Source organism: Cyprinodon tularosa, unplaced genomic scaffold (genome assembly GCF_016077235.1).
Source record: "Cyprinodon tularosa strain WSP-4 unplaced genomic scaffold, ASM1607723v1 ctg22, whole genome shotgun sequence".
Taxonomy (NCBI): domain Eukaryota; kingdom Metazoa; phylum Chordata; class Actinopteri; order Cyprinodontiformes; family Cyprinodontidae; genus Cyprinodon; species Cyprinodon tularosa.
Genome location: NW_024038821.1, coordinates 852,638 through 966,454, shown reverse-complemented (window position 1 = coordinate 966,454; position 113,817 = coordinate 852,638). Strand labels below are relative to the sequence as shown.

Below are 113,817 nucleotides of genomic sequence, written 5' to 3'. Positions count from 1 at the left end.
AATTTAATCTCAGAATTCTGACATTAACCTCAATATTCTGACTTTTTTCTCAGAATTCTGACTTTGATCTCAGAATTCTTTTTTTCTGAGAATTCTGACTTTAATCTCAGAATTCTGACTTTTTTTCTCAGAATTCTGACTGAATTTTCAGAATTCTAACTGAATTCTGACAACTAATAAATATGTTAGCATCAAACCGTAGCCATGTCTGTTTTATAGACTAGCTCTCTTGTTTTAATGACCTTCTGCTCCTCCATTTTTTCGTCTTTTTTCTCAGAATTCTTACTGAATTCACAGAATTCTGACTTTTTTTCTCAAAATTCTGACTTTAATCTCAGAATTCTGACTTTAATCTTAGAATTCTGACTTTTTTTCTCAGAATTCTGACTTTAATCTCAGAATTCTGACTTTAATCTCAGAATTCTTTTTTTCACTGAATTCTGACTGAATTTTCAGAATTCTGACAGTTAACAAACATGTTAGCATTAAGTCATAGCCATGTCTGTTTTAAAGACTAGCTCTTTTGTTTTAATTACCTTCTGCTCCTCCATTTTTTTTAGTTTTTCTCAGAATTCTTACTGAATTCTCAGAATTCTAACTCAATTCCGACCGCTAACAAATATGTTAGCATTAAGCCGTAGCCATGTCTGTTTTAGAGACAAGCTCTCTTGTTTTAATGACCTTCTGCTCCTCCATTGTTTCTTTTTTCTCTGAATTCTGACTTTAATTTCAGAATTCTGACTGACTTCTCAGAATTCTGACTGATTTCTCAGAATGCTGTCTTTTTTCTCAGAATTCTGAGAATTCTAACTGAATTCTGACAGCTAACAAACATGTTAGCATCAAGCCGTAGCCATGTCTCTGTTAGAGACTAAACTAGCTCTCTTTTAATCACCCTCTGCTCCTCCATTAATGAAATAGCATCACTGCGGATCCCTCCAGCACGTAAAAAGTAGCCTAATTGCGTCATTTTCCACCAATGTGTTACTGTCCCTCCCAAACAACCCATGTCTTTGTCAGTAAAGCTGAGCGTTCCCACATCTATTTCTTCATGGTGCCCATTTACATTAAGATCCAAAATTCTGAGATTAAAGTCAGAATTCTGAGATAGTTTTTTCAGTGGCCCTAATCCTCTTCCGTAGTGAAAAGCCAAACTGTTTGGTTTCCCTGATGAAAATTTCAGTGACTTAACTTCAAAATCTGATACATTTGTACTTTGAAATTAGACGATCTGAGCAGTGATTTTTTTTATAACATACATGAACAATATAGACAGAGATGGCAAAAGTACTAATTTTCCATACTTGAGTAAAAGTACAGATACTTGTGTTAAAAAATACTCTGGTAAAAGTGGAAGTACTGATTAAGCTTCTTTACTCAAGTAAAAGTAACAAAGTACAGGCTTGTAAATTTACTTAAAGTATAAAAGTAAAAGTAGAAACCACTTTTTTCATGCCGTTGCCTATATTTTAAATGGATGTCTGCCAATAGGACTAGATCTCCGTTGTGTTCATTTTCAATCATCTGGTCGTCCATGCTACTATGCTAACGCCACCGCCACCAAGCTGCAATGATTTGCCGCCAATGAATACCGCAGAATCTGTCGATTCATCTTGTAGTGGTGCGTCAAATGCAACGTAGATTCCCATCCAATTAGATTGAATTTGGTATTGATGACGTGAAAAATAATAACGGTAACTCCATTGAAATGATTCAAAACTAAAGTAACGAGACAATTTTTTTAAATGTAAGGAGTAGAAAGTACAGATATTTGTGTAAAAATGTAAGGAGTAGAAGTAAAAAGTCGCCATAAAAATAAGTAGTAAAGTAAAGTAAAAATATCAGAAAAATCTACTTGAGTACAGTAACGAAGTATTTGTACTTCGTTATTTCCCATCTCTGAATATAGAACATTAATAATTACAAACAAATACAACAACAAAGGGCTTTACAGAATTTAAAAATGTCAAAATCAAATCCAATCTATGCTAGAGGGTTATAATTCTTTAAGAGCAGTTATAATTTGCATATGCCTTTAGCATTTGAACAAAATTTTAAGGATCCTATATAGATATGAATAGAAGATAATAAAATCTGGAAATTAGGTTTTTGTTGTAAATATTTGGAGGTGTGAATATATTTACCATAAATAATAATAAAAAAAAAATTAACACATATAAAAATGTTATTTTGACAAGTTCACATTTCTCCATCCCAAGCAAAACATCCTTATCTGTTAAAGTAATGTTAAGACTTTTTTTGATAAAAAGAAAAAATTGGCATCTCTCTCCAGAGTATTTTGTTATAATTACAATCCCCCAAAAAAGATGAATAAGCTTTTCTTCATAATTTTTACAAAAAGTACGCATTGAATCCAAATTCCATTTATATCCTTTTATCAAAAATGCTTTAACAGGATAAATACATGAATAATTTTATAAGAAATTTCTCTTACTTAATTGTTTATTAAGTACTTTTTAAGGAGCAATCAAGTCCACTTCCAATTTATATTTTCAAAAGCGTTCTGAGGGCAGTGATGAGCTGAACTCATCCTCTGGATCTGACGTAAAAAGTGCACACTTAACACACAAAAAATATAATTATTACAAAAAGTATCCACAAGGTGTCAGTCATGTTCCACTTCAGAACTTTATAGACCAGATAATATGCTAAAAAAAAAAATACACTTATTTACAAGTAAGGGTATTTTCATTTTCATTCTTAATTCTATTTCAGCTAGATTTTCAGTATTTCACCCTTTTAATTAACTTGTTCTATACTTATTATGACACAACTCTTAAGTACAATTTCTTGTAAGTTGTTTTAATTTTGAAAATAGTGCAGAAATTTCAAGCAAGAGGAATATTAATAAAACATGGGGGGTTATTTATTCTTTTTTAACACCACAATTAAAAATCCAACTCCAACTCTAGAGAAATTAAGGCGGCAGCATAATGCTGTGGTGATCAAAAGCTGGTCAGGGTTGATTTTCTTCTAATGACGGAACAAAACCAGTTTGTGAGATTTGATGTTGAGGCAGAGTTTCACTTTCCAGAAGGGGAAAAGGTCCAATGGATTAACTTATATCCAAGATATTCTAAAATATCACGTTTCTAACAAAAAATTTTAAATTGTATGCTGCGTATATGAATGAAGCCCCTATTAGATAACGCAAGATAGAACCTTTTTTTCTCACAATTGGAAGTGTTTGGGGTATTCCATTTCTCAGTTTGGAGTCCGCATATTGATGGAAAGGCATTTCAACCTGAAATTAGAAAGGTTTTATTGACATGAATAAAATAAGTTTTTTTGCGCTCGGGTCCTGGCAGAAGACTTTGATGCTGTGAATCAACATTTGCTTGGATGAGTAACCTAGGAAAAGGATTAGGGGAGAGGATGAGTGAGACTGAGAATAATCTCATGGTCTATTCACACCAAAAGTGTTTTGGGTGTCAAAAACCAGTGGAGGCAGGCCAGGGCGCCAGGCGCCACCCCACTGACCAAATGATCTTGTTTTAGACATAAAAAAAAAAACAAATAAAAATGTAATTATATGATTAAAATATTTCTAAATATATCAAAGCATATATTTAGGTGTGTAAGATAAATATTTCATCTTTATCTGGAACAAACTTCCAGAAAACTGTAAAAGTACGGAAAGCCTGAGTTCCTTAAATCAAGACTAAAGACACATTTGTTTAGGATTGCCTTCGACTGTTCTAGTTAAACAGTTAAACTGAAACATCATTAGTTTAACTTTTTTATATTCTTTAGTCCAACTGTTTTTAATATTCTTTTTTGTTTCTGCATTTTATTTTATTTTCCTACTTGCTTTGATTCTGTTTTATTTTCCTATATTTTAATCATGTAAAGCACTTTGCATTGTCTTTGTACTGAATTGTGCTATACAAATAAATTTGCCTTGCCTTGCCTTGCCTTTCATGTAAAGCTGTTTCATTCGTCGTCAGATCGGTGATATATTTCCATCCTGAGGTTAAAAATCTTTACCCATAGACCCTCGTTAAAAGTTGTAGATGCACAGTAGCTCATCTTCAGTGCACAAGGATAGGGCCAGGCAGAGTGTAGCTCTCCTGCCACTGTTAAAAACGCTTAAAGGCTGGATTATATGCTGGTCAACATGCTTTAATCTGCTCAGTTCTGTTGGTATACGTTGCAGAAAAGCTTGGCTTCATTAACTTTGATGAGCTGGAAAGGTAGTTTTAAAACATTTGTTAACAAGTGAGAAAGCCATTTAGGCCAGAAAAAACTTTTAACAGAGGAGAATCTAAAGACTACCTTAACTTAACTGTAAACATTTTTGCTCTAACTGACCAATCAGAGGACAGAAAATGCTGAAGTTAGGGTGTGCCCGCTAGCTGGCCCTGTGGGAAAAATCAACATCTGATTGGTGAAAGAAAATGTTCCTCGCTAATATTGTTAGGGTAACATCAGCCAGCACTGCTGATTCTGAAGGCCCTGGGCAGGTTTGACTGACATAGAAACACACTAAGGTTGTGAATGTAGGTTAGTGTTTCTGTTTGATTTTAGGCCAGCACAGAAGGCCTTGAAGGTCCTGACAGTACCACCACTGAGGTGGCATCACCTTAAAGTTATATATATATATATATATATATATATATATATATATATTTTTTTTTTTTTTTTTTTTTTTTACTTGCTCTTGGAGCATTCTAAAAATATGAATGGTGCATGACACTGATAAAGTTGCCAAACAGATTAGCCTTTTTGCATTTCATCTTTTACAAAGACCCGTATTTTACAGAGAGGCGACAAATGATCAAAATTATTCACATGGTGTGAGTAAGGAGAGGCCAATACTATAATAGGATGTGAACTGTAACCCGTGACTCTATCAGGACAGCTATAAATGACGTAGAAGAAATGTGATAATGATGTCACATAAAAGTTGGGCTGGACAGAGACACGTTTAATGACCAATAGTTACAAAGAAAAAGGCTTAGGGATTATTTCGCGACCACTGACTATGTTCTACGTATGAAAGGTGGAGTAATTTAAATAGCTCAAAACTATGAGATAGAACCTATTGAATCAAGAACTTTTATGTGATGGTACTAAAATGGTAGGTTTTTCCTGGATTTCTTTCTTTTTTTTAATTAAAAGAGAAAGGCGAAATGTCTGCTTTTTAAAAGGCATGTTCAAGTCAAAATTGATTTACACTAGAATTACACAATGGACTCACATATTGTGTTACAAAGTTTTTATTGATTAAAGCATTAAAAGATTAGTCCACATATTCTTAAGTTTTAAATGTCCTGTTCAGCATTTTATTGTTTTTCTAGTTTGCCGATAGTTAGAATCAGAACATTGGAGAGTTCATCAGCATGCCTGGGTTTTCTGGGCTTACTTTAAAAACAGCTTTGCAATTGGGTCCTTGTAGAATTGAAGTGTTGTTTGAACAGGAAAGCTCCACCTATAGAGCTCTCTCCATTTCCCTGCACATTGTGATGCTGCCCAACAGTGCGGTGGTTGCTTTTCTGCCTTTTGTGCTTTCTGCACTGTGTTTTGTGAGGTCATTGTGATTTTTAAAACATTGTTATGTGCGGTATGACCTGGATTTTTAAAGCACATTAAGTGCTATTGTTCTTTTTTTTGTATTTTGGCTTTTTGTTTTGCAGAAGTTCCAGATATTTATTGTCAAAAGATTCAAAGGTGACAAGCTTACCGTACACTGTTGGTCAAATAAAAAACACTTTTGCTGATAGAATTTATATTTTTTATTTGTATCTGAGGAGATAATTATTGTGTGATATTTAAAAAAAGACAAAACAACAACAAAACAACATATCGTGCTTTAGCTTTTTGTTTATTACACCAGATTATCTTGGATTTTTATGTGATGTTTTATTTTAGGATAATAAATAATAATCCCAAAACGATGTTGTTAATCTCTAGTTTGTTAAGTATACACAATTTATTAGCATTCAGTTTTAAATTAATGCAGCATTTTGGAGAATTTGACATATATTGTCAGAATCAGTTTAAATGTTGCTTGGATCTAATAAGTACATTCACCTCAAAGATGATTTATAAATACTTATTTAGACTATTGAGTGAAAAGTAATGAGATAATCACAAGAAAATATTGTTTTGATTTAGCAATGATCAGATAAAGTTTGATCAAAACACAATGATGAAGCAAAAAATAAAAATGTTCCAACTATAGTCTGAGGGACAATTGTTTTTAGACAATTTCATAGGACTGTTTGTTTTATTTAGCTCTGTAGATTCTCTTTGCTCCAAGTGTAAAGTTGATCTAAACTGCCTATTAACTAGACAACTGCTGGGTACAATTTGGAGGTGTGGGTGCTTCCTCCCAGCCAGGAAGCCCCTTGCACGTAGAAGCATGACAGTAGCTCAACACAAATTTTGCCCTGGCCTGGTTTAGATTCACTGAATAAAATTGTGTGCAGATAAAGCATTTGACATTCAAACTCATATTCTAGATATGTCCCTGATCCAACACAGCTGAATTATTGCCTAAATGACCTCCTCAGTGTGCCATTAAGCTCTGCAGATGCCTTTGAATTAACCATTAAATTGATTCAGGCCCATACACCAAGAGAACATAAAAACCACAAAGAACTGGTTCTTAAGGACTTGAGTTAGCCATCCCTTCCCATAATGAACATGGTGCCACCCCATCTCCACTTCCCCCTAACATCTGGTCTGAATCGGGCCCTAACTGCTAGTTAGAAAACCTTTGCATATATCATTTACTTCAGTTGCCAGGGTCAGAAACAATGCAAATGCTCATGTTAGAACTTTAATATGTTCAGTGATAATTTCTCGTTAAAGTTATGTATACAATGATTTCACTTTACAGGGTGAGTTGGTTATTATAGCTTTTAATGGTGGAGGAAGCCATTTTCAAATAAATGTGTGGTCTTGTAATGAGTACAATCATACCTGCAACTACAACTGATGTTCCCTTTTGTGTCCCTCTGAAGAAATTACTTCTTTTTGTCATGAAACTGTGTTTGTTTGGAGGACCCAAATGCAGAGGCCAGTAGGCAGAGGTGAATTTAAGTGGGTTTAATAAGGTTCACAGGAACAGGAGCAGGAATCAAAATCCAACAGAAAATAACAAACGCACCAGAACCAAGGAGACATCAGGGGTAAACCAAAACTCTAGGAGCCAGGGAGAGACGAGGAAGGCAGGCAGATGTTAGACGGGGATCCAGCAAACAGGAACTGAAGAGGGAGGGCTTTTAAAGGGGACAGAGACAAAGAGAGGGCTAACGAGGGAATTGAAAACAGGTGAGGTCAGAACAGAAAACAGAGTAAGGGAAAGAGGACACAAGAGGGCAGCAGAGGACAACAAATGGAAAACCAAGAAAAACAGGAACCAACAAACCAAGACTCTGACACTTTTTCCTTTCACATTTTAAGCTCATGGTCGTTTTTTTTTTTTTTTTTTTTTTTTTTGCTTTAAAACTACAGTGTGTAATAATAGCAGGGATTTACTGACAGAGATGTACAATAATATGCATAAGTATCTTATTTATTATCATCTGTAAACTTAAAGGAATAGTACACCCAAAACATGATTAGCCTTCATTTTCTACTCACCCCCATGCTGAACAACACTCTGGAGTACTTTTTTGATATCTCAAATGCATCTGGAGATCTGGGAGGCTTCTTGCTGTCTGCTGACATTCAAATAATGGAGGTCTATGGCGCCCGAGGCAGAAAGGTCCATAAAAGTCCACAAAAAACGTGTCAATATTCCTCCATACTGCTCGTCCAATGTATTCCAAGTGTCCTGAGTGGGTAGCATCCAGAATTTACTCGAAACGAAGTCATTTAGAATGTTTTTAGAGCATAAACAGTAGTGTATAGGATTTCCTGAAAGCACGAACATGCGCGTTCACGACGCTACGGAAGCCAGCAGACCAAACCAGTTGAAAGTGCGCATTCAGCGTCTGCTCTGCCAATAATGCAAGCGTAGAAGAAGAAATGTGCTGTTTACCTGTGCAAAGAAAGAAACAACGAAAGAAAAATGTCTGAGGACTTCAGTGTTGAGGAAGAGCATGAGTTCTTTGCCGAGCTGAATGCGCACTTTCATCTGGTTTGGTCTGCCGGCTTCCGTAGCGTCGTGATCGCGCATGTGCACGCTTTCAGGAAATCCTATACACTACTGTTTATGCTCTAAAAATATTCTTAATGACTTCGTTTCGAGTAAATTCTGGATGCTACCCACTCAGGACACTTGGAATACATTGGACGAGCAGTATGGAGGAATATTGACACGTTTTTTGTGGACTTTTATGGACCTTTCTGCCTCGGGCGCCACAGACCTCCATTATTTGAATGTCAGCAGACAGCAAGAAGCCTCCTAGATCTCCAGATGCATTTGAGATATCAAAAAGGTACTCCAGAGAGTTGTTCAGCATGGGGGTGAGTAGAAAAGGAAGGCTAATCATGTTTTGGGTGTACTATTCCTTTAAAGTCTCAGTCTTTGCAGACAACTTTATGTAATGGTGGAGCATAAATAAAGAGCTCATGATTGGCCCTTGATTTTAGCATGAGTTACTTACATGCTGGCAAACATGCTACAATTGTGTGGAGAAGCGGCCTAGTGGTTAGGGCTTAGAGCTTGGAATCCAGAGGTTCTGAGTTAAGGCCCCACTCCCAGAGACTGCCACTCTGGTTCCCTGAGCAAGACCGTTAACCTCACACTGCTTCCTGGGCGCCCCACGATGGCACCCCACTGCTTCCTAAGAGGATGGGTTAAATGCAGAGAGTTCATTTTGTTGCTCTGTACTTGTGACAGTGTAATGACAATAAAAGCTGGAAAAAAAGAAAAAACTAGTGACGCCATTAAAGTCTAATGTGATTACGGCAATTTAGACTTATATAAAATCTATATCCTACACAGACTAATAAAATACTATGTAAAAAATGTCTATGTAAACAAACCTTGCCGTCCCTCAACAAGAAAGATGATCTGGACTTCCAGGAAGCCTTTTTGTACAATGAAGGCTTCCGTATAGCTGGAGGGGAGAGTTGGTGGGGGGAGCTGAAAATTACACACTATAGCTTTAATTAACTATTCCACTGTAGTTATGGCTGTATGCTCGGGACAAATGTTCTCTAGCATTTTTATGTGCCAAATAATCCACCCCCACAGCACGATGTTGTCAGCGCTGTGTTTTTCTGTCTGGATGGTGTGTGCAGGGCAAAATGAAGAGTTACTTTCTCCAAACTTTTTTTTACCTTTCCCTAACAACAAGAAGGAGGATTTTTTTTTTTTTTTTTCATGTGGCTTGCAGCACACTATGGGATTTTATAGGGCTTTCTTTTAAAACTTGCTTCTTCCCCTGAATTATTTGATAAAGGCCATGATGTGTGGCAGCTACCAGATTAACCATCCACCTTTTTTGATGAATGCTCTTTCTGATAGTTTTTGTAGATGGTCATTGTCTTGGTGCATTTGTAGTTGCTACATGCTCTGACCATTTCTGGCTTATAAAATGAGCAGCACTCTATGAGATATGTTCCGTTATTTCTCAAACCTGCTTTAGTTATCTTGTTACTTAATCTTCATGAAGCTGTTTGTCCATTATTGTCTGCCAAATCTCTGAGGCCTTTAAAAAAAAACAGCTGCAGTTGTACTGAGATTAAATGATGCAAAGTTATGAATTAAACATTTTAACACAAGGGATGTTAGGTCTGAATGCAAAGTTCAGTTCATAATAAAATTTGAACTTTGAAGTTATGCTTCACAATGTTTTCTGGCCGGTCAGATCACATTGACATTTTTAGTTCAAGGGGCGTGAACTCTTTAGGGATCTTTATCATATAAATGATCTTAGAGGAGTAGTGTTTATTTTTTGTATCTTACATGAACAGTTTGTGTTGATCTTTTTGTTTCATGCTGTATTGTCATAGGTTCCAGAATGCTTAAACTCTGATGTACAGTGAGATCCATCTAGCTCTTTACAGCAGGGAAAGCCCTGCAAGCAAACAATGCAACCCCAGATTTTCAGAACCAGGTCTATGGGAGTCTGTGTCCAACGTGGTGCCTATTGTGTCGTTGATTCTAGTCCTTTGTGCTTGATTTGTTCTCCGTTTTTCATCCTACATTACCCAGATCCCAATAGAGATCGGGGGGGCGCTCCTATTGGGCCGCCGCTGCTTTCCCTCAATGCGGGATCGGCGCACAAAGAGCGCGCATCCAATCACAACAAGCTCCTGCTAGAAACCCGGCCAGTTTCCACCGCCCTCTTATTTACATCCAGACCAACCTGACCAATCAGGAGTCGGCACAGCGCAGGATTTTTGACCTCTCCAGCCAATGGCATTAGGAGGCACAGAGTTTTGTGGGAGTGCATATTGTCAACATATTATCCAAGGTGGTTCAGATATTGATCCAGTATTCCTAGGTGGTTCAAATTCACCTCTCGCTGCCCCCTTTTTGGTTTTGACCTGATTTTTTTTCTTCCCTTCCCATCGAGCTTGGTTGGAAAAAAACCATTTACGCGCATAAAAATGCCGAAGAGAAAGGTGAGTCCTGTCCCTGCCATCCGGCCGGCGCACTTCTCTGTAGTTTTTTCCACCTCCTCAGCTGTCGCTTTGGACCAAAATAGCGGTGCGCGATTCCTGTGGAGGCAGGCAGGTGAGGCGAGGCAAAGTTTCAGGGAACCTGCTCTTTCCAAACGCGCCCTATTCTTTATTTTATATTTTGACGACATGTTTGTCTTTATTTGGCTTTTTACACCATGAATACTTTAGTGTTCATTCCACCGATCCAGCCGTGCGCACTGCTGAATGTCAGCTGTATGGAGGGATGGATGGACGGACGCGTAAATCTCATTCTAGATGTGCGCATAGAGTGAGCTTTTCATTTAAGAATATTTTTTATCGTCTAATGAAAAATGATATTGCCCCTTCTGGTCTAATTTTAGTGCTGTGTTGAGAAATGGTAGGGGCCAACCCGAATGAGAGATTAAGGAGGGATAGGAGAGGAAGGCAGGAGGAATCAGGAAATGGAGCTTTGCGTCTCCACTGTCTAAACAGCGTCACATGTCGAGTCCAACTGGATTGTGTCAGTGCGTATGTGGCTGCATCACATGCAATCTGCTATTGTCTGAATCTCCTCTGAGGGCAGAGAATGGAGGGGAGGGGAGGGGAGGGGGGCTCCAGGGCCCACATGTAATTGATGCGATTGTGCAGCTACCTACACCTGCATGCAAAAAGTGTCGACTTGTCCCGTTTAATATATATTATATATTTTTTGTTAGTTCTTCTGTTTTGCACACTTCCATGTTTCATATTTGAAAACTATTCCAGGACTGCTGAATAAACCTGTTCTAAGAAGAGTGAGACTAAAGTCCCTACTTGTCAGGGGCGGGGCTAGATGGGGGGCCAGGGGTGGCCATGGCAACCCTTAGCCAATCATTGGCCACCCTGTGGTCACCCATACAGGGGGTTACGAGGGGCGATCAGCCTGTTATGACCTCCTACCGATCAGGAATCGTGATTTTCTCCTGAATCGCTCAGGGCGAATGCGAAAACAAGGATTTTTCTTTTTATTCCTCCTCCCAGATGTAAACACAGAAGCCAGTGGTGCTACCAAGGGGTGGCCACAGCCACCCTGTGCGATGCGCTGGCCACCCCGCTGGCCACCCCACTCACCAGTGTAAATTGTAGTAGCATCAGTTTAGCATTTCATCCCATTATGCACAGCCAGCGACGTAACATTAAAATTCTCATAATAAACCAAGATATGAGTACCGGTAGGTGTTTACTTAAGTCTTTATGATTTCTACAAGCAGGTTTACCACAATATTAGATTCAAACCCTGAAATTATGGCTTTTAGTATTAGTGTGCCACCCCAAGATTTTTAGTGGCCCCAACTTCTCCCCCCCATGAAACATTTCTGGCAACGCACCTGACTGAAGCATGCCAGGGGTGAAATTGAGCTCTGTCTGTAAAATTGACAGACCGTAGTAGCCACGTTTGCTCAGCCATGTCTTTGTCCAAATACGTCTTCGCCTTTTCTTTTTAGGGCTTTCAGCACAAATTTGCACAAATTGCCAAGGCAACACGTTTCACTCTAGTGAGCTTCATATTCCCCTTCTACATGTTTGGCTTCCGGATAGACGAGTCAGTGCAGCTCCATCTCACTGCGTGCAGTGTGAGAAGGTAGATCGCATCAGAGCGTCGGGCCGAACATAAATAGTGAGCTGTAAACTCACAGTGTACGATTAAACCCTGCAGTTAGTCGTACAGTGTGAGCAGCAGCTGCGTGCAACAACTGAAAAAAATCGCACAGTGTACGCCCAGCTTAATACAGACGGTGGAAGTAGTAATACTCTGAAGGGGAATGTTAAAACTTTTTAAACATTTAAACTTTCATATATTAACAACTACTTGACAACAGAAACACTGTGGTTAATTATGACATGAAAGATGATAGATACAGAATTAATGCTCTTTTCAGAACTAAATTTAGAATTTTTTGGGGTAAAGATAAAAAATGATGTTTCTCTGCAAGTCATCTAGGAGTCTTCAGTGAAATAGATAAATAACTACTTTAATAATCACTTAAAAAAGAATTAATAATTAGTAGATTTAAGTATAATTTTTTGCTTAATTATTATTGATAAAAGTAGGTAATGACAATGTAAAATATGTTCGTCCCAGAACTCCAACCTGAAAGAATTATACCTTTTTTTCTTTACACAACATAGATGTTTAAATATATGCGCTATTTGTTGGCAAAGGCTGCAGGAAAGTATAGTTTGTATTTATTTAGAAAATGTGGATGTTGTGCTGGTTAATGTTGGAACAGTGTAGATTGACCCTGAGGTTCGGGCACCTTTCGGCCACCCCTCAATGTACATTGGTTATTGACTGGCCACCCCTGTTAGGATTTTCTGCTCTCTGCTACTAGTTTGGATTTATTTTCTTCTTTGACTTAGTAAAATAAACCATAATTTGAAAACATTATTTTTAAACAAACTCAACTTCTTTTGTTCTTTACCAGATAATATAACCCCCCATCATGATCTACAACGTTTAAGAGTGACAAAGCTAAACAATAGATGGTGGCGAATTAGTTTCACTCTTAGTGATACCATATTGCCCTTCAGGTGAGGAAATCTATTTATATTTATTAGATATAATTAACAATATCTATTAGATCTCTAGTAAATAATATTTCCTCTTAACATATTTATAAAATAAGCTGACCCAATCTTGAACAGAACCCTTTGAAAAAAATCAAATTGTGGTCCCATTTTCAGTTAAGCTGATTGTCAGCAGCACAGCAACAGCGGTTCTGGCATTTAGATTTTTTACCACTTGTTTTAAAGATAACTAACATAAGAATAAATTTTTTTTCTAAATAATATAGCATCTTTTATAAGGGATAAACAATAAGTCACCAATACAAAGTGCTTCAACTGCTGTTATTCTTCTTTTAATTGATCAGTTTGTTGTAGACCTGGCTTTACGACCAAGGTATTGGACAGCACAATAAAAATATGACAACATAATAGCACAAGCAGTAAACAATGACATAAACAATGATGGGAAAATACTGAGTGGCCCATTAAAAGTCTAGAGTAAAAAGCCGGGATAAAAAGATGAGTAGTTGAAAGATTTGTATTCTGTAAGAGCTCTATAAGGAAAGAGGGAGGCCGTTCCAGAGGGCTGCAGCTACCCTAGTCACCAGTGCAATCCTAGGAACCACCAACAGCAGTAGGTTCTCAGAGCTCTCACAATGGCAGCTGTATTGTAGGAGCTCATAAAGATAAGGAAGAGCCTGACCTTTTTAAACATTTAAGTGAGTAACAGTTCTGCTTGTGAAGATTCTATTGGAGTCTGTGGTTATGGATTGGCTTAAAATAAGAAAGTGGAAAGTCTTGGACACGCACTTTGTATGGCGGCTCCTAAATCACTGACTCTACCTGCAGTTCATGCTTTATAAATCTACCCTGCATTGTACCCACAGCATTGTCATAAATCCTGACAATGCTGTGGGTACCACTCTCCCTCCTTTTCTACTACATTCTTCCTTCCACTAGACTTTCCATCAATATACTTGGATTCGGCACTCTGAACAGACAGCTTTTTCAGCAATAACCTTTTGTGTTTCACCTCCTACATATGGAGGGTTGGAAAAATGCTACTACAGCAGCCTTTGCCATGATCATTAATAAATAAACTTTCAGACATTTCAATTTACCTGTATGGACAGAAACTGTGTATTGACACAGTTAGCATCACTGTTGCCTTGTAACAAGAAGATCCTGGATTTGAATGGTTCAATCTTTCTGAATGGACTTTCCATTGTCTCCCTGTGCATTTGTGGTTTCTCTCTGGGTATTCCAGCTTCCTCTTGCAGGCCTTATACATGACTGTTAGATCACTCAGTCACCATGAATTGTCCTTGGGTGTAACTTTGAGCTGTATCCTTGCATTTATGCAGCCTACAGCGTTATTTGGGCCAACAGGCCGCTAAGGCGAGGCTGAATTCTTCACCTACGCTTTGGGCTGCTGCTGTTCACAGCCTGTTTGTCCCCCAAGAAGCTCTGTACTCAGTCTGGAAGACAGATGCATCTTTTATTAAAGTGGAAATCACCAGAGAGCTTCCAGCATCATCATGGTGCATATAATTTACACAATATGAACCTGTAGTGCATCTCTAAGCAGTTTTAAGGCCATAAAAAGAAAGGAAACGTGGTAATTAAATCACTCAGGTGGAACTTCATCCAACGCTGATTTCTGTTAGATATGCAAAAGTGCAAATTGATAAATCTTAATTAGTTTTGAAAGCCTTTAGAGTTTAAGTATTATTTCCTTCAGGGGCGGGCAAACTGGGCCTGTAATTTAGTTTTAACAATGAGCAAAATGGCATAAATTCTCATGAAAAGCCGAATTCCTAAAACTGTTTTCTCAATTAATGATTTCCAAGTAATTTAAAAATCTCCTTGGAAAAATAGTGCATCTATTCAGGCTTGGTGTGCTGAAAACGATGGATCATACTGTTGTATATTCAGGTTTAAAACAGGTATGAAAAGAGGAAAAATGGTAGCTTCTGGACTCAGTGTCCTTGTTTAAGTAGAATTATTTTTTTTAAAGGTAAAAATCTTTTTTACCCCAATTTTGTAAGATAAATTGAAAGCATTTCCACAATGTTATTTTTCAGTTTATCTTTACCATCACAAACTTTAAGAATCCAAAAAGACCTTTTACCCTCATTACTGCTAAACAAGACTTTTCTAGAGCTGCAAAAGATTATTGAGTCCTTAAGTGAAAAGATGACCTATTACTTTTAAAATATAACAGCTTCTATAAAAAAAAAAACACCTTTTAGATAAGTAGATTGAATCATGTATGCCATGAAGGAGAGCAAGGTATGTTTATTTATAAAGCACAATTCAGTACAATAACAATTCAGTGCACATATAGAAGAAAAATAGAAGGAAAATTGAAGCACAATAAAGGCAAATAAAGATAAAAACACAATAAAAGCAGGTAGTAAAACAAATTAAACAGATCACAACCTTAAATTAATGATACCTCAGTTAACAGTTTAACTTCATCAGTCAAAGGCAGCTCTAAACAAAGTAGTTTTTAACTTTGACTTAAAAGAACTCAGGCTTTCAGCACTTCTACAGTCTTCTGGGAGTTTGTTCCAGATCAGTGGAGCATAGGAACTAAATGCTGCTTCTACATCTTTGGTTCTGGTTCAGGGAGTACAGAGTAGGCTGGAACTAGAAGACCTGAGTGGTCTGGGGGGATCTGATACACTGACAACAAATCTGTTATGTATTGAGGTGCTGATCCATTCAGTGATTTATAGACTAACAGATGGATTTTAAAGTCTATTATTTGAGCTACAGTAAGGACTTCAGAAATAAACTACCTGACTGTATTTTTCAGACCGATTAGATAAAAAGTAGCAGCTTTATTATTAATTGTATTCTGTTGTAGAGTTTCAATCAATCAGGCTAGATCTGAGTCTAAAATTAGGATGGAAGACGGAAAAACTATAAGATGAAATTATGCTAAATATCTCATCCACCATAAAGAAAATAGCAGCTTCTTCAGCCAGTCGTTTAGTCTAATACGAAGTATGAAAGTAGCATAATTTTAATTCATATTTTAAAAATACATGTCAGGGGCAAGAAAATATTGTGTAATAAATAAGATACAACATATCTGCAATGAATTATGAAATATTGGTCCCTGGAAACCAGATTTAAGAAAAAAAAACCTGTATTAATCGACATCTTGCTACAAAAAAGAAAAGACTCTAGTTGTTGTAATTGATATTTTATAAGCACTTATGAGCACAAATAGATGCTTTTCAAATCCTTTGACTAAACATGATTTGATTTTAATAGCTAGTACAAAATTTCTAAGCTATTTTCAAGCATCTTCAAACATTCTTTGAATTACAACTAATCTGAAAAAATACTAATTAACTGAGTGATCTCATTTATTTAAAATACCTGAGGTAAACAAGAGCCGTGTGATATAAATAAATTATGTAACAGCAGAAATGTTGGTGAACGTGGCAGTGACAAATCAGTTGCATGTTTTTCTCCCTTATTTTTTCTTACGTTTCTCTGTGACCTTTTAACATTTTAGGCTATTGTAATCTGCTGTTTCTGGTAGGAGCAACTGCTTCTGTATGGCTGTCCAACTGGTTTAATAGATAATTTTAATATAAAATGCAATTAAATAATAATTGGAAAGTATGTGCAATTCCCGATGATGTTCCAAAATTATACATGAACCATCCTTAATGTTAACTGTGAAGGTGTTTGTTTTTCAGCCTCTTATTTTATCTTGTTTCAGTCTCCAGAGGGTGCTGAGGGTAAGGAAGCCTCTAAAGTCACAAAGCAAGAGGTAAATATTTAACATGTGGGTTTTTCTTTAGTGTTGTTAATGTGTGGGGAGTGTTGGTTATAACATGCTGTAGATTTGTGTGGACTGTAGTGATGCTGAATATGAATTAGCAAACAGGGTAGATGGATAATTAGGATGTTTGTAGCAGTCAGTTGAACAGATCTGCAGAACAGCCCACAGAGGTATATTTGATGTCTCTCTGTCTCTTTCTGTCACCACCTTTCTCATCTCTCATCTCTTGCTCACTCAAGCCCACCAGAAGGTCAGAGAGATTGTCGGCGGTAAGTTTCCTTCTCCCCTGCCTGTCTTCACCTCTCTAGCTCTCCTCCTCTCCCTCTTTCAGACTCCCCTCATTATGGCGAGACCAAAATTCCTAAATCCAGTTTATGGCATTGATCAAGTCGCTATTTATAAATATCATAAAGCGTTTCTCTTGGGAAAGAGTCTGTCCTGATATGCATGTGTTCTCTGTGGTTTCTGTCTATTATAGTATTGCCTCCTGCATGGCTGCATGAAATAAGGACGCTGCATGATTGATTTACATCTTACCATATCACTTCAATTTGCTTCAGTTAAATAAGTTTAAACTCACAATAAATCTTGTTGATTACAATTGATAGCTATAATGAAATTTTGCTAAATACGATATTTCTCAGTGTCTATGGTCATTCAGCTGTGCCTCACTGGTGGCATCTCTCTCTCTCGTGTACTTTGCATGTTTTATCCATCTGTCCAGTCTTTGGGTGTCTTTTGCATGTTTTTGCATGTTTGCTTTATGGGAATTACACAATATTTGGGATAACTACTTTTTCCCATCAAGAATGTCCGGAAAGATCTTCACCCCACAGCCTTAGCACTTGACAGATGTTCAAAATGACTTTTATGTCTGCTTTCCTGTGGAAGAATGTTCCAGACAGATTAGCAATAGCTCTTTATATTAGGTTAAAATTACAGCCAGACAATGTGTCTTTGCTCTTCACAGTTGAAAGTAAAAAAAAAATAAAAATACATTCACTCAGACCCAAATAAAAAAACTATTTTCGCCACAGTTGCCTAAAAATGGATGATAAAGTGATGACATGTCATGTTTTCTACAATTAGATCAAACTTAGTAGAATGGTCACAGTTTACTTATGATCAGATTACCATCTTGGTAATTTTGCCAGCTTGTGTCTCGTATTATTGACATAGGGTTCAGGACTATGGAATAATCAGAGAGTTAAGTTATTCTAAGTTAGGTTGAGAATATAAAGCTAAATTCCAGAACTGTAAAAAAAAAAAACAGAAAAAAAGAGAACACCGTGCAGAAAAAATGCACTATAATGATGTTTTAGAAGAATAAAGGGAAAAAAATTTGAGTAAAGTAGCAATAGATCAATAAAAAGAGTTGGCTTTCACTTTTTAGCTCAGTTCTCCCTTCACTACAACAGACCTTCTATATTTTATAAGATGCCACAAGGTTGTCTAATTCTTTCCCATAAAAGAACAACTATTTATGTGATGTACGCATTAAATGTTAACAGCTCTGCAGAAACATAATTCACATGCATTAGAATTGGTTAGACGAAAATATGTCCTTTAAAGGCACCCATAAATGAGTCGGATTCCAACCAACAGCAGGAATTGGGACTTAATTATTGATCAAGGACTGATTCAGATCATTTGAAAAGATCATTATTGATAAAGGGTCACCAGGTTTGGATCTCCCTCCAAAGAATAGCATTTATTCCTAGTTTCTATTGATTCATTACTTAACAAATAGAAATATTGGTGAATTTACCATCTAGCAGTAGATGAACACGATCAATGTAATGCTTTGCCTTTGTAAGTCAGACCTTTTCTTTTGCATGCTTCAGGTAGACTCCTTATATCTGTTTTAAGTATTCATTACATAGTCCTAATGCATCACTGAGGGACGATAGTCCTCTCTTGGTCTGCTTCTTGGAGACTTTAGACTAGGGTTTGTGTCATGGTTGCATCAGAAAGGGCATACAATGTAAAAATTCTTCCAAGTCTGTTTGGAACTTGTAATGATTTGGTATGATGCAGCCTAAATAAGGGAACTGCTAATAGGATTCCCTTATCTTATGGTGAGAAGATTGCTTTCTGTGGGCCTACCATCAGCTTTAAGAGATAAACAACATGTTTTTATACTTTCCAGATGTTTATTACAATAAAGTAGCACCTCTTTGTCAACTTGCAGAATTAGATTTGAACATTATTTATACATTTGATGATCTTATACATACTACTTAAAAAAGAAAAACAACATTTTGATTTGACTTTGTGGCACCGAGGATATTTCCCACAATAACTTTGATGCTATTATAGCAAAGACAACATGAACTTGGCTCAAGTTATTGCCTTTGCTTGTTTTCTGACTATCTATAATTTTTATTTTAACTCTTGAAGGAGCTAACCAACGCTGAAACTATTTTCTACAAAGCTCATCTCAAAGGAGGGGATTACATTCTATGGAGATAAACAAAAATCACATGATGTGAACTTTGTGACTGCAGTGTTACTGAAGATCACAGCTTCAGGGTACACGGGTCCAGACTCGGCAGCATAAGAGAAATCTGCTGCAAATTTGCTTTTTTTCCTGTCCCATCATGTCACTGAGCTCTCATCTTAGGTCACTCCAGTTTTACAGGAAGCAGGTTAATCACACATTTCTAAGAAAATAAAATGGAATACTTCATAATACTATTCAAAGTAAGATTCTGACCAAAAATGAACTTAATTTCCATCTCTTATGCTAAGGCAGCACATTTTACCAATAATAAATTGGCTCAAATTGTAGCATTTGAACCATCATAAATTATTTCCTCTAAAATATATGAATGTCTAATTCTAATGGAGGTCTTTTTATGTTGTTTTTAGAAACCTGCTCCTTCTAAGCCCGAGGCAAAGCCTAAGAAGACCGTTGTCAAGGTGAGGAACACACAAAAACACTCAGACATGCCAAAGTAATTAAACATAGCAGGTTGGAACTCTTTTCCTTAAACCTTTAAAAAAAGATACTTGGTTCAGTTAGAAGTATTGTGGAGGATTTTCACAATTTTTTTTAAAAACCCAACCCTCTCCCCTTTAAAAAAAATGCACATACACAACCCTGTACCCCCTTCTGAGAGGGAAAGTCTATTAAACGCATGCGAGAGCAAACATGAGCCTATTTCTCCTCCTGTACGCTCTGTTTAAAGGTTGCTGTTCTCATTGTTCATACAAGCTTAGTGTGTGTTCTGACAGAGGATCACTAGTTTTTGCTCCACATTGGTCATGTACCTCCTCCTCCATTACCTGGTAACTGCGCCATCTTTGTTGTTAGTCGCAGCTGTCAGGTAGCGACAGCCTATGGCGACAGGTGGCTGCTGTGACAACAAATCCCAGAATGCTTTGCGAGGAGAGCTCTCTGCACAAAGCATTCTTTTCATACACTTTGTAGACACTTTTTCAATTATGACTCTTGACCATATTCAGCACACATATATGCCTGAAAGTGCGTATGCGCAAAAAAAGATAGCTAACGTAGCGAGCACGTAGGACGGCTGTGTATATCAATGTACTCTTTATCAGACGATATTGTCCCAAAAGTTAGAAAATTTCTATTTTTTTTAATCCTGTCTTCTAATCTGTTTATTTTTTTTCTCGTTACCTTATGCAGGCCAGTTAGTTATACGTCAGCTTGAACGCGTAAATTCGGCCAATCATGTATCAACTGTCATCTGTCAATCTAATTTATTTTTGTCATAGCATCTTGATTCATATGTCGCAGCTAATATATGCAACGGTTGAAATAAAAATAATTTCCTTTCCCATTGAGTTCCGTCCCAGTGTTTACGGGGATGGACATCTGTGTCTTCGGCAGGCGTAGAGCTAACAGAACTGGCAGCGTTGCGAGGCAAGGGCTCAAGCATGTACGGCTGTAAGCCTTCTACACTAAACCAAGCTTCTGCAGCCCTGGCGTCCTCTTCCACAACAACTTCGTCCCCGCTTTCCTCCTCTAAATAAGAAATGTATGACAGAGGAGACTCATCCACGACCTCGAACACAAAACTCTCCTCCTCTTGCATGTTTCCGCTGTCCATAGCGTTCCTTGACAGTGTTGTTGCTAAGTGCTACTTGGTCCCAATGTAATTTCCCATTGGGAACCTGCTAGCACTAAGTTGCTAACTGGTTAACAAAATGCTTCCAAGACACCGGCCACGACCAAACTTGCTTGCGAAGCTTCCGCCACAACAATCCTGCCCCCTTGATAATCGACTAATCACATTCACTTTATTCACTCGTGTAAAGTGGGACACCACTCAGGAGGATTCGGAAATGCATCCGTTGGAACAGCCGCTTCCCTACGACTTTTAAAGGCAACATATAAGGATAAACTAACTGGGGATTTGAGAAAAATCCACCCTTTATTTTAGTCATATTGATTTAGGTGGGAAAAGACATTTAACAAAGTCCCAGATGCTGCAAAACCAAATAAAAAAAACAGAAAGACTAGCTAAGTTAATGAGAGTCACTAAAGCTGTTGATCAACCATGGTCTCCATAACAACCATTAAATGTTGTCAGAATGAAAATATTTGTTTGGAAGGCATGCCAGGCTTTAACAGGAAATGTTAGAGACCAAATAACTCTTTTTAGCCAGAAACATTTCATGTTTCACAGATAAAGGCTTGCAATGCAGTGGGCCTATTTCTTTGCCATATTAAATTATAGTCTTGCTAGAGTCTGTGGTATTAAAATTATTTTAAATACCATTGACTTCAAAATGTGCAGGATAATAAATTTGTACATAAGAAAAAAACTCCCCAAATTGCCTATGATAACAAATTTGATTTCTAAAGCCATGTGCACACTAACCTGTACACAAGGTTTTTACGAACCACAGCGGTAGCTCGACATTTGTATTTCATTTTTCTGCATAATTTTCTGTCCTTCACACACACATTTAACAACAAATTGTGAATGTCCTTGTTTTTCTAAATGAACCAGCTGATTAATCTTATTTCATGGCCAGCAATGGCAGCTAAACGGATGAAAAAAGCAGTTTATCTGACGGAGAAATAGATGTGTTGGTTAGTGAGATGGAGAATTGAAAACTTGTTTGGTTGCAACAACAGTGGCAAATATAACAATTAATAAAAGGAAGGATTTTGAATGGAAACATGTTCAGAGGCTGGGGACTGGACTGGTCATGTTGACAGTGCCATCCAAGATAGCAGGCAGTATTGTACTTAGTGCTGGCAGTGATATCTCAGACCTCTGGATAATGTCACTGAACTGTTTTGTTCCTAAAAGTGGTTTCAGGCAGCGAGTGGAAGATTGTGTGGGACACCTGGGGGGGTGATTTGTGCTGGTAAGAGGTGGTTGCAGAAATCCCACTGTAGCTGTAATGTAAAAAGAAAAAAATCTGGTTGTATCTATTAGATTTAATTTGGTCTAGTCTTTCTAGATCTGTGGATTATCATAGAGCTTTAAACAACTGACTAAGACATGTAGCTCAAACGCCTACATTTTTAGCCCCTATTAAATATATCGAGTTGTTTCCTATTAATATTAATTTTATATCCCTTTATAGCTGTGCTTTAGGCTACTGTTGCGTTATTTTCTACAAAAAGTGCAAACTGGGGCTACAACTAACAATTATTTTGTAACTCGATTAATCTGTCAATTAGTTTTTCGATTAATCAATTAATAATAACATAGATAAAGGTTGCTCACTTTTAGCTAAATCAAACCAAGTAAAAATAAAGCTTTTCCACTTGAGGAGTGCTGAATAGAGCACATTAACAGACAAGAAAGATTTTTATCTTAAATGCCAAATGTTTACACATTTTTTTTTTTACAATTTTGGTATAATTGCTGGTCAACTGCTGGTCTGTCAGCTAAAGGAAAATTTTTAGAGTCTACACTCCAGCTAACGAATAATCGATTACTAAATTAGTTGGCAATTATTTCAATAATCGATTAATCACGTTTAATCCGATTAATTTTTCAGTCCTAGTGCAAACTCACCTTTTTATCACACCAATACTGAACCCAGCTCAGCACATAAAACCAAGCGTAATGTTCCAGGATGTCTAATCGGCTTAGCCCGTCATGGGCCAAAAATCTTCCTTCTCTCCTAGTTCTCAATTTTCATTGTCTCCCAGCAGTGCCGATGCATCATCACGCAGCATTATGCACGAGCATCTCAATGGTATCAAAGTGGTTGTCACACACATAGTCACAGTTTATGTGTTAATCTGCGGTTCAAATTATTTTGATCATCCTGTAGAAGAAAATGATGAGAAAAGGTTTGAATATCGTGCAAACTTTGATTTATGATTTCCTGTATGTTTTACCATTACTGTAAAAATGTCCATAGCTGTATATTGGTTATTTTATTCTCCAGGTGCACAGTTTTATATTGTTAAAATGCTTTACAATACAGTATTTAATTGTTTATCTTTTAACTCATCACTACAGTAGTATGTTATTTTTATAAATTTGTGTGATAATTTTTTTTAATATAATCTTTTTGCTGCTGTAAAGACCAGAATTTCCCCATTATGGGACAATAAAGGGATATTTTATTCTATTCTATTCATTTCTTTTAGGTTGGCATAGGTCTTTTTTATGTATTTATGTCACATGTTTTTATGGTTTTATTAAGGTTTGATAAATATTATATTAGAGAGCAAACATGATCCAGTTCAGCTTCAGTTCCCCACCTCATCATCTGCCTTGCCTGTTTCCTTTCTCTAAAATGAGCCTAGGCATATATCAGAGTTGCTGTGAGGACCGCACATTTTCTCATAAAGTTTTTTTTTCTTTTTAATAGATCACAGATTGCATTGGAAGTGTGAGGCAAAGTGTTCACTTTTTTCAGGCCTTGCTTTGTGTGTATGTAACCTTTATAAGTGAGGCCCCTGGGCATCTTAAATAGAATCCCACCTCTTCTGTGAAACTGGAAATGACCTGCAACTGGTTCTTTTAACTGGAGGTGTAATGCTAAACATTTTGCACATAAAATGATCCACACTGTTTTGAACTGCTCATTTGTTCCTGGCAGAAGGTGGCTGATGATAAAGGAGCAAAGGCCAAGAAGGGTGGCGCCAAGGGGAAGAAGGAAGATGGTCCCGCCCACAATGGAGAGACCAAAACCAACGAGGTATGAAGGAAGGAAAATGGAATATAGATATATTCCCCAAGTAACAGAAAATAATTTACTGATTCTTACCTATTATGATGTCAATGTGTGTGCAAACATGAATCTTTTATTGCATTCCTTACACCTTAATAACTTACACCACAATCACATCATCCATGTTCTTCTCACGCACGCACACATACATGCATAGATCTATGTGTCTCGTCCATCTGTGAGTGTGTCCTCCATCAGAAGCATGGCGCCCTCCCTGATGTCAATCAGAGGGCAGAGCGAGACAGTCAGAGTCAAGGGTATGGTTCAGCGCTTCTAATTCACCCGTCTGTGTGTTTGTTTTACATTTGGACACTAACAAACTAACAACTTTATCGTTTTAATAGAGCTGACATTTAGTCAGAGTGCTTAGGAGTGCCGTGTGCTTTGGTATGTTTGGAAATGTGACCGAGCAGAGAGGCTAGAGGGGGGTGGCCTAAACAGAGAGGATGTTATTTACTCGTTTTGCTGTGAAACCGTCCAAGGCTGTGGCTTGAGCGCTGCTGAACAAACATGGGAAGTGAAATATTATTGGGTCACTGTCTTAGACAGTAGTCAGAGGAAGACCCCCTATTCAGGATTAGGCTGAATTCTGTAGATATTTTAAGGTTGCTTAGAGAAACAGAAATTACATGGATTAAACTCAGCCTGCTCATTGTTGGGTTAATTAACATTTTGTTAAAAATGCATAGAAAAAAAAACATACCCTCCTTGTTTAGTGGTGGTTAAGCCAGCAGACCGGCAGTGTGCAGCAACAGCTCTGAAGATTATTGTCACTTTAACGCATTTTTAATTCCAACAAAATTATTTCTATTTTTCTCAACATACACATATTTCTGGTGATATTAAGCAGGTACCCTATTTAGAGATGTAGTGATCCAGTTTTATCCAATCCAATACCGATACCTGTGCTTATTGTATCAGCTGATATGCTGGTGAAGATTCTCAGTCATCCAGGTCACAATCATTTCATAAAACTTTATAACTTAACTTTATTAACTTTTTAAAATATTTTGGAATATCAGCTGATATCCAATACCGAATAAATGAACCATATATCTTGAAAATTCGAGTGAAGGTTGTAGCCTTGACGTAAACATAGTTAAAAATGTAACAAATCAACAAAGATATAAATGTTTTTTTTATATAATTTATTGCAAATAAGCAGCAAAAAAAGAAAGAAATACCAGTTCCATGTAAAGTGCACTGGATTGGATTTCTGATGTATGATATTAAATCACCGATGTCCGATCCTGTCAATTAGTTAATATTGGAGCTGATATCCGATCCAGGTATCGGATCGCTGCAGCTCTAATCCCGTCACACAGTACTGCTTGAAAACATTCAACATCAACCGTATGTCTTCTAGCGGTTGTAGATGATGTTCTGGTTTGTTTTTTTTAGGATAAACAACTGACATTTATTCTTTGAACAATTCAGAAACATCCCACATGTGACTCCATTAGACCCCTAAAGTGATTATGTTGTGTCTGACACAAAGATGTCAGCAGCAGATCCTTTATATCAGGCATCCCCAAAGTCAGTCCTCGAGGGCCGCTGTCCTGCAGGTTTTAGAGGTTTCTCTGCTTTAGCACAGCTGATTCTGATGATTGCAGTTCAGCAAAAGCCTGTTTTTTAACTATCAATGTAAATCAGCTGTGCTGGAGCAGGGAAACCTCTAAAACCTGCAGGACCGCTGCCCTCGAGGACCGACTATGGGGATGCCAGCTTTATATCCTTTACACTGTGAGAATTTGGAGGCAAAGTGAACATGTCAAACATATTATGGTCCTGAAGGTCATCCCTAAACCATGTGGGTTTTAGGGATGATGTTTTTCAGGCCGTCGGACCCCTGGTAAGGCACTCACACTTTAAAAACATTTAGAAGATATCAGACGGCTCCGTGACCCACCGGCCCCTTACCTGCCTCGGAAAGGCTCTGCCCGGCCTGCCCGACTGCTCCAACCCCCTGACAGCCTGGAGCTCTGGACTTTTTCTGAGTTTTTTCTTTTTCTGGCCTTCGGACCCATGGTAAGGCGCTCTCTCCGCAAAAGGGCTCTCTCTCAGCAGCATCACTTTGGGGCACTTTTTCCAGGATGCTGTATCCGCCTAAGGGGCCTCCTAATTGGATACAGTGCTGCCAGGCTCCCCTTTTTGGACCAGATCTCTGGTTCTGGGGGAAAACGGCCTATTTCATCCCGAGTTTGAGGTTTTTAACCCCCATATCATACCTCCTGAGGCTGTCTGCAAAAGGGCCCTCTCCTGGGAGCATCTTTTAGGGGTGCTCTTTCCAGCAACCTTGTATCCGCCTGAGAGACCTCCTGCTCAGAGACAGCGCTGCCAGGCCCCCCTCTCTAACCAGATCTCTGTTTTTATTTTTTTGCTTTATGCACTTTTCTTAGCATGAGAAACATAAATGTTCCTCAACTATAAATACCAAACAAAATGACGCACTGTGTATTTCCCCTCTCACAGGACCAATAATATCTCTTTCAGTGTTTAATTAAAATAGTGTAGCTGTTGAATGAAACTAAAAACAAGCCATCCTTCATGTTTATATACTCTGATAAATACAGAGAACTGTAGACTGAAAACATCAGTAACAGCTGTAGTTTGGGAGATGTTTTGACCAAGTCATCAAAACCAAGTTTGTCCTTCTTGATCCTTACATCAACCTATTTTATTTGCTTTTATCCCATCACACAAAATTGGATCCAATCACTTTGGTATTTACCCTGAAATCTTATTGAATTAATGTTAATGAGATTAACCAAAGGTTTAACAATGTCGTTTTGAAACCTTAAGTGATTTAAACCTTGCCATACATTGCCACCGGTAACCTCCCCATATCAGCAGTCCTATCAAACCTGATTAACAGTTTGTGTGTGTTTGGCTAACATCGGTTCCTGACAGGACGACGGGGTTTATCCTATCTCTTTCTAATCCTCCTATTCTTCTGGCAGGTCTCCCAGGCAGCAGAGGAGGCTACTGATGAGAAGGCGTAAGGACACGGACGGGTCCACCGACTCGTCCCCTCTAACTCCATGGCAGCAAAGCATCTTTTTTTACTGATGATTTTTGTACCATGCAATTTTTGTTGTTAATTAGTGATAGAGATGGACAACCAGCAGCCGCAGCCCTCCTCATCCCGCTTCCTGAACCTTCTGTTGTGCTTCCTTTTTTATCCTACATCGCTTTAGAATACAATACCCCTCTTAGATGTTAAAAGGCACGTTGAAGTGGTTTTATCAGACAGCAGCAGATGTTATTTATGATGCCTGAAGGCGGAGGGGGGGCATAAATGTGACTGTTATGATCTTTAAACTAGCTTGACTTTTATTTGCTGTTATTCCTCTCTAAGGAGGACCACCTTTAATCAGCATACTTTGCCTGTGAAGAGGCGACGCCCCACCTGGTTTTGTAAAGTTAATGTTAATGGGTGGTTACCAACAGTTAAAATGCAAAGGAGAGAGAGAATAATTCAACAGACACCATGAGGAACATCTGCAGGTCCCAAATAAAGCTCCTGGTTTTTAGAATCCCTGCCAATATTCCAGATTTTTGTATTTGTGTTTTGGAGTGGAAGTGTTAGTGGGTCTTGGTGTTCCTTTTTGTTATCACTCCCTCCACCACCCCCACCCAGTTTTTAACACCTTGTCCCAGAATCAGAGTGACATAGCAATAACGAGTGACGCTTCTGTTCTAGGCGGCTCTGTTGGCTTTGGACCCATCTGGGCTTCGCGGAGTTTCATCCTGTTTCGGACAATATTTTGAAATAAAAGAAAAAGTCCATCACACTGCGCTAGCCTGTCTTTCTTTCGGTGGCTGTGAATAAAAAAAATATGGGTTTACCTTGCCTTGTACTTTTTTTTTTTTTATCTTAAATTTTGTCCCGTTGCAACCAGTTCCATGCATTTTATTGGAGATGTAATTTTGCAGAATAAAGCAAAGTAGTGCATTCAAAGCAGGATATGTGGGTTTTAGGATTTTGCAAAAATACTAATTTTTTATATGAATTCAGCCCTGATGAGTCCGACCTTAACCAAAAGTTCTTTGCTACACTTAGAGCTGCAGGTATCCATTTTAAGTTTTATTTATAATGGGATTAGTTAACTCATGAGTAAGCTGTTTTTTTCTACTTAAATGGCTGCAACTGGATACAATGAATTTTATTTGGGGTTGATCAAAGTAAAAAGGTAGTGAATAAAAAATTGGGGGGAAAAAACACACCTTTTTATTAATTTAAAGTAAATCCAACCAAACTTTGATTTTGCATGTGTAAAAGTTGAAGTAGTGTGATAAATGCTTTTACTAAGGCTGGGTCATTTATCCCACAGGCCTTCCAGAGCCCTGTTCCAATGCGTTCAGGTTTTAAAGTATGTTTTTTTTTAAGCCAACGCTGCATGTCACTATACATCTCAACACCTTTGTGTGTGTTGGAGGTCGCCAGGGGCACGTGGCAGTGTTAAATACAACTGCTGCGTCAGGAAGTGAAAGGTCAGCATTTGTTGGAGTGGTGGGACCAGAGAAGCCATTTGGCCCCTTCGCTGTGAGATGATCTGTCACTCAAACCAGAGACCAATGGTCATTCCCCTTGTATGACAAGTTGCAGGCATGAAATCTGGACACGAAACAATAGCACCAAGTCAACATTTGAAAAGCATTGTGCAACTACATCAGCTTCCAAAACTACCTATAATCTCAAAAGACATTCTGAAGAACATGGACATTTAAAATGAATAGAAATAAAGACTTCCTATGAAAGGTTTATATCCTTACACTTGCAGGATTGGTTCATTTTAAAAAGTTGAAAGTAACAACTGTGAGAAATACAAATAATACCTGGGATGTCCTGTTCAGAAAAATGCAACTGATCAAACAATACATACTACAAACAAATTTAGTGGTTTTATTGGCTTTTATTTTTCTTAAAATTTTTTGCTGTTTATAGACTAATATCTCCATCTATTTAGGTGTTTTCTGGTGTTATAAACTTTGGCTCTGCTGGGACACTGTGGGTGGCTCAGGGTAAGGTTGCCTCCTTGTGGCCGTGTCATTATATAGGTCAGTAACCTTAAAGGTCCACAGCTTGTTTAACCGTCTCCCAATAAATAACATGTAAGTATAAAGTTTAAAAATCTAAAGATTTAAAAAAGAGATCAATAAACAGTTGTATAAACTATGTTTACTACTACGTGACATTAGGGTTTGCATAATTTAATAGTAAACATTTACATACAAGTCATTTTAGGTGATTTAAATCAATTTCTTTTTTTTTTTTTAAGTAACATTAATGGAAGATAAAGAAACTTAATAAAGTGATTGAAAAAGAACATTACTTTAAGCTATATGACCAAATTTAGGGATTTTTAAGGATGCAGGGAAATGTGTTTAAACTTTTGGAAAGTTTTCTGAAAAACCTTAAAATAAATTAAATTTTTATAGCATAAAAAAGTCTTCATTTCTATGCAATGTATTTTAGTATATTCAATTATGGGGGGAAAGTACCATGTTAGGTGATGATGTTTAAAAAAAAAAAAAAAACTTTAATGGTACAATTACTGCTCCTCCTTCTGACATTACTTTCTGTTGCCCTTTTTTGCACCTTGTCCACTATGACACTTTCACAGATTGGACCAGGCAGAGGGAAGCACCTCTATATAGACCGTCCAGAATCAGATCTGATTTTTGCTTTCAGCTTAATCCTCTGGTTTTCTACATGACTAATGCAGAAGGTTGATTTTCTGTCTTTGGAACAGTTTCTTCATTGATTTTGTGAAAATATCCTGCTAAACTGCAAAAGCTGAACTAAAAATAAGGGGAAATTATTTGCATAAGTGTTTTAAACCCTAATTTTACCAGGTAAATAAGATGATCTGCTAATGGAACAGAAATCGCTGCCCTTAAAATAAGAATATTAGATATTAGGCACTTAAGATAAGTTTTCTTATTTTAAACATAAATTACCTTTTTCTATTGGCTAATTTTCTCACTGAACAGTTTAAAAAACAAAACAATAAAAAAACACTTATTTTAAAGAAAGATTAACTTAGATCTTTGCAGTGTTAAAGTGATAAAGCACAACATCAGCTTAGATTCTTTCTGAGAATCCAGCATATTTTTATTAAAAGTTTATATTAGAGGCCTTGATGCCTTACACTCAAGTAGGGTTTGGAGAACCTTTGAAAGAGAAACAGGCCCACAGCATCCCAGATGCTCTGCTGTACTCAACAGTGGGAATTTGTTGCTTTTCCAACATTTTCATCCTTTTTCAAACAAAGTCCACCATGGTGTTGCTGACCAAAACACACAGTTCCAGTTAGTCCCAGCATGTTTTATTTTTTAATTCCTTAAGTTTACATGTTTTATAATAGAGCTGAAAAGTTGTTTTATATATGCCTCAACCCAAGTAATTATTTGGTCGATAGCATCCACTGGTCGTTATAGATACTAGGTCATCCCAAGCTCTCATCCCTCTGGCATCCTGCCTCACTGTGCTTCTCTAACATCCTCAAGGCAGGTGGAAAGAAAAATCCTTACCTCGGTGTCAGGCCATATTATGTCCAACAGGGGAAGAAAGATTTATTACTAATTAGTTTCTTGGAAACCCTAACTAGGTATAAATAAAGGATACTCCAGCTATATTTTTTGTAAAAGGCTCCAAGTAAATGTGCCATTAAGAAAACAAAACAAATTATTTTATAACACAGTATTTTCGTCTCCCCTCTAAATAAATGCACATACCACTGGAGGATTTAGCTTTAAACACCTTTTAAAATATGTTTTTTTCTGACTGGGAGTAATTTTGAGAGTTTAAAGTTGCCCAACCAGGATCTGGATCTGATTCTAACTTCAAATACACGCTAAAATGGCAACAGAAACACACATAAAAGAGGTTTGAATTATAGTTATGGTCAAATTATTATTTTCAATAAAGTAATTTTAAGTTTGTCCAGAGATTCTGTTTAAAGATGGATTCATTTTAATTTATTAAAAGTGATTCCCTTGATGTATTATATATATATACAGTGTTGGGAAAGTTCTCTTTCTACGTGAACTAGTTCAAAGTTCAGTTCACATATTTTAAAATGAACTAGTATATATATATGGTTTTTTTTTCTTACCTAACTAATGATGTCAAATGAACAATTCTGCTTATCCAAATCTAACATTCACTATAAATCTCATTAAATTCATAGAATTCCCTTTAGCTTTTACTTAATCTATCTTAGAAAGCAGCTATCAGTGGGGGAGAGATGGCGAGGAATCAAGGAATATTACAATAACCTGTGAGAAAATACAGAATGGTGAAGAATTAAAGGGAAAAGACACTAAAGGGGAGACAAAGATAGAATATGAGGGTGGAGTAACTTAATGGACATAATTACTGTTTGATCAAGATATTTACACAGTTTACATAAGCTTCAGTTAAAATGTTTACAATGCAAAAATATTAAAGGTATATCATGCGTATTAAATGTTAGCCATCATTGTGTATAGCACAAAAAGGTAAACTCATTGTTTTTGTAGGCACTCAATAAATTGACTTCATAAGAAGAATAGATCTACACATTGAAATATTGTTGAAAACAGGTAATATGAATTTTGCGTTTCTGATTGTGTGTTTGATTAAGAAGGTTTTTACACATAAAACACCAAATAGAAAATTAAAGCATAATTTGAAACATATTAATGAAAGAGAGACCCGACAATAAGAAAGAGTCACATTACTGTCCTTATATAACCTGTTCCACAACACTGACAACCTCATAAAGACAAAAATACTTTTATCCTCTATCAAAATAAAAACATCTCCACTTCTTATTTTTTAAATATCTTGTTATACTGTTAAGCTGTACACTGCATTGCATCATCCCTTGATCCAAATGTGAATGCAAATTAAACGTTTAAAAAAGTCATTTAAAAGGAATTTTATGTAAGCTAATTAACTGTGCCTTTCAGAAGTATTCATACAGCTAAAAGTTTGCCCCCGGTTGTCACTTTTTAACCACAAACTTCAGCGTTTTACTAGGATTATATAAGGCCAATCAACTAAAACTAGAATGGGGGACTGGTGAGAGGTTTCAAATAACTCAAAAACGAGTAAATATCTTTAAAGTGCTTATCTATAATAATCCCTCTCTACTTTAATATCTCTAAATATAATCGAGTAAAACCAGTTGCCATCCATCCTGACTCAATTAATAAATAAAGTCCATCTATCTTTAATACCAAGTTTGATTAAATAACAGTAAGTGGATAAATATTGTGTGGACAAAAATAGCAGAGAGGGAAAGAAAAAAAGTGTGAAATAGTTTAAAAAATAGGTTGATTATAAAACAATATGCTATCCCTAGGAAATACTGTGAAGCTCTGTTTAATTCATTATATGAAATAGAAAATGTGCAACACAGCAAACACATCAACCACTGATTAAATCAACAGGCTTTATTTAGAAAATAGTGAAAACGTACCTGAGCACTAATATGACCTGTGTGGTAGTAAAACAAGAAGAAATTCATAAAAGCTTTTTAAACAGGTATTAAGAAGGTACTGATGAGGTTAAAACTGAACAAAAACAAGCAAAAGAAAAACACTGAATTTTGCCAACAAAACTGTAAAATGGTGATGATGAAATCTTGCCATGGGGATGATTTTATTCAGCTGGGATGGCGGGTTGAGAGGAAGATTAAGAGGTAAATACATGGGAATCCAGGGAGAAATTATTTTAGAAGCTGCAAAAGGCCTAAACAGCGATGCAAAGATTCACCTTTCAGCAGGGCAAGCACCCTGAACATTACAAGTGGAATCTCCATATTTGTATCTACATCAAATACCATGTATGCTTTATATCGCTCTATTAATCTCAATAAAGCACATAGTTGGTTGTAGTTGTAACACTTACTACTTTAGCAAGGCATTCTGTCAGAGCAATCTTATCAGCAGAGATGTCAAGTAACTAAGTACAAATACTTCCTTACTGTACTCAAGTACACTTTTTAGGTATCTATACTTTACTCCATTACTTATTTTTCTTCCTACTTCTGACTTCTACTCATTACATTTTCACACAAGTATCTGTACTTTCTATTCCTTACATTATTAAAACAAACATTACTCATTACTCTTGGCTTCGGTTTAATGTTTATAAATATTTATTTCACGTCATGTGCGCCATCCAATGCAGATCATTGGCGCCATCCACATCTAGTGAAAACTAGTGTAATTGGATGAGTCATATAACGCAAACACTCATTGGTTAGCTAAAGGAAATCATCAGAAGCAAGCAGGTGTTCTTCAAACTGCAAACGTGAATTGTCTATGCCATGCTACAATGTAGGATTCAGGAAAAGATGTTAAAATGTCTGAAAGGTCGGACACGGGCGAGAGCGTATCGGGAGATGGAGACCAACAAGACCTCCCTCATTCTTGGCCCTATCTCAAAGAATTTTTCAAAATATTTGAAAAATTGAGCTTTCAATTCATATAGTGGCATCTGGCTGCTTTTTTTTTTTTAAAGGTTAGTTTATTGTTTTATACTTTAAGTAGTTTTTGGAGCACATACCTTTTCACTTTTACTTGAGTAAAGAGGTCAAGTTGATACTTCAACTTTTACCAGCGTGTTTTTAAACTGCAGTATCTATACTTCTACTTAAGTAACAAATTTGTGTACTTTTGGCACCACTGATTATTGGCAGCTAATGATCTGGAAATATTCATAACTAAGAAGATTTTAAATATACCAGAAAGGAGTCTATATAGTCATTCTTAATAATGTGACACAAAACTCATGTTAAAAAATATCAGGAATGGTTCATTGGATTATGTAGAAGTTTTTGAAATTTTGTTTTATGGGTATTTACTCATCTTAAAAAAATATGGTGTGTTTAGAGACTAAATTCAACCTGAATGCACGAAATGTCTTCTTGTGTTTGGTGTTTTTGCTCTTTTTATCTAATTGTTCATAGTTTGTCTGTATAAAACTTTTAAGACAGCGTTATAAGACCACAATAGTGTCAATTCCCTTAAAAGGATATTAGGAAAACGACATGAACTGTCAGATATCATCCTTGAGGGATTAATCCTCCTTGATGGCCACCTTCGCATCAGTCTCTATTGTTATTAAATTGCTGTAACTCACGGGGTTTCATTCATTAAGCTGCATTCCCCTTTTTCCAACCCTTCCCCCATTTTACTGCCGAGCAATATTTGGAAGAGAAATGGACGACTTCCCCACCAAACGGCGCAGACAGAGTGGGTGTGTTAGTTACACGTCGTGTTACACAACATCCAGCGAAGTAAACGCACATATAAATTCATATATTTGAAGGGCAAAAAATAATGTAGACAAACGGTTAGTACGTTTCTAAATCCTTCATGAGCAGGAAAGCCGTGCCGTTCAGCAAATTTAACAGAATAATGTTAGAGAAATGAGGCAACACTTTCTACGCTTCGTGTAAAGCTACACCTGTATAGATATGTTTTCGTGAAATATGTTAAATAGTTTAATTTTCTTCGTACCATGCATGCTACACTAGAGTGCCCTCTGCTAGCAAGCTGCCATTTCTAGTTCCACTCTAAAGAGACGTCAGTTGAGACGCGGTTTGTATGCGTCCGCGATCTTTCGTTTGAGGGGGAGGGGGCTACGTACAAATAAGCAAAACCGAAACAAACCCAACCGAAAATAAAACTAACAGTAAAAGCTAGTGTTATATTTATGTTTAGGCGGTTAGTGCTTTATATCTGGTGAAACGTTATGCTGCGCTGCGAGCTGTACGTAGCGCACTAGCTTGCGCTCGGCGGATGAACACTCGACGGGCGGGACTATGTGTGAGCTAGGCTGAATGGAGGCTGCCTCTTCCTGGTGGGTAAACAGTGACAGCTACAGGGCAGCCACCTAGACCAAGCACACAAGCTCTGGCGCTGCCCTGGCAAACAACACCCAAAATGGCTTCAGACAGTACACACATCGCGCAGTTGACTTCTGGTGAGTAAAGTGAGAACGGAGAGTGTGTCACGGCTTTTTTTTAACAGCCCCCCAAAACGTTCCTCGGTGCCCTTTTCTAACGCAGCTCCCGTCCTCTTCTCCCCCTCCAACCGTACCAGAACTGTACTTCCTAATAGCCCGGTTTCTAGAGGCTGGACCGTGCCAGAAAGCCGCCGAGGTTGGTGTTTGTGTGTTTTAGGTGAATTTAGGAAACGTCCTAAAATGTCACGAGGTGTAATTTTGCGTTTTTATCCTATTTTCAGACCCTGATAAGGGAGGTGGAGGAGAAGGAGGTAAGCAGTCAGCACTGGGAGAGGAGATGCTTCTCTCTGCACTGTACTGTGATAGTGCCTTCACTTTGAATTATCATTTAATGTTTTAAAACATCACTCCACACATTTATGAACTGGATCCTCACACTGCACACATCTTTCTCTATTTTAGCTGCTACCCAGAAGGCTGGACTGGACAGGGCAGGAGCACCCCGGGACCTACAGAAATTTGGTAAGCTGCTCTATAACCGAGGGAAAAAGTTTTTAGAGAGCAAAATAAAAATTGAATTTCCCGCAATTTTTAAATCAGGTGGCAAAGAAAAGCCAAAGGGGGTTTTAGGGTAAGCTGGTTCCTGGTTGGGTGCTGTTTTGCAGCACTGAGTCAGGTCCAGACCCCATGTGCAGGATGGGATTCGGTGCTTGGCAGGTCTAAAAGGTTTAAATAGTTGTTGGGAAATAAGTGTGCGAAATGGTGATACGTCACGAGTGCTGTGGTGCAGGAGCGCCAGGATCAGGAGGAGGGACTCCCTGCGCCACAAGCCTGAGATGGAGGCGCTCTTGTCCTGCAAGGAAGCAACATTTGTGTGTGCATGGAGAGTTAAACAATCTGACTTTTTTTTTTTATTTTTTAAGGAGATATAAACAGCAGATAGTAGTAATGATGATCTGTTGGAGCTCCCTGCTCCCTGTGGAAGCAGGTTTCTTTTTTTTTGGACTGTGTGTGTGGGAGAACTTGGATGCAAGTTGGAGTGCAGATGAGATGAGAGGTAACTTTTTGCAGATTTCTTGTGTTATAGATGATAATTTGAAGAGTAATTATTATGTAAACAAACAAAGGTTTGGCCACAAACCTTTGTGCATGGAGGGGCTGCATGCAGACTGTTTATTATCACTTACTACTTCCATTCATCAGTTTGCTTTCTTGAACTGATAATATTTTTTTCCCAACTTTAATTGTTTTATTTAAATATTTGCATATTAGAATCAGACCCATTTTAAATAAAAAAAAAAACAGGTTTTTATGTATTATTATCTATATGAAACGTGTGGCTAGAGATGGAAGGTGTTTTGCGCTAAAGACACAAATCTGGATGTTTAAAGGGAATTATTGACAGCATGTTTTTATGCCTGACTGCGTTTCTTTTTCTCACTCCCCCTCCTCCTCTTCCTCCCCCTCCTCCTCCCTTCTTTAGCCCTTCAGCCTCGCTCTCTCTGTCTCGGATCTTTTGTGTATCATTTCCCAGTGTTTTATACAGTATTTAAATAAAATATGCTGCGTTTTTTAATTATTAGACCAAACGTGAAGGCATCGGGTCCTGCAGATTTTTAAGATCTCGGTGTGCTTGCTTTCCTATCAAAGGAGGGAGGGTGGAGATGGGGGGGCTGGGCAGCGACGAGAACAAACGCAGACCTCGTTGATATTGTTGTAATTAACAATATTAATTATGGTTAATTAATTGAAGGGGGTATTAATTAGATTAATTTGATATTTAATGATTTCCATTTTCCAAATAAACCTGATGCACATGATCTAATTGAATGTTTTCTTTTTTAATTAGATTTTTTTTACATTATAACAGAAATTATAATTTTATTAAATGGTTTGTTTAATTATTTTTTTAAATTTAAGAGAAAAACAGATCAAGTGAATTAGAATAGGAATTTTAGCGTGTGATTTATTTTTTTACTGTTTTCATTTGAAGGCTAAAGGAATAAACAGCTTAACTTAGAGTGGGTGTGAGAGACCATGTGTTCTGTGGAGGGGGGTGTGTTCTCTTCTTTCTGAGGGAAAATGGAGCCAGTTGTTTTTGTTCATCTTTCACTTATGCATATGAGGAGGATGTTTTTTTTTTTTTGTTTTTTTATATGTGCTGTTCTTAGATCAGTCTGAGACATCCTCTAATATGTGCTTGGCAACACTGATCACGTCTCAGCGGCCATCAAGGATGTTGCGAGCAATTAAAGGCTATCTGCGTGTGTGTGTCACCAGGAATAAGTTATGGTTGCGGCTCGGATAAAGAAATGGAGAAAATTAGTATGTTTAAAGGGGTCGATGTGTAAAGACTGGCCTATTATCAGTGGCTGATATGAATCTGGTGCTTTGTAGCGTGTTTATTTGTATATTTTAAGGTAGGATCTGGTTTTCTTAAGCGCACAGGGGCAGTGGTGTTTCTGTTTTTGTTTTTCAGTCCGTGGTGTGTTGCACGCCCCTTGACTCATCCAGGCATGTGTGTTTCCTCAGAAGTAGGCCATGCAAGAAAGTCCCCCATGTGTCAGTGGATTCAGTGACACACTGTGTTTATAACAGCCTGTTTTCTTTTTTTTTTCCTGCCTCACGGTTATGTTGCGTGCCACTCCCCCCTCCCCTCCTCTTTATTCTCTGCTTCTGTGTCGACGTGAAGTGTATCTACATTTAAAACCATTATCTGTGTGACATTTTGTGTTGCATCCTCTTCTTGGGCATGGCTTAATATGTTTTGCGTTTAGCAGCAGGATATAATTCATCAAATGTTCTGTGATCAGCTGTTTTATTAGCCCCCTGTTTTATTTCTTATAAAATGCAATAGAGAGTAAAATTCTCCTAAGTTTTTGGCAAATTAACATAAGCTCGTAGTGACCTTAATCTTTAAATGTTGCTTATCATAGTCAGAGTGGTTTTAAATACAAATTATGCAATACAAGACTTTGTATGTACTCTGAAAATGTTACTTTGGCTTCAAGTTTAATGATAAAATAACTGAATATTGGAGCAGCCCTCATCTGGTCAGTTTTACTTTTTAATTCTACTACTGTTTCATGATATATTAATATTCTGATTTATTAGTAATTGCAAGCGTACAGTACAGCTCTTAGCAATCAGGGGTCAAAGTGTTTTTCGAGGGCCCAGAGTTACAGTTTATGGGGTTTAAACCAGGTAATTTCCTCCGTCTCAGAACGCCAACGCTTTGCTATAATCACAGCTCTCCCTTCATTTTAACTCAGATATTTAGAGGTAAAAATTGTTTAATATGATCGGGTTACCTTTAACTTATTAGAAAAAAACAACGTTATTGTTTTCTGCTTAACAGTGATTCGACATATATTTGCTATTTTTGTTTAGCTATGTTGTGTAAAGTAAACTCAGCAAAAATAAAATTTTAAAGCACTTTATTCTGCAGGATATCCTACCTCTAACTTGTTAATTAGTCAGTCTTAGAGGGTTAACTACGGGAGCCTTTTTCAGCTACCTGACAGGCAGTGCATGGTGAGAGGTAAAACATGGTGCTCCTTTCGGAAATATAAAACTCTACTTTTGTAAAATAAATAAATAAATAAAAAAAATAAATAAAAATATTAAAGTAGGGCTAAAATAATTAACCGGATTAATTGTGATTAATGGATTATTGAAATAACATCAACTTTAACTGTTAACTGGAGTATAGATACTCTAGAACATGCCTTTAGCTGACAGAGAAATCAGCTTAGAGCAGTAATTATACAAAAAATGTATAAACATTTTGCATTTAAGATGTGAAAATATAACTATAAAATGTCTGGCAGTATGCTCCATCTAGAACTCCTTAAGTGGAATAGTTTGAGTTTCACCTGGTTTAATTTAGTAAAAAATATCCTTTAAAAAACCTTTGGCTATTCGACTCTCAATAAAAAAAAAAATCAACACATCAATTCTGTTGTAAAATAATTAGTTGCAGCCTTACTTTAGAGAAACTTTTCTCTTTTATAATTTTCTTAATTTTATTTGATAGTTTTTGATGTTGGCGCTTTATTTTAGTTGTGGCTGGCGTTATAGTGCTTTATGATAAAGGGTTAGTATGACGAATGAAGATTTAAGAATCCTGAAAAGATGGAGCATACTGAATCCTGAAGGCTTGTATGCCTCAGTACCAATAACCTGATTTACTTTTCTTCCTTCAGTGTGTCTTTAATCCAAATGTTTTTTAAAAGTGGTATTTTCAAAGTAGATACTTTTTGCAGACTTTTCAATGAAATAAGGATCAGGAATAAAAAAAAAAAGCTGACTACAGATGCCCCCGCCCAAGACAAAAACAACTCGTTGTGCTTTTGCTCTGAAGTTACAATTATGTTTTTTTTTTTCAAACTAGCTATAAATGGAGTAAGAGTGAGGACGATGTGCTGAGGGGATAAAAAATAACATACCAGCCTTCATGCAAGCTTTCTTCTTCATAGAGCTGAACTCAAAATGTGTTTATTGCTTGTTATTTTCTTTTCCTAACTATGCTTGTCAATTATTTCAGTCAAACTGAGCCAAGCCTTCTGTCTTTGTTCATTCAGTGTGAACAAATAAGAGCTAACCTGAGTGTGTGCTGGTTTGCAGGTGAAGCTCTACAGACATGTCACTCCAGACCACCTGCTGCAGGTTTGCTCCAGGGTTTGTCCGCTGCTGGAGAGGGAGGTCCCCGCCAGCGTGCCGGGCCTCACCAGCCTGCTGGGGGCTGGCAGGCAGAATCTTCTACGCACCAGCAAGAGTAAGTGGAACGTTCAATTTATCGTGAACACACTGCCAGCAGTTCTGCACTATTTATGTGAAGGCTGTCATAGAAACTTTTGGGAATTAAATGTAAATGTTATGTTTCAGAGATTCCGCGTTAATAAGTTCAGACCAAGCTGAAAGAGTCCTCCGTATAAATCTCTAAACCGTGAGTGTTTCTGCTTCTCCTGTTCTTCCAGGCTGCAAACATGTTGTGTGGAAGGGTTCGGCATTGGCAGCGCTACACTGTGGAAGACCCCCAGAGCCACCCATTATATATGGGAGTCCGCCTAATATTGGTACAGAATACACTTATTTTTGTTTTATCCCAAACATGCATGCACCATCACAGATTCACCTTGGTATGATAACCTTGAGTAAAAACACTCCTCATCACCTTTATTTACCCCAACTAACAGGAATAACTACTATTTTTACTCCTTTTTTTCCCCAGCATGACCTTGTCATTTTTCTTTACATTACATTAAACTGTCATGTAGTGGCAGTGGGCTGCCATTCTGCGGTGCCTAGGGAGCAGTGTGGGTGCTGAATAGGTGTGGGTGTGCCACACTGGGTGGTGTCTTGCCATGGAGCCAGAGTGGCAGTCTGTGGGTGTGGGACTTGAAATCAGAACCTCAGGATTCCTTGTGCAGGCACTAGCTTGCCTATTCCCAGCTGGGATACTTACTAGTGTTGCGCCGATACCGATACCAGTATCGGACAGGGCCCCGATACTGCCCTAAAATGGTGGTATCGGTATCGGCGAGTACCAACAAATAGGGCACCGATACCATTTTGAGAGCCATAAGTTTCTTCAACTATTGTCACCCACTCCTGGTAGGCAATAAAAAGTTCTACTGGATTCACTTTGTATTAGATTTTTTCCTGCTTCACAAAGGTAGGCAGCAGCTTGACAAAGCCATGATGGCAATTATTTTACATTATTATGGTATGGTATAAATTATAGAAGTAAAATAAGGTAATGATAGCTGAGTAGCTACCGTATTTTCACGACCATAAGGCGCACCGTACTAAAAGGCGCAGTCTCAGTTGTGTCCCATTACTGTATTTAACACACACATAAGGCGCACCGGATTATAGAGCGTGGGTTTTATATACAGGTACATATCCTCTACTACATTTAAATGCCTCTACTGCGTATATAAAAATAGAGTGGGAGCAAAACTGAGTATGATTGTGCTTTATTCATGTATTTATTACAAAGTATTAATCAAACCCATGGAAGTCATCATCCTCTGTTTCTGAATTACACAGCTGCGCTAAATCAGACATGCCAATTTCCCCTTCTTCGCTGTCAGAGTCACCTTCCGTGCCGTGCGGCTCCTCGGAAATGAAGCCGACTTTGTGAAAGCTCGATCAACAGAGCCAGCAGACACGTTAGTCCAAGCATCAACAATCCATCCGCAAACGGTGGCGTAACTTGCCTGGTGCTGCCTTCCACTTTTCGTGAAACTGTGGTCTCCGTCGGCCATCCATCGCTCCCACGCCGCTCGCAGCCTTACTTTGAACGGCCGCTTCACACCGATGTCGAGCGGTTGAAGTTCCTTTGTCAGACCTCCCGGAATAACAGCAAGCACAGCGTTCATTTGTTTCACCTTTTTTTCACACCGGCTGTGAGATGGGCACGCATGGAGTCTAGGGGTGGAACGGTTCACAAAATCCACGGTTCGGTTCGATTCACGGTTTCTGGTCACGGTTTTCGGTTCGATTCGATACATGTTGATTGTTACACAGAAATTCCATAAAAAATTATGAAATTAATGAAAAAATCCCCCCAAAAATAATGGATTGTAATTATTTTAAATGATCCGTGGAAACCCTGGATCATTTCTGTATGTTTTGCTGCTTTGAATTTAATCATCTGGCGCATGCTCTCTAACCTGACAACAGCCAGATGCATGTCTCGCTCATGCATCTGGCTGTTGTCAGGTTACATGCTCTCTACCATCTCCAAGGAACTCAGAGGGGAGCAGACGAAGCCACAGTGGAGGCTGTAGGCTTTGCTTTGAGCAGCCGGTCTGGAGCGCAGTGGGTCAGAGCGGGGGTTGCTGACGGAGTATGAGGGATTTCGGGGTTAGCATGACATGTTGGTCATGTTGCTGTTAGCATAAACAAAACGTGTTGCACAATGCTTGCACACTGTTGCACTTTTTTCCACAACTTTCTTTCCGCCGTCATCGTAGGTCACTCTAAATGCAAAGCGGTCCCATACAGCAGACCTATAAAGTGCTGCTGGCGCGTCTTCCAACTCCTGTTCTTTCCCACTCGCCATACCCACACAATTCTCCACAACAACTGATTTTTTTCCCTGCTACACCCGGCTAACCTGCTTCGCTTCTTCTTCTTCTTGTTTACTACTGGCGGTTGGCTTTGGTCGCAGTACCGCCACCTTCTGCTCTGGAGTGTAATCGCTTCCTCTATGAGAAAAAGGAGCAGCGCATGAACCGAACCAAACACACGCGAACCGAACCGAACCGAGACAGTCGAACCGAACGATTCTGACGGTTTTCATAAATCGTCCCATCCCTAATGGAGTCACAGATTAACAGCGATGGTGATTGGTACAAACACCTCCCTCAGCCACGCTTTCATCATCTCCTCATCCATCTAGCCCTTTTCATTTGCCTTAATAACGACTCCAGCTGGAAAAGTCTCTTTAGGCAAAGTCTTTCTCTTCTTTTCTAAAAATCACCCTAGGCGGCAGTTTCTGTCCATTTGCGTGGCAGCCAATCCATGCCCACACTTCCCCCTTAAACATTCTCATGGTGGTCTCAACAACGTCCACAGTAACAACACACATAGGGCGCACTGTACTATAGGGCGCGGCGCACATTTTGAGGGGAAAAAAGAAGTTTATATGCGCCTTATAGTCGCGAAAATACGGTAGTCAGATTATCTGCCCAGGTAGCCAGCTGAAACCTGGTTGCATGCAGCTTGATGATTATAAACAGAGTGATGAGCGGCGCTTCTTTTGATAGAATTTGTCTTTTTTGTTAGAGAGGAAAATATGTTGCAGCTTTATTTTTTGCAGGCCTGGGTGTTGCCTTTTAACTACCCTGATCCTGAACTCTTTCTCACAGTAACCATTTCTTCCTGGGTTTTTATGTTTTTTTTCTTATCATGCAGTGGAGACGAGCTACAGCCGTCGACTGAACGGCTCCTACCGTCTCCGTCAGCTGGTGCCCACAGCGGTGTACCAACACATGAAGATGCACAAGAGGATTCTGGGACACCTGTCGTCAGTGTACTGTGTGACGTTTGACAGGACGGGCCGCCGCATCTTCACGGTAAGGATTCACTGTGGGTGGGTGTGTGTTTGGATGTTGGGCTGACCTCAGGAGGGATCCACATGCTGGTACCGGAGTTTTAAGGAGCTTATTTAGCTGGAAACATGTTGGTAGCTTTGTGTTCATTCTCTAATTACAATATCTTTGCTGTAGCAGTTCTGGTAGGAGGTATTTTAGTCATTCACACGGCGGCAGGATGTAGAGGAAATAAATCAAACTAATTTGAACTAATGCTTATGGTTTGTTTTAGATGCCTGATTTTTAGTCGAGTTAAACATTGCTCAAACATTAGAGCTGATGATGTTGCTTAGATTGTTGATTTAAACACTGCGTGCTGCATTACCACTTCCAGCGTCTCGCTCCTTAAATCTCTAAAAATGGCGGGCTGGTGCGAATGAAGGCAGGGTTAGATTGCTTGTTATCCGTCCCCCGTTTTCTCTAACCCTTCTTCATCGTGGCCTGTCCCTCCTTTGTTCTCTTTCCTCTTCGTTCTCCTTCCTGCTATTTCTCTTCTTAACTGGAGAAAATGTTTCCTCTGAGGGGCTGGCTAAGTGCCAGAATTAAAATTCATCTTTGCTCTCTCCTGTCATTCTCTCGTTCTGTCTCTTTTTTTTTCTCCTTTGTGCTCATTTTTCCCTCCTGCCGTCTCCTATCATCAGTTTTATTTATTTATTTGCTTATTTTTGGATCTCTTCGGTCTTTCGGCTTCAACCCTGAATGATTGAATTAATAAATTGTTGAGTGCGGCCTAAACATGCTCTTAGATCATTATATTCAAATGAACAAGTGAGTGTGGTTTAGCTTAAGCGATTGATTCGCAGGCGTTCATATTGATTTTCGAAATAAATCTCAGAAATCGGTTGAAGCTCATTATCAGGATCATTGAAATGACAGATGAAGATTACTTCATTTGGAGGGAAAGTCTGTTTAAGTTTTATTTTTCTTTGCAACCATATATTTTCCATTCAAAACTTTCAAGTTTTTAATGATTGATTGAAAATATTCGATTGGAGTATTTAGGTCTAAAAAATTTGAAGAAAACAACACCCGAATATTAGTGGACATTTAGTCCATCCATCATTTTTGTCTCTTTTATAAAGTTTGGTCTTTCGCTTATTCCCTGTCATAATTTGGCTACATAGCTAAAAAAAAAAAAAAACAATTAACGGGATTTTCATATATGAGCTGAACACCAATTCATTATGTATTTGATTTTTTTCATTGCTGTACTTTTGCATCTCAATGATGGTTACCTGTTGTGTTTCTAAACTGTGTTGAGATCTTAATTAAAGCACAGATGGATCTGACACCGTGTTAAATCACACAACATTTAACCCTCAGCAAGCTGGATCCCAGCCAGGAATTTCCCCCCTGAAGGCGGGTTTCATGCCTGAATTGAGCTCTTGATCTCCTCTGTGAGGACTGAAGAATGTCGACGAGATCTATTTGGCCGCTTTTCTTTTAAATGCTGTGTTCATTCTTTGCCCAATTTTCTTGACGTTATTTGATGCAATACTTAAATGATGTGTGGTTTTTGATGCTATTTAAGTCGTTTGCTATCTGGTTGATGTCCTTTGGTTAAAAAATGTCAAAGCATTTGATTTTTTGACTTCAAATATTTTTTTATCATTCTACACCATAGTCTGTTTTTGGCAGCAGTCTTACTTCACTGTATATCAATAAAATTTGAATTTCTTTTGCAGTCTCAAGGAACTGTTACCAACACTTTTAAATCATATTCTGCTTTACATATATCCTTTTTTATTTTAGTTTTTTGTGTAGTCTGATGTGTTTCCTTACTTGGTAAAAATAATCCTGGTTTCATTATTACCCTGAATATTTGTAATAATCATCATAATGGAGAAGCTCTATTCTATTCTGTCTCCCTGCTCCTGTTTTGTTTCATGAGGAGAGCTTCATGCAGCCCAGTCTGTCAGGGTATTTAGTCAGTAGCTTTGCTTTTCTTCCTGTTTATGATCGGATGTTTTGCTGCAGACAGCACTCTGTGGAACGTCTGTTTGAGATTTCAAACACAGTCTCAGCCTAAGAGGCGTTATAGTGCTGTTTATTTATACCTTGGTGCATCTGTTGGATTTTATTATAATGTAATAAAAAGAATGCAATCTTGTTATAATAGAGTTTGCTCACCTGGTTTTTCTTTTCCATATTGATAGTTCGCTCTAGCTGCAAGTTAGAATTTACTGTGCATTGTATTTTTTTATTCAATACAAAATTTATCTAAATGCTCAAACATGTGTTCAACCATGTTTATATTTGGAAATAATCAAAGCAGATTGATGGGATTAACAAATCCTGGAATTATCCTCAATGTTTGACCCAACTTTCACCCTTATTTTGTGATTTCCTACCCTAGATTCTGCTTGTATTTATGTTCAATAAGCTTTCTATAGCTGCTCTTTGTAGGGTGTTCTGTTCTGAAGCCACAGTGTTTGACAGATGTTGCAGTTTCATTAAGTTTGAAAGCCTTATCTCGTGTGCTCCAGACATGTTTTTTGTTTGACCTTACGGGTAAATTTTTATCTTGTCTGGCCTATAAACATTTCTCCACACAGCTGCATGTTTCAGTCGTGGTGCAGGTTGCCCATTAAGTCCTGATGCTTGGCTGGTTTTCCTGTCGACAGTGCCTCTGGTGTCATTGTTTCTTATGGTTCTTTTTGGTTCTTGTGCTTTTCTTAGACATCTTAGCAGTTTTCCCTGCCTCTCAGGAGGTTAGATTTGGTCAGATGGAGGAAAACTTGGGCAGAAATTGGCATTCCAAAACAAACACCTGCTGGTTTTGGGAAGCTTCCTTTAAGCTGTCTGTAAAGTCTCCCTGAACTCCAACATAAACCGTACCAAACATTACAGAGAGAGAATATTGTTAATGGTAGCTTTAGGCAAAGCTTCCTGAAAGGCATCTGTCCAGATTTTAGTGCAGCTGTATGAATACATTTTTATCTTAGATGTATTATTTCCAACCTGTGTGAATCTTTACTTTCATGCTAGAGCTGCCATTTACTTGTTGTTTTCACAATATTTGATGTTTTATTTTCCGTATCACTTAAATTCTCGCATAAACTCGATTGTTTTTTTGGTTGACTAAATAAAATGCAGTATTTTTCTTTGAAATATTTATGCCCCTTTTTTTTTATCTGTGATTTTATTTATTTATTTTTTTATGCTTGATAAAGACATCTTTTTTTTTTTTACCACAAGTAACAGCCATGTTTTACACCGCTCTATACCTCAAAGGGTTCAGATGACTGCCTGGTGAAGATCTGGGGAACAGATGATGGCCGATTGCTGGCGACCCTGCGGGGACACGCTGCAGAGATTTCCGACATGGCTGTGAGCTACGAGAACACCATGATCGCTGCCGGGTCGTGTGACAAGACCATCAGAGTGTGGTGCTTGCAAACCTGCGCCCCTTTGGCTGTCCTGGAGGGGCATGCTGCCTCCATCACCTCTCTGCAGGTAGGAGCAGTCTGAAAACTTAGAAAACCGGATAATAAAGCCAGTGAGATTATTTAAACAATTTGCCCTCTTCTTTAGACAACTCTGACCTTTATCAGTCCCAAAAAAATCAAATGATGTTGCTTTTCCTAACCTGTTGAAATCAAAGTCTGTTAAGCTAAAGAGAGATAGAATACACAATGAAAAATAAAATCGGTGTTGCATCAAAACAAGAATTATAATTAACAGTGCTCTTTGTCTGGCATCATATCTTAATCTCCAGCTGTGTTTTGCCTTTTCTTTGCACCTGTTTACTTAAAATGTATAAACTGGTTTGTTTTATGGCTCTAATGCATAAGAGATCCACTGTATTCTGCAAATATCTCTGCTAGAGCAGCATACAAAACAATTAACACTTCTTAAACTCGACTTTCAAGCACTGCTTTTATGGGTTTGTTGAAACCAACACTAATTTAATGACGAGATCAGAAGTCTAATGATCATGACTCATTTAGTTCTTTATGTTTTATTATTTTAAGGGATTGAGGGGTTGTTTATTTTTTCAGAAACTATAATTTTTAATAGCCTGACTTGCTTTTGTATTCAGAATCCATTTACCTGAACCAACTAAATGATTTCAATAGATGCATGCAGTTGTGTTTGAAAGTCTACATACCCTCAAAATTTTGCTCAAACAAAATATTAGTTCAAAAGCTCCATCAGGTTTGTTTACTTCTTTATTTAGTTGTGACTCTCAGTATGTAAAACAACGTTAGTATAAATCCAGGTGTTCTAAGACGACTTAATACTCTTCTTTGAGGACTTTAGCAAACAAGCAAAGAACACTTTGTGGAGAACTAAGAGTATATAAAATATGAGTTATAATATGAGTTATAAGTGGAAGTGGATACAGAGATCACACAAATCAGATATTGATTAAGTTGAATACATTAAAACTTAATGAGTTGATAAGAGTATATTTTAAAATTCATGTTTAAGGCAAATAAAAAAAGTTCTACCAAAAGATATTCAAAACATATTTTCTAAAAGAAGAAGTGGGTATAACTTAAAAGCATTAGATATTTTCAAAAAATCTAGGTACAGAACGGCGATAATGGAGAGATGTGTTTCTGTTAAAGGTGTTGATTTTTGCAACAAGACTTGAAGGGCACTTTGAGTCGAGATGACAGTAGATAGGCTGATGTATAATTAGTTTTTTTTTGTTGTTGTTGTTTGTTTTCTGTTTATTGGTGAACATGGTATTTTTTTTGCATGGTTGTATTTATCTGAGTTTGAATAAGTATTACTTTATTGAAAATGGGGCAGATATATACGTCTTTTACCTCTTTCTGCTCCTTTTCTTTCATTCATGATTTCAGTTGTCACCTGCACAGGTTTTATTATGTTTCCTTTTAATGAATGAATGAATGAATGAATAAAAAAGATAAATAAATATGCAATGCAGATTTAACAGAACACCATGATTGCCTTGCAAATGGAAAAATGTAGTTTATTTATATAAATTAACAAGCCGGCTTCAATGATCACTCTGGAGGTACTGCAGGGATCCACATGTAGTTTTTCTTCACAATCAACTTGACAACCATGACTTCAAATAAAAACAATAGTCCATGTGGCTAAATATGAATATTAACATGATTGTATAACATGGTATTAACTTAAACACATACGTGCAGAAACATGTGTCATTAGGAACAGAGTTTAATTTGTTCCAACTGCATCAGTTTTCATGAAATTGAATGCGTTGGTCTGAAAATGAATGTGACCAAAGTGAAACTGAGTTTAATGTTTGAGTGGAACGGATGTCCTTAACAATGCCAAATAACCAATGCATAACAAGCATCATATGAAACAATTCAGGGCTAATTGTTACACCTATGCTACCTGTAGCCATTAGCTACTGACTCTAAATAGCCGCTGCTTTGATATCGGCCCATGTTTCCCCATTCATATGTTTGACTTGGTGAATGACAGCTTATACGTGTTTGAGGCTGGTTCAAGGTTATATAAAGTTTTAAAGAAAACGTGAAACAAATCAATGAATCTGTGTTTAGTGTGTGGCCTAATGGCCCAGATTTCTGACACAAAAACTGAATCTGTGAACTAAAATTAAATCATTAAACTGAAAGTGAAAATAAACTAACAGAATTTTTACAGTAAAAGAAGAAATTTACATTTTGAATATAAATGAATCAGTTTAGATAATTAAAAAATCAGCTTCAATTAAGTAAAATAAAATTCAAACTCATTCATTTGATTTTAAATGACACGAGAACATGATCAGTTTGGGATGCGCTGTCTTTGACAGTACTCACAGGTCAGGGGGGACAATCTGTTGACAGCACAACTTTCATGGTCTGCAAATTTGTACGGTGGCCCTGCAACTACAAATCTAAAAGCACAACTACATTAAGGAAATCATAACTACATAAAGCTAAGCGCAACTACATTAAGAAAAACAAAACTACATAAAGCTAAGCGCAACTACATTAAGGAAAACACAATTACATTAACCTACCAGAAAAGGTAGGTACCAGTGGGAAACATGAGACATCGCTGATTGGACAACGGTGTTGTTTGACCCTTGAACCGGAAGTTGCGTCGTCTGAACAGTCCAGCTTCTTTTAAGTGTGTCTTCAGTGTACGCCAACTAACTAAAATTTCGTGATTAGTCTTGAGCATATCCAGTATCACCTTGTACGTATGTCCTGATTCAAAATATTCCTGGATAACGGCAGCTATGTTTGGGGCGCCGACAATATCCATGTTTTCAAAAGCCGCAGCAGGCAGAATGACTTCCAGTTCAAGGGTCAAACGGCGCCGTCGTCCAATCAGCGATGTCTCATGTTTCCCACTGGTACCTACGTTTTCCGGTAAGTTAATGTAATTGTGTTTTCCTTAATGTAGTTGCGCTTTGCTTTATGTAGTTTTTTTTTTTTTCTTAATGTAGTTGCGCTTTGCTTTATGTAGTTGCGATTTCCTTAATGCAGTTGTGCTTTTAGATTTGTAGTTGCAGTTTGCACTTCAGGGCCACCGTAAATTTGACCTTATTTTGAAGAGTTTTAAAAGAAAAGTTGAAATGCAGAGGTAACATACTGAAATCCATGTATTATGCTTCATATAACTCAAACACCAGTTTCTGTTGGTATACTATCTAAATTCCATTAAAATAAATATTAAAGTGGTTTTAACATGAAAAAGTATAAAAGAATTCACTGTCATTGATATGCTCCCCAGTAACCAACTAATTGGTTTTCATTGCAGTTTTCGCCTCTCTGTAGTGGCTCTAAACGCTACCTGTCCTCCACCGGAGCCGACGGCACCATCTGCTTCTGGCAGTGGGACGCTCGCACACTCAAATTTGGGTGAGAAAAAGCAGTCACGTTATGCTCCTGCAGAAGCGCCACTCGTACCGTCTGTAGGAAGCATTTTACAGACCTGCCAGTCCTTTAGTTTGTCTCCCATCTTTGTTTAAAACATTCATTAAAGATTATCAGCTTTTATGAAGAAGTTGTATAAATCTGCACATTATGAATTATTCTCTTGATGTTTCTGCAGCCAGAGGCCCAGCAAATTCACAGAGCGGTCCAGACCCGGCGTCCAGATGATTTGCTCCTCCTTCAGTGCAGGTGAAGTCAACCTGCTTTTATTAACCAGCAACATTTCAAACCCTCTAGCTGTTGTAGTTAGATAGCACTGACTGTATAGTAGGTGTGCAGTTTGTGCTACAGTCTGGTACAAGCTTTATATTTTTTAGCTTAAATTTATTTAATGTTATTCCACTCAAATTAACTAAAAATTAATCTATTAACCACTTCAAGTCCTGTTTTAAAAAAATGAAAAGGCTCATTACATTATGGTCACTTAAACACCTGCTGGTCATCTTTATATTTGATCATACCTTTCAAACCCTCTCTACTCGGATACTCCTAAATATATTACAATGCAATGAACCTAGCTGCTAAAACAATATTAATATCCCAAGATCAACGATCTCACAGAGGATCGTTCAGTCTGTGGTGTGAAAACTGAAGAAGTATGATACGACTGCATGCTGTTCAACAGAAAAGCTGCTAAACAGCGAAGCATCTCACCATGGAGGAGCTACAGAGAATGGAAAAACTGCTGACAGGAGAAAATAAGCAATGATATTACATGTAGGGACCCAGACTTGTAGAATTAGATGCTTTGGTCAGATGGACCAGACCTGAATTAATAGGACACTATTTAAAACTAGCCAATGATATGGAAGGTGTTATGGAAATGCCTAATGGAGTTATTGAAACCCTGAGGTTGGAGGCTGATCCTTTGTCTCTGTGTCCAGGTGGGATGTTCCTTGCCACAGGAAGCACTGATCACATCATTAGGGTTTACTACTTTGGGTCAGGTCAACCAGAGAAAATCTCTGAGCTTGAGTCCCACACAGTGAGTCCACATGTTCATTAAATCTATTTGTTGTTTTTATGGTTTGTTAAATATTTGTTTTATAACACCATCTGCTAACAATAGCTACATTTACATGGACACAACTAATCGGATTGAAGGCCTGATCAGATCAAAAATGTTTCATGTAAACATGTCAGACTGAAGATTCTAATCCGATTCGGTCCGATCGGATCTAAATTTAATTCCGAATGAGAGAGGTGGTTTTTGCCGATCGCCATTCCGATTGGCGTCCATGTAAACACCCATTCGGATCTTAAGAGTAAAATAATCTTCACTGCGCATGTGTGCGACGTCAGCGTGACGTTTTCCGCCTTGTCAACAACAGGAAACCACCGGTCTCTCTCGCTCTCGCTGTGAACAACATGGCGGGAGGAGTCTAGGAACGCCGACTTATACACTCAAGTTCATTTAAAGCTGCAGGAAGCAGGAATTTATCCTCCTCCTCTTCCTCTTTTCTCTCTCCACAGCCCACTCGCTCTCCCACGCCGGTTCAATCGCTCATTCTCTACATTTTCTCTCGGACATTTCGCTGCCAAGCGCTTTTTTCCTCCTCTCTCCTTTTTTCTTTCCGCTCGCTCCGAGCGCATCGTTTGTCAGGCCTCCCAAAAACCAGACGCAGACAGAACTGCCAAGTTTGGCAGGAAGTTCTGCGCATGCTTAAAAGATTTAATCTGATCCAACGCTTGGTACATGTATACACACGTCATGATCGGATCATTTCATTTAGTGTCCATATAAACGGAGATTTTGAATTTCCGATCAACCAAGGTTTGGATCGGATCGGGGAAACTTTGCGCATGTAAACGTAGCTACTGAGAACCATGATATTTTTTTTGCAAGTGAACGAAATGTTAAAAGCTGTGGATGAAAATATAACAATTGGTCTTAATTCAAAGGTGTCATTTGCTCAAAGAAATGTGGGCGGGCTTTCTGATATTTCTTTCATTTTCCCACATAGGATAAAGTTGACAGCATCCAGTTTTCACATTGCAGTGACAGGTAGGTTTGTGTCTTTGTGCTCCATAGATAATATCAGGTGTTGATATGCAGCGCTGTTTTTAACGGAACCTCTGGGTGCTGCAGCTTGATGGTGTCAGCAGAATCAGCCACCTAAGTTAATGCTTGATAGATGCTGTTATACACACTATGTGTCACACACAAGCAAAGGCGGTGACTTATTTCCTCACTTAGTTCTCCGATGTTTAACCAAATGTGCCTGTATGGGGTTTGCAGAAACGAAATTGCTTATCTGTTTTTCCCCCTCAGCTGTCGTAATCTCAGCTGTGAAAAAGACATACAAAAATGCAAAAGCTGTAGAGGAAAGCTACCAAAATAGATTTTGTTTTTTTTGTCTGAAGTGTACGTATTGGAAGAATGATTTATAGTGTAAAGCAGAACTATTGTTCCCTTTCATGCATGTTTATGTATTGTAGGTTTGTGAGTGGCAGCAGAGATGGTACAGCTCGAATCTGGCAGCTGCAGCCTCAGGGCTGGAAGAGCATTCTGCTGGATATGCAGACCAAACTGCCTGGGTAAGTGTGTGTGTTTCTGTGTGAGTGTGTGCAGCCAAAAATGCTTCAGATGATTTTACAGCCTTAAGCGGTTTTGTTTCTGTGTTTATTTATGTACAAAAAAAAATGTATTTTTCTTGGGAATGGAGGCGCCACTGTGACTGGGTTCCTTGACCTCTTCAGGATGCGCTGTAGGTTAATGCTGGTCATCAGAGACCATTCTAAAGTGAAATAAGGAACAAAAAAACACTCTAAAATTAATTATGAAATCACTCCTTGTAGTATATTAGATTCTTACAACATTACAGATATTATTTAATGTAATCCAACTAACTTGAATTGACTTAAGGCCAATTTATTTTTCTGACGCATAGCCTCTGCAACCGTCCAGACTGTCTCTGTCCCCTGCGCAGAGGTTCTGCAACGGTCGTCGCCTCAAAAAGATCATGACTACGCGTTGGACAGTTTCAAACCCGCACAGACCTCAAGCAGAAGTCGCAAACAAAAAACAGCTGTGATTTGTCCTTGGTACGCCTTTCCGGCTGTCTCTGTGGTTTTTCATCTCTATCCGGTGCGATCTGCCGAATTTCTCGCGAGTTCTCCATTAGGCTCTTTCTTGCGCTTTGGCGGGAAACTGCTGTGCATCCCTAGAAATTCCAGCAAAACTGGCTTGCGACCAGACCCAAGCGACTTTTGATGTGTGCGGTTGCAGAACTCTAATCTGCCCTTAAGACTGACACAGAGTGCAGACACTTTTCTTCTAAGGTATCAAGATTGTTATTGAAACTGGGGCATTGGTTATACCTCTGCTTTATTCTGATGAGCCTTACTGTTACCTGCTGAGAAGTGTTGTTCTCTCTGACTTTCCTGCAGCCTAAAATACGCAGATGTTAGGGGTGTAAGAAAAAATCGATTTGGCGATATATTGGGATTTTTGGCTGCCTGATATAACATCTATTTTTAGTTCCTAGTATCGATTTAAAAAAATAAAAATAAAAAATGTATTTCAAACAATGCATCAAAATGGGCTTCCTCTGCATCGCCACTAAGGTAGATAGTGATGTGGAGCCCTTTTGCTGTGTGGGGCAGCACCATATCTGCAGGGTAGTCACAGTGGATGATGTGGACTGACTCAAACCCCAAAAAACATGGATGCCAAAATAAATAATGATCACTATCTTTTTATGAACATATACAGCAGTTGATTTATCATCTATATCTTTAATTTAGATCTTGAAAATTGTGATATATTGTAATATCGTGATAATATTGTATTGCAACCCAAGTATTGTGACATGTATCGTTTCGCAACAACCATGGCAAGACTCATCCCTAGTAGATGTCTGCAGAAGATCCTCTTAAAAGCGTCTTTTAAGCCTGTGTTGATATTAATAGTAACAAAGCATGTTTTTTTTGTTTGTTTTGTTTTTTCCAAATTACAGAAAGCTTCTGTTATCATGACCTAATGGTATTTGGGATTGCGCACTAAAGTCTAAAAGGTTATGCTTTTTTGTGTCCAAAAATTCAAGCTAAAGCCTGGGAGGATCAAGCTTTAAATGGTCCAGTGTGAGGAACATCTAATTTCTTGGTTATTTTATGCTATATTCTGTCTTTTAACATAGCTCTAGACTTTCTATTGATTGTTTAAGAGGCAGGAATGTATCTTTAAATAAGCTGTCCCACTACGTTGTTGTCAAATAAGGTTGCTGTTTCTTCCACTGCTGCTTCCTTTCTATGCAATGATTGCCAGATATGGTTACCTGACTATTAGTGTTTGGTCGTCGATGGTCATAAATCGGACCATAATCTAAATGGTTAAATCTGAATAATTGATGAGCAAATTGAGCTCTAGGTTTTGAAAATTGAGAGAAAAAGACACAGGAAAAACTAAGCCAATCAGACTCGTTGAAGATTACAAGCTTCTTCCATAAGAGTAAGGCTGGTTTTTAAACAGCTACCTCCCCAGCATGGCTGTTTCTAAAGATGAAATTTGCTGTCAGACATAAAATGTACTAAAGAAAACCGGTTCAAGGAGGCAGGAAATAGCAGGTTAATGTTTTTGTGGCTAGGTAGCATCAGACTTTTCTGCAAGGTTAGGCAAAGGGGGAGGGGAGGTATGGCTTGTTTTGGTTCCAAGATGAAGATTAAACAAAGTTTAGCATTTACAGTTTTTATTGTTCTCTATGGCAGCCTCTCTGTTTCTTTTCTGCAAGCTGATTCTTAATATGTGGGAACTGTATAGGTGAAGGATGCACAATTAGCCTTTTACAACATAACTGTAGTTTGAAGTTACTGGATGGGCTTTGTGAAAAGAAATGTTAAAGACACTTTTGTAAGAAGTAATATGATTTTGAGGAGATATTTTAAGCTGTTGTTCTTAGCACTGAAGGTAGTTGGTGTTGTAAGACGTAAGCAATAAGCCTCTGCATTGGTTCCCCAGGAAACACAGATACCTTTGAGATTTCAATAAGGATGAGGCTGTTTCTGCAGCCAGCATATTTCATGACAGACAGGCTGGGCAATTCAGACTACCCATTACTATGCTTTTTCACCATTCAGCCTTCTTGTTACCTCTGGTTGGCTCTAGTTTCAGTTTAAAAAAGAAGAGCAAATTGATGAGCACCAGTCAAGAGTCCGCCTCTCTGTTTTGGCAGCAGATCTGAACAGCCTACAGTGTGGAAAATGGTTCTCTTTTTCAAAAACTTTTACTTCAGATTTCCCCCTGAATTCAGTTTGAAAAGACTCAATGAAAAAACGAACTTGAAAGGACAGTCAATGTTTTTGGACTTGAAGTGAAACTTTAACTGTCTGTAGCTGAGATGTAACAGTGTCACTGAGAAACAGCTGGTAACATACCGGAGAAAAAAGTTATTCCGGTATTGTACAGAGGAACAAATTATCAAAGATTTAAAGCTAGAAAAATGATGTGTTTTGTTAGACTATTTAAACAATGCTAAAACATCCAGGATTTATGTCAGACATTGATATTAATTAGGACTATTTCTTGGCCACTCTCACTTCGCGAGGTAGGTGCAGAAGACAGTTCTTGCGAACAGAAATAAACATTTTAGGGAAAGCAAAAACAGAAGAGAGGCAGCGGTTTGCTTGTGCTAGCTTAGGAGGATGGCAGTGATAGATCAGATAAGCCCGTCAGGCAGACATTGCATCAGAGCGGTGTCTCAACTGGAGGTAGGACCACAAGACTGTCCTTCTAGGACTAAATTAACACTCTTCTTTAAAAGCCACCCACAAAACTCTTAAGAGCATTCTGTACTTCATTCTTTGTCTACATTATGTTCTCTATCCATTTTGATAAAAAAACAAACTTGCCTCCTTGTTTATAACAGCTGAGCTAAAGGGATTGTGTTGTGAGCCTGAGCAGGTGGTTGCGCTCTAGTTACACATCAACAATATATACAGTATATAGGTCTAGTAAATATTTTCCATCTTTAATAATGGCCCAACAGTTTACTTCTATATTTTCAGCGTGTTGATGAGCTGTTTAGTTTCTGTTTACAGGAACTTTTTCTGCACCTTTGCAGTGGAGTAACAGTAGCCATTAGATAGTCCTGATTGACATTAAGTCTGACTTAGCGTCGCGATAAGGTCTTACTTAGCACCGGGAAATTAAAATATTTAAATGGTCTAACAAACACATGCATAGTTTGTATCTTCAAAACCTTTAATAATTTGCAGCATTGTACAGTACCGGATCTACTTTTTCTCTGGTACATTGTTATTGAAGTAAAAAATCATGCAGCCAGTGTTATTGACATTATTTCTCTTTTCCCTCAGGAAGTACAACCCTCCTCCCTTAGAAGATAAAGTCACTAAGCTGAAGGTTACCATGGTGGCCTGGGATCGCCATGACAGCACTGTGATCACAGCAGCCAATAATTTGACTCTGAAAGTGTGGAACTCTATCACTGGGAACCTGGTTCATGTCCTGATGGTAAGAACCGCTGAGCATTTAAACTCTGGAACCAATTAAATGTCTGCTTTGTGTTGTACAGTTAAGTTTTACAATTAATCATTTATCTGTTCTTTACCAGATCCTAAAATCTTTACAAACTAACCACACATTTACAAAAAACACAACAGATTCAACATTCATGTAGGCAAAATTCAAAGGATTTTGTATTCAAAATTTTTTTATTTTTTTTTTGCAAAAACAGTAAAACTAAAAACACAAAATGAGACAAACCTTTTTAAGCTGCTGTTTTAGGCAGTTATTTCCTGTCTGCCTTTATCTGGTTATACCAGGTTTTGGTGAACAGCGTAGGCCCAAAGTCCTTTATAACATTACTGTTTGCTTGAGCCAGTTTTGGCTAATCTTTAGTCTATTTGACTTCCCGGTTCTTTGTGAGGAGTTCCTACACAGTCCGTTTCAACTGCGACATTTATTTGCTTTTTTCTCCCCATGGAAACTGAGTTTAAAAAAAGGTTCAATATTTTAATGCACTGTACCATTTTTTTCTTTTCATTTTCTAAAGAAAGAACCCTTAATAATACTTAACATGTGCAGAGGAAATTTGTTTAATTTTATATTTGCGATAATATAGATAAGAAACCTGTTTCCCTGTGTAAGAAAATTATTGCTGTTCTCTAGAATCTAAATGCCCACAAACAGGAAGTAATGACTGATATAAAAGTAGATCTATAAACCTTTTTCACAATCTGTAAATCTGACATGTTTTTCCTTTGATCTGTCAATTTAGGCAATGAGTCTAGATTTATCTCCCTCCATATTTAGAGATTAGATTTCTTACTAAAAGCACTTTCTTTCAGAATACAAAATATGTCTATTTTACTACCCGATATCTTCCTGGAAAACTCTAAATCCAGTTAAATTGGACCCAGAAGTCATAAACTGAGCAAATTCTGACATTTGTTGCTGTGGGACAATAAAGGGCTATTCTATTCTATTCTATTCTATTCTATTCTATTCTATTCTATTGTATCCCAAACAAAAATAAGCTACCACAGTTCAGACTGCAAAAGAAAAATAACCTACAATTAGTTCCATATACTCTGTGTAGTTCTCTAATAAAAATAATAAGTGATCTGACTTTGTTCACAAGGATAATGCATTACTACACTTTCTTTATTTCTGCTGTATCATTGCAGGACCTACAGATAATGTTATATTCAGTTACATTAATGGCCTCATGCTGGGACTGTTCATACAAACAAATTAGTTCTTAAATAATTCCTATGTGATCTAGGAGAAAATTACTCATTCACCATTTTTTTTTCCTATTTTGAACCTTCTCTTAGGTATAAACAAATTGTACAAATGCTCCTCACTTGACATAGAAGACTTGCACAATCATTCAGCTCCAAATCTAGTGTTTACACTAAATGGCCACATTTGTTTACGTAGAAGCAATTGTTAATTTTATTATGCTACATCATTATATATCATGTACACTACTGTTCAAAAGTTTGGGGTCACATTGAAATGTCCTTATTTTTGAAGGAAAAGCACTGTACTTTTCAATGAAGATAACTTTAAACTTGTCTTAACTTTAAAGAAATACACTCCAGGGGTTGATGTTAAGGATTTTTACCACTTGCCCAAAGGGCAAGTGACTTTCACATTTCATTTGACCAGAAACAATTTTTACTTGCCCAGTATAATGTTTGATAAATATAGTTCCTAATATTCATTTTTGTATATATATCAATGAAACATGTTTTTTTTTTTTTTAATGTTTTTTGTAATTCAGTATTTTTTAAGTTAACAGGTTCCTGATGTGTATATGCATGCGTCGGATAATGAACTCAAGCCTACATTATCATGTTAACATGCTTTTCAATCCTTCCTGCACATTCTTTTAAACTAAACTTTGCTTTAAACTGTTGTGTGCTTGGAAAAAATATATATATTGTAATTTTAAAAATCTAAAAAAAAAACTTGACAGGTTAAAAACTTAAGATAAATCAAAAGACAGAAGTCAAGGTCACAAATAAATAACTTTTATTTTAGAGTCACGGTATGTTTATACAAGATAATACTATTAATATAATGTGACTTTTCTAGAGAATCATTATACATAGTTATTTTATACAGGGTTTCCACAGTCTTACATAATTTCAGAATTCCCTGACTTTTAGCTGACTCAGGATTAGTTTTCTCTGACAAAATAAATGCAGCCGTTTGTTTTTTGGTAACTACATCAAAATTACAGCTAGGTGGACAAAAATCACTCCATCTGGTGGAAAATTATCCGGCTTTTTCAAATCACGTGCCTTTTTCAAATCACACGAGAATGTGTACAAAACAACAAAAATGGCGCCGGCAACGCTTCGGGGTCGTTTTCATCGAATGTCGGTGATTTTAAAGTAATTTTAAGTGATAAATAACTTTTTTTTGATCATTGCATTTCGGCGGCAAATTTGTACTCACAAGACAATAAAAACTTCTGGCCCCGGGAGATCTGGCGATGGTTAACATCGAGCAATGTATATGTATGTATGTATGTATGTATGTATGTATGTATGTATATATATATATATATATATATATATATATATATATATATTTATTTATTTATTTTTTTATTTTTTTTTCTATTCTGTGAAAGCACAACTACGTCTTTTACAGATTTTATAATTTATTCCCCACTGCTTGGCTTGTTACTGGGCTTGTAATTCTGCTGCTCGGCTCTCAGTCAACAGAACTTAACTGCAAACCTTTAAAGTTTTTTCTTCTTTGTCTTCAGTATCATTTCTATGAATGAACAGCTGCGTGTTCATTCACAGAGGCGTGCAAATTCATAGTCCTATATGGAATTTTCTGGGTGGTGATTATTCAAATGTACATTTCTTGTTACACATGGTAACTTAAGTGCATGTTGAGTGCATCAAGTTCACGAGGATCATTTATGATCATTTACTTTAATTAAGAACGTTTGGGGAATCTGATGTGTCGCGTTCATAAAAGCCTACAATAGGAGAAAAAGAAAAAAAAACTTGCGGCAAGAATACAAAATGTTGCGTGAGGCCCAATGTTTTGTACATAGAGGTACTCAGAATGTACAAAAAAAATATTGAAAACTATTAATGTCCTGTGGCTCTTTGATGGCAAAATTGGCCCAAATCATTACTCCTCCAACACTGTGTTTAGCACTTGGTTTGATGTGTGTGTGCTGACATGCTTTTAAAAAAATCCTTTTTAAAACATTTTTCGGTTGCACTCATTTGTCCAAATGATTTTATCCCAGGACTTTTGTTCTTAATTGCAATACAGCGTTGGTGTGATACTCTGTTAAGAGAGAAAAGCCCTTCTATCTACTACTCTAAGATGCCTTTGAGTCCTTTTCTGCATTGGACATGCTAACTGTAGTCTGTCGCGTCTTTGTTAGAGCTCTGATGTTTTTAAATATCATGTGGTCTGTACCTGGGGGAAATGATGGTATATCCAATTCTGAGAAGACCAGTAACAGCCGTAGATGTGCGTCTAACACTGAATGATCTGTTTGATTGTAAATGATTCATCTAAAACTAATGAACATGAGCTTTTAACTCTTAACAAACTCATAGGCGGCAATAATTGCTTTACTGGGATCATTTCTGTTTTATTTCCATTATGGCTTTTTAATAAAACACACATTAAGACTATCCAGACAAACTGACAATGAAACTTTATTAGGGCAGCCTCTTGCCCTCCTAAACTCTATCTAAGGAGTGTATACATGGTTTTAACAGATTTATTTGTTTTGACCTTGTTTTTGAAATGGATAAGCTTCTGCTGTATGTTTTTTTTTTTTTTAACACCTGTTGATGCATTTTAAATTATTTTATAATCTGAAGAAATTTCAAATCTTACTGTATTTGACATCAAAATATAAGAGATTTATGGCAGTCAATATTGTGTAGTAGTCTTTATTACACGGCTATTACTGCTGTCAGTGTGATCTCTAGGACCTGGCTGTGTTTTTCAGCTCATAATCCCTAAGGACTACCTATCCCAGGCTTTCCATTTTGTTTTTAATCAGTAATATCATTCAGCATTGTGTCTCAGAGTTTGTGTGATGAAAGTGGCCCGTTAGATCCTGACCCCTAATGGAGGGGTGTGAATAATAATCGTTTTGTATCGATGCATTTATCCAACAGCCGAAGATCCGATGCATCGATACGTCAGCAAGAGTATCGATTCATGTTTTTTTTTTTTTCCTCCAGTCTATTTTTATCCATTTGCTCCTGGATGTAATTCTTCCTCCCGTGCTGCGGTGGCGCTAAACCTATTTTGCCCTCCTACCTCGCTTCCTGGTTATACTCTTACAGCAGTAAGCTTGACACAGACATTTTTGATTTATGCTCCATATTGAAGCGTGGTCTGTGCTACGCACTGTGGGTCTAGATATGGCCGAGGCCGAGAGGAAGAGGGGGCGAGTTTAGACCGACGACGGAGGGACATAAGGGCCAAAAAGAGCGGAGATCCAGGTGGAAAAAGGGTCCCAGCGTTCTCGCGCACCTCGCTCTTCTAGCGGGTCAAACTTCACGAGTTGTTTTTCGCAATTTCGGTCATAAAAACAAAACCAGCCGGCCTCCTGTCTGCGGCACTGTTTGCGGTCAGCTACAATTTGGTAGAGAGTTGCAGCGGAGCGTCTGTGGAGGGGGCGGGGACGTCTGGAGCCGAGGTATTGAACTGCACTGATTATGTGCAGTATTTCTGCAGTATTTTTTTATGCAACTTTTCGACTTCGCGAGGTTATCTGTTATCTGCTGTTGTTTCTCAAAAAAAAAAAAAAAAAAAATGCATAACAATATTACAGCTTTCATTGATTTATTTCAAATTTAAAACTTTGTCTAGCCTGTAAGGTGTTAAAAAAAAAAAAAAAAAAAAAAAAAAAAAAAAAAAAAAAAAAAAAAAAAAAAAATCTAACAGTATCGTGGTGTATTCTTGAGTATCGAAAATAATCAAATCGTTGGGTCAATAAATCGATACTGAATCGAATCGCCATGATGAATGTGATTTACACCCCTACCTAATAGTCAGTATGAATATAAAGATGCTTTCTGTATGTTGGTGCCTCTTCAGTTGAACAGTTTTTTAGTTGCAACAAGCTAAAGCCCTGAATATCAGGTCCCCCTATAATTGTGTTTGGTGTTTGTTGTTTTTTTCAGGGTCATGAAGATGAGGTGTTTGTCCTGGAGCCTCATCCCTTTGATCCAAGAATCCTGTTCTCGGCTGGGCATGATGGAAACTGTATAGTTTGGGACCTAGCAAGAGGAGTCAAGATCCGCTCTTACTTCAACATGGTAAGTGATTCTTTTTCTCATTTTTTTTCTTGCATGAAGTTGAATAATCTTTCTGTCATTTTCTTTAATGTCATGCTTATATAAAACCTCTCGCCATTTTCCTTCTGCCTCATTTATTTTCTCATCTCTTCGCAGTTGTTTTACTCTCTTCCACCCTCACCCACTATGACTCTTTAGATTTTCTCTTTTTATCCTCACTCCCCATATCTACTCCTGATTTTCTGTGTCAGCTAATGGATTTAGTGTGGTAGCTTTAAAATCCACTATTTGAAGTGAATGGGCCACTATTTATACTCATCCAGTATTTGTATCACAGTTGTAGTTTTGCTCATTGTCTCTATGGTAACCAGTTTCAGAACATGAGTCACTGAGTGAGCTGGTCAGTTGGCCAAAATCCTGCCAACAGTCATGGTGTGAAACTGCAGAATGAGTGTGTTAGTAGAGCTGTGTAAGTTTGATGAAATAGCTGCTGGTAGGCCTGCAAGAACACCAGCAGCAGGTTCATGATTAGTCTTTGAATATTTTCAAATATTATGTTACAGCCTGAAACCGATGTAGAGTTGTGACCAAAATTTGCAGATATATAAAAAAAAAAATTATATTCTCACTATCAGGCATTATATCATGGTAAACTTCCTTGTCCTAGCTCACTTGGTTTCATAAAAAATATTTAGTATTAATTTGCATACAGATAATTTTATGTTTTCGCTAAGAGCAGATGAAGATTTTATTGGATTTATTGGCCTAAAAGGTTAATTTCCAAAGTTTTCCCCTTCTAACTGGGATGTGTAACAGGTAGCAGCATTGTTTTTTTTTTCTTTTTTAGAAAAATTTTAATTTAAGGCCTTGAAAAAATGTTAATTATCTCAATTGTTGTGTTGAAGTCCTAAATATTTTGAATAGATCTTAATTTTTTAACGCCTATATAATGCTTCGTCAAATACCTGATAAAAAGCTCCTGCAGCACTTGCTTGTTCTTCATTGAATGTAATTACAACTGGTAGACTCAGATACCTGAGATACTAGTTCATCGGGTTACACAACAGCCAACGTCTTAATAAAGCAGGTTAGTGAGGTAAAGTTTGAATTTTGGCAAATATGTTCACCGTCATGTTTTAGAGATATTTTAAGGATTTTGTAATGTAGCTTTTTAAGTACCAATACTGAGGAGCTATTCAGTTATAACACCTAGTTCTGTGTTTAAAAATTGGATAACCGGACAGACTAAACTGTAAGTATGTGAAGTTTTTGAAGCGTGCAGAAAGTGAGGACTGTTAAACTGCAGCAGAGAGTGGTGTTGTTCAGAGAATAGATGGCATCATGGGTAAAGGGTACAATGGAAATAATGATGCCTCATCTCAACACTTCAGCCAGGAAGTTTAAACTTGGTCAGAAATGTGTGTTCAAGGTGGACCATGACCTAAAACACATTACTAATTTATTTCCAAACTGACGTAGGAACAACACAGTTGATGGCTGAGACGGTTAGTCACATACTCTGATCTCAGTACCATCATAAACGTTCTGTGGTTGAAACTGAAAAAGTGAGAAGAAGAAATAATCAGAAAAAAAGTTTAGATTTTTGGTTTTTACTGTATTTCAATTGAGAGGTTACATAATAGAGGAACACAAAGTCCTATGGTAAGTGAAAAAAAAACTTTTTTTTTAAATCGCAAATAAATCTGAAAAGTGTGGTGTGCACCTGTCGCAGGGAGTTTTTGCTGAACTTACAGCTGCTAGTCTTTGCACATTTACAGAGTTAAAGTTCTGTTGTTTTTGAGTTAAATGGTTCAATCAGACCAGATTAGAACATTAATATGAAAGATGTCACAGATGTTTAATAGGACTTAAGTCTAGACTTTGACTGGACCACTTCAGCACTTAAATGTAAACCAGTTCATTGTAGCTGAAGCTGTATGTTTACAGTCTGACTGTGGCTGCAGTCTAACCTGTAAGCCTCCAACAGATTTTCTTCCAGGACTAACTGGCATTTAGATTTATTTTATCCTTCTTTTGACTCTGAGCAGTTTGCCTGTTAGCTCAACAAAAGTTTCACACAGCATAATGCTTTCAGCACCATGTTTCACTATGGGGCTGTTTAGGATGAAGTATTAAAGGCTTTTTGTACCACTTTTCTGTACCACTAATTGTTCGTTATCATTCTGTTTTTCACTCAGTAGTGCTTCAGTAGGGTTAAATAAAGCAAAAAGCACATTTTCTGTTTTGCTTTATTAGATTTTCTCTGTTAATGTTTCAGTTTGTAAAGGGTGTGATTCTGTTGGTTCTTGTCAGCTGAAATTTTGTAATGCTGAAGCAGAAATAGAAGAAATAACAGAAGCTAAACTGGTGTGAGGATATGAGTCATTTGTGTGCCATACAGAGACAAATAATGATCCATTAAATAAATTGTCTGCTTATGTTGTCTGTGTTTAACTTTTTTCCGACAGGTAAAGACTACTGTGGTATTTCCATACATATCAGATAGTTAAATTGGATTCCAGGCTGTGGTCCTAATTACTCGTCTATCTTCCCTCCTGTATGGACAGATTGAAGGGCAGGGACACGGAGCGTTGTTTGACTGCAAATGTAGTCCTGATGGTCAGCACTTTGCAGCCACCGATTCCCACGGCCATCTCCTCATCTTTGGCTTCGGCTCCAGCAGCAAATATGATAAGGTACACCAGCAGGTTGATCTTTAAAAGCTATAGATACAACCAATCAGAGCGTTGGGTAATTAGTATTTACTATGGTTGTCTCTGATGTCCCCGTTTAGATTGCTGACCAGATGTTTTTCCACACTGACTACCGGCCTCTAATCAGAGATGCCAATAACTACGTTCTTGATGAGCAGACTCAGCAGGCTCCCCACCTGATGCCCCCTCCCTTTTTGGTGGACGTGGACGGGAACCCCCACCCCCCTCGATACCAGCGGTTGGTGCCTGGCAGAGAGGGCTGCCGGGATGAGCAGCTGATACCTCAGATGGGGGTCACTTCCTCTGGTACATAGCTACAGAATTACACCTAGCTGAGGGAGCATGGTTCTGCTCTGCCTTGATCTGTCTGTACTGTAAAGGCTGGTTTATGCTCAGAAACCAGGTCGTCTGTGTGTGTCGCAGTTAACGCACATATGCCCCCCCCTTCTGGTGCACCTCTCCAAAATTGTAGGCGACCGCAGACTGTGCCAAAGACAGGATCCCGTTCTTTTTCATCCTCATGTCCCTCAGTTGTCGCACAAACTTGCCCCCACTTCCTCGGCGCCTCAGCTGTATCTAGACCCACTGTTAGGTAGGGATGGGGATCGTTAATATTTATTGATATCGATACCTTTATCGATACTCCTTATCGATCCGAGTCTTTATCGATACCACTATCGATACTTTTCTGTTATTTGGTGGAAAGACGATGCAACAAAATTTTTTTAACAGAACTGGTATTGCTTCTATTGCTTAACAAGTGAGCATAACAAAAACGTTTCTAGCCTTCAATAAACATGGCTAATGTAATAGGCCACTTCGAAATGACATAAAACTAACTAGAATATATTTTCACAATTGTTGGTTAATGTATTGTCTACTGTCACTTTTCATCATGTTTTTAGTGATTAGGAAAATATTTAACAAATAAATAATTGTATTTTAAATTAAATGTAATTTTTAATAAATGTTGGCATCAGTAGTTTAATTATATATAGAGCAATATACAACTGTATTACTCATGTTTCTCGCCAAAAACTAAATGTCCCGTTTTCTTTACGTTACACTTGAACGCATCATGATAACCTAATTGTCGTTTTACTGAGCCAATCTGAACACATCATCACGCAGCACGTCTGAAACTATTTACTTTTCAAGCCAACTAGCTTGTATGCTTCCGATTACAAGACGGATTTCACAATTACTATTTTTAACTGACCGGACAAGCTACAAAGTCTGTGCGCGCTTATCAGTGGTACTCTGAGTGAATGATGAAGACGGGCCCGACTGTGGTGCGGCGGCAGCAGCCGGAGGAGGAGGAGTCTTTTCCGTTCAGCCATTCTTGAGTCGCGAGCAAAGTTAAGTGCCAGACTTCACTTGTTTTACTTTGAATATCTGTTTGCTTACAATTTCATTCCAAAACATTGGTGGACATGCTGCAGTGATTGGATTGATTAGATTTAAATGCTGTGACGCGACTTGAGGGACACACAATTATGTTACAGGACCTCCGGGAGAAAAAAAAAAAAACGACCAGACTCGATAGTGGTATCGATAAGCCCAAACGTTATTGATTTTCGGGTTTTGAAAAAAGTGGAACCGGGTCCTTGATGGAACAGGGTTTCGATCCCCATCCCTACTGCTAGGTCGTGATTGTCCCTCTTGTGTTGTGGCGTAGAATAATGTAGCACAGACCGCACTTCAATATTGGGCATAAATTAAAAATATCTGCGTCATACCTGTGACAGCCTCACTGCGATACACTGCTGCAGGAGTATAACCAGCTCTTAACTGTCTTCCTGTAGCAAACATTGGACTTAAATGTAATGATGCGGTTTTTTAAATGCTGTAATCTGGAGGTCTTCAACAGGGGTCCGCAACCCCTAGGGGGTCCCCCCTGGGTTCCCCCCCTTGCAATTTTTTCCACTAATTGAAATGTCTTTAAATCCACATTAACATGAATTCAGCACGCTGTAGTAAACAGATAAATGGAGGCAGATGTCTTTCAGTCATCAATGCACACATTCAGCGACTCACAGGAGTTCTTTCAAGCTGGGCACGGTTTCATTCACAACACCTGTCCCATCAACCAAGAATCACAATCAGAAATACTTCAATAATATACACAGTATATACAATATATAATTAGGGGGGTCGTCGCCCCATCTCTCCATCAGTTTGGGGGTCCTTAGCCTGCAAAACGTTGAAGAACCGGGCTCTAATCAGTAGGGAATGGCTTTGAAATTGAATTTAATGTAATGTCTATTTATGCTCTGTCTAAATGTTGCCTTCATTTTTGCTGGATTCTATACTACAAAAAATATTCTGTCTTTCCACCTTGTCCCTTTGGAGTTTTCTGTTGATATTTCTCATTTTCTGTTTATTCCCGTCTTCCTGTCAGGTCTGAACCAGGTAGTAAGTGAGCAGGCAGTGGATGGCTCCAGTCCTCTGGATACCATGATTCAGAGGCTGCAGCAGGAGCAGGACCAAAGGATGGGAACAAATGACGCTGCTGCTTCTGGAGTAAACAGCAGGGCAAACAGAGGTAGAGAAAGATCATAGTTTTAATTCTATATTACTGGGGTGTGGTTATGAGGGTTCATCTGTTGTACACTTCAGCCTAAACGCTTTATATGATTTGTAATAAGAGCAAAGTGGAGAGCTTTAAATTGTGAGTCCAATTAAAAAAAAAAAAAAAACTTTATTAATGAAATGAAATGGTGGTGTAGTTGATATGATGCCAGTTTCTACAAAGAGCTATTATAGATCCAGATGGGTGTTTGCAGGAATCACTGACAATATAGTCCCTTAATTATTCTTGATTCCATAATGACATTCTCTTGAGACACCGACTCAAAATGCATATGTAATACAGATGGGAATAAAAAACAAAGATGAAGCATTCTTAGAGGGAACTTTTAACAAACAATCTGTACATGAAGTGTGGCATGTAGTGATTACATGAAGTGCAGATTGTGATGAAACGGTCTATGAAATAAGGCTGGAGGTTGATTTGATTACAGCAGGGATGTTAAATGTCTGCCTGCAGGGGATGATTGCCTTCATGGCTTTAGGAGAGAAACTGTTCCTGGGTTTATTTCTTTTTGGTGTAATGTTGCTGAATTTTTTTACCTGATGGATCTGTGGTGATGCACCTGGCCTATTTCTGGACTTGTGCAGGATAAACCAAACCTAGAAGTGGAATATTCATTCCGCAGTCCTAACCCTCTGTGCTTAGTCCTTCCTCTTATGTGCCATGCTGCTCCCATGCCACACTGTAACACTGAGAAACGGGATGCCTTGTCAGAGATGTGGTCCAATAAAGGTTCTACACATAACCTGTTCTTTGATATTTCTTCTCTCTAGGATCTGTTGGTTCGCCCACAGAAGTACACTCCCCTCCCAATGTTGGTCTCCGGCGCAGTGGTCAGATTGAAGGCGTTCGCCAGATGCACAGCAACGCCCCCCGCAGCCAGATGGCCACAGAGGGAGACCTGGTGGCATGGAGCCGCAGGGTGCTGGTTCCAGAGCTGGAGGAGGCCTTTGTCAGGTAAAACCTACTTTCAGAGACAAAACTTTTTTTTTTTATCAACATCAATGTTTTCAAAGTTTTCAGAAGAAATTTCCCTTTAAGAATTTTTTGATCTTGTATGTTTTTTTTATTTTGTATGTTTGCAGGAGACAGGTGACCTGGCGTGAGGCCAAAGGAGACGAGGAGATCAATATTTATCAGTCAGAGAGGAGGAGACGCACGATCCACTCACTTCCAAAGGAGAGCAGGGTACGAGTTTCATCTACAGGGGTTGTTTTCTCCACAAATTCTTTTCCTGTTATTCTGTCTTGTAACAAAACCCTCTGTTAAACCTTTCCCTTCTTTATTCGGTGTGAAGGTTCAGCCAACATCAGAGTGTGCAGTAGATGAGGGAAGGAAGAGTCAGGGGAACCACGGCTATCAAACCCGCGCTGCCATGGAGGAGACGAGTCGTCAGAGTGCAGAGGCTGCTGATGACGATGATAGTGCCTCAGAGGTAGATGCAGCGGGTTTTCTTTTTGATTTCTTACATCAGCATAATATGCAATTCTGTGTATTCTTATGTACTAACGTGAAATATTCTGTGTTTTAGGGAGAAGTGGAGGTTCGGCAAATTAACGGGTATTCCTCAGAGGATGAAAAGAACGAAGAGGAAAAGGAGCCTTGGCCAGATGAGCACAGCAGCTCGAGGTTAATTGATTTCCCTTTGATATAATCTGAATAAAAATTTGCATGTGTGTATCTAAGGGAGAAACTGAGATTTTCACAAACTGACACATTTTTAATGGCCACATCAAATATTTGTAACAAGTTTCCCTCTTTTCATCACTGTCTGCTGAGCTGTATGTAGTTAATTCTTTGTGAGATGGTTAAATCCTGCCCTCAGTGCTTTTAAACTTTGACCTATGTCAAGCTGCTTTTCACCATCCTTCAGGCTCTTAGTGAATGTATTTGAATGCCTACAATACTGATTGATATTTTCAAGGGAATCATTGTTTATTCAGTGATAGTTTATATTATATTTACAGAAAACAGATAAAAATTTCAGACATCTGGATGCAGAAAAAATGAAATGACACTTTTTTGCTAAATTAAACAAAAATAAAATCCAACAATCTTAAGGGCCTAATTCACAAATATATATATGGAGCAGTACTTTATTTGTGCAGAAAATCCCAACCTTAGGATTCATTAATGATTGTTTTTCTGTATCCTGCTGTATTAATTTGTTTCATGCTTGCATCTAGTATTCTTCTTCTTTTGTTTCTGACATTTCAAATATATTCACATGTATATAGATTCTCCTTCCCTCATCCACCATTAAATCAATATCTCCCTTCTGACCATAATGACTGCAAACATTTTTATGGACCAGTTTCTAGACACAAAACATCACCCAGAGTCTGTTTTATGTTTGATGAATAATTTGCAGGTAATAAGTATTTGCATTTTTCATATCCTCCCCATAGCTTTGCATATTTTGGTCATGAGCATAAGATCTGCAAATTCGTCATTACACACTGGCTTAAAAAGCTGCTGCTCCTTTTGCTGTTTATTTCACACACACTATATGTACCTGGTTTGAAGAGCAGCTTTGCAAGTGCTAACACGTTTTTAAGTCTTTTTAAAGGTTTTGAAGATCAGGCCCTAAGAGCTTATCTTTTAAATTGAGCTAATTATACAAACACATGGCTGAAAACATCTGTTAACAGTTTCAGTTTGAACTCTGATAAAGTAAAAGAATTAAAATTTTAGGGTCATTAGGATTTTTTCTCTGAAATTGAGATGTTTAAGTTAGAAACTATTGTTATACAAATATATTTATTTATATCTCTGGTTAGTGTCTTCATATCTTAATAGAGCCCTTTCTAAAACTGCAATAGCTTGAACAATTTTAACATTTTGCCAACGCACCACCTGTACAAATAAAATACATTTCTACTCGCTTTATGCTGATACTCTTAAATAAAGTCAGCTTAACTGTTTTGGTTTCAGTTTTCCTTTCACAACTTTTTATAGTGGCAGAAAAAAAGCCACTGGTAAAAGAAAATAGTTGGCTGTCTGCTTTACTTAAAAAAATAAAATGCATACTAGATAAAATCGCAGTAAAATGTTTTAAGGTTTTTGTATTTAACCTGAAAACCTGTGAAAACCTCAAAGAACATGAAAGTATGTATACACATACATTTTTGTTTAGGCTCTGTTCATGCATGAAGAGCATTTCAGTGATGAGTTTGCCCTTTCTTTTGCAGCGATTACTCCAGCGATTACTCTGACTGGACAGCAGATGCCGGCATCAACCTGGAGCCGCCCAAAAAGAGCGTGAAAGTGAAAAAGAAAAACAGCAGCTCCGAGGAGGATGGGGAGAAGAAGAAGGAGGGAAAGAAGGAGAAGAAGAAAGAGAAAGCAGACAAAGAGGGTGCATTACCAAAGAAGAAGAAACCAAAGGAGAAGAGGAAGGTTTGTTATTGAAAATTACTGATTTTGGGTTTTACAGTTAAGTTACCCTTTTAGTGTCTGTCAGTCGAATGTTTGAAATGGAAATAGTGTCCTCTGACATGCTTAAACATGACTTTGGTTAAAATGGCTTAAAGCAGATATCTTTCAGACATTAAGAACACTGTTTTTGCATTTATCCTGGTGTGTGACTTTCAGAGGAATGAATTTCAGGAGCAGGGGCTAACATTGGAGGAATGGCTTCCCTCTGCCTGGATCACAGACACCGTCCCCCGGAGATGTCCCTACATACCTCAGATGGGCGACGAGGTAAAACGGCGTCGGATTTCTGTTACGGTGGTTTGCTTCTTAATGCCACAGTTGTTTTTTTAAAAACTCCACCAAATCTAGGTACTCAGAAAGACTGACCTATACCTAATAAATGAGATGTGAGTCAATTCATACTTATGCTTTTCTGCAGGTGTACTACTTCCGCCAAGGTCACGAGGCTTATGTGGAAATGGCCAAACAAAAAAAGATTTTCAGCATCAACCCTAAGAAACAGCCCTGGCACAAGATGGAGCTACGGGTAAGAGAGCGGTTAAATGTTTGATGTTAAATGTAAAGTGTTTTTTTATCCGTAGATCAGCTAACACCAAACAGAAATCTCAGGAAAGTTATGAGCAGTAATAGGGAACTAATTATTTAGAGAAAACGTCATTTCTCCATGCTTAGTGCAAAGAGCATCAGGGTAACTGCTCTGTTCTGGGTCATTTCTTCTACTTAAAAAAGACAACAAATTTATTCGGGACCAGAAAAAACAATAAAAACTTTCTTTTTATTGAAACGTCTGCATTGAAACCCTTTAACTCCAAACACATTTAGGTGAATACCTTGTTGAGGTGTTTTTTTTTTGTCAGGAGTCTATTAACTTTTGCAGCAGGTTTGTAAGTGCTGACTTCTCCAAACTGGGTTTGGTTTCTTTTGATTTCTGTTTAAAATCTGTTAAATATAGTCTTAAAATCTAATATTTACAGCTTTGTATTTATATTTTTTTATCCTTCCTACTTTCATTTATAATTCATCATTTAAATTATGAGCAGAAGGGCCGTACTACTGTGTATTGTTATGGGAACATTTAGAGTTAGCTTCTATTTGTAACTATGTAAGATTCCACAAACTGCAAAGTATTTGATCAGTCTGATTTTCTTATTGTATCTTTCGGAGTCTGCGACTGTAACAGAAACCAGGAGCCGTCAGTTAGGAATTAGGAGGTTTGTTTTTTTTCCTGAAAGTGATCATCTAGAAGAGTTGTAACCCTCTTGTTTATCCCCTCCCACCGATACATTGGCATTAAAACATTATTTCCTTTCGTTAAGTTGGAACAGACTGAATATTGGCAAAGACTATTGGAATAGTTTCCCAAGTGAACTTTGACTTCCGGGTTGTTCCTTGCCAAACAGGAGCCCATATGCGTCTGAAAATAGAATTTCCACCTAATTTAGGGGCAGCATAGCAGAAATATGCATGTAGAATATATGCATTATGCTGCTATTGTAAACATCTTCACAGATCATAGAAAAAAAAACTTTCACATGTAACCTACACATAGGATGTGCTCATGCTGCTTTATTAAGCTTATGTGCTGTAATGTTTACTTTCTCCATTAGTGTTACTTGGTAAACCTTAAAAAAGGTGCATTCACTGATCTAGAAAGATTGAATGTTTGATTTCCTTCAGCAAGTGCATCTTTTAAAACCTTCAGCTTCTAGCTCGGTCACTCAGATCGTTCTATACTCGTGTTAAATGAGCTGACAGCAGTCTATTAGTTTTAAGATTTTTTTAGAACATACATTACAGCAGTCTCTAACACTAGTGAATGTCTCAATAGCAATAAAACATTCAGTGAATAAATACTGAACAGTGTTTACATGCATATCATAAACAGTTGTAATAATTACAAATAAAGTTTAAACAAAATAACTGCTGCTTGATGAGGGTCCTGTCTATACTGGTTTAAATAGAGCCTTATCTTCTAGGGATTTTAATGTGACACAACAGTTTATGAAAATTCATTAACGCCTCAGTCCTACAGGGTGGTGATTGGCTGTGATCTAACTGCTGTCAGCAATCAGTTATCGTTTCACTGCTAACTCTGTAGCTTTTGAAAATGTCTGATTTAAACGAAGGATGTTTCCAGGTTTGAAGTAGTCTTCTTCCTTTTCTTCTGCTTTGAAAATAAACCTGTGCTTTAAGGAAATGCTGTAAAGTGTACAGAAATTATCCAGAATTTAGGATAAATCTGTCTGACTCAACTGTTACATTTGATTTTAATTACTGGGGCTTATTGTTTCCCTTTAATAAGAATGGAGGGGTAGTAGTTCCAGTTTCTCTGTGTTGTTGTTTCAGAGTGTCTTTTCTTTCCAAAGGTTGTGAAAATGCAAAATCTTCATCTTTACTGCTTTTTTGTAAAATTAAAATTCAGTAATGGTGTTTATCTGATCAAACTCTCAGCTCTGATAGAATAACCTGTGTATGCTTTTGTCTAACCGCTAAAACCTCGTTCATCCAGCACTTCCTCTTTAGCAAGCGTAAATATTGATAGTAAGAGTTGAGGTGATAAGTGTATGAACTCTTTAAATCATGGGATTGTCAGGTGGATTAACTTTTATTTTATTATTGTTTTGCATCACTCAGGAGCAGGAATTAATGAAGATAGTTGGGATCAAATATGAGGTTGGCTTGCCCACACTCTGCTGCCTGAAACTCGCCTTTTTGGACCCGGACACAGGAAAGCTAACAGGAGGCTCCTTCTCCATGAAGTAAGATTCTGACGTTTTTAATAAAGAACACACATTACCATGCTGAAAACTGATCAGGGAATTTGGTATATCAATGATTTCTCAATTTTGAAAGTTTGCTTCAGTATGTTTTTGTATTTGGGTAGGTTCTATCTTTGTTTCCTGTCTGTTAGTTTGGGATTAACATGTTTTTTTTGTTTGGGATTGATTTCAGCAGCTTTTACCGTTTTAGAGGGTCATAAGAAAACCCCCATATTATTTTGGCATCGGCTTAACTTATCTGCAGTATATGCTGCCCATTTTTCTGTGGCTGATTCTCGAAGCCACCAACAAATGTTGCATAATTCTTAAGGCACGGCTGCTGAATGCACTAATGAATTGTCAAAGGTACAAGAAAACAAAAAATGCTTTTATTGGCTAAAAATGTGAAATTATCTGTCTATCTTCAATTATAAGTATCATTGTTTGTTGTGCTACTAAATCCAGATTTACTGTGCAGTGAATGTTGAATTTCGTTACAGTTTTTAAATGTCTGCCAAATTGAAGTGTCTTATCCATAAGTCTGGTTTTGAAAGGCTGCTTTCTCTGCAGGTACCATGACATGCCTGATGTCATTGACTTCCTGGTGTTGCGGCAACAGTTTGACAATGCTAGAAGAAGGCAGTGGGCTATAGGTCAGATGGTTTTACTCCTCACCGTGTGTAGAAGTTCTCCATGTGTGCTGATATTGATAAAGTCCTAAACACGTGTGTTTTTGGTGTTGACAGGTGACAGATTTCGGTCGGTGATAGACGACGCCTGGTGGTTCGGGACCATTGAAAGTCAGGAGCCTTACCAGCTCCAATATCCTGACAGCTTGTTCCAGTGCTACAACGTCTGGTAAAGTTTGCTTTTGTTTCAATGGGTTGTGGAAAAATGTGTTAAATATGAGCCAGTTCATCTCATTATGATCTGATTAATCTGTTATATACACTATATTGCCAAAAGTATTTGCTCACCCATCCAAATTATTGGAATCAGGTGTTCCAATCACTTCCATGGCCACAGGTGTATAAATTCAAGCACCTAGGCATGCAGACTGTTTTTACAAACATTTGTGAAAGAATGGGTCGCTCTCAGGAGCTCAGTGAATTCCAGCGTGGAACTGTGATAGGATGCCACCTGTGCAACAAATCCAGTCGTGAAATTTCCTCGCTCCTAAATATTCCACAGTCAACTGTCAGCTGTATTACAGGTGCTGGTCATAAAATTAGAATATCATGAAAAAGTAGATTGATTTCAGTAATTCCATTTAAAAAGTGAAACTTGTATATTATATTCATACATTACATACAAACTCATATATTTCAGATGTTTATTTTGTTTAATTTTGATGATTACAAATGACAACAAATGAAAATCTCAAATTCATCATATCAGAAAATTAGAATATTACTGAAGACCAATAAAAACAAAGGATTTATAGAAATGTTGGCCAACTGAAAAGTATGAACATGAAAAGTATGAGCATGTACAGCACTCAGTATTTAGTTGGGCCTCCTTTGGCCTGTATTACTGCAGCAATGCGGCGTGGCATGGAGTCGATCAGTCTGTGGCACTGCTCAGGTGTTATGATAGCCCAGGTTGCTCTAATAGTGGCTTTTAGCTCTTCTGAATTGTTGAGTCTGGTGTATTGCATCTTCTTCTTCACAATACCCCATAGATTTTCTATGGGGTTAAGGTCAGGAGAGTTTGCTGGCCAATTAAGAACAGGGATACCATGGTCCTTCAACCAGGTACTGGTAGCTTTGGCACTGTGTGCAGGTGCCAAGTCCTGTTGGAAAATGAAATCTGCATCTCCAAAAAGTTGGTCAGCTGCAGGAAGCATGAAGTGCTCTAAAACTTCCTGGTATGTGGCTGCGTTGACCCTGGACCTCAGAAAACACAATGGACCAACACCAGCAGATGACATGGCACCCCAAACCATCACTGACTGTGGAAACTTTACACTGGACTTCAAGCAACGTGGATGAAGTGCCTCTCTTCTTTTCCTCCAGACTCTGGGACCTTGATTTCCAAAGGAAATGCAAAATTTACTTTCATCAGAGAACATGACTTTGGACCACTCACCAGCAGTCCAGTCCTGTTTCTCTTTAGCCCAGGCAAGACGCTTCTGACGCTGTCTGTGGTTCAAGAGTGGCTTGACACAAGGAATGCGACAGCAGAAACCCATGTCTTTCATACGTCTGTGTGTGGTGGTTCTTGAAGCACTCACTCCAGCTGCAGTCCACTCTTTGTGAATCTCCCCCACATTTTTGAATGGGTTTTGTTTCACAATCCTCTCCAGGGTGCGGTTATCTCTCTTGCTTGTACACTTTTTTCGACCACATCTTTTCCTTCCCTTCGCCTCTCTATTAATGTGCTTGGACACTGAGCTCTGTGAACAGCCAGCCTCTTTAGCGATGACCTTTTGTGTCTTGCCCTCCTTGTGCAAGGTGTCGATGGTCGTCTTTTGGACAACTGTCAAGTCAGCAGTCTTCCCCATGATTGTGTAGCCTATAGAACTAGACTGAAAGACCATTTAAAGGCTTTTGCAGGTGGTTTGAGTTAATTAGCTGATTAGAGTGTGGCACCAGGGGCCATCAATTTTGAACCTTTTCACAATATTCTAATTTTCTGATATGATGAATTTGAGATTTTCATTTGTTGTCATTTGTAATCATCAAAATTAAACAAAATAAACATCTGAAATATATGAGTTTGTATGTAATGTATGAATATAATATACAAGTTTCACTTTTTAAATGGAATTACTGAAATCAATCTACTTTTTCATGATATTCTAATTTTATGACCAGCACCTGTATAAGAAAATGGAAGTGTTTGGGAACGACAGCAACTCAGCCACGAAGTGGTAGGCCACGTAAACTGACGGAGCGGGGTCAGCGGATGCTGAAGCGCATAGTGCGAAGAGGTCGCCAACTTTCTGCAGAGTCAATCACTACAGACCTCCAAACTTCATGTGGCCTTCAGATTAGCTCAAGAACAGTGCGCAGAGAGCTTCATGGAATGGGTTTCCATGGTCGAGCAGCTGCATCCAAGCCATACATCACCAAGTGCAATGCAAAGCGTCGGATGCGGTGGTGTAAAGCACGCCGCCACTGGACTCTAGAGCAGTGGAGACGCGTTCTCTGGAGTGACGAATCGCGCTTCTCCATCTGGCAATCTGATGGACGGGTCTGGGTTTGGCGGTTGCCAGGAGAACGGTACTTGTCTGACTGCATTGTGCCAAGTGTAAAGTTTGGTGGAGGGGGGATTATGGTGTGGGGTTGTTTTTCAGGAGCTGGGCTTGGCCCCTTAGTTCCAGTGAAAGGAACTCTGAATGCTTCAGCATACCAAGACATTTTGGACAATTCCATGCTCCCAACTTTGTGGGAACAGTTTGGAGCTGGCCCCTTCCTCTTCCAACATGACTGTGCACCAGTGCACAAAGCAAGGTCCATAAAGACATGGATGACAGAGTCTGGTGTGGATGAACTGCACAGAGTCCTGACCTCAACCCGATAGAACACCTTTGGGATGAATTAGAGCGGAGACTGAGAGCCAGGCCTTCTCGTCCAACATCAGTGTGCGACCTCACAAATGCGCTTCTGGAAGAATGGTCAAAAATTCCCATAAACACACTCCTAAACCTTGTGGACAGCCTTCCCAGAAGAGTTGAAGCTGTTCTAGCTGCAAAGGGTGGACCGACGTCATATTGAACCCTATGGATTAGGAACGGGATGTCACTTAAGCTCATATGTGAGTCAAGGCAGGTGAGCAAATACTTTTGGCAATATAGTGTATGTATCACCATACATAAAAGGTATATTTTCTAGGATTGTTACAAAAAAAACTCACGTGAAGAAATTTTTGGGGATATTTTGTGATGGTCTGAGACAAAACGGTGCATAGATGTAAGGCAAAATAATGTAAATAAAAGGATTTTTAATCACCATTTTTAATCTTAAAGGTGTGTTAAATTGTGAAGAAATAGCTAAATGAAGACTAGAAGCTGCAGAATACTCATTACTGGGGCAACGGTTCACCTTCACCCTCAGCCTACAGCCAGAGCTGAACTTAGACATTTAATGAAATGTATCCACATGCCAGAATGGTCTAGTCAAAGCCCAGTTCTAACCCAGATGTATAATTTGGTGCAAAACTTCAAAAGGGATGTTAACAGAGACAAAACTTAAAGTTGTGGAGGCGAACACCGAAAAACACTTATAGATAAGATTGCAATAAACAGTGGTTCTGACAATAGCGTCATTTTGTGGTTGCTAACAAATAGAAACAAGTTACCAGTCTGAATAGTTTGCAACGCAGATTGCAGCACCATCAAGTAAAGTAACCCTTAAAAACCATGTTGCCATATAGAGCAACTAGAGAACAAATGAAATATTTTTTTAGAAATAAAGGAAAAGCTTCAGATGAACAAAAGCAATAATAAACTCATTAACGCTAGCAACTTGAGGAGAAAAGGAAAGAGTGGGATGTGTGAAGTGATCTGTTTTTAGATTCCGATTTGAAGATTGACAGTCGGCAGATATTTGCAGTACTTTCACCATTTGCCATATATCTAAAAAAAGACTCACTGACATCAGAGTGCCGAAACCAAAAGTGTAAAAAGAGACTGAAGCCTGCTGAGTATTCACAGGTTGTAGAAGATTAGGTATAAAAATTGTCTCCTCTTCCTAAAGGTTCATACCAGCGGCATATACTGTCAACCAAACCAAACAATTATTTTATTCATCATAAAACACTTTTTTTAACAGTTAAAAACTTTAAATCATAATTGTTTCTGCCGAATAATTATGTTTTCTGTGTGATAGTTAAGAAGGAAGCTGAAGACTGAGTGAGAAAACTATAACTTGCTGCAGTATTTTAAATTTTAAGGAACTAAAAAGATGGTTTGTGAATAAAGAACAGAGTGTAGTTTTTTTATCCATTGCTGATAAAGGCTGGTATTTATTTTGGGATATTTCAGATAATCAAATATCTTTAGATACCAGACTTATTAAACCTGTGAGAAAACAAGAAGCAGTTTACAAATAATTATTTTATGATAAAGGGGAAAAAAAACACTTGTCTCTTGTTGTCAATCAGTTAAAGGAGGCCACCGGAAACGGAAATGGGGCCTGTTTACACAGTTGTAGTCTTTTCGCTTCACTCTGTGTACTCCGACGTCGAGGTGCTAACGTCTCTGTTAAACACTTTAAAAAACTCTGAAAATGGAATACGAAAGGTGGATTCTTGATTCTCGACGTCGGAGTACACAGAGTGAAGCGAAAAGACTACAACTGTGTAAACAGGCCCCATTTCCGTTTCCGGTGGCAGCGGAATATTGACTATTCCTACAGAACTCAATGGGATTTACAAAATGCTAAATAAAACACTACAGGAACGTTTTTTCTTCACGAAACTTTTTTTGGAACGTCATTGAACAGCGCTGACGACACGGTGAGTAGCATATTTAAAAAAAAGAACGTTTAAGGTTGTTTTAAGGACATTATCGGACATGCTCTATGGAAGCCATTCTAAAGCAGCCAGGGGTTGATTCTAAATGAGCCAAAAAGCAGAGACAGGAGCAATTGTCAAACTTTTGGTGTCGATCATTCGATTTCATCCTGGACACTACAGAAAATGGGCTTAAAGTGTAAAAAACCGAACTTCTCCTTTAAGGCTAAATTCTCTGCACAATGGTGCAAAAGAGTTGGTCTTAACAAAATCTTGATGGCTGTTATTGCCAAAGGTGGCACATGCATTTAGATTTAGTTGGATTTTAGCTTTTCCCAGAGGGCCAGGTTGGTTTTATAGTTTTTCCCTCTTTAATTAATGAAATCCCCATAAAAAACATCTTTGACTGATAAAAATGGGAAGATCTGAAAAATGTTAGAAATGCCATAAACCCAAAATCAGTATAAATAACAATCTGATACTGAAGAAAGCTGATCTCTGATGTTCTGCATGCAGCTGGGATAATGGTGACACAGAGAAGATGAGCCCCTGGGACATGGAGCTCATCCCCGATGAAGGTTTGTCTTTAACTCCATGATTTCTGTGCATTTTTTTTCTTATACTTATTACTCTGTAGACGACCATTTGTTCTGCAGATAATAATAAACAGAAATCCCCCTCCTCTGTTCTCCACAGCTTCATTTCCTGATGAATTGGGCACGAGTGTCCCGCTAACAGAGGAGGAGCAGAAAGATTTGCTCTACGTCCCGCAGGATGGGGAATGGGGATGCCGCACGCGTGCAGAGGAGTGTGAACGCATCATTAAAGCCATTGACCAGCTCTGTACTCTCGGTAAGATGTCAGCAGTGCTTTTTAAGGAAAAGTTACTGTAAAGATGAGCAATTTTAGCCAGTCTTGTTTCTGGTAAAGGAGCAGCATCTTCCCGTTACATGAGTCACTATTCTGAGAGCTACTGGCTTTTATGCCTTTTATCTGATGTCATAGCAAACATAAACTTTGCAGGAAAGCCAGTCTGGGGCTCCCCCTGGTGGACATTAACAGAACACAGACACATGTCCATCCTATTTATTCCACTGGTTTCCATCCACTCAGCCTACTTATATAAAATCAGATTAAACATAAACTTCTATCCCTGTTTTGCTGTTATGTTTAAGATGTTGCTTCTCTTCATGTTTTCAGTACCTTATAGCTAAACCAACCTTACATTAACCCATCTTCACTGTCTCTTATCGCCATCAAACAATTGGCTTGCTGCAGATGTGGCGGCACCGTTTGCGTTCCCAGTGGACTTACAGGCGTACCCGACATACTGCACGGTAGTGGCCTATGTCACCGATCTTAGCACCATACGTCAAAGGCTGGTAAATCGCTTCTACAGGTAACTCAGTGGAGGCTGTGCTACATGATTCTCTGTGTTTCAATGTGAGCGAGAGATTGTAACAGAATCCTATTACTGTCATTACTCCAGACGGCTTTCCTCTTTAATGTGGGAGGTGCGTTATATAGAACACAACGCCCAGACGTTCAATGAGCCGGGGTCGTTCATCGTCACGACTGCCAAGTTCGTCTCTGACCTCATGCTGGCCTTTATTAAGTATGTTTAACCTTAAGCATCATTACAGTATTTCTGCAGTTGTTGGAATTGATAAATCATGTTTGATATCAATTGATCCAAAATGCTAATTTCATCTGTTAGATTTAAATTCTAAATATTTCTACATCCAGTCATCAGTTACTGACCCGCTCTCTGTTTCAGGGACCAAAGTCTCACAGACCTCAAGCCTCTGTACAAAACCATGAAGAAGGCCACCTTCTCTGACTCAGAAGATGAGGTATGTTTGCATTTTCCATTCTTTTCAGTACTATACTGTACTACCTTACTTTGCTATACTGCTACATTATATTGTATTATACTTCTGTACACACTGAACCATTCTATAGTACACTATTCTACACCACACTACATTATAATATACAGTACTTAATTATAGTGTTGTGCTAAAAACAGTCAAATATACTATTCTAACCTACACTATACACCCTATATCATGACCTGATGATCACTCCTCCTAACTTCATGTAGAATAAATGAGTCATGACACAATTGAACCAAAAATTGGTCGGTTGTGAGTGAAAAACAGTCTCACAATGAGAAACAAGTTTGCACAGTGTAAGCTCAGCTTAAGAGGACCGACACGGATGAAGTCTAGCGGTCCAAGGGGACTGTCGGTCGGACTCTGCCCAGGACCATTTTGATACCAGGCTTCTGTATCCATCCTTAGTCATAAGACGGACAACCCACACAGTGACACCACAGGTGAACAATGCTGGCATAACTCAGGAGGGAGGAAGGTGATATACTGTAGGGAAAGCCGCACCATGGAGCAGAAATTTCGGCATGTTAGAAGTTGACTGGCTTGATGAACTCAACACGATAGCCTACTGCACAATTTAAACAATGCCTACTTTCTGTTGGGGCTCTATTACCCAAAAAGAAAAAACCTAGCTCATACATCTGCCCCGTTGTCATCTGTGGCTCCAGTTTTCGCTGGAATTTGGGTCGTGCCAAAATGCATCAAGAAGAGTGGCATCTATGAACATGACCTGAGTGTGGGCGCTCGCAGCTGTACTAAGAAATTATCATTCTGTCCGTTCCTTTTTATTTAGTTTATCCTATTATTTATTTTTTTCCTTGCATCTTGGAATCATATGAGACTGTGGTGGATCCAAATTAAATGCCACAGTCTTCTAAATTAATGGAAAACACCGCTAGTACACTATACTACTACACTGTATTAAACCACAAGACTGCATTATACTATTAAACTATACTAAAGTGTAGTATGTTATACTACTATACCATATTATAACATTACACTAACTTGGACTACTTGATTATATATACTACTAAAATATACTCTACTACTTTACTAAAAATATATAATTAATAACATATAACTGTTTGTATTCTGTACTACTGTATTATAATATACTACTATACCAACCTATAATATGCTACACTAATATATATATAAATTATATTACTATATTATACTTTATGTTTTACACTATACTGTACCTTGAACTGTTTCTCAGTATATTTTATTAAGGTTCTTTGTGTCAAAGGAGCAAATAATGGTTGAGTGTGAGAAAACCTTTAGGGGTTTTAAAATGTTCTCACTAATAAACATCTAAAAAGAGTTCAGCCAACCTTCACTCTGAAACCATTAAGTAGCATAACCAAATGCGAATGTTGTATGAAGTCCTGAGGGGTTTCTAAGTAGACAAATTGCTCAGTGAAGATGGAACAACACAGGCGACAGGTTGAAAGGGGGAGTTATGGTGAGGTTTATCTGGGGATGGATCAGAGAGACAGCATTTGTCAGTGTTTGATGTACAAATATTAGTGGGGCACTCCAAAAGTTTCACTGTCATGAAGGAGTTGCAGGAAAAAAAGTGATTGTCAAAGAAATCCATAAGGAGTCCTGTTGATGTGGGTAGCTTAGACCAATTCAAAATGCTTACAACTCAGAAAATATCTCCACGCTTATATATGTTGGTGGCGGCATCATGCTGTGGGGATGTTTTCCACTTGCAGAGACAGGGGAGCTGGTAAACCATTTAGAGAGAACTTCAGGGGACTGGAGACTAAGCCAGATGTTAAACATACAGCAGGAATAGAAGCCGGAACATGAAGCTAGAGCTACAAGGGAGGGTTTAGATCCAGACATAATGCGGTTTATTCATATGTATTACTATGCATTACTACATCACAATCATACCAGAAACAAAATACAGGGTATTATATCAAAATATCAACGTCCTCCTCCAGATACTTTTTTCTGTTTTAAAGACAATTAATTGGATATGAGGACCTGAGGCTTTTTTGAAGTAATGACAATTAATTATATGAAAACCAATGTCACTCTTGAAAATATGAGGAAGGAAAATGTAAGTTATAATGGGCCCTTTATTATTTTTTCCCTGTATAGGATGATGAGGATGATGACGAAGATATTAACACCCCAGGAACATCAACCCGAAATCATAAGGTAACATGGCTAATAGCTGATAGATCTCCATTAACCAGTGCTGGCTGTTCATGAGGGAGAAATAAAAGATAAATAAGAAGGGACGGATGCAGGGTTTGCTCTTTACTTTAAATTTCCTGTTTAGGGCCGTCAACCCATGCAGCGCAAGCTACGGACACGGCCTCGTTCTTACGATCCTCATGCCTGGAAAGGACGCTGCAAGGAGCTGCTAGACCTCATCTTTCAGTGTGAGGATTCTGAGCCCTTTAGAGAACCTGTTGACCTGCAAGAATATACGGTACAAAACCTCCTCATATGAGGAACCAACACTTCCTGCTGCTTCACCACTGCTGCAGATTATTCTGATCACCTTTGTTCTTTCCCGTATGTTTCCATCTATAAGGACTACCTGCAAATAGTTGACTCTCCAATGGACTTTGGGACAGTTTTAAAAAAGCTGACAGGGGGAAACTACCACTCTCCTATTGAGCTATCCAAGGATGTCCGGCTGATTTTCAGCAATTCCAAGGCTTACACACCCAGTAAAAAGTCAAGGGTGAGAATCATTTGCAGAAGACTAGATCTAACCCAAGCTTTTTTTTTTTTTTTTTTCTATGATTAAATTTCGGTTGTTTCTCATGTTTTGCAGATATACAGCATGAGTCTGAGGCTTTCAGCGCTGTTTGAAGAGCATATCAGCGCCATCCTGTCGGATTACAAAGCAATCCACGGCATGACGGATAAACTGACGAGGCGGGGGACAGACAGGCAGACACGACACACTGCAGACAGACAAACGCGGCACACGGCAAAGAGACGGAGAAGCGAGTCGCCCACAAGTAGCAATGCATCCAGGTAAAAATTGTCTTGAATTGTTACAGATCAAAACAAAGACAGCCCTCACTCTCCCTGTTTATTTGCTTGTAGCCCGGAGAGGAAGAGACGGGTATCTTCCAGGGTGACGGCTAAGAGGGAGCCATCACCAGCTCCTTCACGGCCGCCGTCACTCAGACAAAACGTCCCTGTGAAACAGACGCCTCAGCTGGTCAACGGTAAAGTGGACACCCCAGCTCCAGGGCGGACACGTAGTTCTGCACGCCACATTGCGCACTCCTCACCTCCTCCTTCAAATAATCTCACCAACAGCACACCAAACACAGGAGGTGAGATTAAATTATCCCCGTGATGAAGACCTCTGTTCTACTCCAAGTCTTCAGACTTTCGATTGATTTGGTCAACAGGCTAATAGCCTCTCTGTTGTATCTCCTGTTTGTTGTTAGAATCTTCTCGCTCGCTACGGACTCATAATTCTGTACGGGCTTCAACTCCACCAGTCCCTGAAAAGGTTACACCCCCTCCACCAGCAGAGAGTAGCAGCGGCAGCACTCGTCGGAAACTCAGGACGCCAGTGCGACACACGCCTGGTTAGTGGTCGCAACCAAAGCTTTGGTTTAAAACTGAACTCGCAGAACAAACAATAAACATTCTCCTGTTGTTCTTTTTCTACTTAAGGTTCCCCTTCCAGCCCTTCAACTCAAATCACGGCCCATCTGAACGGTCACAGCAGTCACATGACCCTCGGCGTGGGAAGAAGGGGACGGAGGTCCAGAAGGGACTCACCGGTGAGTCCTCCAGAAGTCCCAACTCCGGCCAGCCCCTCAAGACCCCGAGGTCGCCCACCTGGCAAAAAGAAGGACAGAAAGGGCAAGAAGGACCAGGAGGAGATGAGACGGAGCGGGAGTCGTAGGAGCACCACTCCTGATGACGAGTTGGACCACTCCACCGGGGACGAAGGCGGAGCTTCTTCCGCCCCAGAAACCTCAGCACCTTCTGAGTCCGGCATGGCTTCGACACCTAGACGAAGAGGCCGACCCCGGTTAGTAAAAACTATGGAGTCGACTCCTCCTGCGGAGTCCCCTGAACCCTCTCCACTGAGAAGGAGCAGCAGGAGAACAAACGAGGAGGCCACGCCTCATCCTCACACTGCCTCTCAGCGATCCAGTCAGAAAGATTCTCCAAAGGAGGAGGAAGCAGAGGGGACAATGGGGGCCATGCGCACACGCAACCATGGACGACGGTCAGCCTGGTACATGGAGGAGGACTCTGAGGAGGAGCAGAGGCAGTTGCTGTTTGAGGACTCCTCAATCACCTTTGGGACATCCTCAAAGGGGCGCGTCCGCAAACTGACAGAAAAGGCCAAAGCCAATCTCATAGGCTGGTAAAGAACTTGTGCACCAGCTGGAGTGCTCAGAGGGCTGAGAGATTTCCAGGTGGATGGAACGGAGGCTAACAGCCCGTCGCCCTTCCCGCCGTTGACCCTACTTTACTCTCCGCCCACTAAGCACTTCAGAGCTGCATGTTTGTATCCTCCCACACCTCCTATTCTATTGATCCATGTTGGATCCCACAGGAGCACAGAATCTGTGTCTATGAAGGCGGTGTTTCTCCCTTTGTCCGGCGAACCTCTCCTCTGCCTGACCTTAAACACAGTTTGGAGTCAGATTGGGCCAAAAGTAATCGGGTCAGACCTGCATAGACAACTGGCCTAAGACCCCCGATTCTCCCCCAAAACTTTATCCTGTCCCTTTTTTTTCTAAAACCTCTTCTTTACTTTTTCTCAAACATCACATGTTTGTCCCTTTGATTTGGAAGTCTTACTCATAGGCCGAGCTGGGCGTGTCTGTCAGTGCTAAAATACCAAAAGGCGTACCTCTGTCGGTACTGTACACCGGTACATTCTGTTCTTGTGTTGTTAATTTTCGTTTTCTGCATGTTAATCAGAAAGAGGAAGCCACTTCTTCCTGAAAGCTGTTTTTACTGTGAGGGGGTTAAATACGATGCATGAGTGAAAGGAGTTAATCATGTGTCTTTATATCATGTCTGAATGCGTCCTCTGCATTAGCAATACCTTGTGCCTTTACATGTACTGTAAGGTGTGTGGGTGCGTGCATGCATGTGCTAGGCCTCTACTTGTGCACATTTGTCAAAAAACTTGCCTTCTTTGGCTTTTGCAAGTTTCAGTCATATGTTTGCAGATGATCATCTCTGGCATGATGGGATTTTAGTTTGGGGCTTTTTATGAAGCATTTGATGAGAAATAATAAGCTAAGATTAATTTTATTTTCAAGAACCTGGTCTGCTGAGGTTAAGATGCTAATGTTTACATAAACTCTGACTGTGTCCGAATGTCCACCCTAACCACTATATAGGGCTCTATATAGTGGTTACGCCATTTTAGAGAAGTGTCCAAATGTCTAGCGGATGAAAAAGTAGTGGACTCGAAATTTCCCACAATGCACCTTGAAAAGTAGGGATCATCGTTAGTCACAAAACGAGCAGATATATCGAGCATCATGGGATTTGTTGTCAAAGCAGCGCCTATGGCTGTCACTACCCGACAGTGGCGACAAAACAAAGATGGCGCAGCCACCGTGTGGGGAGGCAGAGTCACGTGACCAACGGAGAGCGAAAAGTATTGATCATCTGTCCGAATGGTGAGTTCCCTGAGTTCACTATAAGTCCACTATATAGTCCACACTCTGTATAGATATTGAGGGATCTAGGGGTTAGGGCGAACGTTCGGACACAGCCTATATGATGTTTTAATAAACAGAGCCTGGATAGCTAATCCTCTGCAACCTTTTTGTAGCTATCAGCAACCATGTGGCTTAACTCTTAGTAGATTTGGTATTTTATTGAAATGTTATGTTTCCTGCCCCAGACATGACTCTTTTTCATAGTCCATCAAACTTTGATGGCATTTTAGCCGAGGACATTGCAGAAAGTTAATGTTAGCTTAATTTACTCACTCCGAACCGTTTCTGATGCGTTTGGGTTTATTGTCCTGTTTGCACCTGTTTAACGGTGCCTGAAATCTGTTCCCTGACAGCAGTTTGAGCTCAGATTCAAAATTAAAAAGCTAAACCAGCAGCTTCAACATCAGAGATTTTAAGCTACAGGAATAAGCCAAACGCCTTTAGAACATATCACAGACAGAATCAAAGAAATGAACTGTTAGACAACATGTTAAGCACAGTCGCAGCAGGATCATGCTGAGGGACAGACTTCCTCTAATCAGTAGTTACAGTAGCAAAAGAACAGTTGCTGCTCCAGAAGAGGAAAATTACCCAAACACAACCTAAAGCTGGATGGAACAGGCTTCAGGAAATGTTAACAAACTCTCCTTCAAAGCTGCAGGAAATGCAAACATTTAGACGTTTATACCAGAAGCTAACTGATGGCTCCAAACGGCCTGTCTCTCAATGTAATCGAACACATTTAAACTTAAATGTATAATTTCTGAAAATCTACAATAATGTTTCCAAATCTTGTTTTTTTAATTTTTTTTTTATAATGGGAGTGTTGACTAAATGCTTCATGAAACACCCCATCAGTCCTCTGCTGCTTGGATGTAAACATCTGACTGGTAACCTATGTGCAACAGAAAGAGAGGCGTGTGTGTGTGTGTGTGTTTATAACATAAGTGAGCGCAGGCTTTACTCAGAGCCGACAAACAGTGGCATATACAGTTTGATCATCGCAAAACCTTTCAGACAAACTTGCTTATAGCAGCTGAGAAGAATGAACCTGTTGTTTTAGACCTGTTGAGTTCATGTTGGTGTGTCGTTCTATAACCAACCCAGTCGTCTGTTCATACACAGGTACAGAGAGTGGGAGCTAGCTTTGAGATACACTTGCCACAATGCAGTTTTAGATAGTAACTGTTTGTATTTCTAAAATAAGCTTTTCAAGAATTTTTTGATGCTTCTAAGGTGAACATTTCACATGCAAACTTGTCTCGCATGTTCTAGCACTTTCTCATAAGTTGGAAGGGAGGGTTGGGGGCTTTGAAATCGGATCGAACTGTATATGACGGAAAACAACTTCACCTTTCTGATAGTGTGCCTTTGCTACTCTGGCATATGGAGTCCTCCGTTTTTTTTCCTTATGGGGCTTTTTTTTATTTTATGCTTGGATATTCTGGTTCTGCTAATGGCTCCGTGCAGAGAACTGGACTCTGGGTTTATAGAGAGAAGAATTCTGGTTACTGAGTTTATAAAGATGCATCCCTTCCTGGTATGTTTTCTCTCCCCCAGCAGAGCGAGCAAAAGCCCAAATCTGCAAGTTTCATTGCATGCCGTGGGACCGGATGGACGCCAGCATCTATACACACCTGGTTCATCTCATAGCTCACATATTACTCTACATATATCCTGTTTGTCATTGTTTATAACATTGGTTTTTCCAATGCCAAATTCTGTCTGTGGGCACTGAAGTTTTACAACATGGCTTTTGAATGTGTTTTCTAACCGGCTTCTATTGTCTCCACTGTTGATGTTCATTTATGATTGATGTGTTCCCTGTCCTCTCCGTCTCCCTGCCATAACTACACGACGTATCGATGGAGATAGAATGATGCTCTATGCTCTGCCACACATGTACTTGAGGATACGGTTACATTTTTAATTGTTGATAATAATACAAAGTTTATTTTAAATGTAAAATTGTCAAAAATAGTGACTTTCTTTTTCTCAAAATGGGAAAAAAAAATGTTCTATGATTTAAAGATGAAATCTTAAACCATAAAAATATTTATTTTTAGTAGAAGATTTAGTTAGCTTTAAATGTTTGTTCATGGCTTTTATCTATTCCATAATTTTACATACACATTATGTGCTCATAAAACCGATTATTTTTATTCTGAATGTATGTTAGCACAGCAGATCGATTTATAAACATCAGTTGTTTATTGGTAAAAAAAATCCCTACTACTTAAATATTGTAGAAGCATAATCTCACACTGTTAGTTTTCTGTCTCCTGCCACTTGATTTTTATTTTAAAATGTCCTTGTATTTGCGTGCACTCCAAGGTTTCCATGGTCTGCCTGATCATAAAGCCCACAGCATTACAGATCCTCCACTACTGCTCAGAGAAAAGGTTACCTCACAGTGGACCTACGATTCACACCAAAATTCACCTAAAATGAAGCTTAAATGCTCCATCATAGGCTGCTCTGACCAAAGCGCATCGCTCCAGTTATCATCCTCGTAGTTTTTTTTAGCATTTTATATTGTGGCTATAATCCGAATTAACGTGGCTGTCATTATCAGAAACCAGGAACGAAAGCTGTTACTTATTTTCTGAACAAGAAGTTTTTCTTGCTAAAAAAATGAATGCAAATCAACAGATGTATTTTTGAATTGTTCTGTGTGAGATTAAACTCCTGCAATGAAAGCTAAACCTGTTTAAAGCTTCACATGCATCTGTACCAGGGGTGCCAATACACATGGTAAAGAATCCTGGGTTAGTAAATCAGGATATGAGATATGGGGTTAACTGATGGCAGGCCATACCTTCACAGCTCTCTATATATCCTAAATAAAAATAAATATGGAAAGGGATACTTCTTTCAGTCACAGATAACATGATCTAATTTCTTAGGGTTTTCTTTTAAAATCACTAACGTGGTTCCATGAGAACCTGCATGTACTCAATGAGCCTCCGTAGATGTGTGGCAGAGGAGTGCTTCTTGTGGCGCCTGCCTGAAGCATCGGTGTGGTCAGAGTGTGGGTGTGTGTGTGTGAGTGTGTGAAGTTGCATGAGAGCCACCAGGAAGAGTTGAGATGTTCTAAGTTTGAGGTTTTATGGAGCAGAGGGAGATTAAAAAAGGGAGGGGGGGGGTCTCTTTTATGTGAATCTATTGATGAAGTTGTCTTTGTTAGTTTGGATACTTTTTTATATAAAGGAAGTGATGCAAAAAAAAGCATAAAGCTAGAATGTATGTGTAGGGGAGTACTACTGTCCTGTTAGTTCATACCAATATTTTAAGTAAATAAACAGTTGTGTTTCCATATTTACCTTCTGTCATTTATGACTCAATATAATCAGATTTTTTTTAAGCCTATATAGGTCATTTTTAGCTGTGTTTCGAGTCATTGTTGTGCTGAAACACAATAATTCCCTATGACCAAGTTTCTGTTTTTATATTTTAATTTGTTTTACGCTGATCAGGTTGCCTATCCTTGATAAATTATTTATAAATACTAAATATCCCAAAACATTATCTTCCCACTGCCATGCTTGACAGTAGGGAAATAAAATCAGCATCTTCATCAAACTTGCCATCAAAAATATCCCTCCAGGCTTTTGGGCCTTTATTTGCAAATAAATTGCAAATTGTGATTTTACCTAAAAGGAGTTTACAGCACTGAGCAATGTACTGTCCATTAGAGTGCATTAGACATCACCTCTTGAATCTTTGCCAAGCTCTTGAAATCCCTTTTTTGTTTTTTTTTAAACAAACCTTTTGATACTGCAGTTATTCCTGTATTTTATTTTATTTTTATCTTTCTCACTCTTTGTCAACTTAAATTTCAACGTCTACACATAGAGGTCCTTCTCAAAATATTAGGATATTGTGATAAAGTTCATTATTTTTTGTAATGTAATCATAAAATTTAAACATCGTATATTTTAGATTCATTGCACACTAACTGAAATATTTCAGGTCTTTTATTGTCTTAATACGGATGATTTTGGCATACAGCTCATGAAAACCCAAATTTCCTATCTCACAAAAGTAGCATATTTCAATGACCAATAAAAGAAAAGTGTTCTTAATACTAAAGAAGGAAACCTTGAAATAATTATGTACAGTTATGCACTTCATACTTGGTGGGGAATCCTTTTGTAGAAATGACTGCTTCAATGCGGCGTGGCATGAAGGAAATCAGCCTGTGGCACTGCTGAGGTGTTATGGAGATCCAGCATGATTCCATAGCGGCCTTTAGCTCATCCAGACTGTTGGGTTTGTGTCTCTCAACTTTCTCTTCACAATATCCTACAGATTCTCTATGGGGTTCAGGTCAGGAGAGTAGGCAGGCCAATTGAGCACAGTGATACCATGGTCAGTGAACCATTTACCAGTGGTTTTGGCACTGTGAGCAGGTGCCAGGTTGTGCTGAAAAACGAAATCTGCCAGACTTTTTCCTTCCCACTGAGGTGCCTTGATGCAGCACTCTAGGAACAGCCTATTTGTTCAGAAATATCTTTCTGTGTCAGACCCTCTTGCTTCAGGTTGTCAATGATGGCCTTCTGGACAGCAGTCAGGTCGGCAGTCTGACCCATGATTGGGGTTAAAGTTATGAACCAGGCTGGGAGTTTTAAAGGCCTCGGGAATCTTTTGCAGGTGTTTGAGTTAATTTGTTGATTCAGATGATCAGGTGCATAGCTCGCTTAGAGACCTTTTTCATTATATGCTAATTTTGTGAGATAGGAATTTGGGGTTTCATGAGCTGTATGCCAAAATCATCCGTATTAAAACAATAAAAGAACTGAAATATTTCAGTTAGTGTGCAATTAATCAAAAATATATGAATGTTCAAGTTTTGTCATTACATTATGGAAAAAAATATTGAACTTTATAACAATATGCTAATATTTTGAGAAGGACCTGTATATTCTGCAGGTAATCTGCTTCATTAACAGTTTTTGTAGAGGTTGTGATTGTCTCAAATCCACAGGCTATTCAATAATAGTTTAGGGAATGAGTTAGAAACTGGGTTTTGGGTTGTCATAGAATTTAGTCATGCTTAGCAAAATCATGTAAATACATGCTTGGAATATATCACTAGGCTACAGTGCCTTTTTTTTTTAAATTACTGACATTGCAACTGATACTAAAAAGTTTGATTGGGATGTGCGCATGAAGCAGTTTTGCAGAACAGTGCCCCCTAGCGTCGCCAAAGCGCAGCTGCAGGTTCCCTGAGCCGGGCTCTCCCTGACGTGGCGGGCCGCTAAAGGTCCATTAACTCCTCCGTGGGCCGCCCTGATTGGGCAGAGCACCTGTTTTGGGAAGTTTTTTTAAATACTGTAATAAATACACAGGTGGCGCCGGCATGTGTTGACGTTTATGTAAATAAAACAGAAGTGAAACTTTGTTTTTTCCAGCCGCAACCAACCTTCCGCGACATAATGTTGAGCAGATAGCAGGAGGAAAGGTTGGATTTCAGAGAAACAGGTGAGAAAAATAACTATTATTAATGCGCAACTCGGCCGAAATATAATTTTAATTTCCAATTAGGAAAACAGCGACATTTTTACCAACCATACGCCTCAATGAGTATTATCTAAATGAAATAAAGTTACGCTTTTAAAGGAGCGCCTCCAGCTGCGGCCATGCCCCAGATGAGCGCCGCCGCAGCGCTGCAGCTCTGCCTGCTGCTCTCCGCTCTGCCCGCGCAGTACTTCATCTCCCGCTGGTGCGGCTCCACGGCCACGCAGCGCTACCACGCAACCACGCGGTAAGGCTCCTGCTCTAAAACCACCTCTAATAATGTAATGACGGCTGTAATAATGAGACATGATGATGATGTCAGGTTGCTTCGCATATGGAACCAGTGGAGAACTTCATTCCTTAACGCTACAGCTTGGGCTGACTGGACCAACCAGCAATTTTCCAAAGTGAAGTGAGTGAAATTTAATCTTGAAACTTAATTTCAGAAATAAATGTTCCAAATAAATATGTCAGCTTCACTCAAAAAAATATTCTGACTCCCTGTAGGTCTCTGATTGGTTTGGGACAAGAAGGTGAACCAGTGTCTCCACCAGTAGAGACTATGATATTTGATAATGACCAGGGATTCTTTGGAGGTTTGTACTTTTCCAAGTTTCCTACTTGCTTCTCTAACTTCATCCATCCATTTTCTGACACGCTTAATCCCAAGTGGGGTGGCAAGGGGTGCTGGTGCCTATCTCCAGCTGTCTACGGGCGAGAGGCGGGGCACACCCTGGACAGGTCGCCAGTCCATCACAGGGCAACACAGAAACAAACAACCACTCACGCACACACTCACACCTAGAACTTATAGAAGCCAATTAACCTAACAGTCGAGCTTTTGGACTGGGAGGAAGCCGGAGTACCTGGAGAGAACCCATGAATGCTCAGGGAGAACATGCAAACTCCATGCAGAAAGACCCCGGACCGGGAATCGAACCCGCAACCTGTGCTACCCACTGCAACCCCTGCTTCTCTAGCTTTTAAAATAAATTACAACTGTCCTGTTAATCATTTCACTTCTGTAATGATGTGCTGTAGTCCTGAGGTTAAGGAATGGCCATATCTGGACTGTTTCTTCTGATCCAGTGATGCAATGATTCATTGTGTTCCCTCTAATTGGATGAATTGATTTGATTGAGCTGTCCCCTAAAAAATGCTTTAAAAACAAGCACACCTTTTTATCTCTGCAGCCTCCAAAGCAGTGCGCAGCCCTCGCCCCCCGTTTGTGTTTCTGCGGGTAGGGGAGGTGGTGATGGAGAGGAGGGGCCACATGATTGGAGTGGTTGTGAGCTGGGACCCGGAGCTGCGAGCCCCTAAGGAGTGGGTGGACAAAATGTACTCTAACTCTGAGGTTGGTACCCATGAACCTGTTTCCTTAGCTGTTAAACCGGAATGATTGGAGGGATTGGGCACATTTAGGAGCAGCTCTGATAAAGATGGATGTTAAACCTCAGACTAAAGCTGTTTAACACAGTGGCCGGCAGGTGCAAAGGCACAGTAAACGAAGAACGACCTGCAAAAATATGAGGGATGCAAACTCCTAAATATGTTAGCAAAAAAAAAAGAAGAAACAAAATACTGCAAGGAAAAACAAAATGCTGCACTCAGAGAAAGAAAATGATGCAAACCGTAAAAACAGCAGCAAACTCACACCACAAAATAGCTCCAGACCAAAGTCGTTGGGGAAGTCCTATTTAAATGTCAAATAATTCTGGCTTAAACATGTATATAAATGTATTCTTTATCAGAGGATAGTGTCCCAAAAGTTAGAAAAATTATATATACGGTAAAAAAAAAAAAAATCTGTCTTTAAGATCAGTGTTTTTTTTCCGTTATCTTATGCAGGCCAGTTAGGCTACGTTCACACTGCAGGCCTTAATGCTCAATTCCGATTTTTTTTGTGAAATCGGATTTTTTTGCGTGTCCGTTCACACTTCCAAGTATATGCGACTTGTATGTGATCTACTGTGTGAACTGAAAGCGTTCAACTGAAGTGTCCCGCATGCGCACTCGAGGACGCGATGACGTCACATGTAGCAAGCGTCCTCAGTGTTTGCGGAAGTAAACATGACTCGTAATACCGCAGCGTATATTGCGTTCTTTAAGTTCTTCTCCAACAGGAGCAGGCACATTACGAACGAAATCTTTTTAAGAAGATCAAAAAGAAAGAGAGCCAGGTTCCGGTAAGACCCTTCGAGTTTGATCTGAATCGAGCTATCTCCCAAATATGAATTAACCCCTTGCTCACACTGGCTCCGGTGCGGTTACCGAGCTGACGGAGACCCCAACTCCCGCACACCCCCTCTCACACCGCCCTTTTGACTACGGTGCGGTGCGGCTCTGCGGCTCCGGCAACAGGTCCGGAGATTTAACAGAAGTTCACTTGAGTTCACGTAACTTCACGCGATAACACGGCCCAAATAAAGGATTTTTGCGAGAGCTTGTTGCGGAGGGCTCCGGCACGCCGCAAGGATAGCTTTCTTGCGGAATTTTCTGCAGCGACGGAGTGTCTCGGTAACCGCAGCCGGACAGCTCAGCAGCCGGTGAGAGAGGTTTACGTCTTTTTAATGACTTGGAATCACTGCGGCGCCGCACCCACCGCACCGCAACGGTAAGACCGGAGTCGGTGTGAGCCTGGGGTAAGTCAGCAACCTCACTTTCTCTCCATTGACTGCTCTCTGTGTTATCTTCCGCAATGGTTGTTAGTTTTTCCCGCCTCCGCTTAGTAGGACGCAGATTAGTAACGTTTAGTAACATTTGTCAAGTATCAATGACGTGTAGGTCGGATGAATGCGACCTGGCCGTACAGACACAGGTCGCATTTGAAAAGATCAGATACGTATCGGATTCAGGACCACATATCCAAGTGGCCTGGGTCGCATTTGAAAAAATCCGATCTGTGTCGTTCAGACTGTCATAAAAAGATCTGATACAGGTCACATATGGGCAAAAAATCGGAATTGGGTCACTTCAGGCTGCAGTGTGAACGTAGCCTTAGTTATACGTCAGCCTGAACACCTAAATTCGGCATATATATATCTCCGGTCATCTGTCAATCAAATGTTTTTTGGTCATAGCATCTTGATTCATATGTCGCAGCTAATATACGCAACGTTTGAAATAAGAATCATTTACTTTACCATTGAGTTCCATCCCAGTGTCCCAGCGAACCGTCCGCCACAACAATCCCGCCCCCTTGATAATCGACCAATCACATTCACTTTATTCCCTCATGTAAAGTCGGGCACCACTCGGGAAAATTTGGAAATGCAATGGTTGGAACAGCTGTTTCCCTTAACACAGGATTTAAAACAAAAACAAACGAAAGTTGGAAGAAAGGAGAGTTTTTCTTTTCAGTTTTTTTTAAAACAGTCTAACAGCATTAAAGAATAAAAGTGGATTTATACATAATATCAGGAACACTCTGGTCTGATATGCTTTGCTCTATCTTTGACTCCCTCTAGTGGGTCTGGAGCACTTCCGTTTTGTGGCGCAAGTTTGCTTTTTTTTTACTATTTCTATCAGTTTCTTTCAATAATTGCAGCATGTTTCTGTTGCATTTGTTTTCTGTTTTGCATGTTTTGAAGTTTCCATCATTCTTTTGCAGCTCGTTCCTTGTTCACTGCACGTTTGCATCCGTCGGCCACCATAGTTTACACATCTTCTCTCTGTGATACCAAAAATACTATGAGTAAAATGAATGCCTGTCTTAAGGTTGATTATTAATAATAAAGTCTGTTTGTTTTTGTGAGGAAAGGACACAAAGGCAGAGAAGACGCCGCATTACAAGGTGCTGTTTGGCGGGTCTGGACCGTCCTCTCTGATGGTTGCATACTTGCCTCAAACACAGCTGGAGCGCATCACAGGAATGAGGGTAAGGACTTCCAGTTGCAGCACGTCTTTGTTTTATTCACATACATCTGAGCTCACTGTTGGATGTTTGCAGCCGGATATTCCCACCCTGGGGAACTACTTCACGCATTTTGACGGGAAGCGGTTCGTCATGCAGGACTGGCTCAGAGAGCTCTTCCCAGAGGACGACGTTGAGGACAGCTGACGGAGACTGCGTTATCTCCATAAATGTGCTTCACAGCCTGATGTTTTAGACGGCGGTGAAGTTTCCTTAAGGCCAGTATTGAACTTAAACACCACAGGGTGTGTAAATCAGGGATACACACTGAATCTCTCCTCACGGGGACTCAGTGTGAGAATGTTTATTTTTGGAGGTATAGATTATTTTATTCTAATTTGTGCAGATGATCATTTTAAATGAATTCCATAAAAACTTCAAATTTCTGTTAAAATTCCCACTAAATGCTTGAAATCAACTTTTAAGAATCCATTTACAGGACTGTCTCTGCTTTGGGGAAAAAAAAAAATTTACACTTCTGTCCAAGCATGGAAATTGTGCAATAAAGTGTTTTTGTTTTTAAAGTGTGCGTTCATGGTATGTTTAGAGTTTCTTCTTGCTTTTGTCTCTGAAGCTGAAGGAAAGGGAGACGTGTGAGGAAGCAGTGGCTGTAGGTATGTGAGGAAGAGGGGGCGTTGGGTCGTGCTCTCCGCCTGCAGCCTCCTCCTCCTCGCTCCTCCACTCCTTGGTCTCCTCCTCTCTGACCAGGAGGGGAGATCCCAGGCTTTCCCCCATCAGTTGACTGATCCTGCTGGCTTTCTGTTTAGCATTTTCCACTGCTGATACACACGCACGCAACCTAAAAAGCAAACACACAACTTAGGACTCCTGCATTTGATTTGAATAGGAGGACATTTGAACGCCACGTTTAAAGCACCTCAGCTGACTCAGACATGCAGCACTGTGGAAGAAGTGGGGGGCCCCAACATGGACGCTCTTACCCAGCTTGTCCAGCAGGATGCTGCACATCTGCTCCATCTTCTCGAATTCTGAGAAAGTCACTATGATCTGTGAAAGATTTTGCAAACCATCATGTCACCCAGCTGTTTGCTCTCATGTTGTTAAATACCAGTTAACTGTCCAAACAGCTCACCTCTGCATCCATGCTAAAGGTGTCGGCATCTCGGTGAAGATAGCGTCTCACTGAAATATCTTCGTCTCTGACTCCATGCTGCCTGGAAAGAAAACACAGACTGAATACAGAAGAGCTCAAAGGTTATACAAGTCCTCCCTCTGATTGATTTAAATGATTTAATCAGAAAAACAATGATGTGCCTTAGACTATCTAGTTAACATTTATTTATTTCTGTGTTTATTTTTAAATATGGTAGAGTTGGTCTTTCATACTTTAGTTTATCTTGTAAAGTGACAGTGAACGCACCATCTATAGGAGAACATGGTGGTGCTTGAATTATGCTGTGTTAACAGAAGCTTTATAAATATATAAATGGTGGGCTGCATTAATATAAAGCACCTTGCAATGTTTTACTGTGACATAAAAAAAGTTTGTTGTCTTTATGTTTGCTAAAGAAATAAACAGCAGCTTAACTTTAATACCCCTAAAGAAAGTATAAATTAAAGGTATTAGAAGTCCTCTGGACAGAAAACATCAACCTTTTTTACTTACCTGCACATTTAATCCTGACATATCTCATTATATAATGGTTTAAATGGATAATAAATCAAATTTTAGCTTTTATTATAATATTAAATGTGAGTATTATAGTGTTATATATCAAGCATCTTTGCTTTGTGCAATCTAAGCTCTTTGACTTCAAACACACAGCTGCAGAAATACCTTCAAAATTACAAACATTAGAAGGGTGACACAAAAAGTTTTCCTAGGGTCCATATTTCTATTCTAAAAATATTTCATTGGTCAAAACTTCACATTTATTTCTAGGAATTTAATTTTGCTACCTGAAAGTGGAAAAAAATCATCATCATAACACAGATATATGCTTGAAATGAAAGATTATAACAGACAATAAATAAATAAGGTAATTATTACACAGATGAATAAATAAAGAAGCTTATTAAAAGAGATATATACATTTATGTATCACTGTAATTTAATTTCTACCTACATTTATTTGTTTGTTTTTGGGGGGCAATTAATTGTATGCTTATTTATTGAACATTTATTTATTTCTGTGTTTATTTTTAAATATGGTAGAGTTGGTCCTCCATACTTTAGTTTATCTTGTAAAGTGACAGTGAACGCACCATCTATAGGAGAACATGGTGGTGCTTGAATTATGCCGTGTTAACAGAAGCTTTATAAATATATAAATGGGACAGCTAACTGCACAATCATAAACTTCTAGTTGTTTTTTTACCTGATTGTTTGTAAAATGTACTCCAGTCTTCGTGAAATGCTGTTGGTCACCTCGTTCACTGACTCCTTACTGCTGCTCACACTGACCCGCACTGTTGCTCTGTCGGCCGGGCAGGAAACCTCCGCCACCCCGCTGACCTGAACCTCCCTCACCGGCTTACCGACACCCTCCCTCCGAACTACTGCCGCCTCCAGGCTCTGCTGTTTGTCTTTACTCCTGGTTTCTGCCGCCGGTAAAGTGGCGAAGAGGCGAACCGGGCTGTTCATAATGGACGGAAGCTCAAACGAACTTCGCGCTACTATGGCGACACGCGCAATGCTTCATGGGACTTGTAGTGCGTGGAGTGAACGGAATGCTTCATTATTTATGAGTAAATTTGACTTAAATAATATGGAGGACCAGCTCTACCATATTTAAAAATGAATTCAGAAATAAATAAATGCTCAATAAATAAATAAGCATACAATTAATTGCGCCCAAAAATATAATAAATAAATAAATTAAATTATGTTTATTTATATAGTGCCAATTCACAGCTCATGTCATCTCAAGGCACTTTACACTTCACCAGATCATACAGTCAAACTGATTCAAATTTTTCTAAGGAAAACCAGTTGATTGTATCGACTCATTGACTCGAATGCAATCCCTCACACTAAGCATGCTTGTAGCGACATTGGAGAGGAAAAACTCCCTTTTAACAGGAAGCAGAACCAAGCTCGGTGTGAGCGGCCATCTGCCGAGGCCGACTGGGGTTCAAGGAGACAGAAGCAGAGATACAAGAAGCAGCTATAAGGGGCTGCCCCGTCCAGGAAACACACAGCCAGGCAGACGAGCTCTGAGCCAGCTCCCATGCCAGAGGATGAAGAGAGCACATCCAGCCAGTCACATTCAGAGAAACAGGACTACACTGGAAAACAGGCCGATCTCCAACATCTATATACAAAGGTGTTGATGGCAGCAGCACAGCTGATATTTCTCTCCAGGATGGTGCCACAGCCAAACAGGAACAGACGAGGCGAAGCTACTATGAGGAAAAAGCAGTGAGAGCAGAATGTTAGAGATTGAACTAACAGATTCTGCAGAGTGGGAGAATAGAGATAGAATGATGAAAAAGGGGTCCCTATGTCCTCCAGAGGTCTAAACCTATAGCAGCATAACTATAGAGATAGCTCAGGATAACCTGAGCCACTCTAACTATAAGCTTTATCAAATGTAGGTAGAAATGAAATTATACAGTGAGGCATAAATATATACTATATCTCTTAATTAGCTTCTTTATTTATTCAGCTTTGTAAAAATTACCTTATTTATTTATGTGTATGTTATAATACTCGAGTTCTTTTGAATTGAGAAACGGCCAGTGACTCAGACTGGACTTTAGACTCTCCTCTCCTCCTGTAGATTGGACGTAAAATGCTGACCAACCAATGAGCAGAAAGTTGAGCCTCTAAGTCACACTCCTTCATTTGCATAATGAGGCAGAAATGCAGACAGAAATTTAAAAATGACAGGCAGAAATAAAAATTATGGAAGGAATAAATAGGGTAAAAAAAATACAAAGGAAGAATAAAACAGACAAAAATATAACATGCACATAAATAAAGTAATTATTAAAAAGGTTAATAAATAAAGAAGCTATTTAAAAGATATATACATTTACTTCTCACTGTATAACTTAATTTCTACCTACATTTATTTATTGTATTTTTGGGGGCAATTAATTGTATGCTTATTTATTTATTGAGCATTTATTTGTTTCTGTATTTATTTCTAAATATGGTAGAGCTGGTCCTCCATAAAATTAGGTTATAAAAAAGAAACAGGGCATATATTTATAAGTAACACTTAGTTTTCTGTTTTTCTAAGATGTTTTTTCTCTTTATGGCCCTTTAAAATGCTAGATTTAAATAAGTAAGTGTTTCTTAACATTTTTGCTCTTACTTTTGGATAATATTGCTTAATATATTAACAGAACACAATGCAATAAAAAAATGTAAGTGCAAATTTATTGGGTCATTTAATTTGACGTATTAGTTATGCTTAAGTCTACATTTATTATTTATTTACTTATTAATAACCTTACATCTACTTAATCAGATGTTGTTGGTGAATTCAAATCAAATTCCCTGTATTTTGTTTTCTCAGATCAGGGGAAACAAATTGCAACGTGATGATTGTAAGTTTATATACACTACACTATGCTTTATATTTGCAGATATTTTTACTGAATAGCAGAGCATCACATATTCATTATCCACGTTATTGCTGACCCTTTTGCATTTGTTCGCTTTAGCGCAATAAAACATTTAAGAACAATGGATGCTTTATAGAGTCCCAACTGACTGAAATTAAACTAGATTTGAACATATTTCAGGAACTTGCATTTTTTCAGACAATGTCTTAATTAATTTAAACATTAATATATGTTATGTGTTTATATATTTATGATCAGCTGAGATAAACAGGTTAAACATTCCCCTCATTACTCTTATCAATGACGGCTCTATTCCTAATCTTTCTTTTACAGTCATGGGGAAAAGTGGAATCATTACACTTTAACGATGCTTAATCAGTTGGTTTACTTTAACAAAAATAATTAAACAAAGAACTTACCTTTCTACATAATCATAAACATTACACTTCTTTAAGTATTTTCTTAAAGGTTGGATGTATTAATTGATTCCATACTTGCTTTACCCTTCGATAATCTGGAAAAATATGTTAACTACAAAATATCCTTTATGTTTAACAAAATCAGAATGTTCATCTATATGCTATATATTTTCATGTTGTTATATCAACTCTTCCACTTGTTATTGTAATATTCAGAATTTACTCGCACTCGAAATAATTCACTAAGGTAAGGTAAGTGTATTTAGTAAACTAAACAATGATGCTGTGATTGCATTATTTAAGGTTTTGGCAAAGTATGGATCCAAGCAGGTGGAATACGATTGCATAACACACGTTATTGTTATTTATATTACTAAAAAACTAAGTTTAATCTCTCTTTTTGTTCCATCTCACAGTAGGGGAGTGATTGCCTAGTGGTTAGGGCATAGACCTTGGAATCCTGAGGTTGTGAGTTCGAGCCCCACTCCCACAGACTGCCACTCTGACTTTCTGAGCAAGACCCTTAACCCTGCACTGCTACCCGGGCGCCTCACAATGGCAGCCCACGGCTCCCCAAGGGGATAGGTTAAATGCAGAGGTAAATTACTCCAATGTGAGATCAATAAAGTTATACTATTGTTATTAGTCTGCTAGATTGTGTTGATAAAGAAAATGCATTGAAGTTGATGACACTAAATATATATTTATAATATATAATATATGAATAATACTGAGAAAAAAAAGGAGATATAAAACAGCATCAGTAACTAGCACAGTCCTTCTTTTATGGCAGCATACTTTTGTCAGAATTTGCATATTTCATATCAGTACCTCTAATTACTCAGCAGATGGCAGCAAATAGTAACAGTTGGTACACACATAGGCTGGTATTTGGCAGAATATAGATAATACTCTAACTTCAAGTCCTTTCTTTATATTTTACAGAAAAAAACTCACAGTGAATGAGTTATAAAAAATTTGCATCCCTACAGGGAAACAGAAATACTATATTTGCATTGTTAAATGTGAGCCTGTAGATTATAAGATAAAGTAGTTTAATTATAAATATAAAGAGAAACATTTGTTTTAAATGATGAGGATTAATGAAAGTCTCAGAAAGTCTTCCGTGAGCTCTGCTGTTTTTTTTTAAAGCCATTTGAAAGCAGCAGAGATTCGATCCAGATCTTGCTGGTTCCTCTGTACACCAAAGTTTATTTTGTTTCCTTAGAGCATTAAACTGTGAAATGAGCATTATAATCACAACCTAAAAATACAAGGCAGTATTTGTTGTTGTTGTCTCTGGTTTCGCCGGTCCCCTGGTACGCTCTGTGAAACCCCACATCTGAAGCTACGCTCCAGCCAAGAGGGATAAAGCACAGTATGATGGGATGTTTTCATAGGAGGGAGAAAAGGAGACTCAAACTGTTAGATCTCTGTTGAAGTTCAGAGAATTCCTCTTATATTTTTAATTAGGAAACACTCAAACTAACTAGCAAAGTCTACATCTACTCTCTCCAGTGTGTCAAAGCACCTTCAGATCGAGACCTTGATCACTCACTGTGCTATTTAAAAATTACAACAATACTTTTTCAGTCTGCATTAACTTATAACCAGTGTTGGGTGAAGTACTCGACAGTAGTACTTGAGTAAAAGTACTAATGCTCATAGTTAAATCTTATTCAACTACAAGTAAAAATTACTCAGTCAAACATCTGCTCAATTTGAAAGTATCAAATTGCTAATTTTTGAAAATACTTAAGTACTTTTAAATGCATGCTTTTTTGAATACTTAAGTGTTTAAAATTTTTTTTTTCCCAATATCTGTACCTTTCTGTATCACTTTCAGAGAAATTTTATAGAACCTTTCAGAAAACACCTGATGTATTGATACGTGGAACCATCTACTACAAATTGTACTCCCTTTATAAAGAATATATATATATATATATATATATATATATATATATATATATATATATATATATATATATATATATATATATATATATATATATATATATATTTCTTATTTGAAAACAAACCAAAGTGAAAACAGGAATGTATTGATTCTCCATACACTTTCACTATGGAATAGAGGTTTAAGTTTGAATCTATTGTCACAAAGGATCCGCAACTCTGATCTGAACAACTTGGCCACATGGCAACAACTAACGCCTTAATAAAATGATGAACTATGAATAACATCTGCTCTGAGTTTCTCACATTTGTGGAATGCCATGCAAATCTCTAAAACAGTGGTGTCCAAATTCAGTCCTAAGGGCCGCTATCTTTCATGTTGAAATTGCATTTCAAGAGAGAAAAACTGCAACTGCGGATTACAAAGCCAAGCTGGAAAAAAAAGGAACAAGAAACAAGCAGCTTCCTTGTAATATAGTGGAGTAGAAAGTTATAAGATTTATACTAAAAAGTACAGAAACGGACTGAAAGATGATTATTTCCTTTCATCTCTCGATATGAAAGGAGTGGGGTCCATAGATTGGGACTGTGGTCACACACAAACAACAGCTTTGACTGTAGCAATCTGCTGATATGTCTCTCTTTCCATCTAATTCAGTCCAAGCTGTGTTGGAGTCCCTCCATTGACCACAATCAAAGCCCCTGCAGTTTTTATGTTCGTATTGTGCAAGAAAATCTCTAGACATCGTTTTGAACACAGTGCCATATTTCATATAATTTACGCTGCATTTCTTCCTCTCTGCAGTTTTTTTACTTTTTGCTGAAGGTGATAAAAGTTGTGCCTCTGCAGCTATGGTCTGCCTTTTGTTAAACTGTGAAAAGTTCTGGTTCTTTTTTTTAGAATTTCCACCTTAGATCGATTCCTTATTAAACAATAGAGAAGACATCTAAGTAGGTTGGAAGCATTTAAATCTTGATCAGTAAAATGAGGAATGTTAAGTTTTCTCCATGTTATACCTTGTAAAAAGGTATAAGATCGGGACTTAAGTGTTTTTGCATATCTTCTTGGTGTTTTTCTGTAATGAAAGAGCGTGCCTATTCAAAGGGCCGGCTTTACTAACAGGGAACAAGTGGCTACCTGGGGCGTCATCTGCTGGACAGGGCAAACATTGCAGAATGAAAAAAAAAAAAAAAAGGAACAAAATTAAGAATTAATTGTATGTATGTATTATAACACCATGGATGTCTTTCCTGCTAGGAACACCAGAAGAGTAAAATTTTAGACAACATTGGGAATATTAGGGATATTTTGTGGATATGGCCCTCACTCTTTTCCATCTTGGTTCAAACCTAAAATGAAGGCACTATGACTTATTTTCCTTAAATCCGATCTTAGTGCTTCTCTGTTGTTTAAGATTACTATGAGTCAACATTGTGGTATATGTTTTTTATTTTTGTCTAAGGCAACAAATGCAGACCAAAATGGAAAGCAGAAATGTCTTTACAATAATACTTTGACAGTTAAGATTTTTTTTTTCTTATGATTGCATACTTCTATGAAAGTTTAGATGTTGTGCTTCACCTCCATGACCTTTGCAAAAAAATATTAAGTTCCCTTTCAAAGTTGTTGTCTTAACCTTGATATTTGACTTTAGCTGTTGATTTTGCACCCATCACATTAGCACACAATTTGAAGTTGTCAGTTGTTTGAATGTTGTAATTCTATATCTTAAATTGATATTTATTCTTCAGGTTATTGCCTTTAAAACATAAAAAAAAAAAAAAAGAATCATTATTAAAATAACTGTGGAGTTGCACACTATTTGCACTTTAATGTATGTATGTGGATGATTGCATCCATAAATGTATTCATCTATGTGTAGAGTCCATATTTATTTTTATTTTAATGTGATAGATAAAAGGTCAAGAATGTCTAGTTATCAAAATGGTAAAGTTTTTTATTATTCAAAGGATGAAATTTCTTTGGACATTTATTATTTATTAATTTATTTATTTGTCTGTATGTAGAACCTCGACACCAAAACAAATTACTTGAATGTGTAAAACAATACTTTTCCAACAAAGCATTTTCTGATTCTGGTTTAATTTCAGTATAAATACATATACATTCCTAGAAGCCTTAAGCGCTTACTCAGAGATCATTAGGAGAATTTTAATAAGGGAAGAGGTCCATGGTTTGGAGGAGCTGCAAAGATAAATGAATTTTAATAAATTGCAACATCTGGGTAATCAAAACTCAATGTAGCCTCTAGGGAAATAAAGACATTGATAAAGGAAGGATCTAAAAGAAAAGATTTCTTACAAGATAAAGAAACTGCTCCTGTTAAATGAAACCAAATGTGAGGAAATTGTTATTATTAACATACATTATATGTCAGAACAATAACACAACACAACCATAAATTCACTATGCCCATAGTTAAACATGGTATGGCCAGTATTATGCTGTGGATTTTATATTTTTGATATATTCTTTTAAGCAGCAAAACTGTGATTCATAATTTATTTTTGAAATTGTTTACATTATTATTGGTAATAAGCTAAAAACTTATTATTTCGAATTTTATTTGTAAGATATTTGTTCTATTCAATACTATTATAGAAAAAGAACAAACCACAGCTAACTGACAAAAATCTGAGATAATGGATGTCTAAATGTTACTTTAATATTTATTTGTCATGCATACCACCCTAATTCCATTGATAATATGGCAAAAGATAGACAGGGAATATATTTTTCTGAGGATTTAATGATTGCAAACAGAACAGTCACAGTCAGAAAACATGCATAGTTATAACGGCTTAGGCTTGATAGCAGAACAGGGTGCGAAAGCACATTGTTTGTTTTTTTTCATGACAGCTCAAGAGCATTTTCCAGATACGTTCAGATCCAGAAAATTAGGTTGATGAGTTTTCATGAAATACTCTACATTTTTTCTACGTTGTAGAGGGTCCTGAGAGATAAACAAGGAGTCAGACTGCCTGCTGACTTCTCTGCATGTCAGTATATTATCTGAAGAATTTCCTCTTGCTGTCACTCAGCTCCATAGCGCCCATCCCTGTAAACAGCTTTTATTCAAATAAACAGTTCAGCTCATAACCTCCTCCACTCCCATCACTGAGCAGATCCTTGTTTATGGAGATTGACGTGTGCTGGCACAGAAAATAAACCTATGTGAGCAATATTGGGAGAAAAAAAAAAAAAAAAAACTAATGTACACTGCTTCACTCAATAATTATGCACATGCACTAACTAACACAACTGGCCTGTAATTTCCTTTTTTTTCTCTCTCTTTTTTTTTTTTTTTTTTTTTTACATTAGCCTGTAAAAGATGTCAATGTTACAACAAAAGTTTAATTTCCTGCTCATTTTCATTTTTGTTGTTTTACAACTTAGTGATGACAGGTTTCTATCTTGGGCACATCCAAGAAAAAAAAGGAAATCTGTGTATACCTACCTCAACACACACACACATACACACACACACACACACACTTGCTCAACCTGTTAAAGATCTAATAAAGATTATACATCTGTTTGTTCCAGATGGTTTTGCAGCAGAAACCCAAACTCTGGTAAAATGCCCACAAGTCCAACTGCCCAGAACAAGCTGCATGTTAATTACACTCAACTACATCATGGTGTAGAAACACACAGGTGCAGGCACAGCATGCTGCCGTGGTCATGTGACTATGTATGGTATACCTTTCAGATATAATTTATATGAATCAAGTACTGCTTAAAGTAGCTTAACTTATGCAGCAGGTCTTGATTTTACCCTCCTATGCATTAACATTTCTACCCCTCTCTCCTGCAGACTGGTATTTTTTAAGGCCTAGTTGAGTTTCAGGGCTCTATTAAAAGTTCAAAGGAAGCATTTACTGCTGCAACTGGAGCTAGTCTACACCGAGGCTTTATACTAATGAGTGCAGGATATTCTGCGCATAGTTTCAGGGCAAAACACACAGATTTTAAGTGCCACAGCATATGTTTCACTTGTGTAAGCTTCAGCAATGTCATTTCATTGTTTTTTCTTCTAGTTACTGTCATTCAGCAATCTCTTTGAAACCCATTCAACCAAGTCTGTTTCCCTTGTTTTTTCACTCTTTGAAACATTTTACCTGCTGTTGTCTTGGGAAAAATTAAGACGTGCATAAACATTTTCCAATGTGTGATGATTATAAAAAGTACAGCTTCTGCTTTTTTATCTAATCTATCTAATCTAGATGGGAGAAATGTGTTTAGAAACAATGATGTAGTTGCCTGCTTTGCCTAGTTGTATTGCAAATGTCTTATAATTGTGTGGTAAAAATTCTCACACGACACAGAAAATGTTAAACAGTGTGAAAAAAAAAGTCCCAAAGACTTTAATTATGTTGCTTTTTGTACTCAAAAATTGAAATTTCAGAGTTCTAGTTAGAAGAAATCTGCAAATTCTTTTGAAAATACAACAATTTCTTTCACACTGTTTTACAGCAATATTAGCTAATGTCATGTCAAATTAAATATAGTGCTAAATGCTGAATTGTTAGTTATTCTACATAAAACATCCATCCATCCATCTTCCTCCGCTTATCCGGGGTCGGGTCGCGGGGGCAGCAGCTTAAGAAGGGAGGCCCAGACTTCCCTCTCCCCAGCCACTTCTTCCAGCTCTTCAGGAGGAACCCCAAGGCGTTCCCAGGCCAGCCGAGAAACATAGTCTCTCCAGCGTGTCCTGGGTCTTCCCCGGGGCCTCCCCCCAGTGGGACGTGCCCGGAACACCTCACCAGGGAGGCGTCCAGGAGGCATCCTAAACAGATGCCCAAGCCACCTCAACTGGCTCCTCTCGACGTGGAGGAGCAGCGGCTCTACTCCAAGTCCCTCCCGGATGACCGAGCTTCTCACCCTATCTCTAAGGGAGAGCCCAGCCACCCTACGGAGGAAACCCATTTCGGCCGCTTGTATCCGCGATCTCGTTCTTTCGGTCATGACCCAGAGTTCATGACCATAGATGAGGGTAGGAACGTAGATCGACCGGTAAATCGAGAGCTTCGCTTTTTGACTCAGCTCTTCACCACGACGGACCGGTACAGTGCCCGCTTCACGGCAGACGCTGCACCAATCCGCCTGTCGATCTCCCGCTCCCTTCTTCCCTCATTCGTGAACAAGATCCCAAGATACTTAAACTCCTCCACTTGGGGTAGGACACCCCCCCTGACCCGGAGAAGGCACTCTACCCTTTTCCGGCTCAAGACCATGGCCTCGGACTTGGAGGCACTGATTCCCATCCCGGCCGCTTCACACTCGGCTGCGAACCGATCCAGCGAGAGCTGCAGATCACGACTTGATGAAGCCAACAGGACCACATCATCTGCAAAAAGCAGAGACGCAATCCTAAGGCCACCAAAACGGATCCCCTCAACACCTTGGCTGCGCCTAGAAATTCTGTCCATGAAGGTAATGAACAGAATCGGTGACAAAAGGCAGCCCTGGCAGAGTCCAACTCTCACTGGAAACGAGCCCGACTTACTGCCGGCAATGCGGACCAGACTCTGACACCGGTCATACAGGGACCTGACAGCCCGTATCAAAGGGCCCGGCACCCCGTACTCCCGGAGAACCCCCCACAGGGCCCCCCGAGGGACACGGTCGAACGCCTTCTCCAAGTCCACAAAGCACATGTAGACTGGTTGGGCGAACTCCCATGCACCCTCCAGGACCCTGCTGAGGGTGTAGAGCTGGTCCAGCGTTCCACGACCAGGACGGAAACCACACTGCTCTTCCTGAATCCGAGGTTCGACTATCCGACGGACCCTCCTCTCCAGCACCCCCGAATAGACCTTGCCGGGGAGGCTTAAGAGTGTGACTCCCCTGTAATTGGAGCACACCCTCCGGTCCCCCTTTTTGAATAGGGGGACCACCACCCCAGTCTGCCAATCCAGGGGGACTGCCCCCGATGTCCATGCAATGTTGAAGAGTCGTGTCAGCCAACACAACCCCACAACATCCAGGACCTTGAGGAACTCCGGGCGGATCTCATCCACCCCCGGGGCCCTGCCACCGAGGAGCTTTTTAACCACCTCGGCGACCTCGCCCACAGAGATTGGAGAGCCCAGCCCAGAGTCCCCAGGCCCAGCTTCCTGAATGGAAGACATGTTGGTGGGATTGAGGAGGTCTTCGAAGTATTCCGCCCACCGACCCACAACGTCCCGAGTCGAGGTCAGCAGCACACCATCCCCACTATAAACAGTGTTGGTGCTGCACCGCTTCCCCCTCCTGAGACGCCGGATGGCGGACCAGAATCGCTTCGGAGCCGTGCGGAAGTCTTTCTCCATGGCCTCTCCAAACTCCTCCCACACCCGAGTTTTTGCCTCAGCAACCATCCGAGCCACATGCCGCTTCGCCCGCCGGTACCCATCAGCTGATTCCGGAGTCCCAGAGGCCAAAAAGGCCCGATAGGCCTCCTTCTTCAACCTGACAGCATCCCTCACCGGAGGTGTCCACCAACGGGTTCGAGAGTTGCCGCCACGACAGGCACCGACAACCTTGCGGCCGCAGCTCAGATAAGCCGCCTCGACAATGGAGGAACGGAACATGGTCCACTCGGACTCAATGTCCCCCACCTCCCCCGGGATGTGTTCGAAGTTCTGCCGGAGATGGGAGTTAAAGCTCCGCCTAACAGGGGACTCCGCCAGACGTTCCCAGCAGACCCTCACAACACGTTTGGGCCTGCCAGGTCTGACCGGCATCCTCCCCCACCACCGGAGCCAACTCACCACCAGGTAGTGGTCAGTGGAAAGCTCAGCACCTCTCTTCACCCGAGTGTCCAAGACATACGGCCGCAAGTCCGATGAAACGATGACAAAGTCGATCATCGAACTGCGGCCTAGGGTGTCCTGGTGCCATGTGCACATATGGACACCCTTATGCTTGAACATGATGTTCGTTATGGACAATCCATGACGAGCACAGAAGTCCAACAACAGAACACCACTCGAGTTCAGATCAGGGCAGCCATTCCTCCCAACCATGCCCCTCCAGGTCTCACTGTCATTGCCCACGTGAGCGTTGAAGTCTCCCAGCAGAACAAGGGAGTCCCCAGGAGGGGCACCCTCCAGTACCCCCTCTAAGGACTCCAAGAAGGGTGGGTAATCTGAACTGTTGTTCGGCCCGTAAGCACAGACAACAGTCAGAACCCGTCCCCCCACCCGTAGGCGGAGGGAGGCTACCCTCTCGTTCACCGGGGTAAACCCCAACGTACAGGCGCCGAGATGGGGGGCAACAAGTATGCCCACTCCTGCCCGGCGCCTCTCACCGTGGGCAACTCCAGAGTGGAAGTATGTCCAGCCCCTCTCAAGGAGACTGGTTCCAGAACCAGAACCATGCGTTGAGGTGAGACCGACTATTTCTAGTCGGAACCTCTCAGCCTCACACACTAGCTCCGGTTCCTTCCCCACCAGCGAGGTGACATTCCACGTCCCAAGAGCCAGCTTCTGCAGCTGAGGATCGGACCGCCAGGGTCCCCTCCCCCGGCCGCCACCCAACACACATTGCACCCGACCCCTATGGCCCCTCTCACGGGTGGTGGGCCCATGTAAGGGGGGACCCATGTTTCCTCTTCGGGCTGAGCCCGGCCGGGCCCCATGGGTAAAAGCCCGGCCACCAGGCGCTCGCCATCGTGCCCCCCCTCCAGGCCTGGCTCCAGAGTGGGGCACCGGTGACCCGCGTCCGGGCGAGGGAACGCTGGATCCAATTATTGTACTCATCATAAGGGTCTTTGGGCTGCGCTTTGTCTGGTTCCTCACCTAGGACCTGTCTGCCTTGGGTGACCCTACCAGGGGCATAAAGCCCCAGACAGCATAGCTCCCAGGATCATTGGGACACTCAAACCTCTCCACCACGATAAGGTGGCAGCCCAAGGAGAGGATAAAACAAAGGGCATAAACTTAAAACAATTGTAAACATGTTTGCATCCTGCTAGTATATCTTTAAAGGTGCAAAGGGATTTAATTTGCAATTCAGGAGACATGGTGTGTAAGCCTTTTTTTGCATGCATGCATGTCTTCATCAGTATGCAGATCATATTTTAATGACCGGACCTTGGAAAATAGTGTGCATCTGTTACTCATGACGAAATTGTTAATTATTTTTTCTCCCTTGATGGACGGTTATGTTTCATCAAAGTATTCTGGGCCTACTTTGTTTTGCAGTTTATTGGGTCAAGCTGCTGTTGAGAGGAGCTGGTTGAGTTCCAACTGTTTAAAGCGTATCTGCTGTAAATCTAACGGTGGCTCCTTCTTTGTAAGGGAAGAGTGGGATCAGGGGTCAATCAGCAGAATAAGACAGCTTTTTATGTTTTATATTTTATTTATTTGAGAAAAAAGGATCACAAATAACAAAAAAGTACATTTTCCTTTTTGTTAGAACAATAGCCATACAAAAAAACAAACATTTAACATGATGTACAAAAGCCTACACATCAAACAGCAAATGTCAAATACAAGACATATTCAAACGGCTAATTAACTTAAATAGATAAAGTCACAGACAACCTATTCTAAGCATATTATAAATGCTCAGTATGTCTATTTTAAGCATTGGGGTCTGGAATAAGTGACATATCAGACTTGTTAACATACTTAAGGAATGGTCCCCATAGATTCATCAACATTCCACTTCTGCAGATCAATGACAGTCTGATTTTTTTCTAATTTGAGAAAATAGAGGATGTGTCTAATCAAACAAGTGTGTGTAGATGATACAGAAGACTTATATTTCAAAACAATCAATTGTCTCACCAAAAGGTTGGCAAAAGCAAGAACATCTTTTTTATATTTTGCAAAAGAAGTAAAAAATATGTATCTGCAAGGAAGGGGGGTGGATATTAAAGAGTACAGTGAGTGCATCGGGTTCAACTCTTTCACCTAGTAATTCTGACAAAGTGGTAAACATCTCTGTCCAATACCTATACAATGATGGGCAGTTCCAGAACATATGTACAAGGTTCGCAGTACACTGAAAAAAAATAATGCAACTTCTTTTGGCATTCACTTAATCATATTTACTTACCGTACTGTAACAACATTCTTTTATGTCCTACCCTGCTAACATGAAACAATTGTGTTAAAGTACGTAAGTATGGTTAAGTAAATGCAAAAAATGGTTGCATTATTTTTTTCAGTGTAGACTGTTCACCACTCTTACAAGGTGGTTATCCCATCATTGGCCAATCTAGCTTCACTATAATAGACATGATGTACCACTTTACATAGAATGAGAGCGTGATAGAGGACTTCTATATTTGCTGCTATTTCACTGTCCAGATATCTTGTTAAAATGCCACCCCCACAACCTTTTTATGGAGTATTTATATTTTATATTCTATTTTATTTCTTATAGTGAACTAGACAACATTGTTGGTTTGATGATTTGCATCCGCTTCTGATTCATAAGCAATTAGACCTATGCCTCTCGCGCTAGGTGTGTTCTGAATAGCCCCGGTGTTATGCCTGTAACAGGTATAAATGAGTCCAGATTTTTATTAAAAAAACTGTGAGATTTGTTTTTTTTTTACTGTATTCCATGAAATCCAATCATCCACCATGACCTGACAGTGACAAAGAGTAAAAAGAAAAACTAAACTAAAAAAACTGATTATTTGTGCACACGAGGTACCGCAACTGTACAACCACGGGCACCGCAGGCATGGATGGACTGGGAATCCAGGGCTGCTGGCCAGCCTTATTCATTACTCATACAGGTTAATCACCTCGTTATCTCAAGAAATCAAAACATTTTTTCTCATGATCGCAAAATAATTATCTAATCTCGAGAAAACAATTAATGAATTAACTGTTATGCCAAGGCAAAGAAAAAAAAATTGAGTACAACCGCTCTTGGCTTCTGTAGAGTTTACCTATGTGAAGTGCATATAGGTAATGTTATATTATTCTTATTATTGTCATTAACTCCAGCCAGAGTCCTGCACGAGTCTGAATTTTCAAAACTGTATCCTCCTGCACTGTAGAGTTTAGAACTGAGAGCTGACTCGTTACCCGCAATTATCCCCATTTAAAACCTGGGTGGGACTACACAGTGCTGTAAATAATAAAATGCGACCCGACCGGTTCTCACATTTATAAGAGGCGGAAAAAAACATTGCCTCCTGCTCACATCCAGTGCATTCTGCGCTCACAGATTAACAGCTGTAAATTGGTCAAAGTAAGACGGTTTGTCTCGTGGCTTAAGACAACTGTTATGTGGATATTCTTGAATCAATCTATTTTTGAAAATGTAGAGTTAATAAATAGGAAAATATAAATACATTTTATTCATTCTATAACTCTATGATACCTACATTTTGTTCATATACCCGTATATATACCCGTTCTCGCACCCCTGAAATAATGTTGCTTTTTTTTCCTACCCATAGAAGTAAATTGGGTTCAGGACTCTGTCTCCAGCTAACGTTTCTTTTCAAATTAGGTTGTTTTGTTCTTTTGCACATTGCTGTAAACCAATAAGTACTGGGAGGAGCATATGAAGTAAATATGTAAAAATATACACAATCAGTGTTTTGCACTTAGCTACAGTAGCTCATAGAGTAATGTGTAACCTTACTGTACTTTTCAAATGGCTGTGTATTTAGTGCCGTCCTGAGCTTTTTTCAGCATGGGAAAATATTTTTTTAGACCAAACTGTCATTATGAAAACATGACAAAGCAGTTAGAATATCTTCTTCATTAACAATGGTGCAAGCACTTTCTATTGATGGCACACATTCATTGACATAAATTCCTGCTTCTGAAGAACGAGCCAATCTGTTTTGGGCCAGTGACACACCTTTACAGGTTAACAAATAGATTTTGTAGTTGTACTAATTTATTTGAAAACTGCACAGAGAACTAACAGTTGTGGCTGTTATTGGTGTGACTGATGCACTAAAGCGACTGAGAAGAACCGTAATAGTGAGGTAAATTGCATGTCTGTATGTTGCAAATTGCATGTCTGAATTTCCAAGGTTGAAATAGAATATATATATATTTTAGGAAAAGTGGAGATTCTGGTTCGTTAGCGCTTCCCTTTAATCAATAGTAGCTCTTTGTATAAAATGTCAGAGTCCTTTCTGATAGTTT

The 113,817-nt window shown here is 38.9% G+C and overlaps 4 protein-coding genes across 10 annotated transcripts; 3 read left to right on the top strand and 1 right to left on the bottom strand.

Moving 5' to 3' along the window:
- Positions 1-10,323: 10,323 nt before the first annotated feature.
- On the top strand, positions 10,324-27,891 carry hmgn3 (high mobility group nucleosomal binding domain 3). Of its 6 annotated transcripts, none has more exons than XM_038286082.1 (7): positions 10,329-10,548; positions 16,859-16,909; positions 17,161-17,190; positions 19,793-19,843; positions 23,969-24,064; positions 24,255-24,354; positions 27,058-27,891. In XM_038286082.1, the coding sequence occupies exons 1-7, from the start codon at positions 10,534-10,536 to the stop codon at positions 27,084-27,086; spliced, it is 372 nt and encodes a 123-aa protein (XP_038142010.1). In that variant the 5' UTR covers positions 10,329-10,533; the 3' UTR covers positions 27,087-27,891. The 6 variants fall into 6 exon arrangements, with proteins under 6 accessions (XP_038142012.1, XP_038142015.1, XP_038142010.1 ...); XM_038286081.1 differs by having other exon boundaries at positions 10,343-10,548; positions 23,966-24,064; XM_038286084.1 differs by lacking the exon at positions 17,161-17,190 and having other exon boundaries at positions 10,324-10,548.
- A 7,028-nt stretch (positions 27,892-34,919) lies between these two features.
- On the top strand, positions 34,920-89,694 carry LOC119784171 (pleckstrin homology domain interacting protein). 2 transcript variants are annotated; one of them, XM_038286109.1, is made up of 40 exons: positions 34,920-35,081; positions 35,201-35,259; positions 35,345-35,374; positions 35,526-35,585; positions 39,690-39,840; positions 40,043-40,141; positions 42,990-43,150; positions 46,403-46,624; positions 49,889-49,989; positions 50,183-50,253; positions 50,949-51,049; positions 52,029-52,069; positions 52,504-52,602; positions 56,377-56,533; positions 61,714-61,848; positions 64,395-64,523; positions 64,622-64,847; positions 66,943-67,086; positions 67,908-68,091; positions 68,220-68,322; positions 68,432-68,569; positions 68,666-68,763; positions 70,326-70,533; positions 70,744-70,839; positions 70,991-71,098; positions 73,207-73,331; positions 73,902-73,984; positions 74,078-74,189; positions 79,305-79,366; positions 79,485-79,640; positions 80,067-80,187; positions 80,278-80,403; positions 80,566-80,641; positions 82,802-82,861; positions 82,986-83,138; positions 83,244-83,396; positions 83,490-83,695; positions 83,768-84,003; positions 84,121-84,264; positions 84,353-89,694. In XM_038286109.1, exons 1-40 carry the CDS (start codon positions 35,042-35,044, stop codon positions 85,060-85,062), a joined length of 5,484 nt encoding a protein of 1,827 aa, XP_038142037.1. In that variant the 5' UTR covers positions 34,920-35,041; the 3' UTR covers positions 85,063-89,694. The 2 variants fall into 2 exon arrangements, with proteins under 2 accessions (XP_038142037.1, XP_038142036.1); XM_038286108.1 differs by having other exon boundaries at positions 70,729-70,839.
- Positions 89,695-91,568: 1,874 nt separating this feature from the next.
- On the top strand, positions 91,569-96,333 carry si:dkey-261l7.2. The gene is made up of 7 exons (XM_038286016.1): positions 91,569-91,860; positions 91,999-92,143; positions 92,219-92,308; positions 92,404-92,492; positions 93,090-93,250; positions 95,657-95,773; positions 95,846-96,333. The coding sequence occupies exons 2-7, from the start codon at positions 92,019-92,021 to the stop codon at positions 95,954-95,956; spliced, it is 693 nt and encodes a 230-aa protein (XP_038141944.1). The 5' UTR covers positions 91,569-91,860; positions 91,999-92,018; the 3' UTR covers positions 95,957-96,333.
- A 6-nt stretch (positions 96,334-96,339) lies between these two features.
- irak1bp1 (interleukin-1 receptor-associated kinase 1 binding protein 1) lies at positions 96,340-98,450 on the bottom strand. Its single transcript, XM_038286014.1, has 4 exons — positions 98,149-98,450; positions 96,903-96,984; positions 96,687-96,817; positions 96,340-96,608 (listed from the first exon to the last, which is right to left on the bottom strand). Exons 1-4 carry the CDS (start codon positions 98,412-98,414, stop codon positions 96,353-96,355), a joined length of 735 nt encoding a protein of 244 aa, XP_038141942.1. The 5' UTR covers positions 98,415-98,450; the 3' UTR covers positions 96,340-96,352.
- Between the last annotated feature and the right edge of the window lie 15,367 nt (positions 98,451-113,817).

Bases quoted from the DNA above. Each gene is read 5' to 3' on its own strand.
- hmgn3 (XM_038286081.1), top strand. The intron at 24,065-24,254 runs GTATGAAGGAAG...ATACATGCATAG, and splicing joins GAGAGACCAAAACCAACGAG to ATCTATGTGTCTCGTCCATC. The intron at 24,355-27,057 runs GTATGGTTCAGC...TTCTTCTGGCAG, and splicing joins CGAGACAGTCAGAGTCAAGG to GTCTCCCAGGCAGCAGAGGA.
- LOC119784171 (XM_038286108.1), top strand. From the start codon at position 35,042: ATGGCTTCAGACAGTACACACATCGCGCAGTTGACTTCTG. The intron at 35,260-35,344 runs GTTGGTGTTTGT...TCCTATTTTCAG, and splicing joins CGTGCCAGAAAGCCGCCGAG to ACCCTGATAAGGGAGGTGGA. The intron at 50,254-50,948 runs GTGAAGTCAACC...CTCTGTGTCCAG, and splicing joins TTGCTCCTCCTTCAGTGCAG to GTGGGATGTTCCTTGCCACA.
- si:dkey-261l7.2 (XM_038286016.1), top strand. From the start codon at position 92,019: ATGCCCCAGATGAGCGCCGCCGCAGCGCTGCAGCTCTGCCTGCTGCTC. The intron at 92,144-92,218 runs GTAAGGCTCCTG...TGATGATGTCAG, and splicing joins CGCTACCACGCAACCACGCG to GTTGCTTCGCATATGGAACC. The intron at 92,493-93,089 runs GTTTGTACTTTT...TTATCTCTGCAG, and splicing joins TGACCAGGGATTCTTTGGAG to CCTCCAAAGCAGTGCGCAGC.
- irak1bp1 (XM_038286014.1), bottom strand. From the start codon at position 98,414: ATGAACAGCCCGGTTCGCCTCTTCGCCACTTTACCGGCGGCAGAAACC. The intron at 96,818-96,902 runs GTGAGCTGTTTG...AATCTTTCACAG, and splicing joins CCTTTAGCATGGATGCAGAG to ATCATAGTGACTTTCTCAGA. The intron at 96,609-96,686 runs GTGCTTTAAACG...TTTGCTTTTTAG, and splicing joins GCATGTCTGAGTCAGCTGAG to GTTGCGTGCGTGTGTATCAG.